This window comes from Gopherus evgoodei, chromosome 2, assembly GCF_007399415.2.
Source record: "Gopherus evgoodei ecotype Sinaloan lineage chromosome 2, rGopEvg1_v1.p, whole genome shotgun sequence".
NCBI classification, from domain to species: domain Eukaryota; kingdom Metazoa; phylum Chordata; order Testudines; family Testudinidae; genus Gopherus; species Gopherus evgoodei.
The window spans coordinates 218,468,181-218,612,359 of NC_044323.1; the positions used below are offsets into that span (position 1 = coordinate 218,468,181).

General features: G+C 39.8%; 1 protein-coding gene across 2 annotated transcripts; it reads right to left on the minus strand.

Moving 5' to 3' along the window:
* Positions 1-35,043: 35,043 nt before the first annotated feature.
* LOC115646745 (desmocollin-2-like) lies at positions 35,044-74,178 on the minus strand. 2 transcript variants are annotated; one of them, XM_030552970.1, is made up of 17 exons: positions 73,864-74,178; positions 70,730-70,814; positions 67,875-68,077; positions 67,275-67,394; positions 65,670-65,825; positions 63,746-63,890; positions 58,666-58,832; positions 57,081-57,215; positions 55,509-55,694; positions 52,629-52,888; positions 52,389-52,522; positions 49,789-50,004; positions 43,277-43,504; positions 41,269-41,390; positions 39,224-39,451; positions 38,302-38,347; positions 38,131-38,221 (listed from the first exon to the last, which is right to left on the minus strand). In XM_030552970.1, exons 1-16 carry the CDS (start codon positions 73,936-73,938, stop codon positions 38,312-38,314), a joined length of 2,496 nt encoding a protein of 831 aa, XP_030408830.1. In that variant the 5' UTR covers positions 73,939-74,178; the 3' UTR covers positions 38,131-38,221; positions 38,302-38,311. The 2 variants fall into 2 exon arrangements, with proteins under 2 accessions (XP_030408829.1, XP_030408830.1); XM_030552969.1 differs by lacking the exon at positions 38,302-38,347 and having other exon boundaries at positions 35,044-38,221; positions 73,864-74,177.
* Between the last annotated feature and the right edge of the window lie 70,001 nt (positions 74,179-144,179).

Consider the following 144,179-nt stretch of genomic DNA (forward strand, 5'->3'; position numbering starts at 1 on the left):
GGATATGAGTCAACAATGTGCCCTTTTTGCCAAGAAGGCCAATGGCATATTGGGCTGTGTTAGTAGGAGCATTGCCAGCAGATCGAGGAAAGTGATTATTCCCCTCTATTCGGCACTAGTGAGGCCACATCTGGAGTACTGCATCCAGTTTTGCTCTCCTCTCTACAAAAGGGATGTGAACAAATTGGAGAGCCCAGCAGAGGGCAATGAAAATGATTAGCAGGCTGGGTCACATGACTTATGAGGAGCAGCTGAGGGAACTGGGGTTATTTAGTCTGCAGAAGAGAAGAGTGAGGGGGGATTTGATAGCAGCCTTCAACTACCTGAATGGGGTTTCCAAAGAGGATGGAGTTAGGTTGTTCACAGCGGTGGCAGATGACAGAAGAAGAAGCAATGGTCTCAAGTTACAGTGGGAGAGGTCTAGGTTGGATATTAGGAAACACTATTTCACTGGAAGGGTGGTGAAGCACTGGAATGGGTTACCTAGGGAGGTGGTGGAATCTCCATCCTTAGAGGTTTTTAAGGCCCAGTTTGACAAAGCCTTAGCTGGGATGATTTAGTTGGTGTTGGTTCTGCTTTGAGCAGGGAGTTGGACTAGATGACCTCCTGAGTTCTCTTCCAATCCTAATATTCTATGCTTCTGTGATTCATGGTATTTTATGAAGAGAGGTGAGGCAAGGCATAGATTCTTTAGCACTTTACAAACTTAAACCAATACCATAAATTGCCTGTAGAAATAAGGTGGCAGCCAGTGCAGATTACAGCATAGGGAAAATTCCTCTAAGCAATGGCGGAGCCTCATTCTGCACTAGTTGGTATCCGAATGGGTTACGGATACAGTGCCAGATGGAACATATTACAGTAATTCAGTGTCAAGCTGAAAAGGTATGGATAACTGTAGAATGGACTACACCTAAGAAGAAGGTTGCAACATTCTAACCATGTGTAAATGGGGAAAACCGTGCTCTTGAGTACTGTTGCTATGTATGTGACCAGAATGAGGCAAGCTCCCCCAGTGAAGGTAGCTGGAATAACCTTTGCCAGTTCTTCCCACTGCAACTCTGTACAAGTATATCCTTTGTTTTATCTAGACTGAGTATCAGCCCATTTGCCCTCATCTTTACTTAACTCTATAAGGCGCTCAATTGCACCAAGTGGACCATGGATGAGATGGAAATTCAGATACAGGTGTCACTCCTATAGTAGGCATACCAAAGCTCATATTTACTTACTGACTTTCCTTAGTGCCCCCACTTATTTGTGAAATAAAAAGAGTGATTGAACCAGAATCATGTGGAACCCTTTATGAAAGAGCTCTTTGGCCAATGAACAATTTCCCAATAACACCTTATGGAATCTCCCAAAGAAGATAGCAGACCCCCCCTAACATCAGTTCCATCTACAATGGAAGAGTCTGCAGGCACATCGTTAGTATGTCATGGATGGCAGTACTGACATCAATTGACAGATCTAAAAGGATCAGCATGGGCACTTGACCTTGGATTATAGTCATCAATCTGTTCAATCAGCTTAGTCTTGAATACACTCAAGCTTAAACCCAAATTCACTGCTATTAATGAGTCTGAAGGCATCCAGGTACTGGTGAAGCTGCCTTCTCTTTTAAACAATCTTCACTAAAAATAGAAGACTCAAAGCATGGCAATAGCTCCTGGGTTGGTTACTGCAAGAAATGTGTGGCTTTTTGAGCAAAGATCTAGTAATGGTCTCATTTTTCCATCCTTAAGGGATGTGCTAACCATGAGCTTCAACAATGGTCCTACACCCTCCCTTCTGCTTCTCCCTCACCAGGAGCGATATAAATCTAAATCACAGGTTGCTTGATGAGCTTCTCCCTAGAATTCTTTGAACCTTAGCAAATGGCAAAACTTGAAGAGACGTCTCTGAGCCAGATCCTCTGGTAGATTCTACCCATAAAGCTGCCATATCGGCCTCAGGACGATAACTCCAGTGCCAGGGGGAAACCTTCTGGTATAGAGTCAAAGTGGAGGCTCTTACCCTACAGGCAGGAGTGAGGCTGGAACCCCAGGGTTGTAGCAGGAACACCTGATGCTATAACATCTGCAACTATCATTTCAGAGCTTTAGCCTGGGGCACAGTGAACCCAGGGTTGAGCGAATGCAAAGGTGAGCTAGGGGGACTTGTGTGTGCACCTCATCCATAACTAAGTATATGGCTCCCTTTTTTTCGTCCCCTCCCCTTCAATCCTCCTTTATCCCTGGACATATCCAGAGTCTCGGATGAATCCCATGAATGACTGTAGTACAAAATAATATGAAGCAATATGTTTCTTGACCGAACACTAATCAGCCTACAGGATGCAGACAAGTTTTCTCCATGAAGGAATGTTTTTAAGTGGGCCCCATAAGGCATTCTATCTCATTTGGATGACAAGAAAGAGTGCAAAGAGTTATTTGAGTCCCCTTTTGTGATGTAGTTTCCAAGTTCAAAAAGAAGTAATCTTCTCTAAGGCACTTTTTCCATTCCAGCAGCTCCCTCCTCCAAGGCAATCTTCAGACTTAAGGAGATTTTTAGTAGTTGTGGGTAGCTTCAGGCAGGCCTCAGTGAAAAATCTCTAGTCACTAGGAAACATGAAAATGTATTTCCCAGTCCTCAGGAACTCCATAAATTAGTCTGCTGTGCCAGCTGAATTTGTTGAAACAGTTTGCAACCCTGAGGGCTCTGGGAGGCAAGATTAAATGATTGTTCACACCATGAGGCTAGATATAGACCAGGGGAGATTCCCAGAGGCAATTGGTATCATGAGCGGTTCTGTGAGAAAGTTTCTAGCCTGTCTTCCTGTGGGCATCTTTAAACAAGAATGTTCAAAGAGAATCCTTGGAGGAATCTACTTTTCCAGGAGATTTTATATCAACTAATGCAAAGCTCCAATCTAGATAAGGTATGATAGGAAAACTTTAACATAAAACTAAAAGAAAAAGTGCAATTCTTAATGGAAATTGGCTTAAACTAAATTGAGACATTATCTGTAATGTTAGAGGAAAAGTGTCCTGATCTGAGACTGGAAATGATGCAGAAGAGTGCAAGAGGTCACTTGTTTGTTTAATGGATTTTAGACAAGGAAACTGTAAAAGGTAAGTGAGCACGTGCTGGGAATCAGGATCTAAAGTTAATAGTCGCGCCCACCAAAAAGAGAACCATTGTGAAATACTAAATTGATATGATTGACCACACATTTATTACGTTGTACGTACATCATGTGTTACAGTATTCACACTGCGTTGCAATACACTAGACTTGAGCTCTGGGGCACTCTTCAGACTTGAGATTTTTAGTAGTTGTGTATAGCCTTGAGTTCTGCATTCCTTTACAGCTCCGTGAGCCTGAGGGCCAGTCTACATCGGCCTGTTAGGGGGCTTATTCCTTCACCCTCTTACTTTCCTGGTCCTTCTCGCATGAACAGAGAGAAACAATACCTGAAGTCCAAAGGCGCAAACAATTTGATGTTTATTGGGGTGAACTTTCAGCAAGCATGATTCCAGTTTTCTTCCTTAGTATCGCCCTTCCCAGCTCTGACACCGCAGAGCCTTGTCTGTGTCCCTGTTTCTGTTCCCATTTCAGCCTTTAGGAAAACATGATCCCAAATCCCCCATCCCCAGTCCCTGTTCCCATTCCCCCCACACACTTCCTGATTGACTGCAGACTATATAGTAAAATCCGAGTTTTGCTTAGCTATACTTTAACCAATTATTTTACTGAAATTTAACTAACCAACCCTAACATACACCCAACAAAATTAATTGTACAGCAGACAGAAAAATCACAGAACCAGACAGAGACCATGCAAATAAACATACAAAAAAATACAGAAGTGAGGATTTCACAACTACATCTATACAGACATAAGGGTTTTTCAGCTGTGTCTGTTGATAAGTGAGTTCTTGCCAGACAGGATGCTATTAAACTAAGTTTTCTTTTACATCTTCTAGGCTCTTCTCTTTCTCTGGAGGTGATAGGAATATAAGGACAGGATTGTATTCCTAATAGCCCAATAGCACCTTATTTCAATGTGACTAGTTTGGAATGTGAGGATGTGACCATACAGAGACTGATTTTGATTCTGTGTTTAACTATCTCTATAGTCTCTATAACTAGCTTTAACTGTCTCTATAACTAGCTAAGTGATAATAATATACATACATTCTTAAAGTATAGGCCTTTGCAGACAGGCCTGAATATCTGTATCCTAACACGGCCCCTGACCTGAAGACACTTATATCAGCTGCTGGGCTACTTTAAAATACAAAAATGGAGGATTAGCATAGCAGAACTCCAGTACACCTGCCCCTACCCCTACACACTTGTGTGCAGTAGCAGAGTCCAAATCAGGATCCAACATCTACACCAGCAGAGTCCCCTACCCCCAGAGCAATTCTCTGTTGGCCAGTTGTCTCTAGTTTTTTCCATCTTTGTGTCAACACATGGCACAAAAGGCCTGGAATCTGTATTTCTAAGGGATCTGGGCCACTATGTTATGAAGCTAATATAATGCCTTCAGACATGACTGAGATGTTGACTTGCATGTTGCAGAAGGAAATGATTTTTCATAGAAATCATTGGGGTGTTTTAGGCTGTTTTATGATGTTTTAATGTCCTGCCTTCCAGTCAAAAACAGATTCAGCCTTTATAACTCATTTCACTATTTCAGTCACTTTCCACCCAGGAAAAGTTAGTGTGTTGGATATTACTTCATTTCCAAGGCAAAAGTCTCTCTAAGAGCATAAGAATGGCCATACTGGGTCAGACCAAAGGTCCATCTAGCCCAGTATCTTGTCTTCCGACAGTGGCCAATGCCAACTGCCCCAGAGGGAATGAACAGAACAGGTAATCAAGTGATCCATCCTCTGTCGCCCATTCTCAGCTTCTGGAAAATGGATGCGAGGGACTCCATCCCTGCCCATCCTGGTTAATAGCCATTGGTGGACCTATCCTCCATGAATTTATCTAGTTCTTTTTTGAACCCTGTTATAGTCTTGGCCTTCACAACATCCTCTGGTGAAGAGTTCCATGGTTTGACTGTGTATTGTGTGAAGAAATGCTTCCTTTTGTTGGTTTTAAACCTGCTGCTTATTAATTGCATTTGGTGACTCCTAGTACCTGTGTTATGAGAAGGAGTAAATAACACTTCCTTATTTACTTTCTCCACACTCATCATGATTTTGTAGACCTCTATCATATCCCCTCTTAGTCGTCTCTTTTCCAAACTGAAAAGTCCCAGTCTTTTTAATATCTCCTTATATGGAAGCTGTTCCATAACCCTAATCATTTTGTCACCTTTTTCTGAACCTTTTTCAATTGTAATGTATCTTTTTTGAGATGTGGTGACCATATTTGCCCACAGTATTCAAGATGTGGGTGCACCATGGATATATATAGAGGCAATATGATATTTTCTGTCTTATTATCTATCCCTTTCTTAATGATTCCCGGCATTCTGTTTGCTTTTTTGACTGCTGCTGCACATTGAGTGAATGGTTTCAGAGAACTATCCACAATGACTCAAAGATCTCTCTTGAATGGTAGCAGCTAATTTAGACCCATCATTTTATATGTATAGTTGGGATTATGTTTTCCAATGTGCAATACTTTAGATTTATCAACATTGAGTTTCATCTATCATTTTGTTACCCAGTCACCCAGTGTTGAGAGATCCCTTTTTTGCTCTTCGCAGTCTGCTTTGACTTAACTATCTTGTTTGTATCAGTAGTTTTGTACCATCTGCAAATTTTGCCACCTCACTATTTACCCCTTTTTCCAGATAATTTATGAATATGTTGAATAGTACTGGTCCCACCCAGTACAGGCCCCTGGGGGACACTACTATTTACCTCTCTTCATTCTGAAAACATAATTTATTCCTACTCTTTGTTTCCTATCTTTTAACCAGTTACTGATCCATGATAGGACCTTCCCTCTTATCCTATGACAGCTCACTTTGCTTAAGAGCCTTTGGTGAGGGACCTTGTCAAAGGCTTTCTGAAAAGCTAACTACTGGTCTGTCGTATCTTATGCGCATCAAACCTGCGCAATTTCAGCTTTACGTGCTCGGCAAAAACAAAAAAAAAGAGAAAAATGACAAATTAAATATTGTTTTTGTAGTGAGAGTGATTCCGCCCGCCATTCAACTCAATGTAATTTTGACTATATGCGGTTTTCGCTTTACGCACTAACTGAGGAATGGAACCCCCGCATAAGATGAGACTCACATGTACACTATATCCACTGGACCCCCCCTTGTCCACATGCTTGTTGACTCCCTCAAAGAATTCTAATAGATTAGTGAGGCATGTTTTCCCTTTACTGAAACTATGTTGACTCTCCCCCAACAAATTATGTTCATCTTTGTGTCTGACAATTTTGTCCTTTACTATTTTCAACCAGTTTGCCCCATACTGAAGTCCAGCTTACTGGCCTATAATTGCCAGAATCTCCCCTGGAGCCTTTTTAAAAATTGGTGTCACGTTAGCTATCCTCCAGTCATTTGGTACAGAAGCTGATTTAAATGATAGTTTACAAATCACAGTTAGTAATTCTGCAATTTCACATTTGAGTTCCTTCAGAACTCTTGGGTGAATACCATCTGGTCCTGATAACTTATTACTGTTTAGTTTATCAATTTGTTCCAAAACCTCCTCTAATGACACCTCAATCTGGGACAGTTCGTCAGATTTGTCACCTAAAAAGAATGGCTAAGGTTTGGGAATCTCTCTCACATCCTCAGCCGTGAAAACCAATGCAAAGAATTTATTTAATTTCTCTGCAATGGCTTTATTGTCTTTGAGTCCTCTTTTAGCATCTCAATCGTCCAGTGGCCACATTGATTGTTTAGCAGGCTTCCTGTTTTTAATTTACTTAAAAAATATTTGCTATTACTTTTTGAGTCTTTAACTAGCTGTTCTTCAAATTCTTTTTTGGCCTTCCTAATTATATTTTTTCACTTCACTTGCCAGAGTTTATGCTCCTTTCTATTTTCCTCACTAGGATTTAACTTCCACTTTTTAAAAGATACCTTTTTGCCTCTCACTGCTTCTTTTACTTCGTCAGTTAGCCACGGTGGCACTTTTTTGGTTCTCTTACTATGTTTTTCAATTTGAGGTATACATTTAAGTTGAGCCTCTATTATGGTATCTTTAAAAAGTTTCCATGCAGCTTGCAGGAATTTCACTTTTGGAACTATACCTTTTAATTTCTGTTTAACTAACTTCCTCTTTTTTGTGTATTAATTTTTTTAAATTAAATACTACCATGTTGGACTGCTGTAGTGTTTTCCCCACCAATGTAAATTTAATTACATTATGGTCACTATTACCAAGCGTTCAGCTATATTCACCTCTTGGACCAGAGCCTGTACTTCACTTAGGACTAAATCAAGAATTGCCTTTCCTCTTGTGGGTTCTAAGATTAGCTGCTCCAAGAAGTAGTCATTTAAGGTATCAGGAAAGTTTATCTCTGTATCCTGTCCTCAGGTGATGTGTACGCAGTTAATATGGGGATAGTTGAAATCCTCCATTATTATTATTATTATTATTGAGTTTTTTTTATTTATATACCTTCTCTAATTTCCCTGAGCAGTTTACAGCCACTATCACCATCCTGGTCAGGGAGTTGGTAGTATATCCTTACTGCTATATTCTTTTTATCTGAGCATGGATTTGCTATCCATTGAGATTCTATGGTACAGTTTGGTTACTTCTTTTGATTCTATGCTTTTTTTCACGTCTGCAGGCCCACAGTGACTTGAGAAGAGATACATGACAAACCAGCTACTATTCAGCAAAGTTAATACAGCCAGGATCTGTCTTAACTTTCTTGTGGGGTTTCTCCATGTTTGAGAACTCCTTTAAAAGGGGGTTATAAGAGCAGCTGCAGAGTGCTACCACCCACACTTGCCTCTGATAGAGAAACTTTGGGGGGAGTTACACAGCTTACATATTACCCAGGCTCTAAGTAATACTCCTCTCCCTCTGGTAGCAACAACAGAATGGTGGAGCATTGTGAGTCACCGATGCAGTTCTATTTTAATGTAATGGGATTTTGAAAGTCATTCACTCTGAGCCAGAGAAAGCACTTGCACTTAAGAAATCCTGAGCACTCTGACACTAAGGGTATGGCTACAGTTGCACTTCAGCCCTTTGAAGTTTCAAGTGTGGTTGCAGCGCCAGCGCTGGGAGAGAGCTCTCCCAGCGCTGCACATACTCCACATCCTCCACGGGTGTAGCTTGCAGTGCTAGGAGCCATGTTTTTTCACACCCCTGAGTGCAAAAGTTGCAGAGCTGTAAAGCGCCAGTGTAGCCATGGCTTAACATTGCAAAACTACAGCAGTGCAACTTAGCAGAACAGGCATTTGACTCACTGACACCTCATCAGGTTGGGGTGAGTGAAAGAGCAGACCTTTCCACAAAAGATATCTAAGACTGGGTGTGGGAAGTGAGCAGTTCAACGGCTGCCTGAGATGACATTTTAGCAAAAGGAATGAGTTGCAAGTCATCCGGTTGTATGCAAAGGGTTCCTTCTACTCGTTCTGGGAATGTAGACAGGTTGGCCATCTCCCAAAGAGGTGCTATCCACCCGATAGCAGACAAAGTGACCTGTTTTAATTGAGGAGGGAAAATGGGTTAATTGGGTAGTGACTGAGCCAGGAACAACATAGGTTTTGGGGTCTTTTTTTCCTTTGAATTTGGCAAAAAAATTATTTGTGTGGAGGGGGCTGGGGATGAGAATGGCTGGCATGTCAAGCCAGAGATGTGTTATTCACTTGCATGGCAACAGTGCATCATCTTCCATTCAGGGGTCTCAAAACCAGTGTTCTAACCCCTCCCAACCCACAGCCACCTCCAGGATTCAGATGACATCAGGGAAGTGTTTCTCCTCAAGTCTTGCACTGATTGTTGATCTGCCAAACTTCAGAAATGGGCACTATAGCCTCGAATCAATGCCCCTTATATGTCACTTTTTCAACAAGACAGTGTCAATTTCACACCTTAATTCTTGGATGGTGATGCAAGATATTACAGTCAGCTTTTCCTAGCCACTAACAATTCTATGCCAAAGGATGTTTTCTATAATGCCAAGTTTTCCTTTGCAATGATTGTTAGCATCATAACAATTTATGAAGTTCTGGTTTAATTACTTTGTACTAAATGTGCCATTATCAAAAAATAAATATTTTATTACAATAGTGTCTAGCATTTGATAATCAAATTAATACAACAGTAAACACAATACAGGAGTGACTGTATAATTACTTGGATTAATGCGAACTAATTGTTAAAGCTAAGAGTGTACATCCTTAATATACTTTAAAATGGTTCTTAGTGGATCTTAAAGTGGATTGAAACATTTTGTAGATCTTTACATTGTTGTGTTTAAAAAAAAAAAAAGACTGTACATTGCTAAAACATAGTTTCAGTACCGTAAACACGAATAATGTTGGTTTTAGTTTAGTACTGTGTGGCCTCAGAAAACATTTCTCTCTCAAGATTGGATTTTTCCATTTTTCCAGACATGCCAATCTACAAAGTATCTTGAACTATGTTCTTCATCTCCCCAATTTAAGTAAGAATAATTTTAGATTCACATGTACAATTTTGCACTAATTAAAAATAAATACTGCTAGTTTGTGTTTAAAAAATACAGAACACCAATCAATTTGGAATAGTAAGGAATTTAAGAAGCAAATTTAATGGGTGTTTAACCCATTATTATTTTGCCTTTCTTTGCTCACTAATTACTCTTCTTAATCGAATTATACCATGAGAGCCTCAGTAGCACCCCAGAGCTCTCTGCACCATTAATGTTGATTTTCAATAAGTCTGGAACAGTGGGAAAGTTCTGGAAGAAAGCTAATATTGTGTCAATATTTAAAGGGGTAAATAGAATGTTCCAGGTAATTATAGGTCTGTCAGTCTGACATCAATCCTAAGCAAGATAATGGAGCAGCTCATAGGAGATTCAATTAATAGAGTATTAAAGGAAGGTAATATAATTAATGCCAATCAACATGGGTTTATAGAAAACAGATCATGACCAACTAACTTGATATCTTTTTTGATGAAATAACAAGTTTGTTGGTAAAGATAATACTGTTCATGTACTTTACTTAGGTTTCTGTAAGGCATTTGATTTAGTGTCATGTGACATTTTGATTTAAAAAACTAGAAAAATATAAAATTAACATGGCACACAATAAATGGGTTAAAGATGGCTAACTGGTAGGTCTTAAAATGTAATCGGAAATGGGGAATGATCATTAAACAGGTGTGTTTCTAGAGGGGTCCCACAGGGCTTGGTCCTTGGCCCTGCACTATTTAACATTTTGATCAGTGACCTGAAAGAAAACATAAAATCATCAATGTCAAAGTTTGCAGTTGACATAAAAATTGGGGAATGATAAATAATGATGAGAACAGGTCACTGCTACAGAACAATCTGGATCACTCGGTAATCTGGGAACAAGCAAACAACATATGTTAATAGAGCTAAATGTATAAATAATATAGGAACAATAATTGTCGTCCATACTTACAGGATGGAGGACTCTATCCTGGGAAGCATTGATTTAAAAAGATATGCATGTCATGGTGGATAATCAGCTGAACATGAGCACCCACTACAATGCTGTGGCCAAAAGGGCTAACACAAACTTTGGATGCATAAACAGAGGAATATCAAGGTTATTCTAATTGGTTATTTTACTTCTGTATCTGGCACGGGTGCAATCTCCACTGGAATACTGTGTCCAGTTCTGGTGTTCACAGTTCAAGAAGGATATTGAATAATTGCAGAGGGTTCTGAGAAGAGCTCTGTGAATGATTAACCTATTTGAAAACACATTATAGTGATAAACCCACGGAGCTCAATCTATTTAACTTAACTAACAGAATGTTAAGGGATAATTTCATCACACTCTGTAAGTACCTACAAGGAGAATAAACGTTTGATAATGGGCTCTTCAGTCTAGCAGGGAAAGTTCTAACATGATCCAATGTCTAGAAGCTGAAGTTAGGCACATACAGATTGGAAATAAGGCATGAATTTTTAACAGTGAGGAATATTAACTACTGGAAAAAATTAGAAAGATCAGAGACTTCAAGGCCCAAAGAGACCATCATGATCATCTAGTAGAACTTGAATGTTGCAGGCCACCCACCCACTCCTGAAATAGACCCCTAACCTCTGGCTGAGTTACTGAAGTCCTCAAATCATGATTTAAAGACTGCAAGTTACAGATAATCCACCATATACACAAGTTTAAATCCTTAAGTGATCTGTGCCCCATTCTGTAGAGGAAGGCAAAAAACTCTGAAGGTCTCTGCTGTTTTGACCTTGGGGAAAATTCCTTCCTTATCCCAAATATGGTGACCAGTTTGGCTGCTGGGTCTTATCCACATGCTCAGAGTCTAACACCTGGGAAAGAATTCTCTGTAATAACTCAGAGTCCTCCCCATCTACTGTCCCATTACCAGCCCTTTGGAGATATTTGCTACTAGCAATCACAGGTCGCTTCATGACATGGTAGGCAGCCAGTCTCATCATACCATTCTCCATCACTGACAGTTTTTAATTCAAGACTGGAAGTTTTGGGGAAATTCTAAGGCCTGTGTTATAGGGGAGTAAGACTAGATTATCACAATGGTTCTTGCTGGCTTTGGAATCTGTGAATCTATTCCTTAACATAAAAAGGCACACACTGTCCAAAATGAAAATCTTGCAGTTCTGTAAGTAAAACCATTTACACAATATTCAAGTCTCCAACATAATAACCCTTTTATGCGGAGTATATACCCCATGCAGGGCTAGAAAGGGATAAGGAGTAGTTCTGGGCCCTGCTGCGCTTGCAGAGCCTCATGCAGCTGAAGAAGGAGCTTAAAAGATCCAGACAGCTCAGAAAGGGGGCAAACACGAGTGGAGAAAAGACCTATCTTGAGAGACCCCCTGAATGAGGGTGCAGCAACAGTCCTGGCTGCAGGGGAAAGGTCTGCAAGTGGCAGCTACCTCAGACCCTAGAGAAGGGATTAACCTTTCCCTAGGACTGAGGAACCCTTCATTCTAACTTCTAGTGGATATCTTTTGACCATGCCCTGACCAGGGAAAGTAAGTGGTAGGCAGCTCTGAAGTGTTTGCTACTGCTGCCTCTTGCGGGGCCCTGGGTTTCCCACTTTGCGCCTTCAGGGATAGGATGTCATCAGCCCTGTGGCAGCACAGGAGCACTCTGCAGCTATGCTGTCACAGGAGTGAGTGAGCAGGGCCAAGCAGAGACCTCTGGCCATGACTACGAGCAGGAGGAATCTAAGTTCCTGGCAATGGGAGCAAGCCATCCTGCTGTTGAATGGTCCCTGCCCTCTTGATTATCAACTCACAATTACTCAGATAAAATCTATGCCCCCCATGCTAGCCATATAATCAAGAGCATGGTGCAATATACTGTAGTTTTCTTTTCAGTAGAAGAGCTGGCATTGGAATTCAGGGATTTCTGGTTGTGAGGTCAATATTCAGTCTATGAAGAAATACTGCCACTCTACAGAAAGTGCTTAACATTGGGGCAATTTTCACCTTTTGTTCACAGACATCTTAATATGATGCTATAACAAGAGAAGGCCAAATTCTGCAAAAACAGTGTTAATGTTTGGATTCAGAATGACTATTCAATTTGACTTTGTTTGTATTAAAGTGTTTGTTTTCATGTGCACAAACCTATGTGACTAAGATAAATGAGAAAAGCCATGACAAAAACAGTGGATAGTCATAGGCCCTGATCCAGAAAGAGACTTTGGTAATTAAATCTCAGATTTAGGCGCCACTGCAAGCCACAAAACCCTGGCTCAGCTGCTGCCTAAACTCTCTTGACACCTAAACTTTCCCTAGGCACCCAAGTCTGCCTCTTGGCATGCACACAATGGCTCACTCTAAGCGCCAATACAATTCTCAAACCAGGTGCAGATTGACACCCCTTCACCTGTGGGGCTTGATCCAGTAGGTGTCCTCAGAGCATACCTAGTAGATCAGGACCCATTCACAATTCAGCTAGAGAAGGTGGTGCCATTAGCTCCCTTCTGACTTTTAGCCCACTGGCTAGAGCACTCACCCAGGATGTGGGTGACCCAGGTTCAATTCTTTTGTCTTCCTAATAGGGAGAAAGGATTTGACATGGAGTCTTCTACTGCTTGGGATATGTTTACTGACTTTTGGGTCATTGGAAATTCTGTTAGGAGTCTCTCTCCATCTCTTCCTCTGAAGCTGTTACGCTTTGGATAAATAGCTATTAGAACAGTGAAACTGGTCCTCCCATGTGAGTGCCCTCACCAACAGGCTTGAGTCATTCTCGCTCTCTCTCTTTGTCCCAGTGACTATTTAAGTAGATATCTAAAGTGGAACAGCTTCAACAGGAAAGACTGAGACTCCTATAAAAATATCCCATAGCCCAGTGGTAAGAGAAATATTGAAATCATTTCGTTCCACCAGGCAGAGGGGTAAACTGGACTGGGTCTTCCCAAAGTTGGACAATGCTTGAACTTCTGGGCTAAAAGTTGCAAGGGAGGCAGTTCCTGCTCCTCTAACATTTCTTGCAAGAAATGACTTACATGCCTAACTGTAGGAGAGGGTTCATGGCTGTTAGTCCCAAGCAGAGGGATGTGCCTAAGTCTCAGAGAGGGCTGGGACTTAGGATACACCCTTTTTGTCAGTAACTCCCATTGGCTATCTGAGGCAATTGTCTTGTGTGATGGCTTTTGTAGACCGCACTATTCGGACACCTCTCTCTCCTCAGTCGTATAGGGAGCCAGGCCTGGTGGATGCTAGTGATTTTTCTAGGCACTGTGAATGTCATAACACCCAAGTCCTCTTGTGGATCTGGGTCATAGTGAATAGGTCATGAATATCCCATAAATTACAATTTGTTCACTTAAATTATCTGACATATATGTGTGAATAATAAATACATTCAAAGAAATTCAGCTACAGATCATGAACCTTGCAGAAACAGAATCAAGGGCTTAATTCACCAGCTAACTTATTCACAGGGAATACTTTAACTAGTTCTACTTTCAATGTAGCTAGAAGTGGGATGCTCTCCTAATAAAAATCAGATAGATTGGTTCCTAATTACAATGGTATGTTCCAGAGCCATGTAGTCTTCTGGGTTTTCTCTGAATTTTCTCCAAGAAGAGACATTCATTTAAAACAGCTGCAACTCCAAAAGGACACTGAGTGGAAAATTGATTTGATCAATTCAAATTTGATTACATACTGGAAACACATTTAGTTCAAGTTAAGTATATTAACATATATCAGCTAGAATAAAATTCCAATTGCTTCTTTGTAATTCATTAATGAAACTTAATGACTCCAACAAAACATTAATGAAGAAAAAATATTGGCTTGCATAATTCCATTGGAAAAATTAATTAATTGTTGTATTAAGGGCAGCCCACTCCATGTAGAAGTTACTGAAGCTTTGCTGTGGAATTGCTTCATGATGTTTATTTTGCAAGCTGTTGTTTATCTTTTTCATTTCACATTGATCTGGTTACGCGGATAGTCTTATTTCTCTTGCAGAAGGAAATTAAGAACACTTTGAAATGATTGTGACTACATATTACAGTTGATAGAGTGACTGAATTTTTATACATAGGCTGTTAACATGATATTTACTAAATTCAGCATCTACTGCAAAGATAAGAAGCGTAGTCTAAGGCTGGTCTTCACTACGGGGAGATTGACACTGCTTCAGTCAATGCAGTAGGGATCGAGAGCACTCTCCAGTCAACCCCAGTACTCCAGCTCTCCAAGAAAAATAAGGGAAGTCAACCGGAGAGGGTCCCCCATTGACACAGCACAGTGAGGACACCAGGGTAAGTTGACCTAAGCAAGGTCGCGGGAGTAGTGTAACTTAGGTCAACTTACCCCCATAATGAAGACAAACGCTTAGTCTCTAAATGCTATTAAAGCTGGAAAGAACGTGGTGAAAGTTCACTGACAAATTTCACCACTGGCAGAAATGGGATATCAATTATCTCAACTAAGTTGCACCTTCTCCACTTAACTGGGAATATTCACTTCAGTGGAATAACTGATAGGGAAGTGATTATAACCTTATAGTGAATTATGATAACTGCTGTATAAACACAATTTCTGCTTATAGGGATACATTTAACCAAGTGGTTAAGTGGTGTTTAGGGTACAATACCTTTACCTACTAATGATGGGCAAATAGAGAATTCCTCAAAAGCACTTCCCTTTTAATTATCCCTCTTCTAAGTGTACGTATGAAACAAGCTATTCTGTATGTGTGTGTGTGTGTATCCTTAGTGGAAAAGAGATTATCAACATGATACCACTCTGAGTATCACAATGCCTAACTTTTAGTCACTTAGGAAATCACAGGAACAACAGTATGTTCCAAAAAGCTGAGGTAGGCACCTAGGCCCCCTATACAAGGCATGGGGAGAGAGAGGTTCTGTAGAATGCAATCAACAATGCCAACATGGTAGGCAGGGAGCCACCTAAGCTAGCCAAATGGGGGGTGTCAATGAGAGGGACTGTGTTCTAAACCCCTTCCCTCTCTGTGTTAGGTGCGGAGGGCCAGGCTTCAAGGAGGTGGCTATAGCTGCATGTGATTCACAAACCAGGGGAAGATAGACATTCAGCTGCCTAAGTCATGTGCAGGGCCTGCTTAGAAGCCACCTGACTCAGCACAAAACAACAGGGGCAGGGGAGTAGGACAAACCCTTTTAAAACTTTGAACCTAATGGGTTAGGATAGTCACCTGTAAGGCCCCTGACTCAAGTCCCCCGTCCTCCAGAGGGAGAGAAGGGATTTGAACAGAATTCACCTCTCAAGTGTGTCCTAGTCAATAGGCTATGGATTATTCTTCCTCACTCTCTCCTGTTGAAGCTGTACTACTTTAATTCAATAATTAGATAGTAATAGGACTAGAGGAAGAGAATAGGAGTACTTGTGGCACCTTGGAGACTAACAAATTTATTTGAGCATAAGCTTTCGTGGGCTACAGCCCACTTCATTGGAGAACGACTCTGTAGCCCACTAATAAGGGCGCTCATATGAGCAGAGGTAGATTCCTGCTCAAATCCCTTCTCCTTATGAGTAAGAGTTGGGACTTGCACCGAGGATGTCCCTCATCCTGGCTGAATACCCTAACCACTAGGCTAAAGGTTATAAGGGAAACCTTTATACCTTCCTGGATGTTTTTGTGGAGTTAGGTTACCTCTGAGCATGCCTGGCAGATTGTGTCTCACGTGCAACATCTCTCTCTCTCCCTCAGTTTATGAATTGCTCTGGGGCACAGTAGGTGCCTACAGGGAGGCTGCAATGTGCATGCTAAGAGACAGAAACAAGGTACATAAGGAACTTCTACTGTAAAACTTAGGTGCTTCATTAGTTTAAGCCTATAGGTTTATGCAACTGCTGAGTGAGAGTTTTGTGGATTGCAGTGGTGCCTAAAAATGCAACTTAGGGGCCTAAGTACCTCTGTCGATCCCATCTGTACTAAATAAATCATGCGTGAAATTTTCTGCCAGGTGTTTTAACCTTTTCACTGCCATGTGGCTGCTGTTTGTTTTGCATTTTTGACAGGTTTTTCTTGCTGATTTCTCAGCATGTTAATAATCGTGAACACTTAAAGCTTTTGGGACAATCGAGGCATTTGTTGACAGATTACTCAGTAAGCTTTACATCACCATTGGTATTTTCTGCTTAAGAAAATAATTACAGCAATTACTGTTATCTGACTGTCAAAGAGGGAATACATTTCTTATATTTGTGTGCAGAGAAAGACCGTTGTGGACATTATCTAAGAGCCTTCTAAGTTAATGGGAGTCTTTCCATTATTTTCAGTATGGTTTGCTCAGACCCTGTATGTATGTGTGGAGCTTGAAAGGAGGAGCAGGAGTTGCAGAATGGAAGAATGCTAGTTGGAATTAGAGCATAGCTGTAAATAGTTCTAATAATAAAGAGCTAGTTTAGATTTACAGGACAATCCTCTCATGTTAACACAGCATGTGGTACATGAAACACTGTACATGATTGCACTTCCACCTGGAGGTGTGGGTCAGCTTCCTCTGGGGCACTACCCATCCCTGCTTCAGAGCCATAGGTGTGCATGCTCTCTGATTCCATGGCTCTGCATTTGGGCATAAATCCCCAGTGACAACTCAGCTAAAAAGGTAATACAAAACTAGGTTACTTTTTCCATGGCTCTCCTCTCCACAGTGGAAATCTTCAGATCTGAATCTTGGTGGCATGGAGCAGCAGTGGTTAAAAATTGAAACAGAAATGGAAGCTCTTGTGGTATCAACTGAGGAAGAGGAGGTGTGTTTACTGAAGCCAGGGAGATAAAGGAAAACTCTCCCTCTGGTTGGGGGTCGGGGGAGAGAGTTTTGCTCTTTCCTGCACTCCTAATTGCTTTCACTTCTAGTAACCAGAGTAAGAAGCCCCCCTTTTAATGAAGCTGGGAGTGTCAGAGGGCTGCAAGTGGTTCCAGAACTGCTATGGAGGCATAGGACTACTGCCTGTCACAAATGGCTCTGTGCCTTCAGTGACTCCCAGAGGCCTACAAGGATCCTAGGGATTTACAAGGCTTGGGGACTGTATTGTCTGCTGCTTCTGCAGAAAATGTGCAAATTCTGTCTTCCAACTCAATAAAGAATTTGAAGGAAGCTCAGTGGGCTTGTCTACACTATGTGTTAGTTTGCTCCAGAGGGATGTAAATTCTAGTGTGCATGAATGTGTCCTGAACTAATTGGTCTGTGCGGACTCCTGAGGTGTGCACTAAAAGTTCCCTAGTGAACATTGTTTGAACCAGTACAATGCCAATATGCACTAGGAAATTTTTAGTGTGTTCCAACAGGGTCTGCATGGGCCAGTTAGTGCACGGCACACTTGTGTGCACTAAAATATAAACCTCAGCTGGTGCAGAGTAATGTGCCAGGTAGACAAGTCAAATGACTGGAACATCTTCTCATGGGCAGGCTCTATCTGGCCCACAGTAAATAGTAAGAGGGGGAAACTAGGGGCTGATCTACACTAGGGGGGGAAATCGATCTAAGATACGCAACTTCAGCTACGTGAATAGCATAGCTGAAGTCGAAGTATCTTAGATAGAGTTACCTACCATCTTCACGGTGCAGGATCGATGTCCGCGGCTCCCCCTGTCGACTGCTACCGCCGTTCGCATTGGTGGAGTTCCAGAGTCAACAGGAGCTCATTTGGGGATTGATATATCGCGTCTAGATGAGACGCGATATATCGATCCCCGAGAAATCAATTGCTACCAGCCTATATGGCTGGTAGTGAAGATGTACCCTGCAAAATCTCTGAAAAACTTTCTATGGCTCAAAATGAGTGAGCTCATGAAATGACCACATGGTGGCACCATAAGCTATGAAATGAAAAAGAGCTGCTCCTATTAATCAGGCCATATGGACAAACTTTGTAAACAAGACAGATTGATTTCAAACTTTCTGCCTGGCAGACAAATCTGGGGGGTTGAATGGTTTGATCACATATCTGACCAGGGGTTAAAGCAGAAGGGAGTGCAGGGCATCACAGTTCCTCCTCCTCTTCTGCTAAATGCAGAGAGAAACTTCCCCCAAAACACAATAATGGGGAGAAGGGAAGCCCCTTTCCCAGAGAGATTCCCCACCTCCAAGTCATGGGACTATTTTCATAGCAGCACCATTCATTCCCAACTCTCACTCTGACCAGGGGTAGTCTTCTCTGGTTGCCTGCTTCCTGCTCTCTGCTGCTAGGCTCCCTTTGGCAGACTTTCTTTGCAATAGGCAGCATGAAGTTCCTCAGCACAAGTCACACCTATTCTCCTTCTCAAGTCAGATCTTTCTCTTCATGGTCCTGCTATCTCTGAAAGTGGCAGAAGAGGGAATGCCACTCACTGGGGTCTGGAGGAAGTCAGGTCAATGAAGCAGGGAATGTGTTGAAAAGGAAGTGGGGACCCTGATCACAGATCGTGATGTGACAGACACAGCTGCAGAGAGTGGGGGAGCATCTTAAGAAATACCAGCAGAAGGAACAGTCACTGTAGGCATAGGGGGGAAATGGTCAGGACACATCCAGCCCAGCTGGAAGAGCAGCTGCCCTGGAAAGCAGGGATAGGCATGGAGAATCACATGAAGAAAGAGGTGGTGATGAAAGCTTGACCAGAGAAACCCATGTGCCTTTGTCTCTGCCCTAGTCTTCATCCTTGTCCATTCGCATCCCTCGCTCTTTGCCTGTCTTTCTCTGTGCCCTGATTTTTAATCCCTGCATCTTTTCTAGCTCTCTGCCCTGGTATCTCTTCCAGCCCACTGCTCATCTTCCTTCCCTCCAGTCTGTGGCTGAGTGAGCAGCAGGCGTATATATTAGGCAGCAGGTCTACTAAAACCATACCATTGTAAATCTGAAGTTACAGTTTAAATAGGCAGTGACCAGTCAGCCTGTCTATATATTTTACATGCCTTTTTTCAGTTTTACTCAGCCCATCAGCTATTTGTACAAGAATTTCAGACTTGCAATTCACAAATCATTGCTTCATATAGGTTCCATCTTTCTGCAAGGTTTGAGGCTGCACTCTAGGATCTGAGTTTAATTTAATTTGGGGAAGAAATTGGAAACTTTCAGTTGTGTACTGCCATCCTGTGGCCAATCCATGCTGCGTACATTGTGATAATACAGGTTGATGGCAAGCTGTGTTGTACTGCCTTTGCTGAATGAATATGTCATATTGTAATTGCATTGTGAAATAGATCATCACTCACCCCTGTTAAAATACTACAATTTCGGCATGGGATCAAGCTAATTTGTTGGTAGCAGGTAAATCAACTGTCATTTTTAGTGAGCTCTCAAACGTCTATTGTATTTTAGTTTTGAAAAGATGCTAATTGCTATTTTTATGGTTGAAGTTTAGTCTCTACATTATCTGCTCATTTTCTACAAGTACCTGACTCTCTAAGATACCATTAAACACTGTCTTTTCCTTGAATACCAAGTTTATGAATTTTAGATTGCCTGTAAGTGGTGATAGTATAATACAAACCACAATTACCAAATATTGCCTAGTTATCTCCAGAATGGCATAATATCCCTCCATCTTCTGGTCAGCTGTTTTGAATCTGCAAATGACTGGCTGTAATTAAATTTAGCAATGCATCACGCCATATGATAAAGGAGAACATTCAAAATATAGTAGTACAATAAGGAGACAGAGGCAGAGCAAAATAAGAAAGGGTCTGCTTAATTTTAACATAGATAAACATTCAAAAGCTTAGATATGAAATCAAATTATATGAATCTTTTGCAGATACTGTCCCCCCACTAGGCTGCACATAATTCTCGTCTTCTCCCACCTCCCCTCCATGAGTTTCAGCTACAGCCTACTCCCTTTTCAGCTTATAGGTAAGTCATATGAAGTAATGCAATGAGCCTACAATCCTTAGCTAACTGAGGAGTAAGTCCCAAAAAGCCTTAGCATAAGCAGTGTACCAGGAGTAGCCCTAGATCATAAGATATCATAAAATGCTGTAATGACTAAACTGCTGACCTATAATCACAAGATACCAGTTTATACTAGCTTGAGATATTTTAAAGTTAGGAACATCTGCAGATGTCCATTTGCAAGGATACTATGGTAGCTAATAGACACGTGCTAATGAACTTGAGCTAAAAGGCCTAGTAGCCTGTAGGAGAAGGGCATACCAACATTAACAGGATGAGGAACTACAAATAAGGAAAAGGGGATGAAACTCCCTACTGAACATGCATTAGGCATAATGGCATGGACATAACCCATTATAAAAGTTGTATCCTAGCATGTGTGCCTTTGGAGATGTAGTTTTGGGGAAAAGCCAGGGTTATGGAGATGAGGATGATAACTATAGTAATGGCTAACACTTCAGGTTGTTTTGCAAGGGATTGTGTAAGCACACAGATATCCAGATGCACATTCTCTATCTACCTTGCTGGGTTGGAGTGTTTGTCACTTTGCTAACTATAGTCGTAAAACTATTACAAATACAGAAGGTTTGTCCTAAGTGTGAGTGTTGCAACCCATGCACATTGGGGTTCCCAGTTGAACAGCAATTCTAATAATAATGGGCCTAATCGTGGAACAGAAACCTGTCAAACTTTAGAGTATTAACTAGGAATTCTTAAGTAATTAATATAATTTATACACAATCAAAAGATCAGGCAACACCATCTGTATGGCATTTCTTCTTCATGGAAACCTACCTAGCTACCCATTTCAATAGCCTGTCTTTTTTTAATTTTAAGGTGACAACCAGGAGTCCCGAGCTTCAACTCAAGTTGCAGCCCTTATAATAAGTGACCTGAAGCTGCTCTTTGAAAAGAAACTTGCATTTCAAATGAAAAATGAATTTTAGGAATTGGAAGAGGGGTAGGGGTTGATTTGAGATTTGAAAAGCAAACTGCATTGACTAGTTATAATCCCTGGGCAAGTGGTTTTGCTAATTTTCCCTCCGCTGCTACTAGAGAGATCCATAGTAAAGATGTTCTAGCACAGTGTTTTTCAACCTGTGGTCCGTGGACCCTTGGGGGTCCTCAAACTATGTTTAAAGGGGTTCACAAAAGGTTGTTGTTACCATAGAACAGTGGTTTTCAACCTGTGGTCTGTGGATCCCTGGGCATCCACAGACTATATCTAAGATTTCTAAAGGGGATCACACCTCCATTTGAAATTTTTAGAGGTCCTGAAATGAAAAAAGAGTTGAAAACCACTGATCTAGCAATATCCACCCCAATATGGTGGAGATTGTGAAAGATGGAGGACACAGAACAACTATGCTAGCATTTGCTATTTGTGGATTCTCTATGAGGGACTCTTTAGGGTTAGAATACCTTCTTCCCCACTGGTCTGAAATTGCCTGAATCTGTGGATCTTCAAGGCATATTAAGATAATCATACTTCTTCCCCCAAAATTTGAAAATTTAGGATAGAGTGGTAAGAATAGTGTGAGTGGGAAATTGTTGAAGGGGGAAGGGGATTTGAGGTCCTTGATTGTGTGACTTATTAGTGGTGTACTGCTGCACTCAGAGTTTGTGATATATTTTAAACTACATCAAGGATGCCTAGAGCATATAGACAGACACCAGGTTTAGCACTTGCATAAATATAAATAAAGGAAGTGGTTATGATCTTTTAAGCTCTCTGCATGTGGAATTTGTCTAGTCTTTGGCAGGAGTTTCTCATGTAGGTCCAAGGGATGTTGCTTCTGGAGATACTAGCTCCTTCTCAAGCATAAATTGATATGAGCCCTTGATGTTCCCCTGGTTATATATTATGATCACTATGTTGTCTCTATGGTAGTAGCATTTTTTTTATTCTTAATAATGGATGTTTTTCTTCTTTAAAACAAATTGAGTTGGTTCAGTTGCTGCACATAAAATATTTTTCACTTAATTAATTGAGAAGTGAATTTGGGGGAAAAAATCAACTTTGCAATTGACTTGGGAGAACATTTAATAATTAAAACATTAATTGAGTTGTTTGAAAGCCACATAATTATGAAAATTAATACCATGAAGTCTCAGAGTTATCATATATAAATATTAGAAAAGGAAAAAAGTATAAATGAATCCAGCTGATGTGGAGGAGAGGAAAACCCTTGCCTTTGGGAAAAAATAACATAAAAGAAAATAAGAACCATGCAGTTTGTCAATATTGGTTTAAGCCTTTTTGCAATAACTGGATATGTATGTAATTATCATTTATGAAAACCCAGCATGTGTGTTTGCCTTGTAAGTTGAATACAAATTAAGGATAAGATTGTCCCTCCATGAGTATACAAAGTAAAGGCAGAAAGGGGGGATCCATGACGGTACTTAGGCATTGCAATACTGAGCATCATAGCACCTAACTTTGAGGTACATAGAAAATCAAAGGAACAACACTGTGATCCACAAAGCTGAGCTAGGTGCCTAGGCTCCCTGTACAGTGTATGGGGACAGATGAGTAAGAACATAAGTAAGAACGCCCATACTGGGTCAGACCAGTGCTCCATTTAGCCCACTATCCTGCCTTCCGACAGTGGCCAATGCCAGGTGCCCCAGAAGGAATGAACAGAACAGATAATTATCATCCATCCCCTGTTGCTCATTCCCACCCAGCCCACCCATTTAGCAGTGGCCTAAAATGTACATAAATGAGAGTTAGACCTCAGCTGGTATAAACGGGAATAGCGCCATTGAAATAATTGGGGCTGTGTTGATTTATAGTAGCTGAGGATCTGATCAATGTAGATTAGACCATTTAAAATGCATAATACCTGTCTTTGGACATAGTGAAAATCTCACTTCCCTCTCACAGCACAGCACTGTGCAAAATATTGAAGTGTGGAGCCACAAAGATATTTAGGCCCCTAACTTCCAGTGAAATATCTTTGTGGATTTGGGCCTCTGTGAGTCTTCCTCCCTGTTCCGTAAAACTTTAAACTACTCACACTCTTTTAAAAGCAACTCCTGAAACACCTGTTTGTCTTCAGTGGGACTTAGATCTGGTCTGTAAGCTGTAGGTTTCATTGACTTCCTCGTTCAGATCCTTAGGGGAGTTATTGTTGACCTTAGTCTCTGTGATACCTTTGTAAAAAAACCTGTGGGGTATAATACTGATAGATTTGAATGTCTATTAGCCTGAAACATGCCGGAGGCAAGTAGGATGACAAGTAATTGGGTTGTTAGGCTTTGTTATGATATAAAGGCATGTTTTACTAGTGTGAGGCCTAGTGTGATAAATTCATGTTAAGAATTTATTTTAAGTGAACCGAACAAGACCCAAGGACATAACCCTGGCTGTGAATTATGCCTTCTCATTTTGTGAAGCAAACAAGTGACCAGAAGGGCAGGTACAACACAAGCTTGCAAAAGTTATCTTGAAATAGGGGCAAAATCTGGCGGCTTGTGCAATATAGTAATTAGGCAGTTACACCACATCCACGTATATGATTTATTAAAAAACCGATTGATGCAAATGGTTAGTGATCAGAAGTAAAATGATGGACACATATGGAAAACGGGCAGGTATGAGCCTTATTATGGTCACAAAACATGGGCAAATATAGTTAGGTGTCCAAGTAGCTACATAAACAAAGAGTATAAAAGTTCTAAACCAGGTCCCTAAATTTGGGATTGTAGGGGTCCTGAAATGATATAAACTAGTTTGGGACCTGCTCTCCGATGCAATCCACTGACCGCATGCTTCTATCTTTGTTTTCCATAAGCCTTAGGAGTATGTAAGTATGCCTATAATCCTAAGAACTCTCTCTCTATTTGTAGCTTTAATTTGTTTAGTTATATTCATGAGTGGGCTTATCTGAATGTTAAGTAAAGCTTGTACTTATTTCTGTCATCGGTCTCATCAACCCCAATCAGTCAATCAATCCGTCCCAATCAAGAATTCTAAGTAGCCACCTCAGGGGAAAGGGGCTGTGTTTAAAATAATTATAACTCTATTACACACACTTGCAATAATTGATCAGACTACATTATTAAATGAGATGGGCCCTAACACAATATTGGTGTATACTACTAAACAATCTACCCCATCAATAGGAACATATATGTCTGGCACTGTAGTCACAATCCTTTTGCCAGTTTTCAAACCATATGCCATATTGCCATACTCTAAGTGTTCAAAAGTCAGGAGTCAAACCTCCCCACTCCCCCAAAATTGAGATTTTTAAAACTAATTTTGATTTACCTTCTGGTTTGAGGCTTTAGGGTTCACGCACTAATTTTTATTAAATGAGAGCTAATATCACATGACTCCGGAAGCTTGAGCTTTAAGAAAAACATGAAACATCACCAGAGTTAGCCGCACTGCCTATATTTTATTATTTTGGCTTGTTCAAGAATATGTTACCCTACATGGGGGGAGAGGCCATAGGCAGGATTATGACTTTTTCTGTGCTGCCATGCAGGAGAGAAAAGGGAAATAAGGCTTTCCCTGTGTTACCTCTCCACATTGCCAGTCTGTGCCTGGAGAAGGGGAGGAAGGAAGAGCATGTGATGCACTGGCTAAGAGGAGAAAGTCATCCATTGATGTTGTGGGCCAATAGATGATCCCACCTCACCCCACAACACACAGTTCCTCTTCTGGGCTGCATGTGTGGCCATGCATAGCTGAGTGACCGTTATGCAGGGTGAGCCATAATGGGCGTGTCTATAGGGTCAGTTAGTGCATGGAAAGCCGAGGTGTAAATCTGCCGCACACCAGCTTGTTCCATTCTAACTGGATCCTGCTATGCTACTGTGCACTAAAAGTTCTGCAGCGCACTTTGACCTACCACTGTTTGAAACGAGAGTATATCAAAGTGCACTACTGAGGTTTTAGTGTGCAGAAGCAGGATCTGCATGACAACTGCGTGCAGCAGGTTAGTGTGCTGTACATTCACACCCTGGCATGCTGCACACAGAGTCTCCTTGTGGACAAGCTCAAGGTCTCAATCTTGCCCAAATTGTAGAACAAACAATAGCTTTGCTGAACTCCTCAGCTTTAGTAGTGTTTTTTGTTTTTTTAAGTGGGAAATAACTCTTGGGGGGGTGGAGGCTGACTTCTGTATGCATATATGTGTATTACTTTTCTGCAATGCTCACTTTCAAAGTGCCTGAAACAGGACAATCTGTTTTCAGGAAAATTGCCGGTAAAAGTATATGGAGTGAGTTTTGATCTATGGTAATATTTTTAAAAGCTTTTTAAGAAATCCCAGTTTTGATTGTCTTTAATATAAATCTGTCTTGAACTACTTGAAACAATTTCAAAGTAGGCAACAAGTTTTCAAAGTAGGAAACAAGCTCTCAAAGAAGAGTTTTAAACTACCCATTTCATCTCTCTTTTCTTGCTTCTCTTTTTCTTTCCTTTTCTCTTTGCTCCTTTTCTTTCTCTCTTTTTTTCCCCTTTTCTCTTTTAATCTTTTCTGTCTTCCTTTTTTTAAAACCCTACAAGAAATGTTAGGTCTTTCCTTGAGGGAAATAATAAAAAAATAATTGCATAGCCATATGTCTGTATATAATCAAGCCTTGGTTTAAGCATTAAAAGCAAACAAAAGGAAGTATTCCTTCCCATAACAAACAGTCAACCTGTGCAACTCTTTGCCAAAGGATGTTGTGAAGGGTTACAAAAACAAACTAGATAAGTACATGGAGGATAGGTCTATCAATGGCTATTAGTCAGATTGGGCAGGGATGGTGTCCCTAACCTCTGTTTGCCAGAAGCTGGGAATGGGTGACAGGGGATGGATCACTTGATGATTCCCTCTGAAGCACTTGGCACTGGCCACTTTCGGACGAGAGGATACTAGGCTAGATCGACCATTGGTTTGACCCAGTATGGCCATTCTTATGTTCTTATACTAAAACAGTAATGTAAAAATATCTCTTGTTTTGAATATGGGAATTGTATCAACCATGAGCTAGAGGTTTATTCTTACTTAGAGTGAATGAATAGATAACAAATCAGGAACAATGTAAAAGGCAACTATATACTGACACTCTATTGCTCCATGTTTTCATTCTTTTATATTTGTATGGGCTTATGTAAAGGTGTTGATTGACAGCCCTGAAGATGAAATGAATCTAGTATTTCTCCACAGAACAGGTCCAGCTTAGGCAGTGTCAGGGCAAGATAAGTCATGCTATCTTGTCCCACAAATGTGGTTCAGCCCCAATCTGGAAGGGTGTGAAGGTAATTCAGTCTCTATGTACCTTCAGTGCTTGGGTTCTGGACTGGACCGGTCAACAAAGCTACCTGCAGTGGAGTTTTATTGTGTGGCTATTTTCTTTTAGGAAGTGGACTGATACGGTTACATGCCAGGGTGCAATTGAGAGGTTGTGTCACTACTTGTCCTATAACTTTGAGTGCCTTATGCTGCTCTGCTGCTGTAGCTCCCTGTCTGGACACTCCCAGCCAGCATACAAGCATGCACTCAATGCCTGTGTGTTGAGCAGCCATGGTGCAGCAACTCTGATACCAGAAGCCATAGTAACACTCTCATCTCCACCAGCCTTGGTTACTACTAGCCAAGTGACCCCAATGCACCCTTAGTCCTGAATTTCCCCCAAACCATCTTTCTTGAAATGCCCAACCCTCTCCTTGAACATTTGGAGGAGTATTAAGGTCCATTGCTCCTGTAAAGAGACAAAAGCACAACAACTTCTTGCTTTAACTGGCATTAATAGTCACTTCAAGTCGAACACAGTAGTAGATTGATTTAGAATAAAAGATAAAACAAGTTTATTTAATCAAAGAGAGAGAGAGCTTTTAAGTGAATTGACGGAGAGAGTGGCACTGAATAATTCAGTCCCTCCTATTGTCTCAACACAGGGAACACTGACAATTTGCCTCTTACTCAGTGCTTATGTAAGGAAGCCTTCACCATGATATGTTCAGGCTAGTTCAGCTTTCCTGGGTATTTCTTGATTGTCATGTTTCATCTCAAACTATCTCATCACTCCCTCTTTATTTTTCTCTGTCTTGGCTAACCACCGTTGTAATTACTTTAAATTAATTAAACCTTTAAAGCTTTTGGGGATCCAGTTTGTATGAAATGCAGTATACAAAATCAGGGCTAGATTGTGACATCACATAATGGATGATATTAATCTGTGTCAGGGAAGGCTTTCACGATTTGGCTTTAACTGTAGTATATTGGCATGTCCATTATAGACCAGATTATGGCTACAAAGACACAATCAGCCCTTGGATACAGAGTAGATTTCTGCTTGTATGTCCAATGATCAAACCGGAAATGTAGCATAAAGGCCAGATTTAATGCACAAGCAGGAAATCTCATGATCACTCCAATTTAGTGCAGGGGATGCTTATGCATGTGCCACAATCTGGAGAGTGAAAAAAGAGGCATCAGCAAAGTGAAAAGGCTTTGGAAGCAAGAGAAGGAGTTTATGATACCATTTGTAGCTAAGCAAGCTAACATAAGGCCATGCACATTGGCTTTCAAGGCATATATTGCTCATATTTATAGGTCAAGGAGAACTATGTACAGCCTTGTGCAGTTGGCTAGATGCATTGAGGTATTTTGAGCTTTGTTGTTATGTTGTACCTTTGAGCTAGGTTGTTCTGGCCACTGTGCTGGATGTGTGGTCTGATTCGGTATTGCAATTTCTATGTTTCCATGAGGAAGACAGCTAGAGTGTCTCGCAGCAAGGAAATAAAATTAGCTTTATAAGGTATCTCTCACATGACAATACTCAACGTCAGTTGCACAATGTATCCCTAGTTTGTTCTACTACATTTATGTTCTATCTTGTTCCTGAATTAGTCACATTGAAAGAAATGTTGCAATCGCTGTTCCTTAGAAATTTTAGTAGTATAATCATTCTGATTCGAGCCAGTTAAATCATGTTAATAAACATGTTTGGACAGCAAGAGGCGGCTGCCCTGTAGCAGCAAAACAATGTTCAGGACAAGTGTTGAATCTCATGAAGCAGAAAACATCATGTACTGATCTTGGAATCTCAAATCACTTTTTGAAACAGGTTGCATGATTCTGAAATGAAGACTGAGAAACAAGTAGTTATAAACCGGATTTCTGTGCACTCACTGGTGAACTTACAGGCAGAAAGCCATCTTCTGAGATTCCCCTTCCTCACTCGTGGTTACAGTTTCTGAGTGCTTCCTTTCCCTTTGGCAGGCGCCACACATATTAGCACATAAAGATTATGACAGAGGCACGCTCTGCTCAGTCCTAGTTCTGGTCTCGTAGCTTTACCCTATTTCTGTTTGTCTGACACAGGGGATTGATCCAAGTCCCATTTAAGTCAAAGGAAGAAGAAAAACTTAATTGGGAGATGGCCAATGCCTTTTCAGAGATGTCAGCAAAGTTGCCATTGTCTTTTTTGATTTAGATAATCAAATCTGAAAACATATTAAAAATAAATTTGGATATTTTACAAGACTTTTTATGAGACTCTCAAGCTCAGAGCTGTAGTGAAGTGCACAACATGTTTTGTCTAAAACTGACTTCACATTGCTTTGAACAACCCATGCTCATTACTGTGTTATCTAAATTTGGGCCACCCAGTTCTGATACAAGCACTCTGTCTTCATCCCCACAACTCTTAATGGGAACTCTTTCTTCCCAGAGTGATGCTATCAGCTGCCCTAGATTCTAAATCTACGGTGTCAGCAAAGAGTACACAGGTTCTCAGCCTGCTCAGACTTGATGTTTACCACTTCTAGCTCAGCTCCAGACCTGACAGTGGATGAAGCGTAAGAAAGCTAGCTTCTGTATGCATTTGTAAGATCCTGCTTTAAAAAAAAACAAAAAAAAAAAAAACTAGAAAAAGCAACAGGATGTTTGTGCTCAAGGCATTTTTTGAATGGATTTTCTAAATCAACCAAGTCTGTCTGCATAGTTTATATAAAAATATGTTTTAAATGCTTCCTGTGTGTGAGTTGAACTGTCTGGTTCTGGTAGCAGCAGCTATGTTTGCAACTGTAGAGCTATAACGAAGTATTAGACTGAAAATATCTCCCTCCGAAAGCAAATCAAAGTGAACTTTGCAATACGTAATCCAAAGGTAGTTTATTTTACTACAACACCTTCTCTGGCTTTGTTGATAAATTAAATTATCTCTTATTTTTCTAGGAAAAGCAACTTCCTTTGAACTATCAGACTGTGGTCAATGGCTTGCAATTCCCTGTTCAAATCAAATCAGTTCTTTCTCTGTTCACATATGCCTCCTCCCCCTTTAAAATGAGTTATGTTTCAGGCAAAATATCTAGCTATGTTACAATTCTAGAATATGAATTACAAGCTCTTTGTGTAGTTTTTTCTGTTCAGCCCAGGCTGTAGTGTTGCCACCGTTCAGTTCCCCCAAATGAATGGCATATGACCCAAATTGTAAATTTAAAGCCAAATTATATCTGGCTTTGTGCAGGTTCAAGAGAAGATGTGGAGTGTCCCCATCACCCACGATATCTGTGCCATAATGCGTGTGCTCCAATCAGGAGTGCTTGGAATGGCCCAGCTAGCGCTGCCAGCAGTAATCACCACTTCAGAGAGGGCATACATGAGTAGCGGGGTAGTGTGGCCAGGACCTTATAACTCCCCACCTCTGTAGAGATAAGTACTAGAAGGTGAGTACTGGGAGTAGGGCAGGCCACACTTACTTAAAAATATCCCTAGGAGCATTATGCCTAATGTAGACATAACTGTAATGTATTCTTCCACTGCCATTAGAGCAGTTAGTGCTCTTCCCATGCCAGGGGCTCCAAGTCATACTGTGACCTTTAATTTTTTGTTTTATAAAACATATTCTAATTAAAAACTAGGTAAGTGCAAAGAGATATTCTCAAAGGATATGTGGAAAAAAATGAAATGAAGAAAAATGAAATTAAATGATTTTGGTGAGAATGCTTCTGGATGATCAGGTGTTACCATCTGATACTTTTAGCAATCAATATCCTGTTCACATATGAAGTCACCTACTGTATAAATGTGTACAGCCTTGGAGTGTAGTACTAACAACCACCATGTTTAAAAACAGTTGTTGCTGGCATGCTGCTAGCTCCACTTCCCTTACAAGTGTGAACTGAGTTTCCTTCCCAACCCTCACCCTTCATTACCATGTTACAGGCTAGTGCAAGCTATGCCATAGATGCTTGGAAGGATTAGATTTTTATCAGTAAATGTCAATTTCCCCATACATATGCCAACTGATGAAAAAATATTTCCATCGATAATCATCAAAATTCACTGACTTAAGAAAAATGTTGCTTGGGACCTTTAAGTCTGTTTACTGTGTATATGTTTACATGATGTTGACAATTTGTGTTTGAATAGTTACAAAGCTTTAACTTTTTGATTCTCAACATCTACTGTCATTAAATAGTTTCCCACAACAGTGAAAATTTAAATTGATAAATCTCAATTTCTTCTTATATCTGTCACAATTATAAAAACGAAAAACATCTAGCACAGAATATCCTGGGGAGCAGTAAATAGCATTGTTTGACTAGCGCAGATCTCAGCAGGAAAAATATCACTTGGACACAGTAGTTACAGAAAAGGTTCTAGCAACACTGTCCTTAGTTTAGAGTGTGAACAAGGCTTAAAATCTGTAGCAACTTCTCCTCATAACGTTAATGTCCTGTTGATATTACTAAGCTAATAACGTTCTAAAACCTATGGATGTTTGTGAACAAATAGGAAGGGGTATTGCTACACATATAGTAGTGTGGTCTTTCATTTTGATGGTTTTCATCTCAAGTCACTATTTTTATTGCATTAGTAAATTTTATTTATGCAAGTTGTTAAGGAACTACTGGAGAAATGTGTGCAGTGAGATCACTAGCTGTTGAGTAAGGGATATGCTATAAAGTAATAGAAGTGCTGCTGCCCCTCGAACAAAAAGCTTTAGTGGCAGTTTAGCTATTCAAAGTTTTGTGGAAGGTTTTAAAAACCTGCCTCTTGTGCCCTCATTCAATATGCACAGCTCCTTTGGATACCAGAGAGCTTATGAATGGATTGAAGGAAGGATGTAGCCTTTGATTATTAGCTGAATGTTTCCTGTCACCTCCTTCATCTAGTTGTCGTGTGCTTAACTTTAACCTTTTTGTATTAATTTTGTCAGGTGATATAGTGCTGACTAGAATTAAAACAGACTAATGGCCAAATTGTGACTGAATCTAAAGCAGCAATTCTCAAACTTTTGTACTGGTGACTCCTGTCACATAGCAAGCCTATGAGTGCGACCCCCTTATGAATTAAAAACACTTTTTAATATATTTAACACTTATAAATGCTGGAGACAAAGTGGGGTTTGGGTTGGAGGCTGACAGCTTGAAACCCCCCATGTAATGACCTCATGACCCTGAGAGGTCCCAAACCCTAGTTTGAGAACCCCTAATCTAAAGACATTTTGATGGGGTAGCATGTAAATGGTTCAAAGCACTTCCCACCTCATGCCTTTGTGCAGAAGCTAGCCATAATTCCAGTCCACACATAATGTCTGATCTGGTGGTGTTAATATTCTCAATGTGGGTAGAGAGGGGATGATAATAGCACCATGGCCTTGCTCAGCTGTTAAGACATTCATGTGATAGGGTTGTGATAGTTTGAATGTCATAATTTGGGGTAGAAGAATTATAGATGGAGCTGGTAGCCTCACCTATAATTAAGATTGCCCAAGTCTCCTCACTGTAACACAGTTTTCATTTGCTTACATCTTGGTCAAATTTTCAGGCTGAAATTTCCTCAAGCTGGACTTTTTGGGTTCAGCCACATCAGATAACCAAATTAGGCAAAAACACTGGTGCTGATTTCTTGCATTTACCAGTTTTGTTGAGAAGTTTAAGCACCTCCACAGCTTTGGATAATGGGCTTGAAATTTGTTGGGGAAGGGGATAAACCTTGGCATCAGAGTGTGTTAGAGTTTCGGTTTTTTGTTTTATTTCTGCCTTTTTTTTTTCTGCTGTAACCATGAAAACTTGACCAATTGACAAGCCTCTGAAAAATTGCTGTTTGCATATGCTCAGAGACATCTTAGAATTTGGTAGCTGAATTCCCAAAAGAGTCCAGCAATGCTGAACATGCTCCATCCCAGATCTACAGAGTGTTAAGCAGGACTTTCCCTAAAATTACTGGCCCAGATAGCACTGGCCACCAACATTGAGATCAGGGAGTTCTCTCCTGTGCTCTCAATGCTCCCCTTGGCTGGCGACCTAGACTCCCATGAGGGAAGAATTGCCTGACACAAAGGTAGAGAGGACAAGACTGGGTGTGGGAGAGCGGTGGAAAGATGGAGACTTGGACCTGTGTGTGTGTGTGCACGCACGCAAGACTAGTACTTGCTGGGTAAGAAGACTGGGTCCTGGGGCTGGGAAGAAGACTGGGTAGGATGGGGAGGGAGGAGACTCGGAGCCTGTGGTGGGGGAGCAAAAAAGCGAACTGGTGCAGGGACAGCTTGAAGGGAACACAGAGCAGGAGTCAGGCTTGAGGTGGGAGGAAGAGGGAAATGCATCTGGCTAGTATTGCAAAATGCCGTCCAGAACCTGTAAAGGAACCCAAAGATTCCCAAATTTCACCAGTCCTCTGCTATCAGCAACCAATTCTGACGCTCACTGTAAAAGTATAGGCCTTGTCCCCCTTTAGTGACTGGTCTGCAATTTACTACTGCTGCCAGTTACTCCATTAGTTCAAGAGGCAAGGGTCTGTGCAGTGGGTCTACAGATTCCAACACTGCTGACACCAGGTGGGTGTCAATGTGATTCCACACGCTGCAATAGCTTTTTTCAGTTTGCTTATGAAATAGCATCCAAACATTGTATTAAAAGATTAATGTTGCAAAGTCACACTCAAAAGTTACAAAATGTTAGAATTAAGGGTTGCCTGTGCAGCCTCAATTTGACCCCTTGTGTATATTTACTACAATACAATCTAATTATCTGCCTCTTTCAGTGCTATGAAGATATGTTTGTGAAGCAGTTGGACACTACAAGCTGAAGTCTGGCATTTAATAACTTCTAAGTACTTGAGTTGTAACCTTAATATTATTTTAATAATTTTTGTAGGTCTTGAGGTTACATAAAGACTTATTGAGCCAGAGCACATGTTGTGAGGTGTGGTGAGGATCCGATTCATGGTTTCAACTGAAATTCCCAAAGGTTTTCTGGTTGAATCTAAATACTTCAGGGATGATATGGAGCAAACATTGGGGTGGAGGCAGCAATATTTGTTAACATATCACATCAGCAGAACTGAACTGGAAAAAGGGGTAAGGCAAAGACACAAAGCTTGACTTATAGTGTTATTAGATATTTTGAAACCCATCTCCATTGGAAATGTAGCTACCCCAATCACCTGCATTTCTGCCTCTGGGAAAGTAGTCTTTTGACTCAAAATCATCTCTTCACTTACTAGAAGTGCCTGTGACAGAAACAAGGAATTAGCTTGAAGTGAGGGCAAACCATAACTTACATGAGTGGTCTTTGCATGGAAGTAATCTGACTGCAATGCGACATACTTGTGTAAGGCTCTGTAGAATCTTATTTCATTCCATTTGCCCTACTCACATTTTCTCGTTTCCTTCTCAGGCAGCTATTTGGTAAAGTGTTGCCGATACAAAGGTAATGCCGTACATAGCTGGAATAAGTAATTTAGTTTATTTGTAATCATTAGAAAATTGCCTGACTGCTTAGAGGTTGTAAAGTTCAACCTACCACACATCAGCTGAAGACACACTTATTTCAGTATCTGAATAGGACTGTCTTTTTAAAAACAAGAATATCAATTTGGACCTTACTGACTAGAGGAGGGGTCAGCAACCTTCAGCATGCAGCCCATCGGGGTAATCCACTGGCAGGCCACAAGACATTTTGTTTACATTGCTGTCCGCAGGCATGATCCCCTACAGCTCCAAGTGGCCATGGTTCACTGTTCCTGCACCAGAATTCTCCATTACAAAGAGGAGTTCTGCATAAAAATCAGTGGGCTGTTTGGCCCAGGTGTGGTAGATAAGTAGTTTTCCATTTAGTTGTTCTATATATTGGAAAAGTATTTAACTACAGTAGTTCCCCTAATTAGATCAGGTAACCTCCATGGCTAACTTGTAACAGTACATATTTTAATTGATATTGCATAGGCCTCGTCCAGACTAGGGGAGGAAAATCGATCTTAGATACGCAACTTCAGCTACGTGAATAACGTAGCTGAAGTCGAATATCTAAGATCGAATTACTCACCCGTCCAGACGGTGCGGGATCGATGTCCGCGGCTCTCCGTGTCAATTCCGGAACTCCGTTCGGGTTGATGGAGTTCCGGAATCGATGTAAGCGCGCTCGGGGATCGATATATCGCGTCTAGACTAGACGCGATATATCGATCCCCGAGCAATCGATTTTAACCCGCCGATACTGCGGGATAGTCTGGACGTGGGCATAGATTCAGGTCTACATCTATCCTTTTTCTAGCATACAAGGAATGAACTACTTTTGCAGTCCTTTTATTTTCCAAAAATCCATTTTATTACTCACTGTTGTACAAAATATATATTTTTTAAATGATGACATTAAACAAGATAATGTTTACACAACTAGACAGGTTTTGAAATTACCTAGTTGGAGAGAACAAGTCATTCAAGACAGTAACAATCAGTGAAGTATACATTTTCAAATACTGTGTGCTTAGTGCAATTTTTTTTTGGTTAAGTTTTTGTTTTAAGATTTATAAATTTTATTGTTTATTCAAATTCTCAAATTAGATTAGACAACCTATTTTAAAATTATTTTCCTAATGTAGGCTATTACCTTTTTTAGCATAAAGTTACCAAATTTAACAGGAACACTACCAGGCAGGTATGGCACCGCATTTAGGCTTGGTAGTAACAAAAATACTTCACAAAACTGAATAGTAATGTCAAAGGAAAATGGTTTTTTTGAATTGAAACATTCACCTGCTATTCAAGCAATGCATGCAGCAATGTACAAGTGAAACTGACTCATTTTAATTGAATTGTCCAAGCTGAGTAAAATGAACAAAATAAACAGAATAAATGATGAATGTAAATTAGATTGGTAACATGCTTTTCGCTCCAATACATTCAATTAAGTCACACCAAGGATGAATTCTTTTGGCCCTAATTTTTAAACAGAGTACCACTACTCTGGTGTCTTCTTGAATAATGAAAACATAGTTCTGGAATTTTACTTTTTAATGTGTTTTTTTTTGTTTGTGGTTACATTTACCATGGACCTTCATGAGTCAAAAAGTCTTTCTTACAGCTAAAAAAGAGATTCTAAACGGAAGAGGAAATCAAGTCATCTTAAAATATCTACACCTAACATTGAAGATACTGTATATGAAAACAGAGAAACTAATAATTTCCTTAGGGCCTCCTCTTCAGTTGGTGTGAGGACAGCATAGCTCTATTTGCATCAATGGAGATATGCCAATTTACACTGGCTGAGGACCTGGCCCTTAATATACAAAGAAACTCACTGGTGTGGGTGAGTAGCAATGCCATCAGGATTTACTTTTATTGTAACAAGACTAGTTCAGAATATCTTGGATCTTATTAAAATCTTTGATCTCAGTGACGGTCTTGCCTTTAGTGTTGGCAGCGGACATTCAGCTCCACTGCCAAACAGACTACTGATCATCTAGAATATCATTAACATTTTCATCCTTGTGAAGACTATTTATCACAATTAAATCTTATTAGAAATATTCTGAAGTCTACTTACAGTCTGATAGATAAAATGTTACTTAAAGCGTAAAGCTTTGTATCTACCTTTTGCAGTTCTTTAGACAATTAGGGTTTTGCTCTGACTTGTAACCGTGTGTGGAATTCTCATTGTCATCAATGGCAGTTCTCCATACAGACTCAGAGCAACATGACCCTTTATTGTCATGGATAACTTGTTCTTAAAAATCATATAATACAGGTTAAAAACAATTTCCATCCTAAGGCATGTGTTTACAGAGCAACTCCTAAAAGCAGCATTTAAAAAAAGAAAAAAAAAAGAAAAAAAGAGAGAAAGAAACTTAAGTTTCTCTCTTTTTTTTTTGTTTTATAATACAAGGGAAATTTATTTAATGCACAAAAGAATCTTGGGAGCACAGCAAAGATGAATAATTTACCCTGGATAGCAAATATTAACCAGCTGAAGACTTATTGATTTCAGGAATTGGTGGTTTATATCTTACTATCACAATCATGAGGTCACAGTCTTATATACAGTACAGTGTTAAAGTATTTTAAAAGGTTAACTTTAATTATGCTTGGGCAATCCATTTGTTAACTTTCGTCAGGGATCTGTCTATATTTGTACCTGTGAGTAAGTTACAACTCCTCATATTAATAAATAGTAGGATATTTACTGTCCATAACAGTAGGCTTCATACTTAAATTTTTCTTGAAAAAAATTCATCAGTGTTGTCTGTGTTCAGTTTTAAGCTATCTTTTGTGTCACTTCTGCTCACAGAAAGAAATGACTGATTCTATAATATGATTATAAATAAAGTTGTCACTGCCTCCTTTGCCTTGGGGTCCTTTTTTCCCCCTGCAGCGACACATACCTAACCTGAATTTTACAGTAGGCATGAGTAGCTATATTGTATAAAACTTGAGGCAGTATTCACCATCTCTGATGTGGTTATACTGAAGCTCACAAACAGCTGAGGTACAAATTTTATCTAGAAAACAGTAAGTAATACTTCTGGTAGTCACGAGTTCAAGATATGGGGTCTCTTGTACTGCACTTGCATTACAATAGTTATCCCTATATCCTGAACTCATGTTCTCCAAGCGTATTACTTAAAGTGCTTACATACAATACCTACCTACATCCCTTGGGATAGTTTGGTGGGCACTAGTCCAATAGGAGGAAATATACGTTTGAACATTGTTACATATATACAGTACATACTAGTTTGTTTTTCTTTTTGTCTTCCATCCAACAAAGTTTCTTCCAATGTAATCCTCTAGTATCTTAGTCTGAAATTTTACTTGTAAAATTAAAAAAAAAAGTCTTGGATCTCAATTTGTACAGGTAAGACATTAAAACAAGTTATTTTGATATACACTATTTTTTCCTATGAAGAAAAAAAAATGAAACAGAGCTTTCCACCTCTCAAACCAAATAAAAGAAAACTTTGAAGGTGAATACTTAAAATAAGGAATACACTAAGTCTTGTATTAAAAGTAAACACAATAGAAAATATAATGTTAAGTAGAATGCAACATTATTGCATTCACATCATTTTAAAAGAAACACCTAAGATATAAACTTTAAAGTATAGGTAATGAGTACAGGAAAAAATTATTATGTACTGCAGAATTAATGTAGGATTTACATCCTTATAACAACCCTAAATATATTTTGTAAACCACTTCCCTTAATAAGAAAAAAAATACAGAATACGTTCAAGTTTAAAAATATCTATCCTCTGAGAGGCACGAAAATACCATTTATTTACAGATTTCAGTACTCTGATAGGTACTCTTATCTCTTTACACATGTTTCTGCTAATGTCCTAAACTTGGGTTCCAACTGATCTAAAAAGTCAAGCACCTCCTCTTCTTGATGATCACTGCAGCAGCCTACAGAACCAGCCAATGATCCTCTTCCTTCATAGTTATATGGAAGGACATAATCTTCAGAATGCTTATTTTCTTCATTCTGTCTGCACATATACACCTTCTGCATAAAAAAAAAACATACTATTAGTTTTCTTTAACTGTTATCCTAAACGTATGGCATAAAAATAATTTTTGATTTACCTTTCATTGTTTAATTTTTAATCAGAGTCTGTCCTCTAATGGGTTCCTACATACAAAAAATGCACATGATTGGTCTATATCATTCATACTATAAAATAAGTATTTAACAAAAATCATTTTCTACTGATCACACACAATAAAATGTGAAGAAACTGGTTAACCTGTTAAACAATTAAATCCATTTGAAAACAAGATTAAAAGCATTACTTACACAAATACAGCCCTACCAAATTCACAGTCTATTTTGATCAATTTCACAGACAGAGAGTTTTAAAATTGGTCAATTTCACATTTTCAGACATCTGAAATTTCACGGTGGTGTAATCATGGGGGTCCCAACCCAAAAGGTACCCAGGAGGTGAGTCTGATCTCATTTTCCCCCTCCCTGAGCAGCCGTACCGGCGATGGACAAGTCCTGTCCCTCCCCAGGTTGGAGCGCTCCCAGTAGCATGGGAAGATCAGATTTCACAGGGAAGGGCTTATTTCACGGTCTGTGACATGTTTTTCACAGCCAGAAAACTAGCAGGGCCCTATACATAAAACTTGTTTTTTGGTGCATGGTGCATATATATTTTTTAATGTTGCACAGCAATATGTGCATCACATCCAGCATGTGCATCAGGCATTAAATTTTATCTCTTGGAAGCATTTAGATAAAAATCAGTACAACAGACAGTTAGACCAAAACAAGTACATCTATGCACATACACACTGCAGTCACATTCTAAATGGAAAATAACAGTTCTGCTTAAAAACTATTTTGGTGTGTTTCTCTTTGGGGGTAATTGGAGATAGTTAAATGATTGTCTTTGTTTTGCTCAAAGAGTGGTCTAACAAACGTCAAAGGGAGGGGGCAGGCGGAGGGGAGAATTGTCATAAATTCAAACAGTATGATATCTGAGACAAATATCAAAATACTTACTTCACCTAGACGAGAATGCATGAAATTCTGCCATTCTGAGTATGAGTATCTGCCTTGTTCCATGGTGGACTGTCCATATCCCCTGACTGATTCCAGGGTCTGATGTCCTCCTTTGGACATTTCAAAACTCTGTCCCCCAGTTTTTACTTCACGTCCTATTGTGCCCATGCCAACCCCTTGATCACAAGAATTTACAGTTGCAGTTTGTAGAGGAATTATATTTGGATCCTAAAAACAAAGATAATAGTGGGGGAGGGGGAAAAAAATCTTACCAAAATACTTCAGATGTAAATTTTTCTAACAAAAATATTTCCTTTTCTTTATCACCTTTTGTTTTGGACATATCACTTCAAAAGGATACAGGACTTGGAAATGGTCAGTGCTTAAACTGAAATGTCTCATTTTGTGTGCATACAGTATTGTACTGAAACCACTGAGCACTCACTGATGTCTAAAGACATTTGTGCATAAATTATGGGCAGCTGATGGCCTTTAGATACATATAATTTAGAGAGCCTCCTACAAAGGACCATTTTGGGAAGCAAAAGCACTCAGATACTTTCATATTACAGATCATTTGCTAGTATTCTATAAAGTTATATAAATAAAACAACATTATTTAGGTTGCAAAGTCAAGTACTAAAAAGTTGCAAAGCCAAATTTATAGTTGCTTGTGCAACCTTCATTCTGTTCCCTTGGGCATTTCAGTCTTTGCACTGAATGAAGCTGGAGTCCTGTAGAAAAAAATTGTATATGACCACATAATTAAAGACTTTCACAACGCCTAGACACAAGGATGCCTGTGTAACCTTAAATAGGCCATCATAAATCTGACATTTCCTAACTTTTTGAAACCTAAGTAACATTTTAAATGTCATTAACTTTTTAATAGGAAAAAACTGCTACTGTGTGCAACTGTAACACTTCCCTATACCCCAAAATAATGCATGATTATGATTTGAATCCAGAAGCTGCAGCATGGACTGATATTATCTGAGCAACATTAGGTAGCAGCAGAAGGTTGTTATTCCACAAGGGGGAGATAGACGGAGTCTGGAGGGTGGCTGAGTGTGGAGAGCCCTGGCTCAGTTCTCACCTCCCCTTCACCTCATCCCTCCACTCACACACTTAGTTTGGGGAGCTCCTTCCCTGCATAGTGTCCCAAAAAGGGGAACTAGGTTGGCCCATGGCAGTTTGGAGGGGCGGGGGGGTGTTGGAGCGGAAAGAGGGGAGACTGGTCAGGTTCTTCTTCTCCTTCCTTCCCATCCCACTCCCATGACCCTGGGAGGTAGGGATGTTGCCCGGAGAGGGGGGTCACAGGTTACTGAAACTGTGTCAGATCAGGGATGAGACCTGGCTCTTTTTCCTACCCTAAAGGTAAAGCTGCTCTGGCAGCTCCTAGGTGTTCCTATGGTGATAGCAGCGCTGCTATAGCAGCATGAGTCCAGCCTTAGAAGCTTCAGGTGTTTAGTGACTTTGCCATTTTGCAGAATGAATGTTCCCCTTGCAATTCTGTCATTTCCAAACTTAAGTGCTTGATTTTGCAACTTCAAATGTTCTTTTAACCACCTGAGCTAACAGAGTAACTGATAACAGTTACATGCTGTTATCCCCTGTATGGACCAGCCACTAGAAGTGGGAGAGAAAGAGAATGTGCCAGTGGTTTTCTCATATACTTGCTTACAGCAGAGGAATGTGTAAAGACTCAGGATTTCTGGATTTAATTCCAGTTTATGGAGGAGAGTGTGTCCTAGTTATGAGGCTTTTCTGTCCAGGTCCTCACAGCCTGTCCGGGTCTCCCTCTACTAAACCTGACCTCAAGATTTGAGCCCCCTGCTCTTTCCTATTTAACCCATCCCTCTATTTAAAAATTAAACCATGCTTTTCAAATGAACAATACATTTACAAATGCATTATCCTAGCTTTTTAATGTTTCACTTACTCATTGATTCACAAATTTGCAAAGGGTCTCCATGTCATACTGTGGTAACTACAATACCTTCATTACATGTTCCTACAGTTAAATAAATAAAAACACAACTCACCATCACCTCTTCTCCTGGTGCTTCTGTGTTTGATATAATTAAGTTCTGATTAGCTAAATCATCAGGCACATGTTTACTCACAGCCCCCGTGCCATAACAGCCACAAAGTGTAATCAGGATTACTACACAAGGGAAAATAAAATGAAAGAGGATCTTGAGTATAAGGTACTGGATTTTTGTATGTGTCTGAGAGGAATATGTGCATAGTCCAGTATTGATAAAGTACTTGGATATGTGTCTGGAGATAAAATATGAAGTGTGATTAGTGACTGGCAAATTTGAAGCCTCTGAATACTCTGGTGTGCAAAAACTAGAGCTGTCAATTAATCACAGTTAATTCACACGATTAACTCAAAAAAATTAATCACGATTAATCGCAGCTTTAATCGCACTGTTAAATAGAATACCAATTGAAATTTATTAAATATTTGTGAATGTTTTTCTACATTTTCAAATATATTGATTTCAATAACAACATAGAATACAGAGTTTACAGTTCTCACTTTATATTATTTTTATTACAAACGTTTGAACTGTAAAAATGCTAAAAGAAATAGTATTTTTCAGTTCACCTCGTAAGTCCTGTAATGCATTCTCTTTATCATGAAAATGTAGATTATTTTTGCTGCATAACTGCACTCAAAAACAAAACAAAGTAAAATTTTAGCGCCTACAAGTTCACTCAGTCCTACTTCTTGTTCAGCCAATGGCTAAGACAAACAAGTTTGTTTACATGTATAGGAGATAATGCTGCCCGCTTCTTATTTACAATGCCACTTGAAAGTGAGAACAGATGTTTGCATGACACTTTTGTAGCCAGCACTGCAAGGTATTTACATGCCAGATCATGCAAATATTTAGCATGCCCCTTCATGCTTCCGCCACCATTCCAGAGGACATGCTTCCATCCTGATGACACTAGTTAAAAAAATAATGCATTAATTAAAATTTGTGACTGAACTCCAGGGGGGAGAACTGTACATCTCCTGCTCTGTTTCACCCACATTCTGCCATATATTTCATATTATAGCAGTCTTGGATGATGACCCAGCACACGTTCGTTTTAAGAACACTTAAAACCCGCATAGAAGTTACCAATGTGAAATTTCTAAAGATAGATACAGCACTCGGCCCAAGGTTTAAGAATCTTAAGTGCCTTCCAAAATCTGAGAGGGACAAGGTGTGCAGCACGGTATCAGAAGTCTTAAAAGACCAACACTCTGATGTGGAAACTACAGAACCCAAACCACCTAAAAAAGAAAAAAAATCAACCATCTGGTGGCATCTGACTCAGAGGATGAAAATAAACATGCATCGGTCCACACTGCTTTGGATCGTTATCAAGCAGAACCTGTGATCAGCATGGACGCGTGTCCTCACAATGGTGGTTGAAACAAGAAGGAACATATGAATATCTTGCAATGCTGGCTAAAACTGTCCCATGCAAATGCCTTTTCTGACTTTCACGACACTGTAAACAACAAGCAAGCAGCATTATCTCCCACAAGTTTAACTTTCATGATAAAGAGTGCACTATAGTACTTGTAATGAGAGAATTGAAAAATACTATTTCTTCATATTTTTATTACAAATATTTGTAATGAAAAACACAAAAGTGAGCACTGTACACTGTGTCCTGTTTTGTAATTGAAATCAATATATTTGAAAATGTAGAAAAACATCCAAAAATATTTAAATAAATGGTATTCTATTATTAACAGCACAATCAATCACGATTAATTTTTTTAATTGCTTGACAGCCCTAAAAAATTACTATACAAAATCCCAACATCAACTCTCCCCCAAGGGAGGAAGAGAAGAAAAGAACCATAAGTGACAGATATTAATCACATTTAACACACTTCCAGAAGTTGCTCAGATACTGTGGTGATGCAGGCTATGTAAGAATCTTAATAGAAGAGGCAGTGTCAATTTTGAAACACAATCTAGTATCTGATTTTAAAAAGAGAACAATTTGCATTTCACATAAAAGTATCAACATACTTACATAGCAGTAATAGTGATCCAAGAATCATTGCAAGGATGGCCCATACACCAAGAGTAACAGCTGGTGAAACTTGTCGGACCGTACCACAATCACTTGGAGTAGTACAATCACAATAGTTAACTGAAACCACACTTGTTCCTTGTCTTCCTTTATTATCCCTCACGGTGACAGGAATTTTATATATTCCATATGGAATATCAGTCCTTGGTGAAAGTAATATAGATTTATCTGCAAAAAAGATAAAACAAATCCAATGTTGAACGTTAAACAATTGTTACCTTTTCTTTGCACGTGATGCAAAGGAAATTTCTAAGGCTCCAGCCCTACAAAGGAATCCATGTGGATGGACTATATCAATTAAATACATAAAGTCCCACTGAAGCCACTGGTGTATTAAATGAAGTCAATGAGACACTGTACAAGGGTAAGAGACCTCCTTGCAGGATTGGAGCTTAATTCTCTAACTTTCATTTACTGGATAGGAAAGCAGTTATTCTGTGTGGTACCATACAGTTAAGTTATATCACTGACATGGACAACAAAAATATTTCTAAGATTTACACCTCTTCTCTAAGTATACTTTGTTAATGACTAAGAACAGGAAATGAAAAGTGAGAGCTGCATAGTCCTCTTCTGAAGGTCACTAGTATGAAACTTTGGTAGGGTTTGCTATTGTTTGTTTTCAGTTTTATTGATTTTAAATGATATTTGTTTTCACAGTGAAGATGCCAGCCGATGCTCCTGATGAAGGGACTTTCTGTTGTCGTCTTTTTTTTCTATTAAAGAAACAGAAGCTAATTAAATTTTCCTCCATTCCCAAACATGGGAACTGCCATACTCAGAGGAGCAGTCCTAGTTTAGTATCTTCTTTCTGGTAGTGAGTGGCCTTACAGCAAGATGTCTTACAGATGACTTACAGCAAAATGCCGGGAGGAAACCAAAGCCCTGAGGTAAGTGGGGAAGTCAGATACCAGGAGGAAGCATGAGCAGGAAAGCGCAATAGGGGAGGACTCCTGCCTCATACTGAGAAAGCAGGATGATCAGCGAGTTACAGGCAAGTCTCATCTTACGCAGGGGTTCCGTTCTGCAGTTAGCGCGTAAAGCGAAAATAGCGTAAAGTGAAACACGCATTGAGTTGAATGGTGGGCGGAATCACCCGCACTACAGATGCAGTTTTTATATCGTTGTTTTTCTTTTTTCCCCCATTTTTGCTGATCACACAAAGCTGAATTCGCGCATGTTAAATGCGCCTAAGATGCGACTTGCCTGTATCTTAAGTGCCTATACACAAATGCAAGAAGCCTGGGAACAAGCAGGGAGAACTGGAAGTCCTGCCACAGTCACGGAATTAAATGATTGGAATAACACTTGGTGGGATAACTCACGTGACTGGAGTACTGTCATGGATGGATATAAACTGTTCAGAAAGGACAGGAAGGGCAGAAAAGGTGGGGGAGTTGCACTGTATGTAAGAGAGAAGTATGACTGCTCAGAGCTCCAGTATGAAACTTTAGAAATACCTAAGAATCTCTGGATTAAGTTTAGAAGTGTGAGCAACAAAGGTGATGTCGTGGTGGGAGTCTGTTATAGACCATCAGACCAGGGAAATGAGGTGGACGAGGCTTTCTTCAGGCAACTAACAGAAGTTACTAGATCACAGACCCTGGTTCTCATGGGGGGACTTGAATCACCCCAATATCTGCTGGGAGAGCAATACAATGGTGCACAGACAATCCAGGAAGTTTTTGGAAAGTGTAGGGGACAATTTTCTGGTGCAAGTGCTGGAGGAACCCACTACGGGCAGAGCTTTCCTTGACCTGCTGCTCACAAATGGAAGAATTAGTAGGGGAAGCAAAAGTGGATGGGAACCTGGGAGGCAGTGACCATGAGATGGTCAAGTTCAGGATCCTGACAAAAGGAAGAAAGGAGAGCAGCAGAATGTGGACCCTGGACTTCAGAAAAACAGACTTTGACTTCCTCAGGGACCTGATGGGCACGATCCCCTTGGAGAATAACATGGGGGACGGGGGGAAGATGGAGTCCAGGAGAGCTGGCTGTATTTTAAAGAATCCTTATTGAGGTTGTAGGAACAAACCATCCCGATGTGCAGAAAGAAAAGTAAATATGGCAGGCGACCAGCTTGGCTTAACAGTGAAATCCTGGCCAAACCGGATAGTCTCTACGCAAAAGAATAAATGGACACAAATCTGACATCAGGAATCATAACAGGCCTTAACAGAGACTGGGAATGGCTGGGTCATTACACTAACTGAATCTATTTCCCTATGTTAAGTTCTCCTCACATCTTCTATGGGTCATCTTAATTATCACTTCAAAAGTTCTTTTTCTCCTGCTGATGATAGCTCATCTCAATTGATTAGACTCTTCCTGTTGGTATGCATACTTCCACCTTTTCATGTTCTCTGTATGTATAAATATCTCCTGTCTGTGTGTTCCATTCTATGTATCCGAAGAAGTGGGCTGTAGCTCACGAAAGCTTATGCTGAAATAAATTTGTTAGTCTCTAAGGTGCCACAAGTACTCCAGTTCTTTTTGCGGATACAGACTAACACGGCTGCTACTCTGAAACCAGTGAAATCCTTGCTGATCTTAAGCACAAAATGAAGCTTGCTAGAAGTAGAAGCTTGGATAAATGACATGGGAGGGCTATAAAGATATTGCTCAGGCATGCGGGGTGAAATCAGGAAGGCCAAATCACAACTGGAGCTGCAGCTAGCAAGGGATGTTAAGAGTAACAAGAAGGGTTTCTACAGATATGTTAGCAACAAGATGACGATCAGGGAAAGTGTGGGCCCCTTATTGAATGAGGGAGGCAACCTAGTGACAGAATGTGGAAAAAGCTAATTTACTCAATGCTTTTTTTGCCTCTGTCTTCACGAACAAGGTCAGCTTCCAGACTACTACACTGGGCAGCACAGTATGGGGAGGAGGTGACCAGTCCTCTGTGCAGAAAGAAGTGGTTCAGGACTATTTAGAAAAGCTAGATGAGCACAAATTGATGGGGTCGAATGCACTGCATCCAAGGGTGCTAAAGGAGTTGGCAGATGTGATTGCAGAGCCATTGGCCATTATCTTTGAAAACTCATGGCAATTGTGTGAGATCCCGGATGACTAAGAAATGGCTAATGTACTGCCCATCTTTAAAAAAAGGGAAGGAGGAGGATCTGGGGAACTACAGGCCAGCCTGCCTCACCTCAGTCCCTGGAAAAATCATGGAGCAGGTTCTCAAGGAATCAATTTTGAAGCACTTAGAGGAGAGAAAAGTGATCAGGAACAGTCAGCATGGATTCACTAAGGGCAAGTCATGCGTGACTAACCTAATTGCCTTCTGTGAGGAGAACTGGCTCTGTGGATGAGGAGAAGGCAGTGGACATGTTATTCCTTGACTTTAGTAAAGCTTTTGATACGGTGTCCCACAGTATTCTTGCCAGCAAGTTAAAGAAATATGAGCTGGATGCATGGATTATAAGGTAGATAGAAAGCTTGCTAGATCATCGGGCTCAATGAGTAGTGATCAATAGCACCATGTCTAGTTGGCAGCCAGTATCAAGTGAAGTGTCCCAAGAGTTAGTCCTGGGGCCAGTTTTGTTCAATATCTTCATTAACGATCTGGAGGATGGCATGGACTGCACCCTCAGCAAGTTTGCTGATGACACTAAACTGGGAGGAATGGTAGAGACAGGATACAGAGGGACCTAGACAAATTAGAGGATTGGGCCAAAAGAAATCTGATGAGGTTCAACAAGGATAAGTGCAGAGTCCTGCACTCAGGACGGAAGAATGCTATGCACTGCTGCAGACTAGGAACCAAGTGGCTAGGCAGCAGTTCTGCAGAAAAGGACCTGGGGTTACAGTGGACAAAAAGCTGGATATGAGTCAACCGTGTGTCCTTGTTGCCAAGAAGGTTAACGCCATTTTGGGCTGTATAATTAGGAGCAGTGCCAGCAGATTGAGGGATGTGATCATTCCCCTCTATGGCATTGGTGAGGCCTCATCTGGAGTACTATGTCCAGTTTTGGGCCCCACACTACAAGAAGGATGTGGAAAAATTGGAAAGAGTCCAGTGAAGGGCAACAAAACTGAATAGGGGGCTGGAGCATGTGACTTATGAGGAGAGGCTGAGGGAACTGGGATTATTTAGTCTGCAGAAGAGAAGAATGAGGGGGGAATTAATAGCTGTTTCCAGCTACCTGAAAGGGGGTTCCTAAGAGGATGGAGCTAGACTGTTCTCAGTGGTAGCAGATGACAGAACAAGGAGTAATGGTCTCAAGCTGCAGTGTGGGAGGTTTAGGTTGGATATTAGGAAAAAACTCTCTCACTAAGACGGTGGTGAAGCACTGGAATGGGTTACCTAGGCAGGTGGTGAAATCTCCTTCCTTAGAGATTTTTAAGGTCAGGCTTAAAAGCCGTGGCTGGGATGATTTAGTTGGAGTTGGTCCTGCTTTGAGCAGGGGGTTGGACTAGATGACCTCCTGGTTCCTTCCAACCCTGATATTCTATGGTATAAGAAACCAATACTAAATAACAATGAGTAAGATGCCCACTAGAGAAGTTTCTTCCCAACTCCCACCAGTTACTGGTTGGCTTTACCTTGAGACATGAAAATGTATATCCCTTCTAAAATATTTCAGTTTGTCTAATGAAACTCTAGAAATTTATATTAAAAATATCCAATCACTTTTTAATCCCTCCAAACTCTTGGCCTCATTAATACCTTGTGGCAGTGAGTTTCATATGTTAAAAGGAAATAGATACACAATACAAAGTTGTTAGTTTGAAATTTGATGCCCTCAAGGTAACAATGTGATGATTAGGAACAGCATGAAAAGGAGTGTCTAACCACAGTCAAATTTTTGTAGTTATCATGGTACAGGAGAGTTTGACGGAGGAAGTGTGAAATGGCTTTGAGAATGTTTACGGGGAGCTCCTTGCAGATACCAGAGAAAGAACAAACGTGTTTGTTGGACAATCTGACAAAATGGGCAACCTTTCCTTATTGGGAGAATGGAGGCAGAAATAGACATCTCAATAAATGAATAAGATTTATAGGTAGGTGAGATAGACCAGAAAGGGGCTAAAGTAAAGAGTCTTAGGTGAAGACAAGTAAATTTGTGTGTCTGACTCACTGGAGAAGGAGGGAGATGAGAAAAGGGGAAGGAGGAGGAATGGATGAAATGACAAACTAGGAAAATGATCACTGGGACAGCATTTTGAATGCATATAAAGTAGGGCAATGTTACATTTGTCAAGGCCAGAGAGGAGGAGGTTGTAGTAGTTAAGAAAGAATGTGGTGAGAGCCTGAACAGGAATTAGAGAGGTCTGGAGAGAGAGAGAGGAAAGGCTGAATCTTACAGATGTTGAGATACAGGAAATAATCAGGGCAAAACACATTTTTTCCATCTGTTTTTGACTAGTTCCAGTATAACATGTTGTATCTTCTAATCCTCCAGCATAATTGTTCATTTTTAAGAGATATCATATATTTGTGTTAGCAGCTTGGCCATGTCATTCTTAAAAACAATCAGTTTCTGGTGACTTTTGTTATTGCGTTTTTCAGTTTATTCCATCACCTCCTCTTTTGACACTTTAATCTCATCTTTATCTGAAATGAGTGGGATTCAGATTCTGTGTGGTGCCTCTCAGAAGACACCATCCACCTCTGCACTTTCCTATTTCTGGGTTGATCAAGGTGCCAGCATGGCTCTCAGAGTAGTTAGAGCAACCCCTGTATCTGCTGTAACTTACAGGAGTTTCCCCACTGTTGCAAAAGGGCTACTCCAAAGCCAGAATAGCTGGCGCACAGAGCTCTCTGGAGCTCCTCTCCATCTCTTTTCTGTTCGAGGTACAGCTGGTGGATCTGCAGGAGGACAGCATTGGGCTACAGGTCAAGGGCAATGCTGGACTGTAAAGAGAGTTCTGTTTAGGGAGTTACAAAGGAAACTTGAATTTGGTCCTAGTTTGGAGTAGGTGGTTCCCTAACTTCCTCATTTGGTGAAGAGTGATGCCAAGAAACGTAGTATTTCTGCCATGTCCTTATTCTCCCTTACGTGTCCTCTTTACTCCGTTGTAATTCAACAGATCCACCTCTTACAATTTTCTTGCTTCTATTTAAAAATCTTCCTATTTGTTTTCAGATATTTGGCTATTTGTCTTTCAAAATTGGTTTTAGTCCTCTAACTTACAGACTTTTTGCCTGCATTATTCCTTCTTATTCCTTGGAGTTCCGTTTTCTGAAGGATATCTTAGGTTAAAATAAACTTTCCCTCTATTTGATCACGCTGGTTTCTATCTTGCTTTGCTACTTCCTGTTTGAGTGTCTGCATGCTTTCTGTGACTCTGGTATGGTATGATTCATCTCCAAATACTTATTGTACGTATGTCAAAAATACAAAAAAGTGGCACAAGTCTGCTTACTGAAAAGATACAATAAATCTGGCAATTAATACTATTAATATTCTTGTTTTTAAAAAAAGACTGCACAAATTGCATACCATCTTGTTGTACTGTTTGCCATCCTGAATCCATACTCCTGTCAGAAATATCAAATCTGAAAGGTGCAGAATAGGGAGACTCATTAGGAGTGACTGCAGTAATATAAACTGGTTTTCGGTCTCTGCACATTATAAATTCTCTTGGAGTCACGACGGGGTAATCTCTGTCGCAAGCACCTATAGTAGCCAACACTGTTCCAGTACCTGTTTTACCACCTAGGAGACAGAAATAATAATTTCAGTGCTGTTTAACTTTTAATGCTCTCCAAGTTTTAAAACTCTGTGGTTTCATCTAATCCAAGCTAACCCAGGATTTAAAAGTAAAAGCAGAGAGGGAGTTTCCGAACTTTTCCCCTAGCTTATAGGAATACTGATTTCCCCTTGGCTGCTGATGTGAGGGCTCAATAGACAGAAGACTGTGAATTGAAATCAGGAATGGATGCCTTGCTCATTAGCCTTTCCCCCCCCCCTCCTTTTTGTGGGGGTGGGAGAAGGGGAACCCAGCATTTCTTGGAGCAGGTATAGCACAATTTGATGGGAGCGGAAAAGATGTTCCGATTGGTATTCTCTTACTCATCTCAGCACCTCTAAAGAAAAATCTGCCTCTTGCTGCCCCCACCTCCAACCTTTCCAAAAACAAAAGCTGCAAGGAGTAGGGAGACCTGCAACTGGGACTTTATCTCCCCTTTAGGGAAGAAAGACGAATCAGGGGGAGGGATGAATCAGTGGTTTGAGCATTAGCCTACTAAACCCAAGGTCGTGAGTTCAGTCCTTGAGGGGGCCATTTAGAGACATTGGGTAAAAATCTGTTTGGGGATTGGTCTCCCTTTGAGCAGGGGGCTGGACTAGATGACCTCCTGATGTCCCTGCCAACCCTGATATTCTATTAATCATTCTTAATAGATTGTATGATAAATCTGTCTCAAACGGTCATAAGATCTTTACAAATAGACACTATTCCACAGGGTATTTCAAAATCATATAGGCAAGAATCCTGCCTTGTCTCCATGATCTGTTTTTACATCATTACAGATTCTCCATCCTAATCAAACCTAAATGATGGTGTTTACGAAAGTGGGAGAGTGGTGCACCAGGATTCAAGGGTCAACAGTTCCACATGCTGATACACTCACACTTTGTTTGGCTGGCTATGGTCCTGCTTGGGAATGTGAATTTCTTTCACATACAATTCTTCTATTGTCCCTACTCTTTCCCCTGCATCATCTTGCAGTGATGGGATGCAGCAATGCCATATCACCATATAAACAGACCTATGACAACAGCCACCAATGCAAGCAAAATACTCCTCTTAGCTGAACTGACCCACTGTCAACACCTGTAACTTCTACAGAAATGATATATCTGTTCACTGTTATATGCTGCATTTACATTTAGCATCTTAAATTGTAAAATTTGCATAATCTAATTAACAACAAAAAATTATTCAAAATTTTTAAGTACAGATTCTGCTTACAAAGTAATTTGAAGAACTTTAAATTTATTCCCATTCAGGTTTTAAACAGATAAGGGCTAGATCCTGCCACTGGGTCCAATGCATTTTTGCTTTCAATATGAAATTCATGTTTGTAATACCTCTAATAGTACTCACATTGTCACACCAAAATATTTAAGTCTTTGGGCAGCAATCACTAAATTTACTTTGAGAATCTATTAGCTACACTAAGCATTTGGGAAACAAAAAGGGTACTTCATTAGTGTATCTCGATGTCTTTTCCTAGGATAAAAAATAGAGAACATGTAATCTTTTAATTTAAAACTGATTTTGGAGTTGAAAATTAACATTAGAGTGAGAACCTGATTCTGCAACCCTTAAGCATGATGAGTAGTGCTTACCTGACTGAGTAACCCCAGATAAAATAGGGACTACTTATCTGAGTAAGTATAACTTATTGCAGAATCTAGCTTTATGTAGAGTACTGGAGAAGAGAGAACAAATACAGGAAAAAAAAAAAAAACAGTAAAGCAAAGTTACTCTTAAAAGTGCTCTTAACTTATATGCTTCCCAGTTAAACTGCAGGGGATCAAACAGAAGATTAAAAATAAGCTTTACAGGGATTTTGTATTTACAGAATGACATCCTGACTCCACGCACTCCCACCAGCCAACCTCATGGCTGTCTGTGGTACTGGCGGGGAGGAAGGTTATTTGGGAATAGGGAAGGAAACAAACAAAAAGAGTAAAGTGCTCACCAATGAAAGTATCAGATTTAATATATTTCAAAATAAATATCGAAGAATTTTACATGAGAACTAAACTCTTGTGGAAGTCTGGCCCCAATTGTGAGTGATGAATACTTTTGAAAATCTGGCCCTGAATGCTGTATGCAGTTGCTCAAACTAGAACAGCTACTCCCAGTCCCTGTGAACGATTGTTATTCTTTTCCTCCTATTGGGGGAAGGGAATTACCGCTCCCAAAAAATGCAAAAGGTAAAAAGCCTGTCTCCATTACGATCAACTACAGGTTAAGCGGGAAACAGTTTAATGTGACAAAGTTCCATGAATATTTGTGTGCGCACACAAGCATGCGTGATTCATTTATAGACCAAATAGATTATACATATTCAAACATTTGTACTCACTTTGGTCTACTGCAAGGACTGTAATATTGCACTGCCTGCCTATCAGATCATTGCCAAAAAGTTTAGCAATTCTGAGCTCGCCTGAGTTTTCATCAATGGTGATCCAGTTGCTTTGGCCAGGTGCTATCCGATAGCTGGTAAAAATAAAAATGTTTAAAAAATAATTGTATAATGCTTATCTTCCCATGTCCCCTCAAATGTTGTACATTTAATAAACCAGTATAATAAAATTATTTATACCGTATGCCTTCACTATTTCCTGTTTCTGGATCCTCTGCTAGGTATTTGCCAACCGCTGTTCCAACTGCTGCACATCCATCAATCGTTATAGGTAACAAACAAGGTTTGAACACTGGTCCCTCATCATCATCTAGTATGTTAACTCTAACAGTACAGGTGCTCTGGGCAAGGCCACTTGAATATGGTACTACTACATAAGGTATCTCATTAGATGCAGCAATCTCAAGTATCCTCAGATTGGTGGTTTCATAGTCCAATCCCTGTAAAATAAATTTAGGTCTATTAAATTCATCAAAACCGCCTATAAATTTTCTCATTGCAGTTTTTAATAGTAAAGAGAGACACAGTCAAAGATGGCCATGATTTTAGAAAATGACTAATTATTTTGGGTGTCCCACCTAAGAAACCTTAAAAGGGCCTGATTTTCAGGAAGTGCTAAGTACCAGCTTATTTAAGAAAAAGAAAAGGCATCCCTAGAAGGGCATAAGAAGCACCAAAAAACATGGTTATAGTTGTAACTCTCTATTGGGCTGCTCTCCACCCCAAGGGCTATGTTAAAAACTAAGTATGTTTATTTCTGTAATTGAGGCCTGGTCGGTCTACACTTAGATTGCCCTAGCTTTACCATTCAGGGCTGTGAACAATTTTGCACCCTGAGTACTGTGTATAGGTTGACCTAACCCCACCAGGAATTCTTCCATTGACCTAGCCTCTTGAAGTGGTGCATTACCTATATTGGTAGAAAATCTCCTTTCATTGATGTATTAAGTGTCCATGCTATGGTGCCACAGCTGCTGCATCACACCTGTGCTGCTGAAGCATAGACATGCCTTGACTTTCTTCCTAGAATACATGCTGCCTTTCCTGTCTGTTGTCATAAGTCGAGAATTCTTTCCTATTAGAAATGCATACCTATCTCCTAGAACTCCTAGAAGCCTCCTTGCTTTCACTAGCAGGACCAAATACTGATTTTTGCCCCAGATCTCTAAGTGGCTCCCTCAAGGATTGAACTCACAATGGTGGGTTTGGCAGGCCAATGCTCAAACCACTGAGCTATTCCCTTCACCCCAGGGAGGGGGGATAGCATGTATGTGCTTAGTGAGAATTCAACAAAGGTAAGAGCCTCTGAACTTGTAGCACATGGGATCTAGGCTGTCCTTAATGGCAGATTTCTCACCTTGTAAGCTTCCCATTTATAAACACTAATAGAGATATCAGGTTGCTTTTACACATTCAGAAATATTGATAAACACTGAAGAAAAAAAAAACACATTCTTGAAATGCTTTAATTACCTCACACTTTCCAATATAAAATTCTTCTCTTTAACAGGACAAATACGATGATGCCATGTTCCATACAGCAAGTATGGACATTATGCGGAAAGCATAGTATTAACTCTTAAGCTAAAACAGAATCCGAACTAGCTGTATCAGAATTGTTAGAAATGTTACCCTGTGTGGGCCAGCAAGTGGATGCTATTAGTCTATTACTACGAGAAATTTCGAGTTGGTACACTTTGGTCATAGCAGAGTGTTGTGTTTAAAAAAAAGTCTTATTTTAAGCCATACTCATATCCATACCCATATCTGCACATAAACAGAGATTTACATTTTCCAAGTACATATTAACTTTCTGTGCACCTTGGGAGGTACTTATGATTGTTTAAACAAACAAAAAAGCAGACAGTAAAATGGAGACACGGAGAGGTTAAGGGTGTTGTCTGGGAGAAATTGTGATCCTCCCTTTGTCTCATATTGCCTGTCTGCAAAATAATACCTATAGAAGAAATCTAAACAGACCTGAGCATATACAGGAACTAAGGTGTATACTGCCACAGGTAGGCAGAAAGGCAAGAATCATTTACCTACACACTCCAAATTACACAGATAGTTAAGAAACAAAGGTTAAGTGACTGTTTTGAATGGATTACTTAAACACCGTGAGTTTCTGTTTCCCATTTGTAAAATATGGGAGGATAATTATTTCCTTCCTTCACAGTAATTTTATGAACTGTAGTGAAACATTTGGTAAAGAACAATACTGGATAAGACCAAAGTGTTATTAAGGGTAGCCATTGGCAGAGATAGTATAAGAACTCAGGACTTCCATCACTTAATCCATTAAACTATATGATCTTTTAGAGGAAGCCTTCTTAAGAACCTGAGCCAGCGCGCATTGACTTAAAAGGAAGAAAGATCAGCACTTAAGAAAACTGGATGTGAACCTGCAAACCTATACATTAGTATTATGCATTCTTTAGGTACTTAGTCTCAATGTACACTTTACAGGCATATCTACATCACATCACATCACAATCTGGACTATGAGGGTGGGGGGCAGGATGTGAATTGCAGGGCACTCCAAAGCATTGTGCTGTAACTACTGCATGTAGACCCTGCTGGTGTGAACTAAAAAAAAAGGTACCTAGTTCATGTTGATGTAGTCCTGTTTCAATTAGCGAAAGGTATCATTCCTTGTCAAAACCAGATTAAACCAAATGTGGAATTTTGGCCTAGCTATTACAGAATTAAAATGAATTACTCTCCACTCGCTTCCCAAAAAACACATTAGGAAAACTCAAAAAACAGGGAAACACATCTAAACATTTTATCAAATCTTACTAAACATGTTGTCCAATTTGCTACACATTTTCCAGAAAAATTCCACCCTGAGAGAAATATCAGGTGAATTTGTTTGTTCAATTTGGGGAGGAAGAAGAGCCAAAATCTGACAGACAACAAAATCCAAAATCCAATTATATGTTATTAACTAACCAGAATTTATAGCTACAACAACAACAAAAAAGTGAAAACTAGACGTGGGTTTTTGTTTTGCTTTTTTAAAACCAGACTTTGGCTGATGTTTTCATCTTTGCTTACCTTAACAACGCATAATATCCCTTCATTTGTTCTTCCATCTGTTGTAATAGCAAAATGATTATCATCATTTCCTTTTACAATGCTGAATCTACAGTTCCAGGCAGGTGAGTTAGGCTCATCCTTGTCCAAACAAGGAATTCTCAGTATTTCCACATTCACTCGGTTTTCCAGAACTTTTGTGTCATACTGAAATAAATATTATCTATTGTTTAAATTAAATAAATATGAATTACAGTATCAAATACTTAGTTCAGGAACTAAAGTTATATTGCGTTTAAATGCAAGGCCTTAAATTCAATGGCCAGTGTAAAGCTTTGGTAACGAGGTTTCGGTTTTGGGGCTTGTTTATTTTTGTCTCTACATAAAATGTTAAGCATCCCTTTCTGTGATTGTAGGCAAAATACACTGGTTGAAATCTTAGTTCCATTGACTTCACTTGGGTCAGGATTTCATCCGGAGAATTTTGCCTTCGCCAAAAGGAATACTTAATACATTGCTTAGAGAACAAACAAAAACATAAAACCTCACTACAGCAGCTTTATAGTTTAAACTGCTACCAAAGTGACATGAGCTAAACCAGAAACGGGCAATCTTGTACCAGAATAAGAGTGTCCTTTGTGAGGAGTTATACCAGTATAACTGTAGTGGCTTAAATTCACTCTTTTCCTTATACCAGTATAACTTCCTATGTAGGCAACCCCTTAGATGGTCTGGTTGGATGATTGGGAGAATCCAGTCGAGATGATGATTTAAAAAAAACGAAAAAACCAACCAAACAAAAAAAAAATAACAAAAGACACACGACTTCCCATCTAGGCTCTGTAATAAAGATAGTTGAGAAATATGGTATTTGGAAAAACAGCAAAGAATCCTGTGGCACCTTATAGACTAACAGACGTTTTGGACCATGAGCTTTCGTGGGTGAATACCCACTTCCTCAGATGCATGTATACATTCATTCACCCACGAAAGCTCATGCTCCAAAACGTCTGTTAGTCTATAAGGTGCCACAAGATTCTTTGCTGCTTTTACAGATCCAGACTAACATGGCTACCCCTCTGATACATGGTATTTGGAGACCAGGGACACAGGGAAAGGGATAATCAGTCCAGGAGAGTCTGTTTCTCCGAGACTAACAAACAGGGTACCGGCTGGATCCCAAGAGTTCCTTGAAAAAAAAATGCATATTGGGGTCTCTCTTTTCCTGTAATTCCATAGGAAAACTCATCCAAATTTATTTTGTAATGAAGCATAAGATTAGAGGAGAGTAAATATGCATGTATACTATCTATTATTTTGAAACAGGTTTTATCTAATACTTTCTTCTATTTGTTAATAAATATACTTTTTGTAAAAAGGCTGTTGGTGCCTGAACTCTCATCGGGCCTGTTAGCATGGACAGGGTATTGAACCAGATTCTGCTGCAAGAGTGAGAAAACTGCAAGATTTCACTCAAAGACAGGTAAGGGCACGAGGCCTAACACCTCAAGGCATGTACTCAGAATCCAGAAAGGGACAGAGATGCAATTAACCCAACAATTGGGACAGAAGCATAACAACAAACATACTTACAGATGAATGGCCAAAATATGGGGCATTGTCATTTACATCTTTAACGTTAATGACAACTGTTCCCGTATTGCACAAACCAAAAGGCTGACCTGCCATATCTCGTACTTCAATTAGCAACAGGTGTTTGCCTATTATCTGAAAACAAACATAAAAAATGGTTACAGATAAACTTTTACATTCATGCAATAGTCTGTCACTTTTATTGTAGAATTAAATGGTTTACTTCCCTCCCCTTCTTTCTAAAGATGTGTTAAACATGTAATTATTTTCTAGGATAAAAGAAACCACCAGCTTTATGAATAGAAAAAACAGTGAAAAAACACAAGTAAAATATTTTTCAGTGGCTAAGCAATACCAGAGCTTGGAAAGTTTTACAAGAAACTTATCAGTCATGTTGAATACCAGAGAAGGATCTCTATATAAATGTCCTACACCCACAATTGTTTCCTCTTCCCTATAACACACACACGTGGTAGCCAGGTCTTCCCCATCACACACACACTTGTCTGCTGGGAAAAGCAGCAAGAAGTTCTACTTAGTCTGATACACTATTGTCTGGTGGCAGTGGGGAAGTTTCCTATATACTATGCTGTCTCTTCCTGGGTCTTCTGATGCTGAAGAGCTTCACTCACTGGTTGCTGCTCTTTTCTCTCACCCTTCTGGTGAAGGGGATTTCCACTGTCTTCTCCCACTACTCATGGATGGAGCAAAACAGTGTCTTTTAGTTCCATAATCTTGTGCTGACCTCTTTCATGCTACACCTTGAGTAAAAGAGTGGAAACGTTCCTGTGATAAGTCTTGATATGATAAGGCATGCTTGTCAGCAAGGTCTGACAACACATCCAGGTAAGATCATTGAGGGGAGGGGAAAAAAGCATTTAACTGGACAATAATTTGAGTCATAGCAGTAAGATGCCTAACACCACCTGAGAGAGAATGGCTCTGGTAGATTAGGGCTCCCTAGATTTGCTGGGCTAAATTTGGTTTGTTAGGAAGAGGAGATAATTTTGCTTCATAAACTCTTCAAATTCATCTGTAGGAAATAAGTGATGGTACTCTCCCTCTCAAGATTCACTTTCCATGGCCATCACCCCAATATTTCTCATTCACAATACCCACAATCTTAACATTATTCTTTTTCTAAGGCTTTGTCTACACAGGGAAAGTTGATGAGCATGGCTATTTCACAATATCCCTCTATATGGACGTTGCAGCCTTCTTTAATATAGTCCACTCCTAAGCCCCACTGCTCTGCTTCTTCACTCTTTGTTGCTTGCCTAGGAACCCGCAGCTCCCTTTGCAAGTGGCACAGTCAAGTGATGCTGACAAGGTACATCAGAGAGTGTAGCAGCAAAGCAAAACTGACACTCCCACATTGGGTCAGGGCAGTAGAAAAAAGTTCAGACTCCATTTCATCTGTGTTTTCCCCAAACTATGGAAGATTCTTGCTTCTAAATCATTGAAGACAATTTGAAACCATATATGGTGCCTCTCTAATCTACTTAAAATCTTGTATATTTTTCTATAAGCAGATATACACAAAGTTGTGAAGTGAAGCTAAACATAATGCTGTAAATAAAGTTACCTCTCTATCCAGTTGTGATGTTAGTGTGGTAATTACACCTGATTCAGGGTGAACAGAAAACATTTTGGGGAATGGCGGTTCTTCTGATACAATTCGATATTTCAGGGCAGTGTGCAAAGTATAAAGTTCATCTCTGTCTTCTGCAGTGACTTGTCCAACTACTGTACCTGTATATACACAACATTATCAATTTTAAATTCCCTAAATCCCCCAAGTAACAGTTTCAAACTAATTATTTGGTACTTATTTGTACATAAGATAGAAACACACAAATGTCAGACACAAAGGTCTATACCTGGGAGTGCATGCCGGAGGTTCAAAGCCCAGGATGATACCTAAGCTCTCCCCAGCACCAGCACAGTAGGGGCACATGAGATTCAATATTTGGATACCCTCCCAGCAGTCTGGCAAGCATCCAGTAGGGGGAGCTTGACCAGCTCTGTGACAAGTTTACTATAAAAACAAGACCAGAATATTATTGAAAACCTAGTAAATTTGTATTTTCTATTTCTGAGCATTTGCCTGATTATTTTTAAATCTCCATTTATGGCTGCCATCAGATTAATAAAACACACAAAATAGGTAAATAGGGTCTTTACCAGAAGATCAGATTTCAGTGAATGATTTGTATAGGAACAGCCCAAACATAGCTACATTCCTGGAAAGCTTTAAACATATCCAAATTATTTCTTCCATGGAGTAACCTGATTTATCCATTTACTGAGGATTAAAATTCTGATACTCACAATAAGTAGCACTGTTCTCCACACATAGTCCCACTCATATTCAAAGGTCTAGACTGCAACCCCATAATCTGCCTGGTGTAAGAGTAGAGGAAGCTGCACTTCCTCGGAAACAGAGTGGAGAACAAAACATGACTCAGTGACAACTCCACCCCTTCTCCAGTATTATTCTGGACAGAGAGTAAATTAATTCATCCCCTTTTTTTTGTGAAGCAATTTACACCCCTACGCTGTGCTTCTGGCCAATAAGGAGAAGGAGAGGTGGCAGCAGAGCCAGGGTTCTTTCCATTCCTTGTCCATTTGCTTGAAGTAGACTGTAGCAGGCAATTAGTCTTAAATAATCTAACACAGTGAGATACTAAATTGTGAGCACAGATGGCAGAATCTGACCCTTATTTTGCTGTTCAAGAAAACAGCAATTTATACACTCGTGCTTGGGCCAAATTCACCCCCAGAGTAACTTCCACTGAAGTTACACTATCAGTGAATATTGCCCTTTGTCTTTGGCTCCAATCTCCTCCCACTGAAGGCAACCGAAGTGTTCCTATGGATTTTGGTGGGAGAAGGAACATGCCTTGCGGATGCATGGCCTTTATCTTACTTCTGAAAGAAAGAACACACCTAACAGTAACGAAGGGTAAAATTTTGCCCCTTCAAAAGGAGGACAGGTAAGAAATATCAATAGATTTTATGCTATAAGACCAGCATAATGTAGAATGTATTTTGCTTTGTTTTTCAGGATGATAGAAGACAGCCCAAGGCAAAAAGGGGCCCTATATCTATTATTCTGGCAAATACTATCAGTATTTAATATATACCTATTGTACTCCTGTGTGCGTTCATTCTATATTTAAGTATTTTGGTATATATGTTGCACTTCATTCTAGGTATTCAGCCCAGAAGTGACTTTAAAACCCACTTCTAAACCAGATATATAATGTGGACAAATAATACTTGGACTGACCACTCTTTTCATAGCTGCAATATGAAGGGAAAAAAATGCTATATAGTTTACAACTCTTACTTTGCATGCTCAAAATGAATTGTGGGTGAAGAATGTGAACAGTGTGTCTTTATATGTTGGCTAAACATTAGTCACAGTGAAGTCAATGTGACTATTCCCATGTTTAAAGTAAACCATGTTCCTAAGTGTTTGCAGGATCCAGGGCTCAGATTTGTGGATCAAGTATAGCGATGTCAGTTCTGCATTTCTGCTTAAAATGATCATTCTCCTCCCCTCCCCCCACCCCCTCCAATGAATTGAATGGTCTCTATAAGAGTTTGAGATATCACAAAATGAATTTTTAATAAGAGGCCAAAAGTTTACACTTGTAGCTTTCAAAGTAAACCTGCATTGTCAATTCCAAACATTGACCCTGTGATAGGAACAAAGGTGGTATTTCACAATTCTTTGAGTTTAAATTATTATCTTTGTACATTATGGCTAAACTGCCCCCATTTTTATAAAATTCCTGCAGAGTTTTTAAGCTAAGGGCTGGGGGAAAGCTGAGTGTGCAGTGGAGCACATGATTCAGACAGATGTCTCTTGGGGAGGGATTTATTAAAGAGAATGATCTATATCCTGGTAAAGAAGACAGGACAGAAGTTGATAAAATACAGGTAGAAGAGAAAAACAAACAAACAAAAAGTCCCATTCAATTACATCACATGAAGGCAGACAACTGAATACTGACAAATTTTATAAGAGCTTGTACACAAATGCTAGAAGTCTAAATTCTAAGATAGGTGAACTTGACTGTCTGGCATTAAGTGAGGATATTGATATAATTATGTACCATAGAATCGCCATGGATAGAAATTCCATGCCTGAATAAGATAACTCTAGCAGTAGGACTATAATACCACCCATCTGACCAGAATGGTGACAATGACTGAAGTGCTCAGGGACGTTAGAGAGGCTAAGAAAAACACACCTTCAATAATAATGGAGGTTTAAACTACCCTTATTATTGACTGAGTACATGCCACCTCAAGACAGGATGCAGAGATGAAGTTTCTAGACACCATTTTGCTTCTTGGAACAGCTAGCCCTGGGACCCACAAGAAGAGAGGCAACTCTTGATTTAGTCCTAAGTGGTGCACAGGATCTGGTCCAAGAAGTGAATATCATTGAACCGCTAAGTAACAGCGACTATAATATAATTAAATTTAATATCCTCGTAGGCCAGAAAATACCAAAGAAACCCACCACAGTAACTTTCAACTTCAAAAAGTGGAGCTACACAAAAATGAGGAAGCTAGTTAAGCAGAAATTAAAAGGAACAATCACAAGAGTGGCTCAAACCACCACAACAGAGGCTCAAACTAAAGGTGTACTACAAATAAAGAACAAAACTCTAAGAGGATCAAAAATATGCCACCAGGGCTAAACAGAGTAAGAGAAGCAGTTACGGACAACAACAACAAAGACATCCTTTAAAAATTGGAAGTTAAATCCTACTGAGGAAAATAGAAAAGGCTATAAACTTTGGCAAGACAAGTGTAAGAGGTAGGCAAAAAAACAAAAAAAAACAAAAAAACCCAAACACTTCAACAACAGCAAAAACATTCAAGTACATCAGAAGCAGGAAGCCTGCCAACCAATCAATGGGGCCACTAGGTGATTGAGGTGCTAAAGATGCACCCTAGAAAGACAAGGCCATTGCAGAGAATTCATTCCATTGGTCTTCACTGCAAAGAAGATGAGCTATTCTTTTTAAGTAACAAATACGAGAAGCTGTCCCACATTGAGGTGTCAAAAGAGAAGATTTTGGAACAAATTAATTAAATAATAAGAAGTCACCAGGACAAATGATATTCACCCAAGACTTCTGAAGGAACTCAAATATGAAATTGCAAAACTACTAACTGTGATATATAACTTATCACTTAAATCAGTCTCTATACTAGATGACTGGAAAGGTATCTAAATGTAACACCAATTTTAAAAAAGCTCCAGAGGAGATCCTGGCAATTACAGGCCTATAAGCCTAACTTCAGTAGCAGGCACATTGCTCTTTACTATAGTTTAAACCAATTACTGGACACAGATGAACACAATTTGCTGGGCAAGAGTCAATAAGGCTTTTGTAAAGAGAAATCATGCCTCACCAATCTATTAGAGTTCTTTGAGCGGAGTCAAACAAATATGGACAAGGGTGATCCAGTGGGTATAGCGTACTTGGACTTTCAGAAACCCTCTAACAAAGTCCCTCACCACAGGCTCTTAAGCAAATTAAGCAGTCATGGGATTAGAGGGAAGGTGCTCTCCTGGACCAGTAACTGGTTAAAGACAAGAAACAAAGGGTAGGAATAAATGGCCAGTTTTGAGAGTGAAGACAGATAAATAGTTGGTTTTCCCAAGGATCTGTACTGGAACCAGTGATGTTCAACATAGTCAAATTCTCTGGGAAAAAAAGGGTAAACAGCGAGGTAGCAAAGTTTGCAGCTGATACAAAACTATTCAAGAGAGCTGTCAGCTTTGGACTTAATTGTTATAAAGGGATCTCACAAAACTGGGTGCCTGGGCAACAAAACGACAGATAAAATTCTATGTTGAACTGCGCAAAGTAATGTGCATTGGAAAGCATTCCACCTAATACATACAAAACAATGGGTCTAAATTCTCTTTCTTGAGTGGTAAAAGTTATCTTGCAGTCATCATAGATAGCTCTCTAAAAACATCTGCTCAATGTGCAGCAGTCGTCAAAAGAGCTATTAGGAAAGGGATCGATCATAAGTCAGAAAATATCATAATGCCATTGTCCATGGTACATCCATACCTTGAATACTTTGTGCTGGTACCCCATCTCAAAACAAACAAACAAAAATTGGAAAACATACAGAGAACGGCAACAAAAAGGATTAGGGGCATGAAACAGCTTCCATATGAGAAGAAGACTGGGACTGTTCACACAATGCACAGTCCACCTGTGGAACTTGTTATCAGGGCATTTTGTGAAAGCCAGAAGTATAACTGGGTTCAAAAAAAGAATTAGACAAATTTATGGAAGATAGGTCCAAAGGGCAGCTGATCTGAGTGTGCATGTAATTTGTCCATGTGTATATGCATGCCAGACAGTTAGCCATATACAGGTGTGGATATTGCACGCAGATTGAAGCATGTGCAAATTTGAAATAAATTGGAAGTGCTTTGGAAATGTAGCCTTCAATATAAAAATATTGATTAGTTATTCCTACTGAAAAACTGATCAAATATGAGAATTATACACATTCATCATTGTGGTATGTCACTGTTGGAAGTTAATAGCATTTCAGATATTTATTGGTCAAAAATCACAGTGCTTTTAAAAAAAAAATCATAAAATTATGCTTACCAGGTTTGCAATGTTCAGGAGCAACAAACGTAAAAAGGTCCTGCGTAAAGCTTGGGGCGTTATCGTTATCATCCTCTATTCTGATTGTATGTGGCAGTGGAATCTCTGGTGAATATCCATCTGCAGTGGTTGCAAAGAAAATTATCTATAAAAGAGAAAAAAACCTTAGTTGTTTACTGCTCTACAGCAGGGTGAAATATTCCTTTTCAGCCGAGTGGATAACAGGATCTACAGAATAATTTCTGCTAAGCACAATGTCAAATATACCCTTTTCATAAGCAGACAAAACATAATAGAAGTAAATGGCTTATGTCGTCAATAGATATTTTGCAGCTATTTGCATATACTAATCTTTCCTTGTTGACCATGGAAGACAGAACTGAAGTCTTTCTAGCCACTGGTGCATGGGTTTCTTTTCCTTTTGTTATTAATGGTTTCTGCTTCAGGATAACATGCTAGACCCAATTTCAGTAACAAATTTGTCTTCAGACAGATGCAAGAGGAGATGATTGATGTTACAGGCTGGCAGTGGTAGAAGTAATGCATTTAACTGCTTCCCAGCCCCCATGACAACTATTTGCATTATTTTCCACAGTTACATGTGAAAGATTTCCATCCTGGGATCTGAATACACTGAATAAGAACTTACATTTGATCCATTATCAGTCACAAAGAGACCATCCTGAACCAACCCATCTTGTATCCAAGTGTCACACTCAGTGGTGCTCACTTAAGCAGAGTGCAGCTTTCAGCAAAAGTGGAAACCAGTGCAATACCAGCAATTTTGTGGGGTGGACTATGCAGACTATATAGATGCAAGAACAACAAGCTACAGAATGATTGCTTCAGTTTAACTGAAAAGTCCATTCCCTCTGCCTTTGGGGGTAGTGGCAGCACTTTCTGTAGACTTCTCACACTTAATGTTATTTCTATATTCTCCTTGGTGGGCAATCTGAAGCTGCCTTGTCTGACACTTTCCTCCTCACTGTTCAAGTCAGAGGCACTAGGCAGTTCTACAAATTCCCGTGGCAGAGAGACATTAAACTTCTTAATTCCATAACTTTATCTTCTGGCATACCTCCTTCCTCAGCCTACAAAGAAACACTGGCTGACGTTAGCATGCCACACTTGCGGTGTGCCACACTTCAGTGTTGCCAAAAACAGCAAAGCCAACTCTTTGTATAGTTTTGCTTGTTTCTACCTGAGACAACAGTCAGGCAAGTAAAAACAACATGTTTGCAGTACTGTATAGACAAATGGTGTCCAAACATAGCAAGACACTCTGATACTCTTCTAATTATGTGTGTTTGAGGTGCAGAAAGTGTAGAAGCAACAGCAGTTGACATAATTGACTCTGTGTTTCTTATTTGCTTTCTTTTCAATTAAGGTATAAGCCTGGCTAACCAACTGCCTAAGAGAAAGGAGAAAGCATATTCACCGAGAAATAAGCCAGAGGGAAGCAGAATGAACAAACCAACCTAATGTGCAGTGGAATTATTAGACTGTCTTATTTTTACTATTTCCCTATTGTGTAGGAAAACAATGGAATATTAATGTTCCCAAACGTCCATCGGAAGCAGAGCTATCCACTTCTGCCACCTCCTTACACCTCTCAGCCAGCAGAGAGAGCAGTTTACCCATTTAATGAACATTAAAACTGAACAGAACAAGCAAATACTGAGGAACTAATAAAGCTATCTTGATTATCTTTTTGTCTCATTTTAACTTTTCTGGTGGAAGAATTGGAAAAAATCCACGTAAAGAAGTCTTGTAAAACTGGATCTTCCTTCACTCCCACCACCTATTTCTGCCCGAGCACAAATGCATTTTCCTCCCATTCCTGTTAGAACACACCAGTGAAGTACTTCAGCAACAGAATGAAAGCACTAATACATTTAATTGCGTATACAATTTAGGCTCTTACCTTAAATTCTGGATATTGTTCACGGTCTACTGGGCCAGTAGCAAAAACATTCCCAGTTTCTCTCTCTACATAAAACAAATTCTTTGGATCTCTATCAATTCCAGGACCAGTTGCAGAGTAATAAATGGTGTAGTTTTGGGCTGTGTCAGACTGGACCTAAAAAGAGTAATTTGTTAAACACAGACAAAATAATTCATCATCATTAAACACCTTTCTATTTCTGTGTTTTCTGAATTAATGTAAGTGTGGGATAGAAAACAGAGTCACGCTTCAGAAAGGATGTATAAAATCCAAGTCTTAGGTTCAGGTACTACAGCAGCTCAAACTTTTACACAGAACAGGAAAATAGTCTGCTCTATGCCAATCTTAACTACCCTTATAGTAAATGCACTTGTGAGAAAGGTTGCTAATCCTTCACAAATACCACTGGAAGAAAATCTAGCTTGGAGTAGACTGCATGGGGAAGGGAAGATGTGAGTAAAATATATTTAGTCTCAGCATCATTATAGACAGAGCTGCCAGGTGTAGTTAAGGTTGCCTAATGCTTTTCATTAGAAACCCCTATTTTCAATCACTCTAACCATTCTGGTTAACATTTTCTATGTCTGACATTGACTTTTTAGGCAAAACTGGTTCAGCAATTTATGACTGGAAGTGGTTTATTGGTTTTTTTGCCACTGTTAGTTCTTACTACAAAGTTTCTTCAAAGAAAGAAGCTTCTAGATTTCTTGAGAGCAGGGACTTGATAGTTGGCAAGGGGATACCACTGAGGTCAGTAAGATGCCTTTTTTCTTGTCCTCAAAAATCCACCCAGATTTCACCCCATTATAAGCAAGCCTCTAAATAGTAGCATTTACACACAAGTAGAACTTAAGAGGAATGCTGCTAAAAACTCCAGAAGTGCAATAAGCGTGCTCCAGACCCACAGATCTCCATGGCTACTGCAACGAACATGTTTCCAGGCCCCACCCGGTCTCCTACATAGTAGGCAGAACGCTAGTGCTCCAGACAGAACATAAATACAGCAGCAGCATCTCTCCTCTTTCGCCTTGGCGAAGTAGTGCTGGGCAAGGCTGATGTTAATAACTTTGCACAGTTCACAGCCTTTATTACTGAGCGAAACCTCACACTCCTACTTTACTAGGCATGCAAGAAGCACTCGGTCCTTTACAGACTGGTAACTGCCTGTGCATCCTTAATTTGGCCCCTTTATATATGCATGCTACAGTCTTCAGTGACATGACCATATTATTTGTTCTGTGGGACCCCAGCATAGACAAAGAATGAGACAAAAAGTTCTGAGCAATAGGACTGGGATTCAGGAGTTGTGTTCTAGACTCACCTCTGCCTCACATTTCCTATGTGTATTTGACAAGACTATCAATGCATATACACAAAAGGGGCTGAATTAATCTTATGATTTTTTTCCTGAAAAGCAGTTACTATCGATTCACCGCTGCTTTTCTAAAACAATAATTTAGTTGGTTTTCTTCACTTTTTTGCTAAGCTGCCATCTGAATCCAAAGGCAGTGGCTTACAGTATTTTGTACTGGTCAGATGGGAAAGTAACTCACATTATAAAAATAGCTGGTGTATAAAATGTACCTGTTGAATTTGCATTGGAAAAGGTCCAAGAGAGTTCTCCATCATAGAGGATGGGATAGGAGCCCACCTTCTTTTGGTTCGCCGGAGCACTGTATCTCTAGCATGTCTTGTCTTATGTGTCTGGATTTAGAAGGCCAAAAGAAATCATTCAATAAAGATCACCCATAAATTGTTAAAGTTTACATTCTTGTTTGCTTCCCCTCATTTTTCCCTTCACAGATTTTTCAGAACTCCCTCCAAATCTTAAGGACCAGTTTTTGCTCTTTTACATTTTTTCACTATTCCACTTAATCCTAGTGTCTTGAGAATTCTTTAGCCCTGTGCAATACTCATTATTTTAATACTTCCTATCAATATACAGTGCTCATGAAGTTTTAAAATTGCTTAAAATTTGCTTTTCTAAAATCTTAATACCCTGGAAAAGGTCTTAATTTCCAGCCTTTGCCATGTCAAGGAGTCCTGAAAATTTATGCACTTATAAAACCTATGCACTTATTAGGTATTGCTAAATTAAAAGTACACAATACAATAGCTATGCCTGATCATTTTAAGAGTTAAACATGTTAAACATTAAAATGTCTGAAGCAATTGTGAGCCTACCTTTTTTTGATGAACTAACAAATTGACATGTATCTTCTTTTCTTCATGTCTTTGAATGTCCTTGAGTAATATGGTAAAAGTCTTTTCTTCAGAAGGTAAAGAAATGATATTTGCTGTATACACAGAACCATCTTCTAGAATTCTAAAGTCAGGATCACTTGAACTGATATGTTCTGCGGACTTAAGGCACTCTTTCAGATTTACTGCAAGAAAGAAATTTCAAAGATTCTCTCAAGTCACAACAAGACAAATGTTTTCAAACTTACATGCCTAAAGTTTGGTTTATATGTATAAAGCACATATTTATAAGCACATTAGGCCATTTGCCAAAGGATACTTGGCCATAGTGAGTACTTCACAAATACACTATCGGGGGGCGGGGGAATGGTTTAATTGTGTTGACTAATGTTTCCCGAAGTCATATAATTCTTCTTGTGTATTTTTTGCCCTGCAAAGTGCTTACCTTTCCTAAAATAGTGCCATCACCCATGTACATAAAAAATTCTGCTACAAGATGGTGGGTGAAATCTTTTCTCCATTGAAGACATTGGCAAGATTCCAACACACGTCAATGGGATCAGGATTTTTTCCAGTATGGGCAGACAAATTTATTCATAAAAACAGATTACATCTCAGTGTTTCCTAAGTATAACCACTGAGGGGATAATTTGACAGTGTTCCTTTCTCTTCTTAAAAACAGCTTGCCTTACTATTGAATGTTCAGACGTTATTACCGAGCATTTCAGCAAATAATATCCCTTATTGGTCAGCATTCAAGACACCATGGAATTTTCCTTCGTTTGCTAATGGCACTGCTTTCCCATAAGTGAGCACTTGAATATGAATTCTGCCTCTGCGACAAGGTAAGTCAGTGCTATTCCTAGTACTGAACAGCTCTGTGTATTGTTATATCCTGTAGGATATTAAAATCATACAGAACTTAGCAATTGTGGGGAAAATCCTTGCTTATTTTACTATTGTGCTATGAGGCACCAGTTGTATTACAACAAAAACAGCATCCTTTCTCAATAAAATGTTAAGAAAAAACATTCAGGCTACAATGGCATGGATAAATGTTTGCAGACAAACAGATGCATTGTATAAAATTCTTCCATTTAGTAGTCTTTTATGGTTAAAACTTTTTGATATATTCTTCCTGAATAAAGTTAAATTAAATGAATTACTTTCATATTCGTTCAAGTTAAAATAAGATACATACTCATCTCCCTCATACAAAATACACAATGATCAGTTGCACAGATTTTCATTATAAACAACTGACATTAAGGTTAGCTTCTCAATTGCATGTCCTTTTTATTCACCCTCATTTTAAAGGTAGTCTTGATTAATAAACACTCAACAGACTGTGATGGGATAAAAATCTACTGTTCATTCAGTAGAGACTAGGGTCACTGCTCTGGATCATACTCCAAAACTGTGCCAATACTGGTATAAGACAGCCTCAGATTCAGCTCTCAGAGGATCTCCATTGTGTAGGAAGATCCTCAGGTGGCACAGAGCCTCTGTAGCAACTCCTACATCACACCCTTCCCAGAGCCTGCCACAGGAGACTAATCTGGAAAAAGAGGGATGTTGTCTGGGCTTCCCTAATCCCTGTCAAATTGCTTAAACTTGGGCTTCTCAACCCAGTACAGAACAGCCCGAGGATTAAGGAACTTCTCTCCTGAATATTGCACTAAATACTTCACAACCACAGCTGAGGATTTGGCCATAAGTGATTTCATGTGTTCATACGTCAATGACACACGAAAATCTGGTGGTGATGGTTTTTTTAAAACAATCCAAGTTAAATACTATGGGGCTCTACCAAATTCACGGTCCATTTTGGTCAATTTCATGGTCGCAGGATTTTAAAAATCATAAATTTTCATGATTTCACTTATTGAAATCTGACACTTCATGGTGTTGTAATTGTAGAGGTCCTGACCCAAAAAGGAGTGTGGGCGGGAGGAAGCGGAGCTCAAGGTTATTGTAGGTGGTGGGGGTTGCAGTACTGCTACTTTTATTTCTGCACTGCTGCTGGCGGCAGCGCTGCCTGCAGAGCTGGGCAGCTGGAGAGCGGTGGCTGCTGGTCAGGAGCCCTGCTCTGAAGGCAGAGCCACCGCCAGTAGGAGTGCAGAAGAAAGGATGGCATGGTATGGTATGGTATTGTAACCCTTACCTCTGCACTGCGACCTGCAGAGCTGGGCCCTTGGTCAGCAGCCGCCTCTCTCCGACTGCTCAGCTCTGAGGACAGCGCAGAAGTAAGGGAGGCAATACTATGATCCCCCTGCAACTTCCTTTTAGGTCAGCACCCCCAATTTGAGAAACACTGGTCTCCTCCATGAAATCTGTACAGTATAGGGTAAAAGCACACAAAAGATCAAATTTCACAGTCTGACACATGTTTTTCATGGCTGTAAATTTGGTAGGGCCCTAACTATAGAAAATATATTCCTTCTATGTAACTGTGAGCATTTAGCACTTGCGAGGATTATACCACATATTTAGATTTTTTTTTAAGATACATATCATTAGGCATCCAAGTTAGAAAAATGTTTGCAAAACTTCTGCCTTGAATCAAAAAAAAAAAAATCTGCTAGTAATTTGTTATAAAAAGAATAAAATGTGCATACGCTGCTGGTGAGCAACATTAAATTTTATAACAAAACACAGCAAATCCTTCAGTAAAAGGCTAATCCAATATGCAGTTGAATTTAACTAACTGGGTGTTGTCCCAACTGCAATAAATTGTATTACAAAATAAATCAGTATCTCCCCTTCACTGTAAAAGCAGCTACAGAAATGCTGAAATGATGATGTAGAGTTTTGAAGGACCTCTTGAAGCTTCTCACCTCTGCCAACTAATGTTCCAGCCTCTAATTTAGAAGGAACATTAAAAGTGACTTTCTTGCAAGCTTCACACAACAAACTCAATACCTGAAAAGGAAAGAAAACAAAAAAGAATAGTCACCCTTGTTGTGAAAGTATTTTTAAACGTTGTTTGAAATCATGGTATAAAAAGTATACAGTAGCTAGATTTTTAGTCATGTTAAAGAACACCAACAGGTAGAGTTGAAACATGTATTACATATTTTGGTGACTGATTTCAAGTTACAGGAGTACTACTGAGACATACAGGGAGGTTTTTTGTTTTGTTTTTTAAACAGTCCAGCTTAACAACCTAGAAAGTATCATTTACAAATGACAGGAAAGCACTGTGGCATAATGTATAGGGTTAAAACTCAGAAGATGCAGGGTCTGTTCTTGACTCTCACCATGATTTGTGTGACTTCAGCAAAGACATTTAACCTGTGATTGAAATGCTGGTCCCACTGACATCAATGGCAGAACTCCTATTGACTTCAACAGAGTCAGGATTACACTCAGCCTCTCACTTAACCACATTTTGAAGTCAGAAAATAAAAATGTATCTTCCCTTAAAGAGCACTTTGGACTCCATGGATGAAGTGTACTAAGAATTAAGACTCAGCAAGTCATGAAGTTTATTTCTATAGGGTTGCATTGATTTGTAATGCTTAAAGGAATAAATATTTTATTAATGTCATATAATACTTGGCATGTACATATCAATTTGCATCTTCAAAAGTACTTTACTAAAACTACTTAAGCCCCAGATCCTTCAGTTGCATCTGATTTAAATAAGGCTCCAAATATGTGCTGAGGTCTGTCAACTTACATATATTGCATTACAGAATTGGGGCTTCAAACTTCAAAATGCCCAACTGCAGCTGATAAATAATAACCACATTTTATAAAATGAAATGGAGGCATAGTGGTTCCTTATTCCAAGTTTAAAGAACAAGCAGTCTTTGAAATTCTAGCCAATCACAATTTTAAAACGGATTAATTTTGAAACACTCTGGATAACCACAGCATTTAAGATAATTAAAATATTGTATATGCATCAGTAAAAGCTGCTTTTCCTATTTAAATTATTTCTGTTGTTCACATCCTTTCATGAATCTCAACCATGTAACTGAAATCACTATTCATTTCCCAGCTAACATTTGGGCTACTCGTAAAAGTAATTAATCCTTACAAAACTTCTTTCTCTCTCCTGGCGGGGGTGGGGAGGGGAAGCAACTCTTTTTTTGTTTGTTTTTTAAATTAAAAATAACACACAATATAACCAGACATAGTTAAGGAGTTTTTCTAGGCCAATGAAATGTTATTTCAAAACATTAATCAATGAGTTTAGTCTTATGCTAACATGAAGAGTTATGGAAGTACTATATACAAGAAAGCTAAGAATAGACCTGTTGGTAAATATAAGTGTTCAATATGCTCTGAATGTACATATGACACAGGTGCCTATACTTGAATTATATAAGGAGTATTTGTTATGTTGAGTTTTGTTTGTTTATTGGGGGGTGCAAGAGAAGGCAGGGGAATTTTTTTTTCTTTAATTGGATTGGTGAGTAAATTACAATTAGCATGGCTTTTCTCACTCCATTCATCGAAACTACAGTAAGAGTAACTAAATGGATTGTGTCTGAGCAGGTAAGTTTTTGTGAGACGTTTCCAAGACCGAGTTTATTATATATAAAAATAATCAATTTTGCCTGGCAATAGTATTGAAAATTTACTTACACAGGGACAATCCACTCACGTATTCTTTACTCTGATTATGATAATGGGGGGTGGTCAAGCTGTTACTTTACTCACCCATTAAAAAGAGCTGTTTTCCTGAAGGCAAATAGAATTGGTCAGGGCTGATAATTATATATGGGTAAAAATAGATTTGTTACCCTGCATTGAAATGGGCCAAAAGCTGTTCACCCGCCAATGCATGGACCCGCTGAAGGAAATAAGAGTACTTGTCTGAGCACGGTGAGCAAGATTTGGCTTCAGATGAATAACTGAATTTGACTTTTATAAATATAACAAAGACTCTTTCCTTTTCATACCTATTTATTGATGAATAATAAATATCTTTATTAACGATAATCCTTTACTGCTGTAATAACCTGTAGAACAACAGAATATTAGGGTTGGAAGAGACCTCAGGAGGTCATTTAGTCCAATCACCTACTCAAAGTATGTGTAGTCTGACAGCCCTAATCAAGAAACACCACTTAACAAAACAAAACAAAAAAAAAACACACAAAACAAAAAACTACAAGCAACATTTTGGGCAGTTGGCCTAAACAGATCTATCGATGTAGGTGACAAAGCACCAAAGTCAATTTAATTTTTCTGACTCATCTAGTCTTCCTTTTCTGAAGTTCAAGTAAATAAGGATTTCCTACCAGAAAAGCACATATCCTCTTCACCATACAACATGATATTCCTTCCAGGACATAAAGTGCCCGAAGGCACTATTGTAACAGTTAATGTAAAAGGGGCCAAGGTTACTAAGCCCTACCAAAATATAAATAACTAGTTTTTAAAAAGGGAGAGCGAGAGAGAGAGAGAAGAGCCAGGAATGAACTCCAACAAGCCTTCCCTGACAGCTAGGACCCAAAAAGGTTTAAATGAATTCAGGAAAGTTTTTTTTAAAGGGGGAGGGGCGGGGTTGTTAAGAGGGGGAAGTTGTTTTTTCTGAATCTAGACTTTGCATCTAAAGCAAAGTTTCACTTTTTTTTAGTGCAACTTATTCAATAACCAGCAGGCGCGCACTCTCTGTTAACCTTTCACTGCCGCCCACTACCTTTGGTTTCTTCTAAAGAGAAAAACAAGGCAGCTCCGACTGATGCAGACAAACCAAATCACCGCATCTCCGGGGGAAACCTACCCCAGACACACACAAGTACAACCGCCCGAGCCCGGGGCGGAACACCACCTTTCCCCGCGCCGCTGCTTGCGGTCTCCCCCAAACCGTGCGGGGAACGGCTGCGGACCGTACCCTGCGCGGGTGGCCCCGCGCTCTTCCCAGCGGGGAGCCGCCCGCAGAGCGCCGCGGGCAGGGAAGAGGCGCTGCGCTGCGCTGCTCGGCGCCCGCTCGGCCCGGCCCGGCCACACTCACCACGAGGCCGAAGAGGAGCTGCCGACAGGCGGTTCTGCAGAGCGAGCCCCCGTGGCGGGCTGCGGCGGGGACCATGGCGAGCGGCTGGGGGCGGCGGAGGCTGCTGGCTGAGCGCGGCCGCGGAGGAGCAGGGGACGAGGCTGCTGCTGCCGCCGGTGCGGTGGCGAGCGGGAAGGCGGCGGCGGCGATAGGCGGTGGCTACTTTCCTTTCCCTCTTTCTGTTGGGGCGGGCGGGGCGCAGCGGCAGACGCGCCGTGCGGCTCCTCGCAGGGACTTGAAATGTTTGCTCCGCTCCTCGCCTGGGCCAGGGAACTCCCTTCTCGGCCAGCCCCCTCCTCCGCCGGCCAGGTCGGGCCAGGCGCCGCTTCCCCTCCTCCGCCCACTGCCCGGCCCCAGCGCTGGGCGTAGCGGCGCACGGAGAGGGAGGCGCCAGGCGCACCTGAGCTCCGCTTGCCTGGACCGGCTTCCCCACCCTGGCTGCGGGCAGGCTCGGCGCAGCGCCCTTCCCCCGCCCAGCTGGGGGGGCCTGGTTGTCCCTGGGGGGTGGGGGCCGCCCTACGAGCTCGGATTCATTTCCCCACAGAGCGAGTGAAATCCGCCCCCAGGCACGCGGGGGAGCAGGCAAAGACGCAGCCCTGGTGGGCAGCCGGAGCCGAGACGTGGGGGCCGGGAGCGCAGGCTGCCTTCGGGGGGGGAGGGAGGCGGCTCTGCAGGTGAGCTTGGGGAAGTTGACAGAAGCCTGGGAGCGTTCATAGTTCAGCGCGAGCCGCTGCTTTCAGCCCCAGATCTCCCGCAGCGGAGGGCGTGTTAGTGCAGCCTCGCAAGTCACAAAACCAGCTTTAAAATGAGGAGGAGTTTGGGTTTTTAAAAATGTTTATGGTTCTTTTTTATTGGGTTTCTGATTTTTATTTCATGTAGAGTTCACATTTTCAAGCAACCGAGCTGTCTAGATTTCTTTTCTTTTCTTTTCTTTTAAGAGAAAACTTGAGAGTCTCACTTAATTACATTATTCCAGAGCCTGGGATGTGAAGAAAAAGCAACAGCTGGCAATGCTGAGTATTTCTGTGATGGTTTTAAATAGTCAAATGAACAGTGATTTAAACCCCCCTCCCAACTGAGTATTGCAATGTTAAACAAAATGAAACTGACCAGAAACAAAGGCGAAGATGGGTTTTGTGTTTTGTTCCAAACTGAGTGAGATACAAAAAGTAAACAAACTACTTAAATAGTGAAAAGTAAATTATTTTTAAATACATTCAGTTTCTTTCTAAAGAGCTGCAAAGTATTATAGGTTAATTGAAAGAAGCTCACAAACTTTTTTAACATGATATTGTCCTGTTGAACCTAGGGGCTTGTTACATTTACTGCACTGCTGTGGTGCTTGGTGAAGATGCTGCCTATGCCTACAGGAGAATTTCTCCTGTTGATGTACCACTGTCTACACAAGGGGTTAGACTGCTATAACTACGTCACTCAAGGGTGTGGATTTTCCACACCCTGAGTGATGTAGTGATGTCAACATAAAAGCCTTATGTAGACCAAGCCTAACCCTCTTTCAGTCTACTTTGCTTCCAGTTTGTCCTTTCAGTTAAAGCCCTGATTATCCCTCACCTTGTACATTAAAGGTCTAGTATCAGAGGGGTAGTCGTGTTAGTCTGAATCTGTAAAAGCAGCAAAGAATCCTGTGGCACCTTATAGACTAACGGGCGTTTTGGAGCATGAGCTTTCCTGGGTGAATACCCACTTCGTCTGCATCTGACGAAGTGGGTATTCACCCACAAAAGCTCATGCTCCAAAACGTCTGTTAGTCTGTAAGGTGCCACAGGATTCTTTGCTGCTATTATAGGTCTGATGTATGGGATTTCTGCACAGCCTTGTAGAATCTGCCCCTAAGTGAAATAAGCAGAAAAGAACTGACCTACTGACAGGTCATGTCATTTGTACCATGCATTTTCATTACTGATTTTTCTGTATTTAATAATATTGCTAATGACATATTTTTCTGTCGAATACGTGTGCCGGGAAACTGGAATTCGGGAGCTAACATTTAGGAACTGAGAGCTTTCCCCCTTTTTGTTCAATAAACATATCCTGCCAGTTCCCTCTATCTTTAAGGCAAATATAGGGCCAAAGCGTGACCCATTCTGCATGCCCATGGTCAAGCTCTTTTTACTACTCTGTGCCATCTATTCAAACTGTGAATGACAGCATGGAGAGACATGAAACTTCATCAGGACCACTGAATTCCTTATAATATGTTATTTTGGGTGGAGAGTGGATGTCAAGGAACAGGGAATACTCCATTCCCTTGCACCAGCCAACACAGTTGCACCAGGAAATATGTACAGCACCAGGTATAGGGCTGCCACATGTTACATTCCCCCTGGAGCAGGGAAACAGATTGTGACAGCTCCTGGGGCAGCATAGCTGTGTGTTGCCCCATACATAGGGCTTGTGACAAAAATCACAATTGTCCCATGGTAATTATGTTAGAATGAGTTACAGTACGATTCTAACCTTCAGAATATTAATGGGTCATAGCCTACCATCAAAATTACACAACTTTCATTCATTTCAAAAGAATTGCAGACATGGTAAAATGCCAGGATATGGCTACAGTTTGGATCCATTATGACACATTTCCAAATGTAATGCTCCAAGTGAATCATATTAGTAAGCATTATGCTCCACAATGAGGATTTGCAGTTTTGAATCCTTAGTTATGTGTCAGCATATTTTCCTGGAGAAATCCATAGCAGTGTAGTTAACAAGAGCTGGGTGATTCAAACTCCTTATTCTGAAGAAGTGGCTAAAAACCTGAACCCTCATATCATATTTACATAAATATTTCCATCCTGAATGTACTTTATACTCTGAATGTATTTACCCTTCACCAAAGCTAACATGTACTGTCTTTAAGATAAGAATATACTCCCTTAATCGAAATCCCAGTATACTTTATTGTAATTCTTCTACTGGTCTCCATTTCTACAGATCATTATTGGCTTCTGTTGGTTGGTTTCTCCTGGCAGACTAGTAACCCTGAGAGCCAGCAAAGTAATAGGCCTGTTCCATTTTTCCAAAATCTGTTTGCCAACTGGACTGAGATAAAAATTTTAAACAGAAAATTCCATTGGGGTTGGTGGAGAAAAATAGTTTGTATTTTAATATTTCACAAACAGGTAAATCATGCCCTTCATCTGCTCAGCACTACATGAGGTAACTAGGAGCTCATTTATATCTACAGGTGGATCTTTCAGTCTGTTTTCTTGCTCAGCCAGCTTCTTTTTTTCTCAATTTATTCCTGGCTGTAATGGTTTCTTATTTTCTTTTATTTTTATTTCTTCTGTTCACTTTCACTTCTCTTTAATTCATCCATGGTTCTTCTCACACATCTTAAACTTCTGCTTGCAGACTGTCCCCTATTTCTTTCCTCTAAGGTGGAGTCTGCTTCTCTTACCATATTTTATTGCATTTTCTCCTCCTCTTCCTCCCCCCCCCACCAAAAATCTGACCATTCCAGTTTCTACAAAACCTTTAAAAAGGTTCTGATTCATCCCTTCACTGAAAACATTGATGTCTGAATAGAAAGAAAGTAAGAAAAATATTATACCATGTGCACCCTACAGCAACAGTATCCTGAAAACAAAACAGTTGTTTAAGGTGTACCTTTTAGTATAGATTCAATAATAGATTTATAGAATTTGTTTGAATGTATATATGGATTAATGTATATTTTCATTATGTTCTTAAAGAAAAATAGAAGAAACACAAACAACTTCCTCAAATGCCCTTTACTAGTCACTGATGTAAGTAGTCCAAAAGCGGAATTGTTCTGGTATGTGTTTACTTTCTCAACAAAACAAAAATTCAAATATACTAAAAACTAAACACTAAGTTTGGGCAATAGTTTAGAGTAAAATTTCGTTAACTACAGTTTTAATACCATTTTAAGATATTTCTTGTCTTGCAAACTGTAAGCAAAAGCATGTTACTAAAAATTATGGCAATAGAAAGTTCACTTAGAGTCACTGTAGGGTTTTGCAGAATTTTCATTACCATCAATGACAATTCCAACTGCAGAGCAATAGGAAAATTCGGAACATCTTCCTTTCTCTGTTCCGGCAGGATTTGCTACAATCATTCATGTCTTTTTCAGCTGCAGAAAGAAATACCTCAAGGTGGCTACTGATGAAGACCATTCTGAAGTCTCAGCTAGTTGAAAATGTCCCATTCGCTACATGTTGAAAGTCACTAGATGTATATTTTTGAGGCCTAGTGGCAGGGGCCCGTAACTTGGGGTAAAGTTTGACACTTTGTACCACACTATTCTGAGCATGGAGCCCCTTCAAATGGCCCCAAGAGGATCACTTTAGGGGAGAGGTAGGCAACCTATGGCACATGTGGCAAAGGCGGCACATGAGCTGATTTTCAGTGGCGCACTCACTGCCCAGGTCCTGGCCACCGGACTGGGGGGCTCTGCATTTTAATTTAATTTTAAATTAAGCTTCTTAAACATTTTAAAAAACCTTATTTACTTTACATACAACAATAGTTTAGTTATATATTATAGACTTCTAGAAAGAGACCTTCTAAAAATGTTAAAATATATTACTGGCAACGCGAAACCTTAAATTAGAGTGAATAAATGAAGACTCAGCACACTACTTTTGAAAGGTTGCCGACCCTTGCTTTAGGCCAAGGTGGATCCTCCACTGGTATAAAACCAGTGTTGCACCTCCAATACCACCTCCTTCCTCCTGGTGGCATAGACATATGATCTTGGAAAAAGGGATGTGGCATTTGCTTCACTGATTACTAATTGTTCCATGGGCCCTTTGGAATATAATCTAATTCCAAGTGTTCTGACTGGTTGAAGTAATTTAGGAATATCAGAGCAACATACCACAAGCCAAGGATTGGAGTGGGGGGCTGGAGACCACCTTTGCATCTTCCCTTCTGAGTGGCACTGTGTGCTCCTTGATTGCAATAGCCGAGAACCTAGCTCAGAATGTTTTCGGTGCAGCATTACTTGCTCTGAAACTCACTCCCTTGGTGGTCCACCAGAGGCCATATTTAGTGTACTTTAAAATATGGGTCATGAGACATACTTTTGCCAAGCATTAGACTATGAACTGTTCTGTATGTTGAAGGGAGTCGAATGTGGCAAATGTTAATTTATATCATGAACTCAGTTATGAAGGATATATAATTAATAAATGAGACTGGCCTGAAGAAACTAATAATTCTTCAAACTCTGCCTTTATTAATCCATCAGAGGGGATGATATGCAGCTTGTCTTTAATTGTGAGAATAATTATTAAAAAAAGGTTTAAATCCTTCAGACTTCACTCATTTCCAATTGACATTTGGACTGAGTAAGACTGCAGTATATGGCCCATGCTTTTACAGCATGTTTTCTTTTTATCATAAGAAACCACCTAATGCATCCAGAATGTCTAAATAAAATGTCTAATTTTAAAATTATTCTCATTAAAAAGTTTTTGTTTAATATTTTTTTCGAAGTTTTATCAGTCTTTTCCCTAAATAAAATGATACACCCAAGCATACTTTAACTAGCTTTTCTTGTTTTTACCTAGTGATTTATCTCAACATTTTCATATGAAAATCACCATTTGCCAAGATAAAATGTGTATTATGTCAGGTATGAATATACCTTTTGTCGCAGCAAAACCTGATTTTCACCCAAACCTCTTTGAATTATGAGATCATTACAGATATGTGCTTCATTGTGCCTAGTCATTGAAATAATAGATAGTGTCACTTGCAGGTTTAAATGAGTGTAAATGATGGCTTCTCTGTAACTTTTAGTCTTTTAATCATGATTTGAGGACTTCAGTAACTCAGCCAGAGGTTATGGGTCTGTTACAGGGTGAGATTCTATGGCCTGCAATGTGCCGGATGTCAGATTAAATTATCATGATTGTCCCTTCTGGCCTTAAAGTCTATGAGTCTTTTTACCAATACAATTTAAAATAGTTTCTGAACTTAAAACAACTGAAGAAGATGTATTTTAAAGGAATATTATCAAAATTATTTTATTTCCAGTATCTGAAAACCATTTTTTATAACATGAATCTGGATTCTGTACAGTATTTGAATTGCTTGAAGAATATAACATACAGTGTGGAAATTGTTCAACAGTTTCAACCCTGGAAGAACCTTATTCATTACTGAACAATATACTACCTTCAAAAATGCTCCTTTCAGGCAAGACCTGAGAAAAAAGATGGATGGATCTTAAACCATGCTTTGAAAGCCAGCTGACTTGGAATCTACTAGACTAGTGGGAGAAGTGAATACCAAAGTGAAGAACCAGAGTGAAGGTCCCCATTTCTAGAAACCAGAAGTTCCCAGGATGACTTGTGGCAGATACAGTAGAGACACAATTCTTCAGGTAGTCAGCACCTCACTTTAGGGCTTTACAGATGTATGTGACTTGGAAGTAAACAGAAAGTCAGTTCCATCCAGAAATTAATTTGCTATAGCTCTCTCATCAAACAGGTCAGAACTTTATTCTGTACTAGCTGTAGCCTCTAAGCAGTTGTCAAAGGTAGCCTAGGTACAGGACATTGCTATAATCCAATCTGGAGACTAAAACGGCATGAGTAGCTGCAGATTGGCCTTTGTCAGAAATAAATGATTGGAATTGCTTTACTGGGTATTGTTTTTGGCTGCTAATGCCACCTGATAATCCAAACAATCAGGGGTCCGAAAGCACCCCTAATTATGAGTCTTTTGGATAAAGGGTGAGTGGACCCCTTAACAGATTCCATTCCCACCATAACTCCTTAATACTTCCTCTATCTGTTTTCATCACCTCCATCTTGTAGCACGCATATGAGTTGAGCTGTGCATTTAAAAGAATCAGCAACTGGATATGACTTACTTAGTTTTAAAATCTCATTGTGCCTAGTGACATATGAGGCAACCCAATTTTTCCATTGCTGTCTAACTCCACCTTTCCTCATCTCCATGATGGCAGTATTCTTTTAGTTCATCCTATGATAAGTCCCTTCTCTTTCCCTCTTCACAGTGGGAATCTAATCTAAGACATACCTTGTGCTTCTTCCACAGGGTAGCCTGATGACATGACCACACCACCATAATCATCACTATCTAATTATTGAGTCTGCTGTCTGTTAACCCATTGGTGCAGCACTTTCTTATTGTTTAGATGATCTCCCCAATGGATTCCCAAGATCCTTATTAAATAAAGCTGGTGAAATGTTTTCATTTCCTGTTGATTACATCCACCATCAGCCACATTTCCAAGGCATACACTAGTGTCAGAAAGACAATAGCATTGTATAACATCATTTGAGTGTGTAGATGTATCTTCTTATTCTTCCAGATATGAGTCCATTTTTAGAAGGAAATCATCACCAACAAAACTAGACGAGTGTCTCTGCCATGTTCAGGCCAAAAGCCAGAATGAAAGGGAATTTTTATGACTTCAAATTATATTAAATCTGCCTCATCACAATTATGTCACTAACCTGATTCAAAGAACAGGAGGATTAAATACATGGTGATAAGTGATTAAATAACATCGTAAAAACATGTTTCAGAGTAGCAGCCGTGTTAGTCTGTATCCGCAAAAAGAACAGGAGTACTTGTGGCACCTTAGAGACTAACACATTTGTTAGTCTCTATACCCACGTCCAGACTAACCCGCGGCATCGGCGGGTTAAAATCGATTGCTCGGGGATCGATATATCGCGTCTAGTCTGGACGCGATGTATCGATCCCCGAGCGCGCTTACATCGATTCCGGAACTCCATCAACCCGAACGGAGTTCCGGAATCGACACGGAGAGCCGCGGACATCGATGCCGCGCCGTCCAGACGGGTGAGTACCTCGATTTTAGAAATTCGACTTCAGCTACGTTATTCCCGTAGCTGAAGTTGCGTATCTAAAATTGATTTTAATACCTAGTCTGGACATGGCCTAAGGTGCCACAAGTACTCCTGTTCTTTTATTGTAAAAACATGTAGTTTTGAGCCTGGGCCAAACACACTCATCCCAGAAAAGTTGTCACCCTGACACTACCACTTGGAACAAGTTCTCTGGTCAAGATTACACCGGTCTACAATTTTTGAGACGTCGTCTGCTTCAGAGATAAAATGTGATATTTATTATGTATTTTGATGTGCTGAATTCAAATATGACAATTAAAACAACTGATTGGCTACTGTTTCTAAGATATTTAATTTTTTACATTTTATGTCTATGTATATTGTGTAGATAGTAGAGTTTTAATCATAATTTGTAAACCTAGGTCTTTCCATGTGTTTATGGTTGCTTTACATGATAATATTTCACCTGTCCTGTTTATGTAACACTTTAAAAATCAGCAAAAGGGTTCTATAAATAAAATTTATTATGAAACAAAAGGCAAAAAACTATTATGTACATAGTTTAGTCCTATTCAGTGTCTACTCGGCGCTGCTTAGCTTGTCTCTTGTATTCATTAAATGGAGCATCTCTTGTCACTGTCCAGCAATAGTCTGCAAGCATTGATGGGCTCCATTTGCCCTGATAGCCTGCCAGGAGATTCCACTGCTGTAGTCTGGAGCCCAACAGCTCTGCCTTACTCTTGGGTAGTTCCAAATCCCTGACAAGGTCATTCAGTTCACCTTGTGTTATGAAGTGTGGTTCAGAGGAGGAGGATGGAAGAAAATGGGGGTTCTGTGACATTGATGGTTCAGGACCAGAAGTTTCATCCTCTTCCTCTTCTTCATCTGACTCAAGTGAGAATGATTCTGGTGCATCAGGAACCGGCAGTCCTTCTCCGTGGGGTACTGGGCGTATAACTGATGGAATGTTTGGATAATATACAGTCCACTTTTTCTCCTTTGACACACCTTTCCCAAATGGAGGCACCATGCAGAAGTAACAATTGTTGGTATGATCTGTTGTCTCTCTCCAAATCATTGGCACTGCAAAAGGCATAGATTTCCTTTTCCTGTTCAACCACTGGCGAAGATTTGTTGCACAAGTGGTGCAGCATATGTGTGGGGCCCACCTCTTGTCCTGATCTCCAATTTTGCAGCCAAAATAAAGATGATAGGCTTTCTTAACCATAGTGATTATACTGCACTTTTGTGATGCAAAAGTCACTTCACCACAAACATAGCAGAAGTTATCTGCACTGTTCACACAAGTACGAGGCATCTCTGCTCACTTTGGCTAAACAGAAATGTGTCCCTTTGCAAAATCAAACACTGACAAAGAAGAGAGCACAACACTGTATGATTTTTAGAGCTGATCTAGGGCAATTTGTTCAGCAGAGTCATGTAAGCTTCGTTATGATTGCATCATCCATGACTTCTAGGAATAACATGATGCAATTCATATCATGTATGACGCAATACCAGCTTCAGATTGCATCATTCATTGTTTTGCCTAAAAAGCAAGTACTGTCCAAAGCCAGTCATAGATTTATTCATAGATCCAGTCAAAGATGTATTTTAGTCATTTCTGGTTTAAATTGAGATCCCTTCCCTTTATAACTCACTTATCCTCCGCCATTCCCAAGTCAAGGGTCGTATATACTGACCCAATAGCATATCTTGAAAACTAGAGCCAATCAACAATTTTAAGCATCATTTTCGTTCTCAGTGACCCAGAATTAGTAAAGTTGGACTACATTTATTTCAGAAGCATTTTGGCTGTAGGGCAGTGTTACCTGGACATTCTAGTGGATGAGAAGAAACGTGCTTTGCTTTCACTGCAGCTATCGTATAAGATTTCAAAATAACTTCTTGATGTAAGATATCACACTCTGTGCAATTTCTGCCTCTGGTGTTCTAGTCTCCTCCCCATGCTTCATTTTTTTGCATGCCATCTGTGCACCCATGAGACGATGTAAGAGGAGAATAATTGAGGAACCACTGCATGGGTAGGCAAGGACAAAAGATGGCTCTGATAATTAATGGTATTAACAAGAACCAAATCTTCAGTTATTACTGCATTGTATGTATTACGAGTCTGGAGAGTTAAACTTTTTTGTGCTGAAAGAATCATACATGTGAGTCTGGATTTGGTGCTGTGATATGCTTCTTATATATTTTTTTACTCATATATTCTGAGAAAATTATTGTTAAAAGATAAATATTTTTTAAAAAGGAATAAAACAGCAGAATTAAATTATAACTTCATCTAAAAGACTCTGTTACAGACTTCATAATGGTAGAATTTTTATTTTCCATACATTTTGGCATTTAAATGATGATGCATATTAAAATTACATGAGAGACTCGTATGATGGCAATTGTTACAGAATTATTCACTAAGCATTTCTTTCATCTGCTGCATTTATTACTCTTAAGACTCCTTTTTATTCACATCACATCAACACTGAAACTCTACCTTGTTTCTCTTGCACATAATATTTTGTCAGATTAGATAGAGGGTAGGAAGGGCAGTCTTACTGTTGATACTCATTAAAGAAATGAGTGACACAACTGTGAGTTGCTTCTGCCCTATATATGTGTGTGGCTGGAAACTCCACTCCATTAGCAGGAAAATGTGGCCGTAACCTTGAAAAGAAAATTCACAGAGTTTTCTTTCTTGTAGTGTATACATTGTAGAGGGTGAGCTGGACCAGTATTTTTATTGTAGTTCCTATTTTAAAATACAGTAGATTAACTGTACATAACTATCTCTAGTCCTTATAACAATTTAATATGCATGTCAGTAAAATACTATTCCCCAAACTAATTCTATCTCAAATATAAATTACCAAATTCTGTTCTAATTTACAGTCTTGTAAATCTCATGAACATCACTGACTTTCATTATAGTCATATCAATTTACTGAAGATCATACCAAAATAATTATAATTTGACCCAGACTTGTTAATTTTGTGTCCCTTTTTTCAGTCACTGAGTAGGGCTTCCCCCATCAGACATTTCGTCTCTCTAGGTATGAGCATTGAGTTTCTCATCTGCTCACAGGACCTTGTTTCTCTTGCAGTTCCTGAGCTATCACTCCTCCTTGCTCTATCACAAATTTTTATTCCCAGAATATCAAAGGGAATATCAAAGTTTTCCTTGTATTAGCTGCTCCCAAGGTATAGGGCTCAAGAATAAGCACTTCGCTTTAAGCCATGCTACTGTTTCTGTTCAGCCTTCTAGAACCTTTTGGTCTAATATTTTTTCCCGATTTCTTTTTAAAAAGACATCATACAAAAATGTTTTCCTGCATTTTAAATATTTCTGATCTAGTCAAATCCTTCTAAAAATGGTGTTTGTGTACGTGTGAGAGAGAGCTGTTGCACCCCTTTAAAGAACCAATAGTCCTTCATAATGAAACGCTTTCTGTTATCCCTTTTAAAATTCTTCTTCTACTGTATGGAATTATGCAGCATTTTTCTTCTAGTGAGAATGGTGGGGAGGTGACAGTCCTTAAGGTGACAATAATGTTGTTACTAGAACTATTGACAGCAAGCGAGTGTGCAGTGAAGAGCTGTCAGTTTCTACTCTGTATTGCATTGGCTTTGTAGTCCCAACAGGAGAAAAAATTACTAAAACCTTTTTGTTATCACTCAAGTAAACAGCTGTGATTCAGAACACACATGGGAGTGGATCTGTTGTTTAATAAGGAATATTTTTGCAGACTTGCTTGTTTAACTGTATTTACACTTTAAGTTTTCACCTCTAGATATTAGTACATACCAATATTATTCCTAATACTTGGTATGCAGTTTTCCAATACTCTTCACTTTGTTAAATCAAAATAATGTTTTAACCTAAGAAAAAAGCATATTCCTTGGTGTGGGTGATGGTCTCAAACCTGCTCCTGTAGGACTCAATATCTTAATTCCCATTGACTTTAATGGGAGTAGGATTTTGCTCTATGTATCTGCAAAGTTTCAAAGTCTAGCCATTTTTGCTGTGACCATGTCTAAAAATGTGTGGTTACATTTTGTTTACAATTCACCTCTCCAATAACTGAATAAGGATTGAAAGGATTTTACTCCAACACTTAAAACAAATAACCATCACCTTTGAGCAGAGAAGAAACAGCAAATGTCAGCCTCCTTGGGAATGTTTCTAAAAGTTATTATGAAAACAGTGAAAACACTGTGAAAATAGTATATTATAAGGGATAGAAGGGAAACCATCTTGCAGCCTTAACTACAGCAGTTGTGGATGAAGGATTTCACCAGTATATGTTTCTTTCTTTATTAACTCATGATTGGACAGATAAATAATGTTTTGAAAGGATATACAAGTAGAAGCAGATGTAAGTCTGAGACACAATACACTTCTCTGCTTTTGACCCTCAAGTGATACTTCACTACAGTTTGACAAATATTTGAACACAGTGATTAGGTGTGTCATTTGATGAATGCAATATTTTATTAATTTAAAATGTTGTATAGATATTTCCCCCCTTTTACTCTGTGGGTCTCTCTGCCTGATCAAGTGATAAAAATATATACTAGTGAAGGATGCAGTTCCAGTGATTTGGAGATATCACACAGTAGAATTAATGCCCTGGTTTGCATATTTGCTTATTATGCATTAATTTATTTTCATAAATGTTAGCATATCTTCTGCTCACCAGAATTTAAGCTTGATAAGACTACAGAGTGGAAAAGGACTTAGAAACATAGGAATTGCTATATTCCTGGTTGGCTCTGATATATCCCTGGGTTGGTGTTCCGGTTACTCTTGCAGCTCCTTGAGTCTCTGCCCATAGTTGCTTCTTGTCCTGGACTGGGTGCAGAGCAGTGGTTCGGTGGCTAGTCCTTGGTGCTGGCTGCTATTTATCTGGGCTAGTAAGAGAATTTGGCTGCTTCCTCTTGTGGTGGAACTTCTGCCCCTTATCTGGGTGCCTAGCCTGTCGCTTGCTCCCTGGCTGGGGATGTTCTGGCCCTGTTTGTTGCTTCCCAGTTAATGCATTCAGGCCCATGTGGCCAGAGAGATGGCTGGAGCACTGGCCAGTGTTGCTTTAGATATAGTTCCAAGCTGGTGACCACACATGGAGTGGGGTGAGGATCATGCTGTCAACTGAAAGTCTGTAGTTATAGTCCTCATTAGCTGGGGCTCTGTGGTTAGAATGCTGGATGACTCCAAGTGCAAAAACCTGGCCCCATTGAAGTCAATGACAAAATACCAAGATTTCATCGCAGAATTCTAACCATAGGTATCCTCCCTTAAGAAGCCCTGACTACAGAGCTAGACGGTCTCCTAAGCTCCTGAAATCAGGAGATTTAAAACCCGAGGCAGGAGTAATTCAGCTGAAAAGAAGGGCTTTGTAGCCAGGTTAGTAGACTTAATGGGCCTGACAGTTAGTCAGTGCTGAGTAGCATGAATGCAATGCTACTACTGTGATCAAATAACAAATTTTTCTGTACTGTTTGTGCAATAAATCTGTTAATTTCATTGACGACAAATAATTCCTGTTATCTGACTCTCACTCTTCTTTCTGTTCTTTCCTTTCTTCTCTTTCCCTCCATTCCATGTTTACTTTCATATTCTCTCCGATTCACTGATGGATGATTTGTGTCTGGATGTGTGTCTAATTAACACATCAGCTGGAATCAGCTAGACTGTTGACATTTTTGTAAGCATTTTTTTTTTAGAATCTTGTGGTTATACCACTACATGTTTTGTTCTGTTCCACATTTACATCTTTAACATATTAGAGGACCAAAACACTGAGTCCAAAGCAGGAGTTATTCCCCTGAATTTATACCAGTGCACAACTTATGTAATTAAGAGGAGAATCGGGCCTTGAGTTTTCTTTGAGATGTGGTCGCCCAATCTCAAAAAAGATATATTGGAATTGGAAAAGGTTCAGAAAAGGGCAACAAAAATTATGAGTATGGAACAACTTCCATATGAGGAGAGATTAATAAGACTGGGACTTTTCAGCTTGGAAAAGAGATGGCTAAGGGGAGATACGATTGAGGTCTATAAAATCATGACTGGTGTAGAGAAAGTAGATAAGGAAGTGGTCTTTACTGCTTCTCATAACACAAGAACTAGGGGTCACCAAATGAAATTAATAGGCAGCAGGTCTAAAACAAATAAAAGGAAGTATGTCTTCACACAGTGCACAGTAAACAAGTGGAACTCTTTGCCAGAGGACATTGTGAAGACCAAGACCATAACAGGGTTCAAAAAAAAACTAGATAAATTCATGGAGGATAGGTCCATTTATGGCTATTAGCCATGATGGGCAGGAATGGTGTCCCTAGCTTCTATTTGCCAGAAGCTGGGAATGAGCAACAAGGGATGGATCATTTGAGGCTTACTTGTTCTGCTCATTCCTTCTGGGGGACTGTAGCAGGGTGATCCCCTGCTCCTGCCCTGAAGGACTTAAAACAGCCCAGGAGAAGGTTATGGCTGGGAGCTACTAAGCCTGAGTTGATTGGGGAAAGTAGGCTCAGCTGTGGCCATGCCCCAATCAGGCCACAGCTCGCCTGTATAAAGAGGCTGGGAGCCAGGAACCTCTCTCTAGCTATAGAGGGAGATGGGTCTGGCTGTAGGGAGCGGGACACAGGGTACCTGAGTGAAGCAGGGCTGGGGAAAGGCAGAGGAGCTGGGGAGCTCAAGCCTGGAAAGCCCCAGGCTGCAGCCTAGCATTGGGCTAACAAGTACTGGAGGGTTGCAGAGGGCAGCCCAGGGATAGGCCAAGGCAGCAGCAGGTCCAAACCCTCCTTGCCAGTGATGAGTAGGCTGATACTGCAGTTTGCCCCAGGGCGTGGGGCTAGAAAATGACTGGCAGTAGCCATATACTGAGGCAAGGTGGGATAGAGGGTGGGGATTCCCCAGGGAGGGGAGACCCTGAGAGAAAGGAGTTACTGCCAGGGGGCAGCACCCCATGTAAAAGGGCACCAGATCCAGGGAGGGACACGGGAACCAGAGGACAGGTGGATCACTGGTCTGCAAAGGGTGCTCCAGAGCTGAATTGAGCTAATTCCTGGAAGACACCAGCAGGAGGTGCTGCAGGGGTGAGTCCGCTCATCTACACAGACCTGGCACTGGCCGCTGAAGGAAGACAGGATACTGGGCTAGATGGACCATTGGTCTGACCCAGTAGGGCATTTTTATGTTCTGAGTTCTGTAATGCAAAAATTAAGTTGGGAATGCATTTATGGGTGAAACTTTATATCTATCTATCTGTCTATCTATATATCTTTAAACCCATTGAAGTGAAGCAATATGTACTTTGAACAATTAATAGGAAGTTGAATATATAATATAAATATAAATATAAAGTTGAATATATAATAAAGAGAGTACAGGGCACCTTGTAGTACAGGGCACTTTGTAGTACAGGGCACCTTCCCAGGATGATAATTTCCATCTTATTCATACAAGTATAGTAAATGTCAGGTCATATATTTTCAAGCAGAAAACATTCATCTCATGACAAAGATCTGTTAGAATGATTTTACTTTGGTTATACCAAGTATAGAATAGTAACTAACATAGGACAATAATATAAGGAGTGGTAGATAGAAGAAATTATAACATTGACATGCTGGCATAGAAGTGTAAAGTTAATAGAGGATTTAATTTCAAACACTAAAATTCAGATTGGTTATTTTATTAATCTGGATAACAAATCAGGAAGTGGGAACAGTATCGTGTGCCTGTAATCCTAGCTATTTGGAAGGCTGAGGTTGGCATATCACTCGGGTTCTGGGCTGTAGTATGCTATGCCGATCAGCTGTCCAGTGCCACTGACTGTCTAACCAGTGGGTGGCTGAAGGATTGCCTCAAACAACATGAATGATGTGTTGTGATCAGTGGCCTCTCTCTGTGAGGGCTGATGGAGCAATTGATCAAAGTGATGATCATTTCATGTTGAAAAATATGTTGACAGTGAGTTCATGGCATGGGGACTATTCCCCATCCTGACTCTTATATGGCCCGAGAGGCCAATTAACTGAACTGGCTGCACCTGATGCAGAAGCCCAGAGGAAGTCAAGCTGGGGAAGGAGCTGCATGGTGACTATAAAGAAAGAGTGTGGAGACCATGGGGACCAGAGTCATGGCTGAAGACCTTTTATAAGGCTATTGGATTTTTTCTGTTGTAACTTCCCGTAACCCCGGAAGGGGTGAGAGTAAACATTACCTGGCCAGACTGCTGAGTCTTAAGAAGAGGCAAATTACTGAAGCACTACAGCAACCGTTGGCTGGGGGATGCTAGAGAGGAAAGAGTTGCTATGCCATACCAAACCACAAGGAGGAAAGATAATGGAGAGTCCACAATCTACCAAAATAGTAACATCATCTTTCTAAAGTAATAAGTTTTGGAGGAAGGGGTTGAGAGATTTATATTTTTAAATCTTCTATTTTAGAGCAGATTTAATTTGATGAAATGCAGCGGTCTTGGTCAAAATACTGTGTTTTGATCTGAAAGGAATACTTTGAAAGTGATCTGGTTCTCTCTGATTTATCGAGAATTAATGTTTTCTGCATGGTAGCTATAAAGAAATGTACAAAGGCTAGTTCCAAACTAAGTCCTTTTAGGCTTCTCTTTAGAATATTTATATTTGGATTCATCTCAATTCACTCTCTTCAGTGAAGAGAAAAAAGGATTAAAATGTTAGAGGACTCGTTTCATTTTAAACAGAAGGAACTGATCTTGGTTGGTTTAAAAAAAACACTCAGTTGATGTATCCTCTTTTAAGCACCTAACCCTGGCTCAAAGTACCTCTCTACTATTGAGATCTCATGACCCCTCAGCTCCAGAGCCAGGAGTTAACATGAAATGTTAAGGTCCTTTCAGTGTGTGTGTATCTAGCTACTTACATGGCTCCCAACACTAGTATCTGGGGTTTTCTTCCCACACATCAGTAGCTGCATTGTGTTTACACTGATGGCCAATGATTATTCCTCATAGGAATGTGAATCTAAACCTTTGCCCCTCCAAATGCCAAATACAACAGCTGGAGTACCAGTCCAACCATGCTGCAGTACTCACCAGGGCCAGCTGTGATCTAGATCGTACCAGATAAGTTTACATATAGTTTACATTTGAGGCCATAGTATGTCCTCACTGATGCCTGTGCAATCCTATCCTTTCAGTAAGATTGAATGGCTGTCATTGAGGACTGAATTTGACCTTAGTTGCTAAGTAAGATGTCTCTATCTGTTACCCATATTGGTTACATAGTGGAACAGAAATTTTGGCTTTAGTAGTGCAACAGATTGTTTAAAAAAGAAAAATGGTTCCATCTTTAGGGTTAAGAATGTCCATTATGAGCTGTTTCTGTTATGATTCCTGTGGGAGATTGCAATCCCCTAATACAGGGATGGGCAAAATACAGCCCACAGGCCAGATCCAGCCCATCTAACATTTCTGTCTGGCCCACCAGGCTCTTTAGCTGCCCTCTTGTGATCTGTAGGCCACTAAAAGTCCTGCAGTGCAGCAGGGTGCTCAAGCAGGCTGCCTGCATGCCATGTCCCATGCCACTTCCGGAAGCAGACAGCTGCTGCTGGCATGTCTCTGTGGGTCACTGGCGGGGTGGGGAGGCAGCTCTGCAGGCTGCTCCCACCCCCAGCACTGTTCTTACAGCTCCCATTGGCCAGAAACTGCCCAATGCGAGCTGCGGGGGCAGTGCTTGCAGGCACGGGCAGCGCACAGAAATCTGCTGCTTTCTTCCCTCCCAGGGGTGCACAGAGACGTAACAGGAGCAGCCAGCTGCTTCCGGGAGTGGTGTGGGGTCACGGCATGCCGGCAGCCTGCCTGAGTCCTGCTGTGCCGGCAGCTGGGAGCTGCCTGTGGTAAGCACCTCCCAGCCAGAGCCTGCACCTTGCACTCCTTCCCACATTCTAACCCCCTGCCCCAGGTCAGAACCCCCTCCTGCACCCAAACTCCCTCCCAGACCCTGCACCTCTCCATTAATATAGTAGAAAAGTGCAGCCTGTGACGACTTACCAAAATTCGTGGCGTGCCCCCCCCCCCAGTGAAAATTATTGCATACCCTTGCCTTAATAGCTAGGCAGATGCCTACTAAAGACTTTTGATTGTCTTTTCTTAACTAATACCTGATTTTTTCTGAAAAATAAATGTATATGAACCATCTAGCTGTGCACATAGCTAGCAACTGAAAATTCATATTCTTAATATTTCCCTTTTCTGCCCTCCTCCTTTTCTTCATATGTTGCATCTTGTCTTAAATTCCAGAAGACTGGAAGAGTACTAATGTTATAACAATATTCAAAATGGGCAAGTGGCATGACCAAGATGACTGTAGGCTAGTTAGCATGACATCAATCCCAAACAAATAGTGGAAAAGGTGATACAGTAATTAATTGATAAAGAATATGAAGATAATGCCAGTCAATTTGGTTTTATGGAATATAGATGTTGTCAAATGCACCTGATTTAATTCTTTGAGATTATGAGTTTGGCTGATAAAGGTAACTTTAGATGTACTATTCTAAGACTTTTGTGAGTTGTTTGACCATTAAGGCAAAATATTCAAACTCAGATGCCTAAAATTGGGAATATAAATCCATATTTAGGCACTTACATAAGGGATCTGATTATTCTCAGGAGTTAAGGACCCACAGTTCCTACGGACATCAGCTTCAACTTGCATTGAAGCTCATGAGAATTTGTCTGAATAAGGACTCGTAAAAAACAAGTCATTAGCACAGAAATACAGACTTGGTTGTGTTGCTCATTCCATCACACAAGCATAAAATCTTGGACTCTCAAACTTCCACTGGTCCTGCAAGACTGCAAAAGTCTTTATTTACAGGTGTTATTCAGAGGCAGGACATCTGCAACAGCCAGGAGAAATTTAAAGATGCCATGAGTGACAAACAGCAATTAACAAATTAAGAAATATTTGTATGTTTAATCACTTCATTGGTCAGATTCTAGTTTTGTAAGAAAAGGTGGTCCACCCCACCCACCCTTTTATTAATGTCATTGCAAATAGTTTATAGTCATAGATATCCTATTTCCTGGTCTAATGGATTTCTTTCTTGTCATTTACCTTTACATGCCTTTTAGAGATAGGTGTGGTTGTGTATTCATTTTATAACTAACTCCCTTGCCATGTTCGTTAAGTTTATTCTGTTCATAAGCAAAGACATGTTTATGCATGTACATTAGTTTCGGCACATCTTTAACTTTTAGATTATTATTTAGTAGTTTTCTGAGATTATCATGGAAGACGTTTGTATTGCTGAAATACTTCTTAGTCTACTGAAACTATACCCTTTTTCATAAACAGCTCTTCTTCGTGTCTCTCTTTTGGCTAATGTTGTTTTTAAATTGTAAGAAACGGTGTTGATTTCATACTCTATTGTAGTGTTTTAAAGTGGATGATATTAAAAAAAAATTATCCTTTCTACATGATTATGGTCTTGCACAATGTTGAAAAAAGTTACCAGAAATTACCACCTCATTAAAATAGTGCTTAAACTTTAGCAAATTATGTACAGATATAACATATTTGAATGCCCATTACATAATATTGAATGCCCAATACATAAGCATAAGAATATTCCCTTCTGATTGTAATGTAAGCTGCATCACGGGCCTAAGCAAACCCACTAATCACCCACCTTGCGCAGTGACCATGGGTGTTGTGTATGCAGATGGGCTCCATTGTCTGTGGCCAGATTATATTCACTGAGCCTTCTTAGGATTCCTTCCCATCTCAGATGCCTGAGTGCATGTACCCCTGCTTCAGCCCCACAGGAGGTGCATGCCAAGGCTTGGGCCTTCAGCCCCGTAGCAGGCACGTGCCAGCACTTGGCACTTCAGCCCCATGGGGCACACCTGCCAAGGCTCAGGGCCAAAGCCTTTCATGGAGCTGAAGCCCCAAAACCCCCTTCCCGCAGGATAGGAGCCCCTAGATCCATCACTGTGCCACAAGGCTGAAGCCCTGAGTCCCGGCAGGTGCACCCAGCTCTTTAACTTCTGAAGATTATCATATGTGTCTCAGGCCATGGCTACACTGGTGCTTTATAGCGCTGCAATTTTCACGCTCAGGGGTGTGAAAAAACACCCCCCTGAGCGCTGCAAGTTACAGCGCTGTAAAGCCTCAGTGTAAACAGTGCTGCAGCGCTGGGAGCACAGCTCCCAGCGCTGCAAGCTACACCCATAGAGGATGTGGAGTACGTGCAGCGCTGGGAGAGCTCTCTCCCAGCGCTGGCACTGCGACCACACTCGAAACTTCAAAGCGCTGCCGCGGCAGCACTTTGAAGTGCAAGTGTAGCCATACCCTCAGAGGGTCAGTACTTTTGGCCACCCCTCAGGTGGAAGTTGCTAACCAAACAGCTTTGAAAGCAACAGCAGGTGACTTACTAAATGAAGCAGCATCAGGAATGGAACATAGAAGAGGGCATCCTGGCTTTCCAGTTGAGCATGCGAGACCACTGTGACAATGTGCTAATGACAGGGCAATCAGAAATCCAAAGAAGTTAACTTTGACTACATAGCCAATCTATTGAATAGACAGTAGTTGGCTACCTGAAACCATTTCTTTATCATAACAGGAAAACAAAGAGAAACATTAAAGTACACATTAGGAAAACATTTTACAATATTGGCACAGTTTGTGACTTACAAGTCTGTAATTAGAGGTTCCTGAAGTACAAAAGTGTAGCAGCAGGGCTAGTACTAGTGTATTGTACAGCTCAGGTATGTTTCATCACCTTCCCTCCCACAATGTGTTTTAACTCTCTGGAGTGGGGAGTTTCTAAATTATGCAGTTAAATGGAAGATCTTCCCTTTCAATTAAGCTTGTTTGAACTGAGAGGGCAAAATTACTGTGGCATTGAATGTACTGTAGGTAGCCTAATTGACTATTATACTTTATTGATGTGAGCTTTTATTTCAATGTAGCATTCAAGTCAGTTCAATAAAATCCATGGAGACAGATGTATAGAATAGAAATTGAAACATAGTTGCTAATACCCATAAAAGGAGAAGTAATTCTTGCTCGCATCTCAGTCAAATTAATTCATGAATATTTGAAAATGTCATTAGATATTTTTATACTTGCATTCTTTGTAGAGTTTGTAATGTTAATTTAGTCAAATGCTATGAAAATGAAACGATGGAGTTAGACCAATTTACACCAGCTGAGGATCTGGCCAAATACTTTAATATTGATTTTAGTAAGACTTTTAGCACGGTTTCACAAGAGTCTCAAAACAAACAAGGGAACGGTGGTCTAGATTAAATTACTATAAGATAGTTGTGCAACTGGTTGAAAGACCATACTCAAATGGTTTACTGTCAAACTGGGGGGATGTATCTTGTGAGGTCATAAGAATGGTCATACTGGGTCAGACCAAAGGTCATTCAAGCCCAGTATCCTGTCTTCTGACAGTGGCCAATTGCCAGGTGCCCCAGAGGAAATGAGCAGAACAGGTAATCATCAAGTGGTCCATTCCCTGTCTCTCATTCCCAGTTTCTGGCAAATTGAAGCTAAGGACACCATCCCTGCCCATTCTGGCTAATAGCCATTGATGGACCTATCCTCCATGAATGTATCTAGTTTCCACCAGGGTCAGTCCTATATCTGGTACTATTCAGTATTTTCATTAATAATTTGGGAAATGGACTGAGAGTATGCTTATAAAATTTGTGGATGATTCCAAGCTGGAAGGGATTGCAAGTACTTTGGAGGATAGGATTAGAAATCAAAATACCTTGAGAGATTGGAGAACTAGTCTAAAATCAACAAGATTAAATTCAATAAAGATGAGAGACTATACTTCGGGAGAAAAGAATAAAATGTCCAAATACAAAATGGGGGATAACTGGCTGGGTCTTAGTACTGCTGAAAAGGATCTGGGGGTTATAGTGGATCACAAATTGACCATGAGTCAACAATGTGATATCATTCTGGGGTGTATTAACAGGAGTGTCATGTAACAGGAGGTAATTGTCCTGCTCTACTTGGCACTGGTGAGGCCTCATCTGGAGTACTGTGTCCAATTCTGAATGTCACACTTTAGGAAAGATGTAAACAAATTGGAGTGAGTCCATGTGAGAGCAACAATAATAACAAGTTTAAAAACCTAACTTATAAGGAAAAGATTAAAAAAATGGCCGTGTGTAGTCTTGAGAAAAGAAGATTGAGGGAAGACCTAATAGCAGTTTTCACATATATTAAGGGCTTTTTAAAAGAAGACTGATCAGTTGTTCTCCATGTCCTCTGAAATAATGAGCTTAATGTGTAGCAAAGGAGATATAGGTTAGATATTAGGAAAAATTTTGTAACTAATATTGGGATAGTTAAGATCTGGGATAGGTTTCCAAAGGAGGATGTGGAATTCCCATAATCAGAGGCTTTTAAGAGCAGGTTGGACAAACAACAGTTAGGGATGGTCTAGGTTTAAATATTATCAACTTTATTTGATTGTTGATGTCAATTCATGCTCCTCACAGTGCTCACCCATATCTAGCAGTATCCTCACATGTATGCTCCTTACGTTTTCTGTCCTCCTCCCATGTGCTTCATCCAATGGCTTTAGGAAGGTCCTCTGCCATGTTTACAGCATTTAGAGAAGCACCATTCCATCAAGCCTTGCATCATATAGATAGATGGTGCACATCGAGCCATCAATAATAAAGTTTGCAGGTGACACAAGAATTGGTGGAGTGCTAATTAATTAGGAGGACAAGTCACTGATACAGAGTAATCTGGATTGTTTGGTGAACTGGGCATAACAGCAAACAAGTTGTCTTAACAGGGCTAAATGTAAATATATACATCTAGGAACAAAGAATATAGGTCATACTTACACAATGGGGGAACTTTGTTCTGGAAAGCAGTGACTCTGAAAAAGATTTTGGTATAATCATGCATAATCAGTGGAAAATGACCTGCCAGTGTAGCAGTATGGCCAAAATGGCTAATGAGATCCTGGAATGCTTAAACAGGAGACTCTCAAGTAGGAGTATAGAGGGTATTTTACCTTTGGTTTTGGCACTGGTGTAATTACTGCTGGAATGCTGTGTCTATTTCTAGTGTCCACAATTCAAGAAGGATGCTGATAAATTGCTGAGGGTTTGGAGAATGCCACAAGAATTAGAAAACATGCCTTATAGTGATAGATTGGAGCTCAATCTATTTAGTTTAACAAAGAGAAGATTAAGATTTGACTTGATTAATCTATAAATATCTACATGGGGAACAAATATTTAATAATGGGCTCTTCACTCTAGCACACAAAGCTATAACACGTTCCAATAGCTGGAATCTGAAGTTAGACAAATTCCTACTGGAAATAAGGCATACATTTTTAACAGTGACAGTAATTAGCCATTGGAACAATTTACCAGGGATCATGGTGGATTCTCCATTACTGATTACTTTAAAATCAAGATTGGATGTTTTTCCTAAAAGAAATGCTCTAGGAATTTTTTTTTGACTAAATGGTTATACTGGTCCCTTCTGGCCTTCAACTCTGTGAATCTATGAACATAGTGAGTCAAAATACGCTTGTGGGCCTTGCAAGGATAGCATTTCCCATAGGAAAACTGGAAAAGAGATTTAAAGTGAAGATGAAAGGTAAAATAAAGAGTAGAAGAGCAGGCTGGGCCTGCTCAGTGTTTGTGCTGTTCTATGCCTATTCAGGTTGTGGTGTTACCTCAGCTGGGAGTGTTTGGATGACTGAGTGCTCAGCCCTGGGGGAGAAGGGAGTGCCCCACTTAATCCAATAGCTAACATCTCCTGCCAGTTAAGGAGTCATATTAACAATCAACAAAGAGAGGCCATCCAGTCCATCTTCTTTGGAAGGATTCTGACATCAAAATGACATCTTGAAGATAGAGGGTGGGTGGGTACTTATAAAGCTACAAGGAGGGCATCTTTATGGTAAGAATGGAAAGGGTATTTCTTTCTTATTCCAGATAGAAGAGGGAAAAAAGGAAGTCAGAGTTATTTCTGACTTTTCTGAAAACACTTATAATATCTTCCTCAGCGTGTGCCTAACAAACCTCAGATGGAGTCACAAGGCTTGATTCTCTTCTCACTTACACTGGTTTTACACAAGTGCCAATCTATTGAGTTCAATGCAGCTGCTCCAGTTTTACACCAATATAAGTGACAGGAGGATCTGGCCTGTGGATTCCACATTTGGGTAGTAGGCAGAGTTAAAGTACCACAAAAGCATTATTCAGCAACCTCATAAGACAAATTCAGCAGTTCCCCTCCTAATTCAATTGGGCCTCAGTAGCTGCAAAGCTGGGAGCCTCTCGAGGAGGTTTGCTGGCTTTTACCACAGAAGACAAATCAAAGTGTGTGTGCTCTAGATCTGGTGTGCACAGAACTTTTGGTGGAATCAGACTGGAAAAACAAAACTTGCAAACTATGTTTTAAAACTGAAGATTTTCTGATACCTTTGCTTGAGGTTCAGATAAAGATTTTCAGGTGCATGAGAGCCCCAAACCTCAATGAACCTAGGGAATATGGATCCTGGTGAATCTGATGGATTGTGCAAAGCTATAATGGTGGGTCACACAACCCCACTGTTGTTAAAACTAAACATATGTCTACACTGCACACACCTTACAGTGGCATGTAGAGTACATACACTGCACACATCCCCAGCACAGGTATAAATAGCAGTGTAGACAGTGAGGCACTGCTTAAGTGAGGAGAGTAAAGACAAGTCTCAACCCTTAAGTTATGAACCCTACATGGCTCTCTACACACCCATGCAGTGCCTCCCCTCTCTACACTGCTATTTTTAGCAATGTAGTGTCCCACTGCCTCCTCACTTCTGGAGCCATATAGTTACACACCACAGTGGGAATGCAGTCTGCTTTTCACTGTGGCATGTCACTATACATACCCTACGTACCACCACCAGTGGCTTCCAATGTAGATGTAGTCTAGAAGTGCTAAAACTAAATGTTTCTTTTTTAAAATCTAATTCCTTGAAAAAATTAGATATGCTTATGTTACCTTGTAAACGTCTGTATATTCTGGATGCAAATATATCCCACTGGTGCAAAGATGTAGTACACCAGCTGTAAGAATGTTGCACTCAGGTGTACAGTTTATGATGAGTTCAGCACAGCAAGCTGGGTCATGACACTTTGGTGAGAAAGTGGTGTGGTTTCTCATTGAAAACTCAAAGTATTCAAAACAATTATGTTTGAACATAAGCAACAATTTTAGCTAAAACAGCAAAATATTTGGGTTAGCTGAAGAAAAGCCTAAGTGACGTTATTTTTAAAGAGTGATTTATTACATTAATTATTTAAATAGGGACATTGTGCCCAGTCCCTAAACGGGTGTGCATGGGGGGATAAAGGCTGCACATGCACTGAAGGTTCATATTTCTACTGGCATTCTGTAAGTAAGTAAATCCATTTATTCATCTGACCATTGATGACATCATAGAAAAATTTTCAGAAACCTTCACAATCCATCACTAACTTGAAGCGCACTGCAGCTGACCTTCTATCCATCCATCTCCTTGCTGGTCATCCTGTACTAGGATGACCATTCACCATTCCTTCCATAACAACTTTCTCAAAATTATTTCTACACCTAATATGACCAAAGTACTGAAGTTTGCATCTGTTGATTTCCAACATCTGAGTCTGCTTCTCTCCAATAATATTTCTAACATAGGCATTTGGTTTTTTTCCATCCAGGAGATCTATAAAAGTCTTCACCAGCAACACATTTCAAAAGCTTCAATTTTCATCTTGTCAGTGGCATTAGTTTCCTGTGAGTCACATCCATAAATTCATATAGGAAAAATTAGGCTTTTCACCAGTTGCACATTAATATATTTCAAGATGCCATGGTTTTTCCACCATGGAAAGTCAGGTCAGGTATAGAAACTGCTACCGCAGTGGCAGTAGACTGTAGCACCTGGCCAACTCCAGATGCGAAGCAGTAGTTAAGTACAGTAGAAACTCAAAGTTACAAACATCAGAGTTATGAACTGATCTCACACTTCATTTGGAACTGTAAATATGGATTCAGGCAGAAGCAGAAACAAAAAAAAGCAAATACATTACAGTACTGTGTTGAATAAAAACTACTACAAATATAAAGGGAAAGTTTAAAATTTTTTTTGACAAGATAAGGAAACTTTCTGTGCTTGTTTCTTTTAAATTAAGATGGTTAAAAGCAGCATTTTTCTTCTGCATAGTAAGGTTTTAAAGCTGTATTGAGTCAATGTTTAGTTGTATACTTTTGAAAGAACAACCATGATGTTTTGTTCAGAGTTACAAACATCTCAGAATTACGAACCTCCATTCCCAAGGTGTTTGTAACGCTAAGGTTCTACTGTAATTGGCAAACCTCAAAGTGCCACTGCTTTTGAATAGATGAGCACCTGAGGAGGGTAATAGGACCCTTGATGGAGAAAATGCCTTTGAAAGGTAGAAGAGTTAAAGCATGACTTAACCAACAGCAGCATCAAACCAGAGGGAAGGCAACAGGAAACCACGCTTTGTACTTTCACCCATGAGAACTATTATGGCAGAGCAAAGGGAAGATGCAAGTGCACATCACAATAAATAGACATGAGTGGAACATACAAATGGGAAGAACCTGGCTATGTCAGCCATGCTCACTGTAGAGGCAGTAGATGAATTTAATTATCTGAGGTCATATATATCCAGCCAAGGAACCTGTTCCAAAGACATTGGAAGAAGACAGGGGATAACTTGCTTAGTTATGGCCTCTCTTAAGAAAGTGTGGGAAAACCATGGAAAAACTGGCATTAGCCTCTCTAGAAAGGGCAAAGAGATCAAGCTGATCAAAGATTATATCTCCTCCTCAAATGCAGTTGCAGCAACTACACTTCCTGCTTCAAAGATATCCCACTGGAATATAAAATTTATTAAGAACTTAAAAATGAATCTGCCATACTTCTAGGTATGCAGCATAAGGAACACAGAGCCAGTGTAAAACTCATGATTCCTCAGATCAGTGAGGAAATGGGATGTGGTATTAAGAATAAGCTGCAAACAATGAAGAAAGCCTGTTCTAAACCCTAGGAAGAAGGAATGCTAGTAATCCAGCCTCATGTGTTCATGAGAGTTTGTGGTACCACTGTGAAGTAATTACAGGATATATAGGGACATAGTGTTTTTCCCAGCTGTGCAATGTGCACAGACTTTTATAGTGTCCAACACATGGCTGTTCATATGTAGGGCATGGTCAGAAGTGGTGACAGGATTCTCAGACTGACTCACTGCCTACAAATGAATCCTTCAGCTTGTGGGGAAATGAGAGGAAGGCAAGCCCTTTCCATCAATGGGCTGATCCAGAGCAATTTGCAGTCAATGGCACTCTGCAGTCCAAAGTATTTTGTAACTTTCCATTGCCTTCGATGTGCTTTGGCTCAGGCCCTTAAATGGCCTATGCACAGAAGCAAGACTTCTGTTTTCCGAAGGCTGAAGAAAGGCAGTTCTGATTAAGTCATCTGGTAATGCATTGAAGCACTTCTCCAGGAGAAAGACCAAACAACCAGGGTCGGCCAGGCAAGAAATATACAGTATATCTCCTTATCATCCACATCAGAAGTGCCAATTAGGAGGGCCTGATTTTTGCATTTGCTAAGCTGTGCATATGCATGGCTGTGCAGGGTACCTACCATGCAGCTCAAGTGGCTGGGAACATGGCTAGCACCTGGGTCCTCAACCTGCCAGGAACCCATGGCATTTCCTGTTGCTGCTGGGGACTGGCTGGAAGCCACCAGTGGGCCAGTAAGGAGAAGCGGTAAAGAGCAGGATGAGGGGAAGCAGGGGCTCCTGGGAGGGATTGTGGCAGGCATGCAGGTCCCACTTTCCTGCCAGGAACCCACAACAGCTACTCTTGGTGTTGTGGGAAGCCTAGACCCAGCAAGAAGGGGTGAGGAGTGGGTTGGGGGAGGCAGGGAGCTGTGGCTCAGGGGACTGGAGTGCGGGGAACCTGTGCTGCCTCTGTTGCTGGGGCACAGATACTCAGTCTATGTGCTCCTGCCCATTCCAGGCTATGATGGCAAGTCCTTCCTGGGATGGGTGTTAGAGGGGAGCAGGGCTGGCCTAAAATCCCTTCCTCAAAGAAGCCTTGAGCTAGAAGAGAGAGGTAAAGAGCAGGATGGGGAGAGGCATGGCCTCCTGGGAGGGGACAGTAACAGGGATCCCTCAAAGGCTGAGACTCCTGGGGAGGGGTGGATATAGGGACTCATGGAGGGGAAAGGCAGGTTCTCCTCCTTCCCTGGATTTCTAACTTTGTGTGGTTATTGTCTCTAAAATTCTTAAAAGTTAATAGGTACTCAAACCACCGCTATGTGTGCTTATGTGTTCCATCCATATGTGTATTACTGAAATCTCAATTGAAAAATATCTCACACTCTTCAATGCAATATAGCGTAAGAAAAGAAAAGTGTAAGCTTGCCCAAGGACAGAAATGTAGTTCTCAGTGACATTTGTAGCCGGCTTGTTTGATAGAACTATTGTATGTAAGCTAGCTAGTTTGAACTACTGTGTAGAAATAAATCAAAACATGTCCCTCCTGTTTTTATTGTGTATTTAAATTCTGATCTAAAAAATTTGCCACTCTCAAGAAATATCTGACTTGGCACCACTGATAGGCATATTGATGATACTCTGCACAGTACTTACAAATGACCTCCCTAAAAGACTTCATGTATACACTGAGCAACATAGTTTGAACACATATTTGATGGCTGCTACATTTCAAATCCTTTAGTGATATTATACAATTACCTACAACTATCAATTAACTCCTATCTCCTAGCTGCAATTTGAATCACCCGTAGGAAGTTCCTGACACTAGCAATGTGTTCTTCATTGCTGAAGCAACAATCCATAGTCTAGATATGAAAAGCAACTCATTTATGACTTTGACTAGTGTGGTTTCAACTTCAAAGGGGGACAAGAACTGGAACATGTCCACAATGGACTTGATCCAAAGCCCTTATAATTTAATGAAAAGCATTCTTGATTTATATGAGTTTTGGATTAGGCCCACTGTCCTTATCTTCATGCCTTTTCCCATGTCAGCAGTCCAAGATTCAAGTACATCCTGACACTTCTATCTAAAAATTTTAGCAATGCCCTTCAAAAGAACAAATGAACTCATCATGTCTGTGATAAGAAATAATCAGAGATATTCAACAAAACTCTAATGGCCTGACTATGTATTTACTGTATGCAGTGTTATTATAGCCATGTTGGTCACAGCATATTAAACAAGGTTGGTCTCTTTATTGGACCAACTTCTGTTAGTGAGAGAGGCAAGCTTTCAAGCTTATACAAAGCCTGTCACTGACAGAAGTTGGTTCAATAAAAAATATAACCTCACCCACCTTGTGTCTCCATGGATTTGCCAGACACTCAAGCTATATTTCAAAGCTGCTATATGATTCTGTTGAACAGTGCATTACACTAGTGTTGTCAACTCTAATGACTATATCACAATTCTCATGATATTTTGTGTTTTTCTTAAAGCCCCAACTCTTGGAGTCAAGTGATTATGTGAGAATCACAGCTTTCATTTTAAAAACATAGACATTCCTATCCCTCATGGCTGCAGAGAAAAGCATGAAAATGTGAACCCTAAAGATCAAAAACCAGAAGACAAATAGAAAACTTTAACATTTATTATTTTTAAAAAATGATTTAAAATTTCATAATTTTAGAATGCTGGGGGTTAGCAATACCACTTCACACTAATAAGTGTGAAATTAAGGCATGCTGTATCTGTGGGTGATTCTCTATTTTTCCATAGATACTATGGTATCTACTCCATTGAAAAGGAATCCAGTTTTCTCTTCCACTGATCTTAAGATCAATCCATAGTTAAAGTTAAGTATAGAAAGAAGAATACTTTATTTCCCAATATTGTCATTGATTTTAAGTAAGACCATTTGTTTATGTCAGGGGTCGGCAACCTTTCAGAATTGGTGTGCTGAATCTTCATTTATTCACTCTAATTTAATGTTTCACGTGCCAGTAATACATTTCAATGTTTTTAGAAGGCCTGTTTCTATAAGTCTATAATATATAAATAAACTATTGTTATATGTAAAGTAAATAAGGCTTTTAAAATGTTTAAGTTTAATTTAAAATTAAATTAAAATGCAGAGCTCCCCGGACTGATGGCCAGGACCAGTGTGAATGCCACTGAAAATCAGCTCGCATGCCACCTTTGGCACCTGTGCCATAGGTTGCCTACCCCTGGTTTATGTTCACAACCGATGTCAGATAGCCCTAGCACCCATTACCCTTCCAACACTTTTTAATGTTTCTCTTAACTTTTCAACTCTTCTTCCTCATAATCTTCAAAAAAAAGTACAGCTGCACATACAAATAGGAAGAAACTGACTATTTTAAACAAGCTTGCTGTTAAAAGATCATATGGATATTGTATATATGGCAAAAAAATCATTTTGCAGGAATGTATGTAATTTACTGCAATTGCTGCATAACCTTTACTTCAAAAACAAAGGCAGGAGAGGAATCTGTCTATTATTATTATTATTAATTATTATCATTTATTGTTTGAATATAAAATGTATAAAATATTTGATAGATCCCATTGTGCTAAATTCTGTACAAAATACAGAAGTCCCTGTGCTAGAGCTTAAAATATAAGTAGAGGAGCAATATTAGAAAGATGAATGAGAGGAAGATTAGGAAATATATAGTTTTAAATATGTTTTAAATACAGATAGATGTGTAATGATGTAAATAAATATTTACTTTCTCCAATTACCCCACATGTGCCTGCCACAGTTGCCCCTCAGACTCTCCACTGATTGTAGATGTCATAGCAGAGCTGTGTCCAGAAGGGAATTTGTAGGAGTAAAGGGCTGTAGCTTTATGGATACCCCTTGTTAAGGCATTCTATGCATAATGTGATGAACAGTATGGCCATACAGATGGACAATATAAGTTCTTTATATCTAACTTCTTTCAAAACAAAATGGTGAATTTGTACAATTATACATTAGGGCAGTGGTTCTCAACCTATTTGCCAATGTAGGCCACATATGCAGGTCTCTGTGTGTTATGTGGGCTGCAGCCACACAATATATATACTACCTGTATGGCCCTGAAGATGTCACATGGGCCACAGCTGAGTGCTCATTGGCCACAAGCGGGCGACAGGCTGAGAACCATTGCATGAGGGCATCTATTTAAAACTCTCATAACAAGACACAGCTCATGCTGTTGACTATGGCTAAAATTTTCCAAAGCATCTAAGTCTCATTTTTCAAATTGTCTTAGTACATTAACTATTACAGTTAAATGTCTCTAAATCTGCAGAACTGGATAACTTGCTCCCAGTATTAAAAAGGGTTGGGTGAGGAGCTCTCTGAACCATTTATGTAGATTTTTTTTAACAAGACATAGAACACTAGGGAAGTCCTAAAGCAGTGGTTCTCAAAGCCGGTCCACCACTTGTTCAGGGAAAGCCCCTGGAGGGCCGGGCCGGTTTGTTTACCTGTCACATCTCCAGGCTTGACTGATCGCGGATCTCACTGGCCACTGTTCACTGCTCCAGGCCAAAGGGGGCTGTGGAAAGGGCGGTCAGCACATCCCTCGGCTGCGGCACTTCCCTTAGTCCCCATTGGCCTGGAGCAGTGAACAGCAGCCAGTGGGAGCCATGATTGGCCAAACCTGTGGACGTGGCAGGTAAACTAACCGGCCTGGCCCACCAGGAGCTTTCCCTGAACAAGCGGCGGACCAGCTTTGAGAACCACTGTTCTCACAAACTGAAAAAAAATCTAATGTCATACCAGTATTTAAAAATGTTTAAACGGATGATCCAGGTAACTATGAGCTGGTAAGCCTGACATTGATCCCGGGCAAAATCATAGAAATACTGATATGAGAGACAGTCAGTAAAAAATTAAAGGGTAGTAGCAAAATGAATGCCAATTAATGTTTTTATGGACAATAGGTTATGCCAAACAATCATTTTAAATGAGATCATAAGTTTGGTAAATAAAGGTAACTGTGATAAAATAGATTTCTATAACGTATTTTACTTAGTCTTGTATAACATTCTGGTTTTTAAAAATGCACTATATAAAATCAATGTCCATATTATATGGATCAAAAACCAGTTAACTGATAGATCTCAAAGTCAAGAACTGTCAACCAGTAGAAGTGTTTCTGTTGGGGTTCTGCAGGAATTTGTATCAATGAAAAATATAAAATCTTTGCTGTTAAACTTTACAGATAACACATAAATTAATGGAGTCATAAATAATGATTGAGATAAATCATCTATACAGATTGACCTGGATGAGCTCACTTGAACAACATGTGTTTTAATATAACCAAATGCAAGGTCATACATTTAGAAACAGAGAATGTTCTGGAATGCAAGCACTATGTCCTGGAATGCAGTGACACTGAAACGGACCTAGGAATGCAGTAGAGGGAAAAGGCCACATGCCGAAGTCCTGTTTCAGTATCCCAAAAAGAGAACTACCATTGAAATTAGAGCCCAGTTCTGTAGCTCTATCTATCTTTCTTTGGATTGGTTTATTTATTATTATGGCTGATATCTACTGTGAGTGTATGTGAGGAAGATTATGGGTCTTTTCCTTCTAGAGCCATTTATAAATTAGTTGGCACATGAAAAAAAGTGGCTAGCCTTAACAGAGTTTTAATTTAAAAAAACTGAAGACAGAGATTACACTTGCAGTGTTATAACAGTAAGAGAGGTACATAATTAATAATCTACTTTCTTGATGGATAAATAAGAACTTTCTCACAGTCCCCTTGATTTACTGTCCTCTCCTGTGAGATGCTGTAAACAGGCAGATGTTGTTCCTGTGAACAGATGCTTGGAGGTTTCACATACAGAGCTATACATAGAACCTTTATTGAATAATAAGGCAGTGTGGATATGGCTCAGATAAATGAAGCATGGTGAAACATTTATCCAACAGAAGTAGGGCAGCTATACATGCAACATGGGCTCTTATTTTCTTTTTGTAGTAAAAGGGGGAAGAAATCTGTTTCTACAATTAATAATCCAAATCCTTGGTGTTGTACTTGATTACAGTGTTGATGATTCAGCATCAAAGGCAACCTTGTTACTTTGCTTCTTTCTTACTAATTTCACCTTACCCACCTTGACTCCCTTTACATGATTGTCGTGTGCTGCAAGCCACTAATCAATTATTTCATTACTACATGGAAAATGAACTGTGGCCCTTTTGTAAAACCTAACTAACTTCAGGCCCTGTACCTGCCCTTGATGTTGATGAAAGCTGCTGGTACACATTTTAAGATTAAAGATCTAATGGTAATTTTCACAGGATTAGGAGTGTTAACCCCATCCTCCCTGCCAGCCAGATCTTCCATTGGCTGCACTACCAGCATAATTTGGCCATAAAGCCATCCAAACTGGCCCAAAGAGGATGATCTTACTGTAAAAGTGATTCTCCAATGGCACAGAGTCAATACAGGGACTCATGTCACATATGTACCCAATTCTCAACATAGCGGAAAAAACAGCATGGCAGGAGAAAAAGAGTATAGTCACAATGCCCCTAGAACTCCCAAATCTGGGGCTGCCTTTTTGGCCCTTAATGACTATCACAGCATGACCTAAGTGAGAAATGGATAGGATTAGCACCAGGATCAAGGGAATATAAAAGAGAGCTTTGCACTTCCTTTTCTTGAGTGCTGTGCATTCTGATCACACTGGAAGATCTGCCCTCAGTATACAGGACTAGTACAATGCAGATAATTACTTCCTATCTGCAGTTTTATGTTGAATCAGGTATTCCTCATTTCCTGTCCTAAACTGTTCTATAATATAATGTGTTAAACAATTCTATATTTCACTGCATAGATTGCTCCCTTTCAGAGGTGGATGACGTCATCTCTGTGTATAGTTTGTATAGCAGCTGGATATGATTGTAAAGCATACTGTGATCTTTCAAGATGCTATATAAAATCTACTTCCCCATTACATTTCACCCTAATAAAGGTAAACTGCAACTCACTTGTATATATCTGTATGTGGTGCCTATATGATAATTCCCTCAGACTGTTTCAGAAGGAATCTCAATGTTTTTTTTTCCCCTTTCTTGTTCTTTGGGCCCATGAATATTTTGCCTATAAGGGCTGACTTAAAACTTCAGAGTTTGACCCCTATTTGCGCTGCTGCTTTTTTAATGTGTAGGTTCCCCCACCCCGCCCCCATCCCGTGCTAAACAGTTAGCTATTTGGCTATGTTCTACTCCCCCCTCTGAATCTGGGATCATCCCAGGAGTAAATGTGATTATGTCATAAATTCAGGAAGAGAATAGCAGGCATTCCATCTCTGCCTGTGCCTTCATCAAAGTTTGTTTTGTTTTGCAACTGAAGACCATTTATAAGATTTAATAATAAAAGAATAAAACATTGATAAGAATAAACGCTCCCCAAACTTTTTATACACTTTTCACTTATTCTAACTGAAAATATGGAAAGTTTGTTAAATGAATAAAATGGATGAAAGATTTTTTTAAACCTATAACTTATTTAGTCTATTGTTTGAAATGCTACAATTCCGCCACTCTTTTCTCTCAAAGACCCACCATCCATTCTGGGTAAAAAAAAGTGTGATGGTAAATAATAACTTTAAAAAAAATCATATTTCAATTCCAGATAAGTATCTTCCTCACATTTCCCATTTAATAATATTTAAATAACACTAAATAGGCTTATCTAGCCCAGGGATAATTTTTGAAAATGTGCCCAAAATTGCTATAAGTTCATCTGAATCAATGTTAGCAGCATCAGGAGTCCTGACAAGATTATGTCTATGCACACCATTTTCATCTATCTGAACTGAAATTAAACCTATACCTTTTTGCTAGTGGTGTCAGCAGCTAGCAGGTTATGTATGAGTGTTGCCAACCTTGCTTCAGTGTTAGGAACAGTGGGAATTTTTTTGAAAGAGGAGTTAGACTTTGAAGTTAACACCTCACTAGGATGAATGGCATAGGTGAAGGATGACATCATGAATTTTGTACTAAGGTCAGGTGAAGAGAATTTTTGACTATGTTAGGGAATAGCGGTTCACTTATTTACATTGTGAAGGATCTCTTTCTAACTTAGGGCCAAATTCTGTCTGGTTCTGCCACACTTGCACAGAGAAAGGGTGTAAAGAGCTTACTCCTTCTGCTCCTTACCCCACATACAAGGGCCTGGCCCCTTGATTTCTAAAATCAAGAAGCACAGGAAATACTCCTTTCTAAGGTTTCCAGGGTGCAAGTCACTCCAAAGTAGAGAGAGCGAAACAGAGGGGAAGCAAGATCAAGGGACAGTGCAGTGAGCAGAATGGCTATTTGTGGGTTTCCTATAATGCTTATGAATGTGGGGGCAGGGATTAGCCTTCTAACACACAGATCCTTCCCAGAGCTCCTCCTGAGATGGCACAGCCCCCTTACTTCCTCGTGTGAGTTTTTCAGTTGGCCTGTAGGATGTAGCCCCAAGGGTCCTATCCTGGGTGGTACTGAATGTTTCCAGTATTTTCTTTTAATTAAAGTTGACATTTATGGGAAGCTGATATAAGAATAAGATGATTTTTAAGGTTAAAGTATTTTGGCAAACAGTTTATCCCTATAAGAATTCTCCATTGGATAACCCTCCTCCTCCGTGTAGAGGCCTCCTATCTATGTGCCGGAGTTCTTAATCCAGGAGTGCTGAACTATGCTCCCCTGGAGTATCTCTGCACTGCAGCTGGGAGTAAGACTCATGTTAGCAGGCTCAAGTTAGCACTGTAGGTGTTGCAGCTTGGTCTCTGGAGCCCACCTGGCCCCTGAGGCTTGAAAGCCCAAGCTGCAGCCCAAGCGGGAATGGCCACACTGCAGTGTGCTAGCTTGAGCCCACTAGTGCGTGTTTGATTACTCAGGCTGTGAGGCTCACTCCCAGCTGCAATGCAGAGATACCCTTACAGGTTGGCAGGGGGCCAGTCCTGCTCTCATTGAAGTTAATTAGTATTCTCTTTGAAGTCAATGAGAGTTTTGCCATCCTCTTCAATGAGAGCAGGACCCAGGTGTTTCTTCTGAGTGACATAAGATTTGATGCCTCCCTTCACTGGGAACTAAGAATGCCATCTCTGTAGCCCTCCCGTCCCCTACCAGCAGAGTGAGAGAATAATCTTCCTGAGTAATATGTTTTAACTATATTAATTATAGTTCCAGTGAGCTGTTATTAATGCTATTGTGATTCAAAGATGAAAGTTAAACTTGTTCCGTACATATGGTGTAGTTATAACACTCATTAATTAATTAGATTAAACCACATTAAATGTTTTACTTTGCAAAAAATAAACAGGTACTGAACCACTCCCTTTCCTTTGCAACTGTGTATCTCCTACAGTCCCCTCCCATATCCCAGACAGCATGCATCCAAACGAAATCCTAATATGACTCACGTGTTCTTGCAACTGAAAATTATTCATGATAGGGGGTAGTCTCCCTACAAAAGCTTATATGGTTTCTCTCTTCTGCAAGACCAGAATTTGAAATGGTAGTATTCATATATGAATGCAAAAAACATGAGCCAGAAATACTTGATGAAAACATGGAAATTTCATTTGTGATATTCAGTTTTTAAAGTTCTCTCTTTAATACTCTCTCTCTCGATTTTATGTTATTTAAATAATTTCATCAGTTACATATTTTTGCCCTATCAAGTTTCAATATAAGCAGTTTGCCAGCAGCTCAGAACATTGCTGTATCATTTTGAATATTCTGTAAGACATGTCTGTACTAAAGACAAAAAAAAGCTACAAAAGGGTTGGAGGGTAAGGTAAGTTTAGGTAAATATTCATAACGTTATCCAACTCTGAAAAATATATATGTAAATATGAGATTATACTTTTCCCCTCAGCCCCCCCACCCCCTCCAAGATCTTCATAATTTCCTGATACTACGAAGTGCAGCATTTTCAGATTCAGAAGCCTTGTCTTGTTCTAAAAATCACATCCATTCTTCTAGCTTGGGTAAGCCAGTTGATGTTCTATGCAGCACATGATTTCACTGTCCTAATCATGACTTCAGTCTCCAGTTCCACAACATTCAGTCTCCTGTAAATGAGGAGAATATGGGTCAAAAGTGAATCAAAATACTGTGTAGTGCCTTGCAAATCATCTTCTCTCTTGTTAACATGGTCCAGTTTTTGGTCATCAGTTTAAGATGTACATTTCCAGTGGTAACACTAACCAGTAGAGTCAAACAATACCAACCCTTGACATGTGACCACTATTGACCTTTATCATCTGACCCAGATCGCATGACTGGGGCCAGGAAATAAAGTCTAGTTCTTCAAGTGTTCACAGGGATTCCACTTCTGGAAAGCATGTACCCCAGGCTCAGGAGATCAGATTCTTCTGGGTTAGCAATTACTAGTGGGGCTGAGCCTGTGCCCCGGATACCCTCACTGCCCCTTACCTGAGGACATAAAGCTGAACCACCCCTCACTTCCTTCTTCCTGCCTGTGGCAATGAGACAGAACTCCTCCAGTTTCTGGTCTCTTCTCTGCTCACTGTGTGATCTCTTGTTAGGCTAGTTAGAAATAGTTAGTGTACTTAGTATAGTTACTAGCTTTTTTAAAACACTCATTGGCAACAAAACAGAACAATCATTTTATTACAGATCAGGGGACTCTATAGGTACCGGTACTGGGATTGTAGCTGCTATTGCTGAAACAAAATCCCTAGAATTTAAAACTTGCCCCTCTTGAGAGTCTGCTATCCCACTCAAAGATGGGCAGTCTCAGTGCCTCTTTTGCCTGAGTGAAGGACACACCCCTGACAAGTGCTCTATCTATTGCTCTTCCAAAAGGACACAGAAAGTAAGGGAGACTTGCCTCATGCTTTTTCTACTGGAATTCTCAATGAGGGCCTCTTCAGAACTTGACGGGAAAGATTCTGTTGAGCCAGAACAGCCACAATTAGCCAGCGTTCATGTGAGTCACAAGTATACACTGTGCTCCAGGGCTTGTAATTCATCAAAGAAATTAAACCCCTTGACTATGAAGCCCAGCAGAGCAGTCAAATCTTCACTTAGTCTACAAAAGAGATAGGAGTAAGCATCATTCTAGGGCCCCAATGAGGCAATCATCCCTTCTACTCATAGCCAGACTTCTTGTAACACATGGCACGTTGGAAATTCTGATGGAGGTGGTGCAAGAAAAATCCCACAAATTACTGGATATTCTTCACTCCTCCATGCCTGGTAGGCTTATCGTGTCTCCAACAAGGGGTTGTTGGAACTAGATAGGGATGTGTGGCAGACCTCACCATTTGAGGCCCCCGTGTCCAAAAAAGCCAATGGACATTATCAAGTTTCCTCTAAGGGAGTTGAGTATTTTGACACCCATCTAGTACTGGGCTCACTGGTGGTGGCTGGAGTGCATGAAACATCAAAACAGCAAAGGCTTCCAAAGCTGACACCAAAGGAGAAGAAGGACATTAAGAAACTTGACTTGTTTTTCAGAAAGACCTCTTCCCATGCTTGTCTTCAGATGTGCATTTCTAATTTTAAGGCATGTCTGTCAAAATATGACTATTTGAATTAGATAAGGTGTCACAATTCATACAGAAGACTCCACAAGAACACAGGGAGGAGCTAAAATTCCTTGTATCTGAGGAGTAATTAGCAGTAATCTCTTCTGGCTGTTTCAGACACCTCTAATACAGCAGCATGTTCAATGGTCCCTTGCATTGTGATGTGCAGGGCTTCATGGTTCCAATCTTCTGAAATACCCAAGGAGGTTCAAATGACCATCAGGGACCTCCCGTTCAAAGATTATGAACTATTTTGTGCATGAACCAATTAAACTCTTCATTCTTTAAAGAATTCAACAGTCACTTTCTGCTCATTGGGCCCCAAGAAGATAGCAGGCCAGTCCCCAAAGCTTCACCAGACAGAAGCACTCTACTTCTTATTGCTATAACCAAAGAAAACATGAGATCCACTGAGGAAGCAGTAGAGAACCCATCATAGGAGGTCCTCTGCTTCTTCCTTCTCTGCAACGCACTCTGCACCTACCTCACAGCAGCAGTTTTGATACCATGATCAAGACTAATAAGAATCATCTCAGGGTTTAAACCCCTTTTATCATGTCCCCATGTGGCATTCTCCTTTTTAATTTTCAGGAGGCCTGGACATGAATCAGTTCTGATTAGTGGGTACTAGAAATTATAAACAGGAGGTGTCCTATCCAGTTTGAGAGCCTTACTTCCTATTTCCCATCCTTTTTTGGGGTCCCACTTCTTCTGATATACTTTTAAAACTGGAGAGATTACCTTCTGCAACTTGGAACAGTGGAAGAGGTGCCCCTGGAATTCAAAGGCAAGGAGTTCTACTACCGTTATTTGTTAATCCCAAAGGATTTGAGACATTACGGCAGATTAATCTGTTTCAAGTTCAGGGTGGTAACCCTGGCCTCAATTATTTCCTCATTAGATCCTTAAGATTGGTTGTTCATGGTTCTTGACCTCCATGACCCTTATTTCCGTCTGTCCATAAGTGCCGCACACTAGAAAATAGCTCGGATTCAGAATTGGAGAGGACTCATTACCAACACAGGATTCTGCCCTTTTGTCTTTCCATGTCATTGAGAGTATTAAGCAAGTGCCTAGTGGTCATTGCAGCTCACTTAAGAAGTCAGGGCACTCAGGAATACCCACACCTGGACAACTGGCTGATCCTTGGAGCTGTGTTAGATTCAGCATCAGCAAGAGCTTATCTACCACATAAGAGGTTCCATGCCATAGTAGAATTATTATCCAGAAATTTCTGCAAAGGCGTACCTCAGACTCCTGCATCACATGGCTTCATGCACCTGTCACACAGCATACCAGACTTCATGTACACTGTAACCTATAGGTATTTTCTAGGTAAGGCATAGGCATAAGTTAAAACAGTAAAGCAATGAGATTACAGGTCTTTATCCTCTAAAACATTGGCTTAAGCAGTTAGCATAAGGCTTTGAGGCTGGTGAACTTTGGCACAGATAAACGGCCCCGTCAGTCACCCTGAGTGTTGGGGAACTGTTAAAGGGTGAAGTTTTATACCAGAAACCCTCAAGAACATTGAACTGATACTACATTTGGATATTTTAGGACAGGCATATCCACACACATCCAGTCCTTCTGCCCTGACTCCCTCCCTGGTTCCTGGCTACTGTTCTTGTCAACCTCGCATCCTAGATGCTTCTGTGCTCCATCATCCATGGTGTCCCCATTCCTATGTCCTGTTCCCACCAGCTCGTCTGAAATGTTCTACACATCATCAGTGGAATTCCCATTTTGACTGGAATCAGGAGCTTCACTAGTGAGCCACAGGAGATTTGCCAAAAAGAGAAGCTGTTTCCATAACAGAGCTGCTAGCTCTGTTCCTCAGGCCACTTTTAGAGCAATTTTCTTTCTCTCTGCCTCTGTTCTTAAGGGCTAGAAGATGGTGGAAAAAAGCAAGGAGAATGGTAGAGGTGTAACAAAAGGTATCCCAAGAGTGGATTTAGCAGCTTGACCACAGATGCAGTTTCTCACTCTGGTGAACCTTCTCCAAAGATGAGCCCAGACTGAAAGATCATAACAGTGTAATTGCAGCCATCTCAGTCCCAGAATATTAGAAAGACAAGGTGTGTGAGGTAATATCTTTTCTTGGACCAACTGTTGTTGGTGAGAGAGATAAGCTTTCAGGCCACACACACGTCTTCAGGTCTGAAGAATGAATCAGGTCATAAGAAGAGCTCTGAGTGGCTCAAAAGTTTGTTTTGCTCACCAACAGAAATTGGTCCAAGAAAAGATATTACTTCACCCACCTTAGTCTCACTAAAATCTGTTAGAAGGGACTCCTATTCTGGAGACTTACGATGTCTCAATTCTTCAGAGTCCCATTCTAACCCACAACCTTAATTCCAACCTTAGCAAGATTAAGATATTATAGACTCTTCTACATAGTTTTTCTAGAACATATTTGTACATAAGAAAGTCTGAGGCTAGAGATCACACTGTGTGATTGTGAAGAATTGAATGTGTGCACTGGAATAGACAGTATAATGTTTGCGGGGAAAGGCAAGTACGCTGAGGTTAGAATCTAAGTTAACACTTCCTTCACTGGTGATGTATCTGATTTTTATTAATTTCATTAATGGAAAATGAGCAACTGAAATGGTAGATATAAATACAGGAGGTACTTGAACTGCTGCTTTTACTGTTCCTTTGTCAATGTCAGAGTGATTTATTAGTTTTAGCTGCTGCCTTTCTATTACAGACTTGTAGGAAGCTACTCTGGTGTTGAAGGGACAGACCCAGGCCTGGTCAGGACATACTAATGATATTTGAAGTTGCTTTGTCATAACTGGGCGTATGCTGCAGCTGAGCCAGCTCCTCCTAGTATTGGGTTTGCTGCAGCACCTTTGCCAGGTACACAGCTTTCAGGATTGTGCTTGGTTGCTGTCTTCACTTGTACTGACTCTTGCTGCAATGCGCTTGGAGGAGAAGACTGTACTTGTAGTTTGGCAGCATGGGTACTACTTGCTTTCTTCTTCATTTCCATTAAACGGTTCATAATCTTTCTGGCCTTTCTTCTTTTTGTTTTTATCTTTTTTTTTTAAATCTCACTTGAGGATATGAAAACAGTTCCTTAAAAAATTCTGCAAATAATGCCAACAACTTCTATTGGGCAAACATTTCTTTCTAAAATGTGGGAAATGCAGCAAATTACCATATTAGATTTTTTTCCTTCCACTGATTGTTGTGCAATGTCTTCACAACACAATTAATAAATGTCTCTATGCTCTATGAAGTATATGTACTGTGTGATGCAGCGTTTGTCATTCTAAGTAGTTTTCCCCCTAAATGCCAAGCTATAAGAACAATAATCCTCTCTAATTACTAGATGGCATATTAATTATTGCAGCTTTTCAGCTATGATACCAATGGCAAAAAAGGTAGCATAGCTAATAAATTCTCCTTTTACAGTTTTCTATTGTTTCTTTTGTATTTCTCACAAGGTTTAAAGCATCCTCTTCAAATCATTTTGTATTCCTTTGTTGGTAGTGAGCTCTTTTGGAGATAGCAGTGCCAAGATGCATAATGAAACAAGTTTTTACTTGCCTGATACCAATGAGCTTTCAAGATACTGAATACAACCTAATCACCAGTGCTCTTCACATGGATTAATCATGTTCAGATATGATTTCCCTTTGTTATTTCATAGTTTATCTCATTTACAGAGTCTAAGAAGATGAGTAAAACTTTGAAATTTAGAATGAAACATTTGCAAGTATACTTTATGAACCAATGTATTATAACATACTATCTACTCCCCATTGAAGGTGCAAATGTGACTCCCATTAACTTTAATGAGAGTTATATGTGCATAATATAGATTGTGTCTATTCTTAAATGCCTTCATTTCTGTTATGCTCTCACCCAAGGAGGTTTATAGGAGATTGAATATAACATATTTATTTGTACTGAAACACACACTATGTGTCTTAACTGCAGCTTTCCTTCCTTTTGTGTCTTCCTCTGCTTTCAAGAAACTGGGGAAAAGTTGGATAATTAGATTCACCTGTTAAATGAATATGATGTGCTTCCAGATACAAGATATAAAAATGCGGTCATGTGTTGTAAATTCTAGCAATCTATATATTTTATTTCATATACCCCTCAACTCTTTTGCTGTGTACAGGTTTGTACATTTTAGGGAGAAAGGGGAGAGAGAAGAGGGCTTTCCCTGCACTTGTCAGAATTTGAACCACAGTTTGAAACACAAATGGGTAGATTAGAACAAATTGAGACCCTAGTCATCCATACTGTCGTGAGTAAAAGCTGCAGGATCAGGAATTCATTTTCTAAAAATTATTGCAAACTAAACAGAAAGCATTATAAAGCATAGGAAATTAATAATTACATGGAAATTTCACCCTTCCAGCGCATACCACTACTCCCACCACCTTCTTCCTGCTTTTGTAAAGGTCATTTTCTGATCATTACAAACCTTCCAAATAAATGTTCAAGATCAATAATTTTGGGGAAGGGTTTGAAGAAATTTTATAAATGAAACTGCTTGTAACAACTTTTTTTTTTCTGTACACTTATGCATCCCATGACCTTCCTCGCCTTCAAATCTCTCCTTGAATCCCATTTCTTTCAGTTAACCTTTTATCCCTGACCTCTTCTACCTCTTTGCACCCACTCTTATGTCTGACCCTTAAATTGTTAGTCCCAGAGAGACTGGAAATTCTTCAAGGCTGAGACCTTTTTGACCTTGTACTTGTGTGGCACTGGACACATAGTAAATAATAATTAAACTGCTAAAAGAATGAGATACTTAAAACAATTATATTAATTTAACAAGAAACCTTTTGAGGGTTGCAGTTATTACTGAGAAGAAAATGATTTTGAACATAAAGAATATTTAAACAATATTTTAATTTATCCATAGTACTTGGAAGTGGGTTTCACTATAATGAATGTTAATCTTTCAGAAGCACTCACTGTTATTCCCTTTAAACACCTACCTGCCTCAAATTATATGGCTCACTGCAAAAAAAAATAAGAGAATATTATAATATAACTAAGCCACTACGTTTTAGATCAGGATTCAAATGTTCCCCAGTGTTTGGGGGAGTTTTAGATAAAAGGTTTTGGTTTGAGCCTGATTCTAGAAAAAAAAAAGGGGGGGCCTAATTTTGCTTTCACTTATAAAGGTTCTCTACCACTGGGGGAAAACTCCTTCCTGACCACACATAGGATGGTTAGTTTACATCATTTAAAGTCTGAGGAGACTCAGGTCAAATACAATTTAAGGCAATGCAATTTTTGTTTAATAATGACTTCTTTCACTTCTATAGTAATCAATTTTTGTCAGAGTAATTACAGTGGGCAGAAGTCTGAACACTCTATTTTAGTTTTATCGGTCCTTTCTAGAGCAACATGCCCATTCGGTTTGATTATGTGCTTACTTATACTGGTGGAAATCAGTGATTCCATTGAAATTAATGGTTTGCCACCAGTATAAATTCATCGTGTTAGATGAGAATTAGGCCAGTTACACTATTTTAGACTAGTGTAACTCCAATGACTTCAATGATATTATCTGTTATTTACATAAATGTGAGAAAAGAGAGAATCAAGCCCATTAATTTCAATGAGATTTTACATGGAAATTACTTCAGAATTTAGCTCATGAATTGTATCCTGTGTTTAGATTTGAATAGAAGAGAGCTGGTAAAGTACACATTTTGATGGGGAAAGACAAATTTTGCTTTAACATATGCATACAAATGGCTGGCTGGCCAAATTCTCTGCTGGAATGGGATTTTATCCATTTGCACTAGCAGAGTTTGGGCTTGAATCTTTAGTTTTCAGGAACTTCTACTGTGGGCATTAACTATATGACACTGTGAATTCCAGAGTGTAGTTTTCAGATAGTCCTAAGGCTGTACGAAAATTATATTTGGGTTTTTTATGTTCATATATGCCACACCCACAACTCTGCTTCTTTAAAAGGCTAGTACTTATGAATAGCATTCGGTCAGCATTTTCACACGATTAACTTGCCAATTAAAAATGGGCTTGGTACTAACTCTAGAAGTTAACTTAGAAACTCCTAGCTTGGGTGGAGAATCGCTTCCAGGCAGGGTGGAGCAAACTCTTATTTTGTATCAGGTATACACCTGCTTTAGGTAAGACGCCATGACTCACTGGTTAGCTGGCATGCTCTCAGCTGAAGCATACATTTGATTCCCTGCCATTTTCTCATAAGCACATGTTGAGATAAAAGAATCAGTGTATGGATAGAAACTTGACTTTTGCTCAGGGAAAGGAAGGATATGTCTTAATATGTGTTTCTGTCTATATGTTTTCAGAGACACAAGGTGGGTGACGTAATAGCTTTTATTGGACCAACATCTGCTGGTGAAAGAGGCAAACTTTCAAGCTTGCACAGAATTTCTTTAGCTATCTCTGTATTACTGCCTTATTCTGACAAGGTTTGTCAGGTACAATAGTTTCAGAAATATTAATTTCATTTATTCAGTTTAAATAATTTTAAGTAAGAGAAATTTTCTGGAGCTTTGGGTGTGATTTATTTGTTGTTTCTATTCTAATGGGCAAACTGTATTTTTTTATTTTTTTTTGGAAATTAACAACTCCAGAACTTAAGGAAGTAGATATGGTGTTTTAGATGAACATTTTTCCAGGAGGTCTGTTCTAGTCCTCTGTCCCTAAGAACTTCAATTGTGAAAGTAAACTTGTAGTTGCATATGTAAATCATCTAATTATGTTTTCATGTGCCATTATTCAGTTTATACATGCAATTGTGATAATTGAGAGTGCAACTTAGGTGTTTGCAATTGTGTACACCATTTCATTTCCTCATTGTGTACACCTTCTCAGTCTGGTTTGTGTGTTTGTGTATACACATACATATATGTATAAAAAGATAGTGTATCAACATATGAGATATTCTGACATATTGATTTACCTCTTCCCCACAGAATAATAGACTCCAGCCCTTCTTTTGGATAATCAGCAGCTTTGTTATTTCAAACAATTACAACAATTGCTTTTGTTCATTAGTAATAATCTGATTTAGTTTGATTAGTAATTTTGGAAATTCTGTTCCACCCACTGTTCAAACCAGGCAGGTCTACTACTTCTAGTGACATCAGTGCAGTTATTGCTTGTCAACACCTCCCATTTCTGCGTGATAACTCTTAGGATTTTATGCTCTGTACAAGCTGAAACCTGCCTCATTTATATCTTCCTTCTTGAAGCATCATGTAATAAAAGGCAGAAAATCCTCTGGGGCCAGAAGTTGGGTGTAAATATTTTTCATAGGCATTTCTTCTGTCAGCATCTCTCTAACTGCATCAGAAACATAAAAAATACCTACAAAATGGAAGCACACCAGATTCCAAAGCAGCTGCCTTCACTAAGTTTCAGTTGCCATAGCCTTCTGTTTAACTCTGATTCCCATTGAATCTTATGTTTATATGGTAAGCAAAACTTGCTTGGGATGTAAGTGATTCAGAACAAGGACCATGTTTCTGCCTGCTGTACAGTACCTACTACATTGATGGCTCTCCTGGAATGCAAATAAATAATAGTAATAATGATTCCTTGAAGATTATGGGCTACATTTTTAAAAATGCACATAGGTACCTGGGTATATTTGAAAATCTCATTAGGTGCCTAACTCCCATGGAAGTAGCCACCTAGAGACTTTTGAAAATCTCAGTGGTCACCATTCCAGCCAATGTTCTTGTCCCCACTCTTTTTGTATTTATACATTTATCCTTGGTCATCCTAATTGTTATGAATCAAGCTGCTGAGGAGGCAAACCCACCATATTACATACCCTTAAATTACACTCCTTCACCTGTCCGCTGGAAATAGTTTGTCTCTTTAAAAACATATCTATCTTGCATGTCCTGCACAGATTTGCTGCATATGTCCTTTTTGAAGAACTTGATCTCATCAACTCAACAAAGAGATGGAGAGCATTGAGCAGCAAATAAAATGCAACACTGAACAACAGAAATTCACTGGATTAGGATCTGTTAAAACAAAAATGAAAAAGTATATGATTCATGTGATATGCCTCCAATTATACTAAAGAGCATCTCAGATCAAGTATGTCTGCAGGTTAAGACAAAACACTTCCATGTAAATTTTAATTACAGACTGCATTTCATCAGTAATATGATTATTGAGAATGCCAGCTACCGAAGTGCCAGGTCTTGAATTGGTGCACACAGGGGTAGCTTCAGTGTAGTTAATGGAGTTGTGCTGATTTATACCAGCTAAAGACTTGGCCCTTTATATCCTGTGATATCTAGGTTTTATAAACGTACTGTCACTCAGCTAGGATTTTTTAGAACGATACATATACCAGCCTTGCACACAATACAGAACTTCTCCTTGTCGATATTTGCCCAGGCTTCTTTTCTATATCTGTTTCAGTCCAGGGGTCAGAGACATACCTGTTGACTGAGGTCAGTTAGTCAGAGCTGGAATATATTGAATGATACCCCCTGGGGCTGCAGTGTCTTACATATTTTATTTCTTTGTAAGATCACATAAGTGCCTTTTTAGTGATTTGTAATCATGCCTCAATCTGGGCTATGGACACTTCCCTACTGGATCAGGTTTTACAACCTAAACTAGAAAAGCTTAAACATGATGAACTCTTACCAACCATTCTATATTAGCTGAAACCCTATAGCCTCACTAACAAGGCTATTCTTAGTACCTAATGTTGCACTCTTGACTGGATCTTAGATAGGATTTAAGTTAGTGTGAACTTGGCATCTAACTTTTGTTCTGAAAAATTGCTTAAGTGAGCCTGGAAATGAAACTTAGTGGGAAAAGGGCATCTCAAAATGGAATTAATAGATGCATAAGGTTTAAGGCCAGAAGGAACCATTAGATCCGTTAGTCTGACCTGTATATGACAGGCTGTTACATTTTACCCAGTTATCCCTAAATTGAGCCTATTAACTTGGGTCTGATTAAAACATAACTCATGTGTAACTAAAACATATCTTCCAGAAAGACATTGTCTTAATTTGTAGACATCAAGAGAGGAAAAGTCACCACCACCACCCTTGGTAATTTGTTCTGATGGTGAATTGCCCTCACCGTTAAAAATGTGTGCCTTATTTCTAATGTGAATTTATCTGGCTTCACTTCTAGCCATTGGTTCTTGTTTCACCTTCCATTTTTATATGTATATTCTAATTGCTGTCTTCATTTCACCACAGAGGTTGGCCATCTAATAAACTGTTTTTAAAGAACTCCCAATTTTCATTCACATTTGTCTCTCTAAATTTTTCCTCGTAGTTAATTTCACTTATATTTTTTCACAGTTTTGGGAAATTAGCTCTCATATTGCTGTTTGGAACTTTCCTCTGTTTGCCCATATTGAATGTAATCAAGTCATGATCACTGGTTCCTAGGCAACAACCCTCTTCCAGTCCAGTGATTAATTCATCTTTATGCAAATAGCAAGGCCCAAAATAGTTACCTCATATTGGGAGCAATACTTTTTGAGTTAGAAAACTATCATGTATAATTTTTAGAAAATCTTTTAGAAAACTACTGACTGCATAGGTCCCTCACCATATGTCTCCTAAATTGAAGTCCTACATAACAACACTCCATTAGCATCTGTCTGTAATATGTGGAAAGACAAATTGTAAGTCATCCTGTTCTCAAGTCCCCATCTTGGCTTTGTTAGTTAGCATATTGATCCCTATGCATTCAAGATTCGGTACTTGTGAATTATCAATAATTCTAAAACAACTACTAGAGTCTTTAATGTAGAGTGTCACCTCCACCCACCTTTTTACCCTCTCTATCCTTCCTCATTAGGTTATAACGAGCGAATTTAACATTTCAATCATGCAAATCATCCAACCAGATTTCAGTAATACCAATTATATCAATTTTATTTTGATCAATGAGAATTTCATATTCCTATTGCTTGTTACCCAGACTCCTAATATTGATATAGAAGCAACTGAAAATATTTTTCTCTTCATATTCTTTACTATATTGATTTGATGTGTTTGTAACACGTTACGTTTGAACCCTAGTTGCTTTCTTAGAACCTAGTCTTGTATTACTAGTTGTGGTGCATAGAGTTAGGATCTATGATTTTTTTTTAGTCAGAATACAGGGAAGCTTGTGAGATTCCAGATGTTTAAAAAAGGCAGTCCCTCAGTGAAGAAACTAGATAGTAATGAGTTCTTCTTTAGCTGATATAAATAAGTTGATAAATAGTTGTAAGGTAAAGATCATTGATTGTCTCTTGCACCACAACTCATCTTAAAGATCTTCATTTTCTAAACACTTGGTATTTTTGACTCTCTACTTGTAATGTTAGTAAAAGAAAAGCATCACACGTGGTTCAGTGGTGTATTCAAATGTTAAAGGAAAAAAATCTCACACACATAGTAATAAAGTTAAGGGCAAAATTAACTTTTGATTACCTTCAAGTAAAACTGTCTAAAAATTTCAAATATCATGAAATACTGTCATGAAGTTTCAGTCTGCATTTTAATACATAACACACATTCAGTCAATAGACAATGTTTTGTCTTCTACAGCTAATGTCGAATTTAGCATTTTTTAAAAATTGTGATAAAATCTGGTAAAGCTATTTATTCTTCTTTTTAAGAATAATGTATTAGGGACTTTACATACAGCCAACACCTGTTTTGTATTCTACATCTTTTCAAATGATAGGCCCAAGTAAACCTTTTGTTCGTATTCCCTACCTCCTTATTACTATATGCTAGTGGTATTTAAAAAACCTTATATGTAACTTCATATTAATTAACTCTGTGCTATGTACACCAGCTAAAAAGACATACACAATTTTATCTTCTCTAAGAAGTTACTATAAAATGGGATTGTTAGATTCCTTGTTTGACTTTCACTGTTATCTGATAAGGTTCAACAAGAACAAGTGCAGAGTCCGGCACATACGATGGAAGAATCCCATTCACTGTTACAGACTAGGGACCAAATGGCTAGGCAGCAGTTCTGCAGAAAAGGATCTAGGGATTACAGTGGACAAGAAGCTGGATATGAATCAACAGTGTGCCCTTGTTGCCAAGAAGGCTAACAGCATTTTGGGCTCTATAAGTAGGAACATTGCCAGCAGATTGAGGGACATGATCATTCCCCTCTGTTTGGCATTGGTGAGGTCTCATCTGGAGTACTGTGTCCAGTTTTGGGCCCCACTTTACAAGAAGGATGTGGAAAAATTGGCAAGAGTCCAGTGAAGGGCAACAAAAATGATTAGGGGACTGGAGCACATGACTTATGAGGGGTGGCTGAGGGAACTGGGGTTGTTCAGTCTGCAAAAGAGAAGAATGAGGGGGGATTTGATAGCTGCTTTCAACTACCTGAAAGGGGATTCCAAAGAGGATGGAGCTACACTGTTCTCAGTGGTAGAAGATGACAGAACAAGGAGTAATGGTCTCAAGTTGCCGTGTGGGAGGTTTAGGTTGGCTATTAGGAAAAACTTTTTCACTAGGATAGTGGTGAAGCACTGGAATGGGTTACCTAAGGAGGTAGTGGAATCTCCTTCCTTAGAGGTTTTTAAGGTCAGACTTGACAAACCCTGGCTGGGATGATTTAGATTGATCCTGCTTTGGGCAGGGGTTTGGACTAGATGACCTCCTGAGGTCCCTTCCAGCCCTGATATTCTATGAATCTATGATTGATCTGTAATAAATATATATTTGTAAGTAAAAAGAGATGTTCTTTTTCTGGTTACACTCAATCTGGGCTGTGAAATTCAAGCTGCATTTTCTCCTTCCTGTAATTAAGGCTCTTCAGGGCAGTTATGCCCTCAGTGACATCTGAGTAACCCATTGTCTTCAAATTATAACCTCAGTGCCACTTGTGGAAACTGTTTGCTTTAATTGGGTTTGTACAGATGCAAATCCTTGGAATGTAGTAAGTCTTTGTGTTGAGTATGTGTAATAGGGTATAGAATCCAGTTCCCTTTCCTTTGTTATGCTTACCACAATAAAAGCAGTAAAAACTTAATGTGATAGACTTGGAGCTGCTCTGCAATAATTTATGAATACTGTGTTTTGACCTGGTTATTGGGATGTCTTCTGTATGATACGAAGATATTGGTTTAGTGCAGGAAGGAACTGTGAGGAAAAACACAGAAGGAAAAGGTCTGGTTCAAGATAAGCCACTTCTCTGCGAACACTTGAGGGCTGTTAAGAGATGATACCAGGACAGGAAAAGACCATGCAAACATGAGATCAGAAGAATGGTATCATATTGAAAAAGGAACACTCTTGGGTGTCGGTGGGTGGAACTATGGTTGAGCCACAGCAGCTGTTGGATGTTTGAAGAAGTTAAGCCTGCCTAGGTTACCAGCAGGATGGTAAGCCTTTAGGCATTAAACTTGTGCATGTAGACAGTTTATTGTTTTAAAATCCCTTTTCTCAAAATGCTTTGTTCCTACTGTTACAATAATAAATTGTATTATAGCATTAAGGAGTCCCACCCATGGACCAGAACCCTGCTAGGCATTGTACAAACACAATAAAAAGATGGTCCCTGCCCAAAGAAGCTTACAATCTAAACATAAGACAAGAGACAACAGATGGATACAGAGCAGTAGGGGAGTACAAAGAAACAGTGAGATAATGTTCTTTAGACAAAAAGACACTGGGCAAGTTTACACCACTGTGCTATATCGGCACAGTTGCACTGACGCAGCTGCATCACTGTAGCATGTCTGGTGAAGACATGCTGTGCCGATGGGAGAGTGCTCTCCTGTCAGCATAATTACTCCTCCTGCACAAGAGGTGGAAGCTATGTCAGTGGGAAAGCATCTCCTGCCGACATAGCGCAGTGTGGTCACCGCTTTAAGTCGATGAAACTTACGTCACTTAGGGGGCTGTAGTTTTCAAACCCCTCAGTGACGTAAGTTACATCGACTTAAGAGGTAGTGCAGACTAGCACATAGAGTCACTTAAGAAGGCTGTCTGGTCACTATGTACCACACACTCCTGCAGGTACTTGAACTCAGTCAGACCTACAGGGTAAGCATGGTTGCTAAAGAGGGTACTGTAGCCCAGGGCCTACTCTAGGAGTGGGAAAATTGCAAAATTCCACCCTGAGAGAAGTAAAGGGGTGAGGCCTGACACCTGAGTAGGTGCACTCAGAGACCACAAATGGGACAGCTGACCCTGGAACTGTGACAACTGATTTTTGTCCTTGAAGGCCTGATGTAAAGCTCAGTGAAGTCACTGGGAGCCTTTTCATGGACTTTGGGCTTTTGTTTAGTCCCTAACATATGCAGATATGACTGAATACCCACGGGGCACATATCTTAAGTAAGAAGGTTCTGCTTTTACATAATCAGATGTTAAAGCAGAACCCAGTGTAAAGTACAAAAGCTATATCTAGCTTCCAGCCCCCAACAAAGAGGCATTAAATACTTGGTGCAGAAGATTTCTTAGAAAACTTTAAAAGTTTTAATTATTTTTTTAACTATTTAGGAAGCTTAAACAAGTTTACAAATCCTTGCCATGTAATTATCAGAAACAAAACAATCATTATAACAGTTAGCTTTTGTTTAAAAATACATTATGCAGGGATATAGTCATCAGATCTTTTTAATTTCTACATGAAAGGGAATTAACCTCAAGATGAATTGATGTACAATCCACATTAATTATTTTAATTAAAAATGAATAAGCCAGATCTAGTCTTTACTAATGTTTACATAGAAGCCATACAAGACCAAATTGTGGGGGAAAGAACAGTTTATCTATATGAAAAGGCCTTAAGAAAGAGATCAAATTTATTACAATAGGAGTTGTGTGGTTGCAGTGATGGACTAAATTTGACCTGCAGGATCGCAATTTCAAGGGGGACAGTTGCATCTAATTTGGGAGGGGAACATAAAACCCCTCTGCAACTGCATCTTTTTGTAACCACAATTATTTGCTGGTGAAAATTCTAGACTTTACTGAGAACATTTTCAAAGGCGCAAAGAAGAGTTAGGCAATCAGCTCCTATTTAAAGTCAATTGGATTAGAGTAGATAACTCTCATTCAGGCTTTGAAAACCTCCCTCCAGGAGTGAGATTCTATGCTGCATCTTTGAGAGTCAGCCTCTTGATCCTGGATTGTTCTATAGGCAGAATGGCTGCTGGTGTAATTTAGACAACCCTACAGGCCTAAGTTATAATATACTGAAGCTCCTCTATGGACAGCAGTAGTGCCTGCAATCCCACCGTGCTGCATGCTGCAGGCTTGCCTTGGCATGCCCCTCGCACCTATAGGCTATTGAGTGCATCCTCGGTAGGCAGCCTTCTAGTTTGTCGTCCATAACACCTGCACTGGGGAAATTCTCCCCCAGCTGGATGCAGGGCTTTCAGGGCTCCTGTGTGTTGCTTTGGGCCTTTTACATGACATTAGGGGACCAGAGTCATCTTAGCATATGTGCAACATGCCTCAGACAGCATGTGACCATGATGCACCAGGAAGAGAACTTCATTGTTTGAGGTGTTCACAGGGAACCTCTTGCCTGCCTGGCCACAGCCATCCTTATCTTAAGACCAAGTGTGAAATCCTGGCTCTGAAGTCCTGGACTTCTGTCATGGACTTCAGTAGACCCAGGTTTCCAACCCAAGTCTTCTCCCTACATTCCTGGGACTTGGATGAATATGAAATGGTTGGTCCTCTCCAACTGGGAGGTTCTCTACACACCAGAGTACAGGTTACCAGCCATCTCATCTCCCTAGATATTACTAAACCAACATGCCCCTCTTTTGTCCCAGAAGCCCTTTTCAGAGGAGAGAGGCAATGACTAATTCTAGGCAGCTACTGAAAGAGACCCTAAACTGAGTGAGTGGTCACCTGCCTGAGATTTCTGGCCTCTAATTTTCTCCTTTTATCACCTGCAATCTGACTTCTCCCAGCTTCATTCCAATGAAACATAACTAACTAGTCAATTGAGGACCTGCTCCTACCTCAGTCTGAAGGACAATTCTCTGTTCTTATCTATCTTAAACTGTCTGTTGCCTTCAACTATATCCTTTTCTATGTGCCCCTCTCTTAGCTTCCATGACTCAGTGCTCTCCCAGTTTTCCTTCTACAACAGAAATTCCACTAACTATCCTTTCTTCAAGTCAATGTCAGCTTTGACTTCTTTCTTTTCTTTTGCTCCTCATTCTATCTTTAGCTATGGTTGTTTCTTCCTTTCCAATATCAAAATATATCTTTTCTTATTTATCCTTTTCCCCAAAACTCTCACCCATGTCTTGGTCATCTCTTTTGATTCCTATTATCTTCTCCTTTTTAGACTTCTTATGTCTCTCCTTTCTCTAGTCCATTCTATCCAAAATGCTTGTGCTAAGATCATCCATCTCTCCTGCTACACTGTCCCTGTCAGCGTTCCTCCCTTTCCTAGCCTTGAATCCCTATACCATTTTCCTGACCCTAACACCATTAAACTCATCCTCACCTCCAGGGCCTGACATAACCTTATCCAATTTACATTTCTAATTGAATTTTCCCTCATCTCCCATCTAACTACTATACTCCCAGTTATCTCTCACCTGAGTAACCTCATTCCCTCTTAACCTCTGTGCTTGGAAAGGTTTCCCCTACTCTTTTCTACCAAGCTCCCTCTCTCTTCCTTCAGATTCCTCCTTGAGATTCCAATGTTCCAGCTGATTACTGTTGTCCTCAAATTCTTCCACATAAATGTAAAATATTTTAATTAATAGAAAGGGGGTAAGAGGGATTGATTTAATTTTGTGTTGGAAAGCTTCTTTGTCACAGACAGTGGAAGACCACCATCAAATTAAGCAGGGCTTTGAGTCACAATGTTCAGTGTTTCGATAGCATTGCTGAGGTCAGAACAAAGGCTATATTCTGCTACTGCACAGCACACTGAGTCCTGGAAACTGATTCACTCATAATAAAAACATGGTGTTATCTGCAGATAACTGAATAAATAACTCAGTCGATGTCACCACTACAGCACTATTTTTTTTCTTTCACCACTCCCTGTCTGACTGCTTTTCAGTTACTATATTAGGACTATAAAAAACTATTTTCAGTGGATCCTCCTTTCTCTCAAAAAGAACAGGAATACTTGGGGCACCTTAGAGACTAACAAATTTATTACAGACTAACACGACTGCTACTCTGAATCCTTTCTCTCGGTGATTCATTGCTGTGGTTTTGTATTTTTATGCTAACTTAGTAGGTATTTGGGCACAAGTCTATGTACAAGTTGAAACAAGCCAAAGCCTATCATTCAACCCAAAATGTTGCTCTCTTCAAAATGGAGAGACTCAGAAACTTCTTTGCCACTTCTTTCTTCTCTTTTTAATTGTTTCCTTGAATTCTATTTTAAGTGAGCCTATCATAGCCTGTGCTTCTTCTGCAGCCAAAGAGCATTGATGCACTATAGGGGAATAAAGGGACCCTGAGGGAGGAACTCCATACTAAACAGTGGTTACATTGCCTCATAGAAATGAAGGCTGTTTGTTGGCTAACTCTGTAACTCTTCCCCTTATTGTCAGATATGGCAATGGGGATCATTGATTAGTAAAGTCAGACTCCTCTGACATGCCATTTTGGGGAGGTGAAGGCTTGTGATGAGTGACAAGAAGGGAAACTTCACTAGTCATATAGAACATGAAAATTCAGCTGACATCGTTGAAATATTTTGCCCATGACCTAATTTTTCCATTGGCATTGTATAAATCTGCATTCACTTTTTTATTGAATTTTAGTCTTTTATTATGGGGGCAAATATTTCCCTCTTTTGCAGAGAAGTAAGACATCGGATATGCCCCTTGCATCTACTTATGTGATGCCATCACTAGCCTGACTGATCAGTAGGTTTGGGATGGGTCCATGAAGATACTGAAGTCCATAAAGGTACTTTATATTTGCTTCACAATCAGCACCCACAAAGATGCAGAGCTCACACAAATGAGCTCCCTGTCCATTGAGCAGTCTTATATGTATTCTGTTCCCTATCTTACCTAGCAAGCCCCACAGAGATGATGGCAACTACAGGTTGGAGACAAAAGACTGAGAAAGATTTTTTTAAAAAATCATTTTGGTGGGGCTTGAGTATGGTTATGAGGTGCTTTGTTCTCACACAGCCTCTACCCCAACTGGCCGTCTGGGCTGGGTGAAATATTGTGGCTTGTCAGATGGGATAGCAGGCACCTCAGAACTTAATCTAACTTAATTGAAATATCATAAGAATCTTTTGAATGGTGACGTCTTCTAGTGTGTTACTCAAGACATTTTCTGTTTAGATATTTTCTGCGTCTCTTATTTCTAAGTTGCCAAGTAAAATACATGGAAGCTCTCTGTATTTGTTCACTGACAGGATGTTGGTATGATAACCCCTATTCCATTATTATAGTTCTAATTTATCCTTGCACACTTCCTTTCCTGTTGTGATATTTGTAACCAACGCAAATCACTAGAACTTACTTATTGAAGGAAGATATCCTAGTTTGACAAATTGGATAAAATATCTATCTAACTGGCAGTCAATTCTTCATAAAGACATGTTGGCGTTTAACTGTTGTGTTTTACACTTCTTATCTTCAGGATATATTTCACCACATTTTCTAATGAAATAAGTGCCCTAAAATAGATTATATAAAAATTAACAATATTTTACTTAGAATGCTAGTGAGACTAATCAGTTCATAATGGCCTACTTTCCTGTTCTCCAATTTTATTCCTTATGCATTTTTCTTCTGGTTTAAATAATGAAGTAGCTACACTTATTGCTATAACATTAACAATCGCAATAAAATATATTTTTAATTGCAGTTTAATTGATTTAGTTTCGATGCTAGGAGTAAATCATTAGTTTACTGTTATGATATAATATAATCCATTTAAGTTTATATTATAAATTTAATAGGCATCTATGGCAAAACTTGACCTATGCTGCTGTTGATTTTTTTGTTCAGTGACAAAACTGAAAAAAAAAAATCTGTTAATTTCAAACCAAAACTTATTTTTTTCTATACTTCTTGTCAGAATAAAAAAAAAAGAAGAAAAAAATTCACTTTGGTCAAACAAAACTTTTCAAATGTCAAACAACATTTTTGTTTTAAAATGTTTCAAAATGAGATGTTGAAACAGTTAATTTAAAAAATGTCAAACCATTTTGACTTTCTTGAATTTTTCCCCCTTTTTTTTCATTCAAAACTATTTGAGTTTGTCTCAATTTCATGAATAGATTTGGCTGCCCTGAAACTGCATTTGTCAGCACATTTACTATCAGCTCTAATTTTGATCAAAATATTGAGCATTTTTCATATCAGTTGCAGACCTCACCATGAACATCCATTCTCTTCTTGGTACTTGTCTAAATGACTGTAATGTGTTCTTTGGGAACTAACTCTGAAGGCACAAATACTATGATGATGGTGGATTACATATACTTGCGATTAATTAGCAGTTCAGGACAAGGCAGGATCAAATTCAGATGTCTCTGAGTTGAGAAATTACTTTAGAAATAATGTTTAGTTCTCTTTCTCCATGTAATGGTGGGCACTAACTCATGGAGTACCCACTTGTATAAAGCCTGACATGTCACCCCCTGGTGGCCCTGTGTAGAATCACAGGTATATCCCTGCTTCATTTTCCCCAATAGGCTTCCAGTGACTTCAATGAGGTTTTCATGTAGTAAACAATGCCCCTTCAGGAGTCTAATTTCTTTAACCAAAGGCCAAACATGGTACACAAGCAAGACTTCACCCCAGCATCCTACCTGGGGGCTGAGTTACTCTTAGTCTGTTTGTCCCACCTGAATCCATCTATTTCCTCCACCCAGACTCCTTACTGCTAAGGCCTTCTCAACCCAGGGCCTCCCTTTGGATTCTGGCCTCTTGCCATCACCTGAAGAAGGATTCCTTCTCTGGACTCAGGGTCCCCACAGAGGTCAAACCATTGCAACTCTTCTCTGGAACAGCACATAGCTCCTCTGCAATCTGGACTGCCTGCCACTGTGTAGAAAAGTCTCTTCACTAGGACCAGTTCTCCCTAGGGCTTGGAATTTGTAGCACTTCTTTCAGAACCTCTTCTTTCTAGGGGTACCTTCCCTACATTCTCTTTCCTGGTAAGCACCCTCACCAACTCCCCTGAGAAGTCCCATTCTTCAGGATCTTCCTCAGTTCTGCTACTGGGCCCTCATAGCCCTTTATTAGCCCAGATGTTCCTTAGCTAATGAACCACCACTCAGCCATTTATGCAATGAACTACTCACAGGTGGCTCTGGGTTTGCTTGTTCTCCTTAGGGGAGCCTGTCACAGGTAGGTTGGCCAGCAACCTGTGACACTGCACATTTCCAGTTGGGATGTGGCATTTGAAACTCAAGCTTTGCCTGTTGAATACAACTTTTGATGTAGCAAATGCAGGTTTGTTTTTAAGTGATACTGCTTCAGGCAACTTCATGCTTGTTACCTGAATTTGGCTATGCTGAAACCAGACATTGTAAAGATTATTTTGCTTAGACTATAGTGAGTCAGAAGTATAAAGTGCCTAGAACAGCTCAACTCTTTCTCACTAAAAAATGATGTAAAATAACATGAGCTTGATTCACCAGGGGGACTTACACGTTGGAATGCTTAACTTTTAGGTGCCTTATACAATGCCTGGGGAGAGTGAGGCATCTAAATAGGGATTCACAGAAGCCAGCACATTGAGTGGGGAACCTAAGACAGTGGTGGGTTACCTGCAGCCCATCAGGATAATCTGCGGGCAGGTCACCAGACAGTTTGTTTGCATTTGTACGGCCACGTGTAGCTCCCAGTGGCCATGGTTCGCTGTTCCTTATGTGATTTTATTTTTGTTACCCTAATCTTTCCTCCCCTTCTCTTCTTTTGTTTGTCACACTCCCTTGTTGTGTCCTATTTCAAATTACATAGTAAGCTCCTTGAGACTGGGGCTGTGTTTACCTGTGAGTTTGTGAAGTACTTAGTACAAGAGAGCCCTGATGGCTGACATCCCAGAGCACCAGATAAATAGCAATCTGCTCCATCATGCTGTCAGTAGCTGACATTCTATCAACTGTCTCCCCAATTTCCCTCCAAAGAGTAATCATAGAATCATAGGACTGGAAGGGACCTCAAGAGGTCATCTAGTCCAGTCCCCTGCACTCATGGCAGGAATAAGTATTATCTGAACCATTCCTGACAGGTGTTTGGAGATTTTTAAGAGCAGGGTTAGACAATGATGGAGATTCCATAACCTCCCTAGGCAATTTATTCCAGTGTTTAACCATCCTGACAATTAGGAAGTTTTTCCTAATGTCCAACCTAAACCTCCCATGCTGCAATTTAAGCCCATTGTTTCTTGTCCTATCCTCAAAGGTTAAGAAAAACAATTTTTCTCCCTCTTCCTTGTAACAAAATTTTATATACTTGAAAACTGTTATCATGTCTCCTCTCAGACTTCTCTTCTCCAGACTAAACAAACCCATTTTTTTCCACTTCCCTCATAGGTCATGTTTTCTAGACCTTTAATCATTTTTGTTGCTCTTCTCTGGACATTCTCCAGTTTGTCCACATCTTTCCTAAAATGTAGCGCCCACAACTGGACACAATACTCCAGCTGAGGCCTAATCAGCACAGAGTAGAGCAGAAGAATTACTTCCTGCGTCTTGCTTACAACGCTCCTGCTAATATATCCTATAATGATGTTTAGTTTTTGCAACAATGTTACACTGCTGACTCATATTTAGCTCGTAGTCCACTATGACTCCCATGATCCCTTTCCGCAGTATTCCTTCCTAGGCAGTCATTTCCCATTTTGTATGTGTGCAACTGATAGATCCTTCCTAAATGGAGTACTTTGCATTTGTCGTTATTGAATTTTATCCTATTTAATTCAGGCCATTTCTCCATTTTGTCCTGATCATTTTGAATTTTAATCCTATCCTCTGAAGCACTTGCAACCCCTCCAAGCATGGCATCATCCACAAACTTTATAAGTGTACTCGCTATGCCTTATCTGAATCATTGATGAAGATATTGAACAGAACCGGACCAAGAAGTGATCCCTGTGAAACCCCACTCAATATGCTTTTTCAGCATGACTGTGAACCTTTGATAACTACTCTCTGGGAATGGTTTGCCAACCAGTTATGCACCCACCTTATAGTAGCTCTATCTAGGTTGTATTTTCCTAGTTTGTTTATGAGAAGGTCATGCGAGACAGTATCAAAAGCTTTACAAAAGTCAAGATATACCACGTCTACTGCTTCCTCCCATCCACAAGGCTTGTAATTCTGTCAAAGAAAGCTGTCAGATTGGTTTGACACAATTTGTTCTTGACAAATGCATGCTGACTGTCACTTATCACCTTATTATCATCTAGATGTTTGCAAATTGATTGCTTAATTATTTGCTCCATTATCTTTCCAGGTACGGAAATTAAGCTGACTGGTCTGTAATTCTCCGGGTTGTCCTTATTTCCCTTTTTATAGATTGGCACTATATTTGCCCTTTTTCAGTAATCTGGAATCTCTCATCTTTCATGATTTTTCAAAGATAATCGCTAATGGCTCAGATATCTCCTCAGTCAGCTCCTTGAGTATTCTAGGATGCATTTCATCAGGCCTTGGTGACTTGAAGACATTTAACTAGTCTAAGTAATTTTTAACTTGTTCTTTTTCTATTTTAGCCTCTGATCCTACCTCATTTTCACTGACATTCACTATCATAGACATCCAATCACTACCACCTTTTTGGTGAAAACCAAAACAAAGAAGTCATTAAGCACCTCTGCCATTTCCACATTTTCTGTTGTTATGCTCCCCTCCCCCATTGTAAAATTGTAAAATGGGCCTACCCTGTCCTTGGTCTTCCTCTTGCTTCTAATGTATTTGTAGAATGTTTTCTTGTTATCCTTTATGTCTCTAGCTAGTTTGATCTCATTTGGTGCTTTGGCCTTTTAATTTTGTCCCTACATACTTGTGTTATTTGTTTATACTCATCCTTTGTAATTTGACCTAGTTTCCACTTTTCATAGGACTTTTTTTTATTTCTAGATCATTGAATATCTCCTGGTTAAGCCACAGTGGTCTCTTGCCATACTTCCTATCTTTCCTACACAGTGGGATAGTTTGCTCTTGGGCCTTAATAATGTCTCTGAAAAACTGCCAACTGTCTTCAATTGTTTTTCCCCTTGACTTGCTTCCCATGGGATCTTATCTATTAACTCCCTCGGTTTGCTAAAGTCTGCCTTCTTGAAATCCATTGTCTTTATTTTGCTGTTCACCCTCCTGCAATTCCTTAGAATCATGAACTCATCATTTCATGATTACTTTCACCCAAGATGCCTTCCACTTTCAAATTCTCAACCAGTTCCTCCCTCTTTGTCAAAATCAAATCTAGAACAGTCTCTCCCCTAGTAGCTTTCTCCACCTTCTGAAATAAAAAATTGTCTCCAATACATTCCAATAACTTGTCAGGTAATCTGTGCCTTGCTATGTTATTTTCGCAACAGATGCCTGAGTAGTTGAAGTCCCCCATCACCACTATGTCCTGTGCTTTGGATGATTTTGTTGTTTAAAAAAAGCCTCCTCCACCTCTTCTTCCTGGTTAGGTGGTCTGTAGTAGACCTCTACTATGACATCACCCTTGTTTTTTACCCCTTTTATCCTTACCCCGAGACTTTCAACAAGTCTGTCTCCTATTTCCATCTCAACCTCAGTCCAAGTGTATGGAGGAGAAGCTAATGCTGTTTAGGGCAACAGTAACATACAGTGTAAATTGCATATTTGGGAAGTTAGTTAATGAAAATAACAAATAATTGATAAATAATTATTAATACATTGATTTGAAAATGTTTAAAAAGAAATATTAAATGCAGAAAGAAGAGTTTAACTATCTTCATCATTGTGACCAGGGTTTGATGGAAGCATATCTGTACAGTGGGAGAGTGGCATGAGATACATAGGTCCCTATTCAAGGTGATTCTCTGATTTGGAGCCATAGGCAGGATGGAGAAATTAGCTGGAGAATACAGAGAAGCGTAAAGGAGATCAGAAGAGCATCAATTCTTGGGGATGAGGCAAAGGATATCGATTATCTTCTTCATCTAGCTCTCACCCAAATTTCCCTATAAAATAAACCCAAACATGTTGATTTAGGTATGTACACTATATGTTTACCCCTCTAGGTCCAGTTTTGTAATCAAGCATTGAAACTTCCCCCAAAATAACATTCAGCACTGCCTGCTTTTTCCATTCATTTCTTTGCTAAATGAGTTTCTTCCCATCTTACTAGCCCACATTTTGCACAAACAGCAGCCTCTTTGGCACTATGTGTCATTCACAGCATGGAAACGCTGAATCTTTTGCACTTATTTTTATTATTTGTCATTTTTAAACATGTAAGTGTGCGTAATTTTTTTCAGAAATATTTGTCTATCTATAAGACATCCATAGAAAAACACTAGAGTTTTCTTTTAAAAACAGAATCAGTCATGTTGAAAAATAGATTCTTTGCCAAAATGAACACATTTGTGAGTTAAAATTATATTTGGAAAATGGTAGCTTACTCCTTAATAAAGTTTCTTTAGAGAGATAGAGGGCAAGGGTAGCTAATGCAACTATAAAATGTTTAAAAAAAGATATTTGATATGTACACAAATATCTGTCTTTTTTATATATATTAATAAGCAATAGAAAACAGTAAGTTAAAAAAATCAAAACTATACAGAATACCTGATGGTAAATATATTCTGAGTTTTGCTGCACTAACATTTGTTAGAATTGAAAAGTAAGATTATTTTTTGCAAAACTGGCTCTTTTCATTTTTGTGCTTGTGTGATTTACTGTGAAAGCTCATGGGCAGATCACAAATGTCAACAAAACATGGCTATTTATATAGTAAACGCATATGAAGGAGTGGCAGGTAGGAATAAGAATAACACAAGCACATGAAATGGTATTCTGGGGTAGTGAGATATATGCACACCACAGCTGCTTTGTTTGGCAGGAGCTGGAAGCTAACTCTGCTAAACGTCAAAAAATGTTGCATGCTTTTCACTTTGGTCTGCTGTACACTTAACACATTTGCTGGCACAGCTATGTCTGCAACAAGTGGTGGTGTTTTGGTTTTTTTTCATACTCCTAACAGACATAGGTATGCAAGCAAAGGCCCTCGTGTAGACACAGTTATACCAGTTTGGTGAACTGGTAAAAACTACATCAGCAAAAGAACTTTTTTTTTTCTTTGCTGTTATAGGCTGTGTCTCCACTAGGAGGGTTGACCAATATGTCTGCACCAGTAAAGCTTCAGCAGCAAACCCTTTCCAGAGTACTCAAGACCTTGGACTGTACACAACTCTGAAGTGCCTTATTACAGGATCACTTTTTGTTTTGTTTTACACGAGTTGATAAAACAAAGAGTAACTGTTCACAAAAACGTTCATTTTTTGTTTAAAATGCCGGATTAATTTCTTGTTAGTAAAAGTAGAGTACAAGCACTAACTAATTAGAGCCAGGCATTATTGAATCTTCTTCACCCAGCTACATTAGTATTTCTGACTCTTGATCATGAGTACTCATTTCTGTCCTGAGCAGAGGCTATTTTTTGTATACCCATTATGTGTATATAGCACATTTCTTCTCAGACCTTGAAGCATTTTACAAAGGATGGTAAATATCTATATCCCCATTTTACCGATAGAAGCACAGAGAAGTGACATGACTTTTTCAAGGACACAGAGGAGATCAGGGGCTCTCAGAAACCGAATCTGGTCACCTCATTCCTAGTCTGGCCTCCAGTGGACCAAGCTGTTTCTCTTACAGTTTGAGATTAGATAGAAACAAGTAAATTTATTTTCAGTTAAACCCCAAACAACATTTGAACTTATTTCTAAATGGGGGGGGAAAGGGGATAGGCTACGTGACAGCTCTAGAGAGAAGCCTACCTGTAGGCTTTTCTGGGGATTTGCTTAGTGGCAGCATTACATTACTGTGTTCTTAGGTACATAACCTGATTTCTTGGTTTGAATCATGGAGCCAGGCCTTGGAGATCAGAAGACAAACTCAATAACATTTTGAGCCAAAGAAGGATAGTAATATGGACTTCCTGAAATGCTTTCCTGTTGCATGACTAACAACCATCACTGCAAGTTTGCTGATGGAATTCATGAATAATTTTGAGTAGCAAAATTTGTAGATGGTTTATGAACTTCTGTTGTGAAGGGGGGAGTGCAGCAAGCAATGGCTTCTACATCTCCCTGGTGCCTTTTGGATGTCTTGACCCCTAGGGCCCTTAATGAGGAACAATCATTGCCTTTGGCAGTGCGCAGTAATTGTAAATGTATCTAACCACCGCACAGAGGCATAAGGAGAAGGACTTTCAGCTTTTATGTGTAGTTTAGCTTTTATGAGTAGTTAATGGTTAGCTACATTGAAAAAAACATTTGGAGCCTCTTCATAAATGTTAATTGTGTATCATATATATTGGTCACTGATTACCTTTTTCACCACCTGCAGTCCAAACCAGAACTGGTCTCAAATTGCCCAAGAAATGTGAAATATTCATTTCTCTCTTCGTTAAATCTATAAACTTTTTTTTTACAAATAAAGGAGTATTTTTGGAATAAAGATGCACCTGAACCAATTGTTTGTTATATTGGACTAGTATAATACTTAGGACATTTGTCCCATCTTGTTTCTAGAGTTTTGATGTCCTATTTTCTTATATTCATAATAAAATAACCATTTAAAATGTTACTAGTAGATCTAATTAAAATAAATAATTATTATACAAACTATTTGGTGTAAAATTAATTTTTGCTTACTCTTTTGTGTTTCATTATGGGCATAATTTTGATGAGCTACAGAATAATGGAGTCAGTTAGCCATCTCTTGTGGTCATAGTGAAATATAGGTTGAAATATAGTACAATTTATGAACCAGTCCTTCATCACAATGTAGCTTTAATCTTTCTTGGGAAGGCCCCTGCTTCCTTATGGATCAAGTTGCAGCCTTGTGGCCTATATATTTATTTCATAAATATTCCAGATTCTTCAGGCAGAGCCATATTATAAAGCAGAACTGGACTGGGACTCAGAAGACTGAAGTTCTACTCCCAACTCTGGCACTGGCTGCTAGGGGACTGCTAGAGCAAGCCATGTCCCTGCTCTGTGCCTCAGTTTCCCCATCACACTGATGCTTATCTCCTTTGTACAGTTCTTTGAGAGCTGCTAATGAAAAGCACTATTATTAGTTTAAATATATATTAGGTATTATTAGTTTAAATATATATACATTAAGGGTACAATTTTCAAAAGTGCCGATGTGATTCAGCTGCATAATTATTTCGGCCCTTTTTTGAAAATTGTACCCTTAATATATACAGCATTAATTTACTGAATGTGAAATTATGGTAAACAAAATCAAGCAGTAAGCAGTCACTGCAATTAAGTATTAAATAATTATACTGTACCTGAGAGATAATTGTATATAGTAGGAGTAGCTTAGATTTGAAAACTAATGTGTACATATCACATACTGTATTATTCAGCAGGAATATGGGGTATCTCAAGTTGGGCACCCTGAAATGGAGGCACCCAAAATTAATAGATGCTTTAACAAAAACCTGACTGGGGGTGTCTTGTCCAAAGCCATGCTGTGAGTCAGTGCCCGAGCTGGGAGTAAACCCAAGGATTTCCTACCTCACGTTCCTTTGCTTTAACCACAAGACCATTCGTCATCTATCATTGGTTGTGGATGATGGGCCTGGACCCCTCCTAACTCAGTCACTTGAGGAGAAGATGAACAGCAGAGAGTGATTGCTACTGGGAAGAGAAAACAAAGAATTATTTGGTTCCTTATGGAAAGGATGGTACTAATAGGCGATAATTTGACACTTTTGGCCTTGACCTTGCTCTGCCCTAATTCCTACATCTGTAAAACAGGAATAAGAACATTTACCTCTCTCAGATTATGCTGTGAGGTTTATTCACTTAAAATATATATCTGTAAAGTGCTTGGAGATCTTTGGATAAAAGGTACTAGAGACTTGCAAAGTGTTTTTCTTTTATACTAGGCAAGGTATGTGTTTATTTTGAAACAAAAAAATGATCATAGCCCTTCAGCTTCATTATTCTCTCTTCTCCTTGTTTCTCCACTCACACTTGAACCACAGAAGATCTACAGTGGTTTCCCTTCCCTGTCTGGCCCTAAAATGGAGGAGGAGAATGGGACTGGAACAGGGAGTAGTGAGTTTCAGGGGGAGTTCCAAGATCTTTTTCCTAAATCCTAAATCCTCTGCCCCTGTGACTTTCTTTGGGAGGGGTAGAGGGTTGCCCTTTGTAGACTGGGATGATCAGCTCTTAGCAAATGACAGCCTGGTGAATAATCTTTCTATGGTTTCCTGCCTTTGGGAATCAGCAACATCATTTGGGATTGTTTAAAAATATTTTTATGCTAATCAAGTGTAATTACAGCAGATAGATAGATAGTATTTTGAAGCCTAAGAACACTTAACTAGAAGCACTGACAGACAATACTTATTAACATTTGGAGAGAGGATATGATAAACATATGTTACTAACCTCCCACCTGCACCTCTAATTTCTGTCTCTAAAACAATTGCAGCTGTTAAGAAGACATGTCTTGCATTGAAGCAGAATGAGGAGGAACACATTTCTCTAGTAAAAATGAAGTAACTGCTAGCAGAGGATACAGTTAAAGGACCGAAAGGAGAGGTAATTTGCTAGTTAAATATTTAGTATTTGGGACTTGGGCACATTCTCTTCCCTGGATTTTTCTCGAGTAGCACTTACATTAAGATTGTTTGGGTTTTTTTTAATGAAGTTGAAGTTGGCACGGCTTTGATACATCATTTCATTGAGCACCAAGGCTGAAAAGCCCTTCAAGTCAAGTGGCAGTGATCACAAGACAGTGTAATTTAGATAGATTTTTCTAGAATATTCCTCAAAATAGTAACACCAATTTAAGCCTGTATTCAGTATTTTTTATAATAATAGGCCAATGATAGTAGGATGCTTTGGGCTAGATTCACAGGAGGACCTAGGTGCCCTGTCAGCTAGTGGAATTTACAATCCTGAGGTAGGCGCCCAGGCTCCCCACACACTGCATGGGGAGAGTTAAGTGCCTAAAAAAGGAACTCACTGAAACCAACATGCTGGGCAAGAAGCCATCTAAAGCTATCCAGCAGGAAATTCTGATGGGAGCGGAGGCTAAGCCCTGCCTGTCAAAGAGAGTTAGGCACCTATGTGTGCTCAGGATTCATAACTGTTAGCCTTCTCAGGGAGTTGGGCACCTAACCCAGTCAGCTGTCTTCACCAAAACCACACAAGAGGTGCTACCACCATCCCCATTTCAGCCCAATAGTTAGAGCACTCACCTGAGATGTAGGAGACCAGCATTCAAATCTCCACCCTGCCTGATTCAGAGCAAGAACCTGAAACCAGGTTTCGCTAACCACTGGATTAGAGTCATTTCCACTTTGGCCTAATGACTATTAAGTATTTCATGCAAAGTGGAATAGTTTCAAGAGGAGAGTTTGAGAAAGATACCCCACCCCCAGAATGCCCTCTGATAGTTCACAAGTTAGGGCTTTCATCTGGGAGGTAGAAGACCTGCATACCATGGGGGAACCACCTCCTGGCTGCCATGCCTGTCTTTTGTTGGGGTTAGGCCTACCAGATCGGAACCCACAGATGAGATATGTAGGGAAACGCCTAATTTTGAATCCCACTGCGCTCAGGCATGACTTAAGCACCCAATTGCTGGTGGCGTCAGGACTTAGGTGGCTTTGCACATGCCCAGCAGCAGAAATTTAAGCACATAGGAAATTTAGAGGCCTACAGTGTTAAGCAACAACTGAGTGAGATTTTGTGCATGTCAGTGGTGCCTAAACACTGGATTTAGATGCTGAAAGAGGCAGTTAGGTAGCTAAATCCTGCTTGTGAATCTAGCCCTTAATAATCATTTTGCTCCAGGTTTTATGAGCTTCATCTTCTATAGACAGTGTCAACTTTTGGGTGGGGAGGGTGGGACCAGGCCTGTGGACTCCCCTTGTGTGACCAACAAACATCATGCACAGAGTAGAATATCAGTTCTATTAGTCTTTCAGCTAAACGTGAATAATGACGCTGTGACTGAACACACCATTCTTTCCTTTTAACAACTGACTAAATCTTGGCTAATAACTACAGTCAGGAATGAAGCTGCCAGAATGACCCAGATGAGGATAACTAGCTTCTTTTTTGTTCTACTTCAGTGTTTATAAACCCTCTTGCTGCGTGCACAGACATTTGGTGTGTGTATTGCATCTCTGTATTTTGTTCGTGCATGCATACATTTTTGCACATTATCTTTGAGAATGTGGTCGTTTGTGTCTAAATTAATAATGCTACAATAGGGACATTCAGGGCAGGACTGTGGCCCATCCTATGCACCAGCACAAGGGAATAAAGAAACTTGAAGCACTTTGTTACCCCTTGCATAGTGTTCCTACGCCTGCTCTCTCCAAGGGTGGGGAAGCAGGCTCCATACAGCTGCAGGGTGGGAGAGGGCCAAGCATCTTATGCTAGCCTGGACATAGACCCAGGGAAATATACTCCTTCTCTGGAGAGCAGTGCAGAAACTAGAGGGGAAGTTGGAATTTGTGAATCTAGTCTCAGAGTCATAATCTCCTTCCTAGGCTGCTCCTGGGGCAGTACAACAATGCTTCTTTCTTTGGTCTCAAGGCAAAGCCACAACGGAGCCCTCAGTGACCAAATCAATATATTACCTGTAAATAATAGTCCACCATCTTTTAGACAGCATTTTACATGTTTTATTTTGCTCACTTATTTAATTTGATAGGATTTTTACAGGTTTTATTTTACTCACTTTAGTGAGAACAAAGCGATATGGGTACGTCAGTATGAAACCACAAGCTCAAAAATTTTCCTTTCCGAGTGCACGCTTCTTTGACCTCGCCTTTACAAATGAAAGCACATAGCACACTGAAAGCAAAAACAATCTCACATGCAGTTTGCCTGCTGTGGAGAATAATAGAGAAGGAACCACACACGAGCTAACCTAGTCACGCTGTGTAATGCAGTTTTGGAAAGCTGTCAGTTATCACAGTGATGGGTGCAATATAAGATTCTGAATTGAACAGAATCAGGTTAGAGAAATTATCAAACATCTGGAATGTCAAAGGCACATCAATCCTAACTTAATTTCATTTTCTTGAGAATGAATGTTAGAAGTGCAGATTATTTTAAGTACAAACAAGATGTAATGTCAGGGTTTGTACCAAGGATGCCACTCCCAGATTTATCATACCATGTCCAAAATAAACTTGAGAACTACTAATCAGAAAGTCTCTATTATACACAAAGTGTTAGCCTTAGCTTGCAGAGTGCCTTAGGGGTTCAGCAGTACATATCATGGAAATAAGAATTCCTTTGTCATTTAGCCAAGGAAGGAATTATCTTTGTAGTTCATGTTTAGTTTAATAGCCAGTTAAAACAGGGAGAATCGACTGCAATAAGTCATGAAAAGTTAATCTGCTTGGTTCTTATTTACCATCTTCCACTTTTTAACTATTTGCTAAATTCCTGAAAAATATCAGTTGCTAAAAATACTTATTCTTTAGGAGTATTTATAGCACACAACTTCTCCATTTACAGTACCTCTTCCCCCACTCCAAGTATGTAGTGTTAGAAGAAAGCTAAACTTATCTAGCCACTAAGCAAGCAAAAAAATCAAATTGTAATCTATAGTATCACAAATTTAAAAAAGCCTCTCGTTCTGAGCCTCTCTGTCTCTCCTTTTTATTTTTATTTTTTTGGTACTCTACATATAGGGGGTGAACATAAACACGTTTGCATAAATATATCAGTCCAGTGTGGTACTTTGTAAGTATTTCCATACTGTGTCTTGGCACATATTTTGGGCCACACCCCTAAGCAAGACTGAATAAACTGCACCTTACCAGGAGTAGCCTGGAAGGCATTGGGCCCTTGATGTATCCCTCTGAATTACAATTCCATCCCTGCTTTTCCCTTTCTTCGAGCGAGTACTGTAGCCCACGAAAGCTCATGCTCAAATAAATTTGTTAGTCTCTAAGGTGCCACAAGTACTCCTGTTCTTTTTGCGGATACAGACTAACACAGCTGCTACTCTGAAACTTACTAATTTCTTGCCAGCCTATACCACCAGCAAATTATGACAACCTCTATAATGGCCTAGCATTGGGAGGGCAGAACAGAGCCAACACACTACTTGCTCTCTGCCCTGTAGTTCCAGTGAGGAGGGCATGCAGTTTCTAATATCCCCTATGCGCTCACATCCAAAGTTGGGTAGCTCACAATGGAATGCCAGGATACTTATTTTTAAGGCCATTCCTCTATTCAAGTATGTGTGCACAGAGATGAAAGAGACATGAACCCAAACAGCACGTAGCTCGATACTGTGCACAATTTACTTCCAGTTTCATATATGAATTTGGCTACCTTTCACAACCCATTGAAACACAATCACATATATCTTACAAAATCGAAGAAGTTGAAATGTGACATTTCTCAGGGGTACTCAGGGTTGTAAGGCACCTCTCTACCATCTGCCCTTAGCACAAGGAAGACTTGTCTGTTCGTGCTGGGAGTCAGCTCCCCAGCTCCACCGACCATGGACAACATAAGCACTCCCCACTGGACCTATTCAGGCCCTGTTCTCTCTCTACAGGTTAGCAATAGGCATATTGTAACCCCTGAACCCTCCGAGCTTCTCCTTGGACTGTCCAGCCCC

Excerpts from the sequence above, each read along its gene's own strand:
- LOC115646745 (XM_030552969.1), bottom strand. The coding sequence starts at position 73,938 with ATGGTCCCCGCCGCAGCCCGCCACGGGGGCTCGCTCTGCAGAACCGCC. Across the intron at positions 52,889-55,508 it reads GGATATTATGCGTTGTTAAG|GGATTGGACTATGAAACCAC; the intron begins GTAAGCAAAGAT and ends TTTATTTTACAG. Across the intron at positions 41,391-43,276 it reads TGGATCACTATTACTGCTAT|TAATCCTGATTACACTTTGT; the intron begins GTAAGTATGTTG and ends TCCCTTGTGTAG.